The 144,179-nt window shown below is 39.8% G+C and overlaps 3 protein-coding genes and 1 long non-coding RNA gene across 5 annotated transcripts; 1 reads left to right on the top strand and 3 right to left on the bottom strand.

Moving 5' to 3' along the window:
• Positions 1-73,534: 73,534 nt before the first annotated feature.
• LOC105232493 (protein obstructor-E) lies at positions 73,535-103,828 on the bottom strand. Of its 2 annotated transcripts, none has more exons than XM_011214177.4 (5): positions 103,570-103,828; positions 82,576-82,785; positions 82,326-82,514; positions 82,044-82,254; positions 73,535-74,030 (listed from the first exon to the last, which is right to left on the bottom strand). In XM_011214177.4, exons 1-5 carry the CDS (start codon positions 103,610-103,612, stop codon positions 73,976-73,978), a joined length of 708 nt encoding a protein of 235 aa, XP_011212479.1. In that variant the 5' UTR covers positions 103,613-103,828; the 3' UTR covers positions 73,535-73,975. The 2 variants fall into 2 exon arrangements, with proteins under 2 accessions (XP_011212479.1, XP_011212478.1); XM_011214176.3 differs by lacking the exon at positions 73,535-74,030 and adding an exon at positions 80,904-81,678 and having other exon boundaries at positions 103,570-103,827.
• A 19,876-nt stretch (positions 103,829-123,704) lies between these two features.
• LOC105232806 (uncharacterized) lies at positions 123,705-127,726 on the top strand. The gene is made up of 5 exons (XM_029552981.2): positions 123,705-123,865; positions 123,936-124,262; positions 124,339-124,644; positions 126,313-126,651; positions 127,127-127,726. Exons 1-5 carry the CDS (start codon positions 123,824-123,826, stop codon positions 127,547-127,549), a joined length of 1,437 nt encoding a protein of 478 aa, XP_029408841.2. The 5' UTR covers positions 123,705-123,823; the 3' UTR covers positions 127,550-127,726.
• Positions 124,574-126,055, bottom strand: LOC125776480 (uncharacterized). The gene is made up of 3 exons (XR_007421746.1): positions 125,493-126,055; positions 125,315-125,403; positions 124,574-125,248 (listed from the first exon to the last, which is right to left on the bottom strand). It is a non-coding gene; the product is annotated as an uncharacterized LOC125776480 (long non-coding RNA).
• Positions 127,602-128,728, bottom strand: LOC105232494 (general odorant-binding protein 99a). Its single transcript, XM_011214178.2, has 2 exons — positions 128,462-128,728; positions 127,602-128,228 (listed from the first exon to the last, which is right to left on the bottom strand). The coding sequence occupies exons 1-2, from the start codon at positions 128,501-128,503 to the stop codon at positions 127,842-127,844; spliced, it is 429 nt and encodes a 142-aa protein (XP_011212480.1). The 5' UTR covers positions 128,504-128,728; the 3' UTR covers positions 127,602-127,841.
• Between the last annotated feature and the right edge of the window lie 15,451 nt (positions 128,729-144,179).

Raw genomic sequence — 144,179 nt, 5'->3', positions numbered from 1 at the left:
CAGCTGAAGATGCGGTTGATGCGTTCAAAAGGCATGTTTTGGAGGTACCTTATTAAAAGCGGCAAAAATGCTTCGACAATTGGTTCAAACGCGTACAAAAGTATACAGAACTTCATGAAAAGTATTTTCAAAAACATTAAAGCGATTTTCTATGAATAATATTTGTTCTTAATCTCAAATGCCGAAATATAAAGGGCAGCCCTCGTTATGCAGTATTTTCAATTATATATCCTACCATCTCATAAGCAATACAGCCCTCTGAACTATTGAATCTGAATAGATTCGAGAGCTTTGGAATTTTATGAAAAAAACAAATTTAAGTGAATTAAGAAATTATAACAAACCTCGCACTGGATGGACTCGTTACATCGACGAGTTTCTGCATGGATTGCGGTGCCCATTCAATGCTTACTGGGTAGCCGCTCCATTTACCAACTGGGTGTACACACAGGCGAGTGCAGGTGGCATGTTGCAATAAAATTCTTATGTTGAATAGAAATTTTCGTGTCAAGCCATGCAAATATAATATGGCGGAGCTGTTACAACAGTAACGAGTAGTAACGAGCTGTATACACACAATATAGGCATAATCATTGTTTGCAACAACAGCGCAGCAGTTGAGGTCAAAAGTGCGTGCATGTTGCATATGTGACTCTTTTGTGCCCCACACACACATACACACACACCTACAATCCCACAGCAGAGCATTTTGAACGTGCATTGAGGCTGCGATTTTTCCATTATTTAGACGTGTGCACATAAAAGATATTTGGAGAATGATTTTTTGCACACAAAATAGTTTACAACATGTCCTTGCCCCACACACACACACACGTGCATGTGGTGGCATAGAATGTGTCACAGTGACAGCGTCGCAGTCTGCTCCGAAAGTTTAGCAGCACCTATTCACTCTCGGCTTGCATGCGGGTGTGTGAGTGTGTGTGTGTGTAGCAATTACGCGTTGCATGCGACACAAAATACCGTAATTGACAGCCATGCAACACACCAAATGTGCCCTCAGCATATGAGGCAGATAATAAAAGAGACAACAAATGCATAAAATCAAGCAGAACGCCGGCGTATTTACTTTAGACAGAGCAAAATAGGAAAATTTAAAAAAACAGCAACAAAAGAAATAGTTTTTCCAACAAATGTAAATATTTCTTTCTAATATTTTACAAAATAAAAAGGTTACATTAAAGCGCAGCTGCTGTTGCACGTTTATTCCATTACATTTTCTTGTGTCTTCGCACATATAGTGTGTATGTTTGTGTCTCCACATGTCTGCTGCCACTTACAGCATTTTGCGTTCGCTGCCCCATGCATTTGGTCCTTGCCTCGGCGCATTACTTCTGTAAATCTGTTCATTTTCTCACTCAAGCGTGATGCATAACTGTGTGCAAAGCGGTCCGCACTTGCGCCGACTAAATGTATGAGCACGCATTGTCCCCCTGCGCGTTGCACACACCTTAATGGCACATTTCCATTATCGGGCATTGTTGTCTCCGTGTCATTGAATGGACACATTGATACGTTAAGTGCAGTTGAGTTGCTCACTGGATTCGCATTTGAATGCGGCATAAAGTGCTCCGTCAATTGAGCGGAGGTGAGTGTAAGATTTAATAAAACACCAGTTAATGGGACCATTGTAAGGAAATGATTTTTGCTTTGATGCTCGGATAAACTTGACAATAAGAGAAACCAATCGACTGTCATTCGATTGGAATTAGAAATCACTGTAGTACTTACGCCCATACGTAGAATTCTCCAGAGTTTTTCTTTGGTGCAGATAATAGTGAAGTCTTATCCGAAATGTTGTGAGTTGAAGGTTTTAAGGCAAAGCTTCATTAAGTTGTATATATTGGTCCTCATAAGTTTTGAGCAAAGTGGTAGTATTTGATGTCACATCAGATGTTCAATAGATTTTGGCCATCTAGCCTTCGAGTATATGCCACGAGGGGTCAGGAGCAGCACTCTCTCCTGGGACAGATCTGCGTGTCGGTTTCGACGTCCCTTCACTTCCCCTCGTCACCTTTCCGTCAGTGTTGTTTGTTTTTCAGTGTTCATGTAGAAAGAGGCCCCACTGAGAGCCGCTATCTACCCCCCTGAAAGGTAGTCGCCGTTAGTGGTCCCAGGTTGTCTCAGTAACGAAGCCAAGGCGAGGGTTGACGCACGTCCTTATGAGGCTATGCGTTCAAAGCCGACCAGCGCAAAGAAGGAGTCGTCTCAACTTACACCTACCACGCCAACTTAAAGTCAACGGAGGGGAACGTACTCTGACGCCAACCAGAGTTTTAACGGGATGGAGGCAGTTGCGACATTAGCCTGTCAGCCATTTCTAATCACGCTCACCCCATCATACTCAGGAGACAGAATGCCGCAAACACCGACGGGAAGAAGAAGAATAATTTAGAAACTTGTTTGAATTTCAAGGAGGACCAATAGATCCGATTTGAGAGAAAGAATTCTCTGAAATTCTGGTTCTTACACACTGCCCTTCCAAAATATGCTTTCATATCTCCGTTTACATTTAAGAGGTTTTCGAAGCCAGAGCTTAAATGGACTCTGTCGTCTAGTAAATTTTATACAATTTTTCACAAATTTATGGGAAGAAGAGAAAAAATGTTTTAATAAACTATAGTTATTCTCAATGGAGGACCTAAAAACATGTATAAAAAGCAAATATAGAATTTAGTAGGGTTCTCTCAGGGCTCTGTTCATTTTTCTTCTTCGTAAATCATAAACGGAAGCTATGTTGGTTTGATAATATCGCCTAACATTCTTTAGATTGAATGGAAAGTGGGATCAATAGATGTGTCGACGCCAGGTGCCAGGTATTTCCTCACGAGTTTTCAGCGTTCAAGCTTCAACGAAGTGGAAATACAATGCGCTATATCGAGTGAGCTCATATTCAAGCTTGGCAAGCGTCCAAATTCTTCACACATTATTACGAGTAATTACCGCGACATGAGCCTCGGAACAACCAAATTATTGTATTGCAAAGGCTTTGAGCGTCACTTGGAATAATATTTATGGAGCATGACAGCTGCGAATGCACGGCATTAAGCTTTTTGCTTTTGTTTCGCAGGGCTTCAATGTGTAAAGGTGTTTGAATGAAAACAGCATTTTAACGACGCGACATACGAGGACCAGCTATTCCTATGTTTTTTTGTTGTTGCACAGTACGCTTTTGGTTATTTATTTTGCTGCGCGGAGGAACTTTCAATTTCTGCTTGTTTCGAGTTGTGTGCGTCCTTTTGCACAGCCTCATTCATAGCGCGAACGAAAGCGCCCCGCGTCCGGCACCCTTCGCCCAAGTTCACACGTACTTGCGTACAGATGCATTACGCAGCGTATGTGTGTGTGCTGGCGGTGCATTGTTGGCTGTGTTGCCCGCATGCAGCATGCAGCGTGTTCTATAATTGCACTTAAGCAGCTGGAAAACGTCTTTGGCGCACACTTTCCACTCACTTTGGCATTTGCTTTGTTTTTGTTCTTGTTTTCGTTTTGTATGTTTTGTTGATGTTTTGTGTGTTTTGCTTGTGCGCCTTGTCTTTGTGGCGCGCTTTGTTTCGCGCTTGCCTCTTTTTATGGCGCTCGCACTTTCAGGCGAAATTAGTTGCAAGTTGTGATTTTCAAAAAAATTAACCCATTTAGTTAATGTAGTGAAAATAAACACTTGCTCTTGCGCGGGCACACAGCGCGTTGTAAAAAGCAAAACAGCAAAAATAGTAAAAATAGTAAAAACTATTAACAAGAAAGCGCCGAGGGCGACGCGAGTGCGAGCGCCGCATACGTGCTTAAGCTCGTTTTGTTTTATGTGCATTCGCCGGCGCTTCCCCCTGCCGTCGCTGCCGAATCGGTGCGCTTTATAGTTAGTTGTTTTATATTTATTCATGTTCGCTTGTTTTTACGCGCAGCGCAAGTGCTCCACGTAATTTTGGCCTTTTCAACTGCTGGATCTCCTTAATGGGCGCGCATAAGTGCCAGATACCTCTTTCGTGTGCGCTCACTGCAAGTATGCATTTGACGGCAGTGCACACGCTCATACACTCACTGGCAAATGCCGCTATAAGCACGCGAGCACAAGCAATTTGCTTAAAAAATGAGCATATTTAAAAACACTTTCGGTAATGCGTTAAAAGTGAGTTTGTAAGTAGTTCATCGGTCCTACCTCGTGATCGAGAAAAAATAAGCCCTGAAATGCGACGAGTTTTTTTTAGCCACTTCATTTTAGGTAAGTGTAAACAAACTCATTTCATTAAGCGAGTTTTTAGTTTATAGATTAGCTCTGGTGTAGAGATGGGAACAAATTGGTTAGTGGCCTTCAAGCAGGCGAATGAGATTCATACAAGTATAATTTCTTTCTCATCTGTTCTCATGTTTCCTTTAGAGTTTATTGGGTAAGCAGTTTTCGCACTCCCCCTCATGTGAAATTGTCCCCCTTACAGATATTTGGTAACAACTGACCAAATAACGCCACTTCAGGGCAATTTTTTGTACTTGAGGATATAAAACACTTCTACGGACTGTTCGATGTTGATTCCGGTAGACTTTGCCCGCGGTAAGGCATGTCTGTCGTAAAAGGCGTCTAAAATCCATATGCACTGTGTCTGAATTTTGGGCATGTATTAAAATGTCTATGTAAGAAATAGTGCTACAATACTTGAATTGATATTATAGACTTTGAATGAGTTTCCTTCTAATGAAAAGACATTTGTAGTTCAAGCGACACTGATAGTAGCAGAGGCTACAAGATCTTACGAGACACTTTAAACTGGTGCTAGCCCTTGAAGTTTACTCTTATCTGCTCTTTTGTGGAGATTCACGGTGTTGAAATCAGTGTTCCATTTGGTGGGCCACTATTCTGGAGCATTTAATTACATCTGCAGATTTCTGGAAGCAGTATTAGGATTGCCGCTTGATGCTAGCAGTACAGTATCATCAGCATAGTCATTGTGAAGTCAAAGTTGATCACTAGAAGGTATAAGGAATATAGAGCACGCCAGCACGAACAGGTATCAAATCCGACTCATAATTTCCGTATCTAACGTAGAACAACCGATTGGGCAACTAAGACTTTAGCACCAAGCAATAAGGCAATGGTAGATTTCGTTTAATTTGAATAATAGGTCTAGATGCCAGACTTTGTCAAATGCTTGGCGGACATCAAGGAACACAGCAGAGCAGTATTTATTATTTTCCTTAGCAACAATTATAAAGTGTTCTACACTACTGCATTGATAACAACAACAACATTGATGAAAATAAGTTTTCATGTCGGAAAGAGTTTGAGCTTCATATCAGAAGACTCCATTTACAAGCCTACAAAGACTATTACGATTGGTAGGTATAGAACTCATTGATTCGTTAGAAAATTGAAATTATTTAAAGCGAGTATCAATACAAAGCAAGTCAAGGACTCATATTCTAGCTATAAAATAATTTGAAATATTTTTAAACAACATCGCAACAAATGTGATTACTTTCATGGAAATAGTTAGGTTCTTTTCTAATAGCCTACTCATTTGTCAGCACTTAAAACAGAAAAAGGCATCAAATTTAGCGCAAAGTGTTGGAAAGATAATGGCAGTGTCAATCTAAAAATCCGCCGAACATTCGCGAATGCCCTCAACTTTGTGCATTAAAACAATGAAGTATTGTTCGCGCCCTAAGCGTTCTTGGTTTAGTGCCACCAACTAGTTGGGGTGGCGGGGGGAAACTGCAGCCCGTGAGCGCTCCAAACGCTTCCAACAAATAACTGTTTCTATGGCTCGTCCTCGTTGTTTTAATGCGCTTTCGTGGAAACTGTTGGAAATTGTAGAAACTTTTTGATAGCTTTTCAAGGTGTGCAGCTATTCACGTGCTCTTTCGCTTTTCATTGCAAAATGACTGCAACAACAAAAAGCTTTCTGTTGACTACCTATTGTCTCCTATGTGCTAGTTTGTTGCTTTTATAATTTTTGGAAATTAGAGGTGTTTTTTTGTGATTAGATCACGTAACTAATTAAAAAGCAGTGCTCATGCTCACGCACACACAGCCAACACGGGCAACACACAGAGCGTAATCCCCGCTCGCGGTGCGCGGCATGCTGTACGTATGTAGTAAATGAGTAAATGAAGCGTCCGCGGCCGCACTCGCAACCGAACGGTGTCTAACTTTTTACGACGCGCTGTTTTACTCTGACTAATGGTTGCATTTCGGAATGCGATTTCAGCGACTTAATTACTAAAAACGGCTGCGGGCGTATGTGTCATATGCACTCGTTTGGGACGCACACACATTGTTGCCGTTGTTGGCGGCAATTATTCACTTATTGTTGCCAAAGTATTTTGCAACTGTTTGAAGTTTTTCAAAAATGTCTTTCAGTTCCATTTGTTAATTGTTGAACGCATAGCTGAGACAATGATGTAAGTAATGGGAAATGCAATCAAAACGGTTTCGAAAAACAATAAAAAAATGTTTAAAAGTCAAAATAGTTTTTATCCCATTATAAAAGTATGTTAACTACATCAGTTATAGCGCCTATATTACTCAGACGGTGTTCATGTTGGCAGGAATGCACTTAAACTTTTGAAATTTTACATGACCTTCTCGCGCAACTTGGCTCCACTCTAAGTAATGCTTCATTCAGTACTATGCTGGCATTCCGTATTATTCACTAGGCTCTAGTCCTTTGGTTGAAGCAATCTGGAAATCTCTACATATAGATTTTTATTAAATTATTCTCCCCAAAAGCATCCATTATTGATACAGATAATCCGCCATCGATATGGTGGTGACTTAATTATTTCTACATAGCCTTCTAAACTATTCAGTACATCAAACATCCAAACTGTCATAATCATTAGAGTGTGTTGGATAATCCCAATCCGGGACAGGATCTTTAGGAACAAAATATAAAGTAACCATATCTTTTCTTAGTTAAAGAAGAACTCTTTCTTAAAGAAATTTTTAATCTATATCGTTCCGACAAACGAGCACCTTATTGGAGAGAAAAGGTCGTGTGCAAAATTTCAGGTCGATATCTCAAAAACTGGGGGACAAGTTTAGATAGACAGACAGACATGGCTAAATCGACTCGGCTCATCATTTTTTGGAGTCTTCGACGTCCTTTTGGGTGTTAAAAACGTCATGGCAAACTTAAGGCACATTCTTCAGGGTATAAAAAGACTTATAAACTGTAGCACAATTTGATATTTCCGATATCAAAAAGTTTATTTTTTTATTATGTTATTTTGTTCTCTAAAGCAAGAACGTTATTATTTGGTTATGCAAAGAAAAGAGAAACCAGTTATACTTACGCTCAAAGACACCTTAGACTTTATTTACATTTTAAATTAATCAACTACCGAATATCTTGGCACACACGGCACCTCTGTAAGTATTAACTGGTTTTCAAATATTCCCCCTTGATGGTCTTAGAGCTTAAGCGAAAATGTAAACACTGTGTATCTGAAAGTAACCAGAGCGGTGTCATGTCTCCACTACCATTGCACCGTTATAATCGACGATTTGTCATTCGTTACTCTTCTTTTTTCCTTCTTCTTCATTTCCTTGTATTCTAGCACTCTGTTACAGCGATTTCGCATTCCATGGATTTTCACTTTCCTATGTTCGCTCACAAGTTCGGGATGTTAAATGCATTTGCTTTGGCGAACCTTAAGCAATTAATTACATAACATTTGCATATGTATCTGCAGCCGAGTTGGCATTGAGCCTAAAAGTAATTGAAAATTTCCAATTTTGCCAAATGCAAACGATTAAATAAGCGAGTGTGAGCGAGTATGTTCACCCGACAACGGTATATATTTGCACCGACACAGGTAGACGCTCTGCAGCCTGGAAGCTGACACATGCACCCACCGTATATTACCGTTGCAATACCCAACGTTTGCCACATCTAATTGAATTGCAATTTAAATCAATAAACAAAAGTAAATTGCAGGCTTATTCCAATCGCTATTTGTAACCGAAATGTCGGTTATGGCTAATGCAGCCGAGAGCACGAAATATTTGCATGAGCCCCTTATTAAATTAAAAATAAATTTATGTGATTATGTGGTTACTAAGTAAGTACGGCATTTGTGAGTTTCCTTTCAAGCGATTGTCAAGGAAGCGAAATCTGCCTCAGGGAAGGAACCAGTTGAGGAGAAAGAGGAGTCATAATTATTCGGCTAATAACCTGTATGCACTTTCACAAATGCATTTTCTCATTCGCCGAGTGTCTATATCGATATCATTGGCCTCAACAACCGCGCCATGAATTCAGCTTTTTCCAGAAAGATTAAGATAGTGAAGCGAAGAATGAGTATAATTGTGTACGGGGACAAGCCGAAATATCTCCTGTGATCAAGCAAACAGTCGTCGCAATCGCGACTTGGCTCTCACGTTTTTGGCAATCATAACTTCGAAATCGTGAATAATTTCATCTATCAACAACGCCGTCGGCCAATAGGTGCTACTTCGGACTGAGTAGGCAATTGAGAAAGTAAAGTCCTCTCTCCACGAAAAGAAACAAAACTCATAAGTCACTCACTATTCCTGTCCTGCTAAATGGTGGAGAGGCATGGACGATGATGGGCTGTATGAGATATATGACGATATTGACATAGTCCAGCGAAGTTGTGGAGTCCTTGCAGCTGTTTCCTTAATAAAAATGAAAATACAAAATAGTAAGAAATCAAAGACAGTTAAAGGGTTTAATCAGTTAATATTAATTATCTTTTAATTAATGTATGTTCAGCGTAAATTTTAACAGATGTTACAGATATTCCTCAAACACGCCGGGAAGATGTAGCTCATTGTTAAGGATAATTCACATTTTCGCATAGAATATTTTTCAATTTTTTTTTTTTTTTTTTGTTTTTTTACAACTTTTAAATCTCTCAGGGCATTTTGTAGTATTTTATTTCATTTATGTTCACTTTCTGACGGAGTTAGATTCGAATCTTATACATCTTTCAGTGCTGGAGATCTGCAAGAATTTCCACGGACCAGAGGAGAAAAATATTCTGCATTTTCGCAGTGACGAATGTTATTAACCTTAATTAAAATCCCCAATTCAGCGCTTTCAGCATGCTTTTGTCCCTTGCGGAATTACTTTCATATTTAGGTGTCATTTTGCAGCTGCAAGTGCATATTTGCTTGTGTACTCCAGCTGCGCTGTAGAGCTTAAGCCATAGCAAACAGTCCCAATAGTAAAATTCGTCGCCAACCTCATTAAGTATGTATTCATGATGTGAACTGCTCTCTTTTGCATTTGGGATGCTTGGTGTGCATAAAGATATCAAAAAGTACAGGAAAAGTTGCAATTCATATTCCTACCTATTTATTTAGCAACCTGTAGTGAATAAAGAATAAAGTTTTCCATATATAAAAATATAGGGGACCATGCGGTTTCCCATTTAGGTTTCTTCAAAGACTACTTTGAAAAAAATTTCAGAAGATGTGCATATAATTGTAGATAATTCCACAGTTTGACGGAAGAATGACACACGCTACTACCACCAACATATCGGAAATCGCTCACTTGTTTTCAACCTAAACCTGAATAAATGTTCAATTGAAAATTCGACTTTAAACTGGAAGAAACTTTAGCTTGTTTCAGTTTTTTAAATTTCAAAATATTGAAGAAGTTATTTGCGCGGTTTGCAGATAGGTTTGTTTAAATTACCTTAGGTTAGGTTAGGAAAAATTAATCTGGTAGACCAAAGAGCCATACAAAGACCAGTTTTGGTTCTTTGCGGTACCAGATGGACTTCGGCTTCTAGGTCCATGAGAAGTAGTCATATTTTAGGATGTCTGTGCTTGACGCGAATTTTAACAGACTTTACGGCATCACTATCGATACCTCCTGCAGTGTATCATGCCGTAGGAACCCAGATGTTTACAGCGTAGTCTTGTCAATGCGGAATAAGTTTGTTTCCCTGGTGCCTTGTTCTAGGCATTTCCTGCAGTTTTCTCGATCTGTCAGCCCCATTCTTCGGACGTGTGTTGCCACTGTCTACAGTTAGTATTCCGATCATGTTCTTGTAGTCCCTTCTATCGAGTGTCAGTAAAAGTTTTCCCAATGTGGATCACGTTTTCAAGTGTTGCCCGTACACCATTCTTGGCAATCTCGTTCACTATTTCGTTACCCTCGATGCCTTTGTGGCCTGGCACCCTGTAGAGTTGAAGCTGCTTGCTTCCAGCAACATTTTCCACTGTTGCCCTGCTTCCCAAGACACTTTTGGCCGATATGCGACAAGAGGTTGCTTCATTGATTGCTGCTTCGCTGCCTACGTAGACGTTGACTCTGGAATTGCCTGCAGGTGCATTAGAGGCCAGCTCCGCGGCTTTCGCAATAGCAAAGACCTCAGCTTGAAATATACTGCAGTGGCATGTCTACTTAAAACGCTGTCTTAAGCCTAAATCTGGACAGTATATCCTCTCACCAACTCCATCTCCATTTTCGAAGCATCCGTATAAATGTTTAGAGTGTACATATAACCGCACTTGTGAGGGTAATTTCCGAGATAATGTAAACTAAGAATTTGGACACAAGTTAAAGGCCTGAAGATACATTTATTTTCTCATTAAAATATTCGGCCAATATGGATCAGTGAAAGTCTTTAAAAGTGTTCATTTACTAATTACTTTATTTAACCAAAAATATGCAGCTAAAGTAGATCCCTTAAAAAAACCCAAACCATAGCTTTTGTACTGTTTCTTTCGATTCCAAGTATTGAGCTGTTCCTACAACCTGGTTAATCGCTCCGCTTATTCATTCCATTAATTACTTTCAAGCTCTTCATCACGTGGTACCTTCCACTTACTGTGAACTTGCTGCTGTCGTAGCTGTTGAATGTCCGCAAGGAGTTGAACTCACTTAAAGCTCTACTCCCTCTTTCTGCATTTACAGTTGGCCCGTGCAACTCTACTCCTCCATTTCTCGCTCGTCGGCGACGCTGGAATGTGTCACCCTTAACATTTGCAATTAAAAGCTCGACAACACACAAAATTAACATTGCAACCGCGCGATGTCACATACACACATAAATTGCGGCGCAACGCTAAACTGACCGTTGGCAAGACGCAGCAGCTTGTGGAGTCCCAAAAGCCGTCGTGGCGTGGGTCCCATGGCAGGCAGTCGTGGAGTCTTCATTCGGCGTGTGTATTAATTCGTCTGTCTGTCTTTTTATCTGCCGGCCGTGCAGCACTTTGCAATGCCACTTTGCATTTTATGCTTTATGGCTGCAACGCACACCTGCCACCGGTCAACACCATGCCACACTGCTTTGGTTGTTGGTGGCCGAGTACATTTAGCGCGAATTACATTTGGCTTTTTAACGGCTTGATTTTCTTTTTGACTAGTTTATACGCTCGGCGCTTGCCGTTTTTGGCGGGGAGGGGAAGAGGGTTGCACTCGTTTGTTAAAATGCTGAACTTTTAGTTTTGATTGTTGCAAAAAGGTTTGCGTTTGCATTTGCATTTACAACGTTCGGTGGCCACCACATTAAATACGAAGTGGACGATCCAAATGACGCTCCACCGGCTCGGAAAAGTGCGTGGCAATGTAAATGCAGCTTCGCCTATTTTCCGCCGACTTAACACATTCGCTAATGTAGTGTCAGCGAGATGCTTGCAACTCGACATTTTCGTGAGGAAAAAAGGAATGTGGTAAACTTGGGTTAAATATATTTTATTGGGTGGAAAGGGTTCCTCCAGCTAATGCCTGCAAACTGCGGAAGACTCTTTTTATATATTTATAAAAATATCGTTTTATTAATTAATTGTACCATTGTCAGTACTGGCTCATGTTGTTCGTTTCTAAACTTGTTGGAACTTGGAATGTTGAATCTTGAATCTGATATTAGGAAAAATAAGTGAGCTCCATATATTACAGAACGGATAAATTTTTTTCAGCAGTCCTACTTAAACTAGAAGCAAATTCTATATATAAACTGGGGTAAGGATTGTAACTATTAGTTAAAGAGGCTTCCACAGGTATCCATTCTCTTATTTTAATTTTCGGCAAAAGGTGTCTAACCTCACGGTCGACTTTATACTCTATCTATATCAGTTAATGCGTGAAACACTATGACTTGATATCTAAACCCAATGAAAAATGGTATTATATTTTAGTGATCATGTCTAATATATTCTAACTTTAAAGTGGATTAGAGATAAGTTATCTTTTTGTAAATTTCCAGTACAGAAAAGAGTTTGACACCGAATTTTCCAGATAGCAAATATTACTCAATATATTCTTTTTCTTCTTCCTACAATGTGCGGGAGTGCTTAGTTTTCGTTATCGCAGAGCTCCCACTCATCATCCAGAAATATTCGCATCATTGGATAACGGTCGCAAAAATTATTACGCTTATTTATGATATCGATTTCAATTTAAAACTCACTAACTTTAATACTTTGAGAAAATTTAGATTTGCTTGTCTGAGTTTTGCTCACTTTTGGCAAAATGTTCGAATTCATTTAAATTACGAAAATGAAAAATGCGAAGCCAAAATGGTTAACAATGAAAAATGACTCTCAGACAGACATCCATTAACCATTGAACAAGAGTCTGCTATTTGAAGAGACCACCGGTCAGACGTTTTTCGAACATTTTTTAACAGTTAAGTATTTAAGCTTTAATATTTGGCAACCTTTATCACAAAACGGAGTGAAATATTATAAGCGTGAGCGTAATGCCGTTATACCCAACAAACAAATGACGCTGCGATGAGGTTTAAAGTTTTGCAGTTTGTAGGTTAGCCGTCATTAAAAAAATAATATATAATATTGACACTCAAAAGAGCTGATTTCTGAGTTAAGAATCTGAGTAAAACTTATCAATAGTTTGTTTTCTTTTTTTTTTAGATTTAATTGAGAGTCGGAAATATTCTAAAAGACACATATGTTATTTTTGAAGCCTCCTTGCTGTGATATAAAGTTGTTTCTAAATTAGTTGATCGTCTGTGAGCTGGCAAATATGATAGGTCGATAACTGGTGTCTTTTAGGGTGCAAGTATTTCAGTATCAGTCAGTAACACGTAAATCTTCTGGTCTTTCTACTTCAATAACTCTCTTCAGAGTTTCTTGCATACAAAATATAATCAACCCACCCCTTAGAAAGCGATAATTACAAGCCTTTTGAAGTAAAATTATGAGTTTCGTTAGTTCTAGGTAGACCTGTATCAGTCTTCTAATCCATAGCAGATCTCTTTAACCACAACATCCTGAGAATTTTGCGACTACTTCGTGTTGGTTTACTGGGTTGAGCAATGGAACACTTGCACGTGTGTATGTGTGCACGTGTATATGTGTGAGTATTTAAGCATTTGCTAACAAAGATTAATGCCTCTACGACTGATGATTTTTAAGATTAATTAGGCGAGATGAAGAGGCATTTTGTGAAATGTGTGTGTGCTACGGAGCTCGAGGAAAGCGAAGAAAGCCCCTTTCAACTGACATATGTATATATGTAGGTATATGCACTCACACACATATGTGCACATGAACATGTGTGCTACTTGTGGATGTTGAAAAATTGTTGCTTTTGCAACAAATGTTGATATTAACATGTAACGTTGTATTTGTTATTGTTGCTGCGCTGTCGGTTGTCTTTGAGGATTAGCAAATTAGTCGCAAAAGTTTCGCTGCAGCAGCGCCCTCTGCGGCAGAAGCAGCCGCTCCGGAAGTGACGCGTCATTTTTGCTTGCACCAGCCAGCAGCCACCAGCACATTGTATTGGCAAAGCCACACAAGTGTGAGTGAGCGTTTTTGCAATGTGTGCGTGAGCATTCGGGTGTGTGTGTGTGTGTGTGCGGCGACGGAAATACAATAATTGCCAGCATATGTTTTGGAAATGTGCTTAGAATTCGCAGTTAACGCCAAGCGTCGGCGAAAAAGATTATTTCGCTCATAATAATTATTGCTATTTAGTAGAATGTGTGCAACTTATTTATGAGCGTGTTGCTGGGTGGGTGACGGGAATGATGGGGATCTATTTGTTTAATTTGCAGGGCTTTGAATAAACAATGCAGCATGGTTGAATAACTTTGTACGTGCTGCTTACAGCTCGAGACGGATTTAGTGCTTACGCTGAGTTTTTTAAGGCAAATAGTTAGCGGATTACATAACGGTTTCGGTATTTAATGTGCGAATGTATTTGTAAATACTTCACACAATTGTGCAATCTCTAAAGAGGTTCTTATCAGCATTCAGAGGGACTAAAACGAAGTTAAATTCTTTCTGAAAGTGTTTTGGTGATTAGCAATGTTGAGAAAACATTCCACTTAGCTTTTGTGTGATTCCGATTAAAAATTTGGAAACAAAATCGTGAACTTTTTACCTGAACTTTAATTTGGTCTACTTTCTGTCACTTTTCTTGCAAGAAAGTTTGTCATTACCTTGAGAGGAGAACCGATGTTTGAAAAACTTTTCCAATGATCAGAAACTGGAATCGACCCTACCTCCTATGCAGGGGCTGCAACCACTTTCACTTTACAAATGTGGGCTTTTATTTCAATTATTCTACTCTTGCAGCATGTTGCTACAGAAAAAAATTGTTTTGTATACCTAAATTTAAAAAAAAGTGGGCGTGGCCCCGCTCTCTAATGAGTTTAATGTATATATTTCTTACACCACTTAAGATACAACAAAGAAATTCACCTGACGCAAATATTGTAAGAACTCCTACCGGCAGTATGAAAATGTGTGATGTCGAATGATAAAATTTTACCTAGAGTATACCACTGTATGGCCAAAAATTGTCCAAAACCAAACGAAACAGTTCAAGCCTTTAGGTACCGAGTATATGTTCAATATGTTCAATGTGTCACATTTATCCTTTCCTGATAGTAGTATATTACAAATGAGTTCCAGGTGACTTTATACTGGATATATCGATCCATAATTGAGTTATCTAAATACAATTTTGAGAGTGTGGTTTTCTTAAAACGGTGAATGTTTGTGGTTAAAATGAATAAAATTTGGTGAAAACTAGCCCTAGATCCCATATAACTAACAGGCCTTATATACCTGGGCTTAATCCTTTCAAGTTGCAAGCATCTGAAATATTCGGTTATACCCAAACTTAGCTCTTCCTTACTTGTTTTGAAATCGTTTTGAAACCAAATCCATCAGCTCGAAATAACCTTTTTACTGTTATCAAAGTTCAAGAGAAACAATTTACTGTCTACTGCAAATAAAAAATGAAACAACATGAAAAACAGCCGCTGGAAATCTACATGCCTCGCATACATACTCGTATAAAGAATAGGAAGCGTGAGTTGAATATTCATGGAAACATAATCAGAATGTTGTTAATAGCAACAAAAAGTGACACTTCGTCAACACAACAGCGACAAGTAATGAAAGCTGCGATGAAAAGTTGCCACAAAAACTGAAAAGGCAGAACGAACTGCGAGCGGAACCAATTTTCAGGCAGCAGATTAACGGTGTAAGAAAAATTATTATAACAATTTGAATAGTAATAATATGTATTTAAAATTGTAAGTGATTTTCAAACTTTGTTTCGCGACGCTGTTGAAAGCTCTTATACATATATACATATGTGAAGTTTGGTTGCGAAGATTTTGTCCAACATTATTGCACATGAGAAAGGCGAAATTTTTAGTAACAGCAGTTCTTAAGAATATTAAACGATGCCACGCCTTTGACACAAAACGTATCCTTTCTTTATGCCTCGTTGTTAGACTAACTTTAGTATAGGAGTCAGCGTTAGCTGAACTAAACTATTATACCCTGCCTAGCGTGTTCTACCCAGATATATTTGGATGGTAGTAACTCGCTGCGTATTTATGCACAGAACGAGAGGTTTGTTGAGTGTTTTGCTGATATATGGCTTCAACAGCTTTCGAGGTAAGTGAGCGCCGGGCAAAAAAGAAACTATTCAATTCTGCTCACAAGTGTACTTGCGTCTTTATAGTTTTTGCGTAGTTTTTAGTTGCTGGCCAAAAGAATCTTAACTGCACGGAGGTCTCGCTAAGAGCGGAGGAGCTGAAGGCAGTGCAGACGAGTGTCGCCGAGCGTGCAGCATTCAAAGAGTCAACCATGGTGAAATGATCCGCGTGTGCTAATGACTTTGCAATTTTCAATGCGCAGAAAAATTCTTGGAAAATTATGAAAATTGGTGCAAACGGCGATGTAAACAAACAACACGCGAATGTGGATGTGTGTGTGTGTAATTTTTTATTTGTACACTCACTCGCTCGTTGACATGAGCGGTGGAATATCTCTTTATATTTTCCGGTTCATTGTACTCGGATCGCGCTGCGCCGCGTCGCGCCGCATTTCAAATGACAGCCAACGTCTTACTTCTTACTAATGTAAAGCAGTCACATACAAGTGCGCAAATAACTTGTTTTTGCGTGGATGTGTGTGTATGAGTGTGTGATGTTGTAAAGAAGAGCGCTGAATGAAATCTAGCGAATACGTGTGCGCATGTGTGTGTGTGCGCATCGATGATAAATGACATTAACGTGCAACTGATGAAAGGAACCACTGACACCGCTGCCATTGCCACGCAGCGCCGCGACCGTCAGCAGCAGCAACAGCATTGACATCAACATCAACATCAACAACACAAATAACAAGAACAATGCCACATCATCGGCACCGATGCCAATGTCCCATCTTCCACGTAAGCGAAGCCAACGCAACAACGTACGTGTTCACAAATGTCTTCATCCGTTGCCGCGCGCCGCCCTACTCCCCCCTGCAGCGGCGGTAGCAGCGCTCCGTGCCACGTTGCCATTACTATCATCACTTATGATTATAATAGAAAATAAATGAATGATGTGTTTTTGACAACATGTCGTGCGGCAGCGCAGCGGTGCGGCATGCATTATCGCATCCTGTGCGCACACATGCGGCGCAACGTGCACATATGGAGCCGCACTCATACGAATTAATAAAGCTACCAAGCGCTGGTGGTGGCTGGTGAGTGGTGGCGTGAAGTCGCTCACACTTGTATCCTTTCTCTGAGCTTTTTTTAAATAGATTCGCCGAAAAATTTGGTATAAAAAACGTTGGTGGATCAGAATTCAATTCAACCAAGTGCTTCACCATTTTCTAAAGTGAACAGACACATACACACCCTTCTGTGTATTTTGCTTACGGTAAATGTTGTCAGGGTTGGCTGAATGCGCGCTCTTTCTCTAAATTAATGGAAACTGTAATTAATTAAATTGGAATTTTTTCCAACACCCACTAAAGCTGCAACCCCGCAGTAATCAATGCAAAGCTGTGCAAACACATACACTCATGAAAACTAATAAAGAACCGATAAGTATTGACTATGAAGTCTTTCGCCCCATCCATCTCTTTTTGTCTATAAAAGGAGATTTGCTGAAGCATTATAAATAAAGCGCTTGAGGTCCAAAGAATATGATAAAAGAATTGTACTTTCCAAGGTGTTGATTACGGACTTATATAATGTAATATGTTCTTTATATTCTTAGGAAAGTAAAGAACCGAATTCAAATCGGCTCTTCTGAAGTCATTATGTTATATGACGGCGTTGAACATAAGCACCTCTTCCTCCGACGTGAAACCTTATAAAATCGAATCAATATTACACTTTCTTAACACATAATCTCACTTCAGTTTTAGGTATTCAATAACGGGCTTTTCAATAGGAACGCTACAAAAGTGGACCGATAAGGGCATTTCCCTTCAGTAAGGTTTGCTATTTTATCATGGAAAGATATATGATCCAACAACGAATCAAAATTATTAAAATTTACTACCGAAATCGGAGACAGAGCGCTACATTCAATTTATTGTCATCATAATCGTCCTGTCAGATCAACAATCTAGTGGAAATATTTAATCTGCAGGCACAGTACGAAATGTTCTCCTGCCAGTGAGACAAAGAAGTGCCCGAAATATCGAGAACAATGCTGTCGCTAGCGCATCAATCGAGGAAGATCCCAATCAGTCTCTCTCACGTCGTTCTTACAAAAATTTGAAAATGATCCGGGTTTTCATCGAAAATTCGTCTGCAGCAATGAGGATTATTCCTGGATGAATGGCTTCGTCAATTAGCAGAATATGCGTTATTTGACAGTCAGCAATCCGCACGAACTCCAGTACATCCCAAAAAAATATGGTTTAGTGCGATTTATGTTTCAACAAGACGGCGACACAAGCCACACAGCGAATGACACACGTGTTATCTCACGGAATTACCCAATCAATTTGTCGCCTCGCTCGTACGATTTGACACCGTTAGAAAATTTCCTCTGACTATTTCCGAGTCTATGGTTTATGCCAACAAGCCAGCGATGATTGACGAACTTCGTGCGAATAACAAACGTGAAATTGCAGCAGTGTCGGCCAATATATGCTTGAAACCCGTAGAGAATTGGGTTGAGCGGCGTCTGGACTTCTGAAGGCGTGCCATGGAAAAGAAATCGAGTTCCATACATAATATAATCGAATGTTCTTTCACAAATGAATAAAAAATTTTGACTTTAACGAAAATAATTATAAGGGATTTTAGAAAGCAGCTCAACTGATTCAATAAGGATCAATAATATATCGTTTATTTTCCAATGACACATATGCCAATATTACCCTCCGCCAAAAAAGTGATAATTTGGGGAAAATATTCTTCAAAATACCGAATATAGCATTTTCCCGCAATGAAATTAAAGGAAAGCATTTCTCACGCTGAATCAGAGAGAGAGAGAGAGCGAGTGCTGGGGGAAATCTCAGCCTGCGAGTGTGACGCTCAGTGCTTTTCTGACGTCTGCGAATAAAGTTTTTCTACTTATTACCCTGCCCGTGCGTGCTGACAAATACACGTTCACGCGAATGTCGAATGTGGCTGTGTGCCTGTGTGCGTACATATGTGCATGTTGCGGGGGAACTTTGCAAGTGTGGCAAATATGTAGAAGCGGAGCAGCGAGTACAAGTGTATCATTGCGTTTAACACCCGCAACAAAATCTTCCGACAAGTTGCAAAGTAAGAATTTCTTAACCAACAAACAGTCGTATATAGCCAGCAACAACATCAAATTACATGCATAAAAATAACAACAAAAACAACGACATTTTGTGTTTACAACTTGTAAAGCCATAAACTTAAAGGCTTAATTGCGAAACTTTAATTCGGTTTCGTTTCTCCGACTTGCCTTGGCCGTCTTTGTCCGGAAAAATAGTAGTAGAATGCCATGGCGTCAAATGCACCCCAATTCCTTCCTACGGCAGCCCTACCCACAGCTGCCTGAATTTAAAATCACACATTTAATGTAAGTTGCCGTGGCACGCAGCGGATCCTCAGATTAAACGACGCACAATTTACGCTTTACGGTTTTGCGGGCATAACAGTGACTAAGAGTAAAACGGGAAAAAAGCACATAACGGACACGAATATTACGAGCAAGCGCGAGCGCCGGAGATAACATTAAAATTTGATACATTCATTATTATGACTACGGCTTAAGTTGCAGTTTAAATGCTTGGCCTCGCTGGTGGCCGGCAAATGGGGGGCGCAACAAGCTCGGCGCCTCAACTTACCCGCGGCTCAGGATGGGAGGCGAGTGGTGTGGGGCATGACAGCAGGAAGCAGCAACAGTTATGACAGCCGTCGGCTAGTGCCGCGTGAATTAGCTGCTAAAATGTCAAAGTGCTGAAATGCGAACCCGACGCGGAGTGTGCTGCTGCGTGGCGCGCAATAAAGCCAGAAAGGTAATAAAAATATACGGCCTTGAAAACGGAGCCTGCTAAATGTGAACAAAAGTGAAATTCATAAAAAATGGCACACGGGAAGCGCTATGAGCAATTAAAGCTTTGACTTACCCGAGAGCTTTTACTCTACTTGGCCGCATTATGTAGTAAGGTGTGTTAGTGTTTTAGATTTCTTCTGCATATTGACGTCTCCTCGTTTGCTACAGCGGGGTCTCTAAAAAACGAATGAGTTTTTGGAAAAATTTTGAGATTTTAAACTGAAATATTGATGAATCTTATAAAGCAACGACAACAACCTATGTTTTTGAGATACAAGTTAGCCTCCTCAACATTTCAACATTCAAGTTTACTTTGGGTTTTTAATAAGCTGGACAAGGAGAATTCTAAGCGCTCATTAAAAACTCATTTACTCCTGATGAATCTGCTTTACTTATAACTTTTCACTCGGGAAGGCGGCGAACTCTTTCCAAGACCATGTCGAATAATTTTGATCCAATGTCGAGTGAAAAGAGGAAAGTACAATAATCAGTAAAGAAGCAGCATTCTCTTCTCTCCTGTTAGTCATAAAATAATTGTGATAAAATATGATGGAGAAATGACACAAACGAGTGTGTGGAGGAAGCAAAAACAATCAGTCCAAATTACGACCGCTCTTAGCACAATTATGGCCACCGTACGTTTATGCAGCCGCATATACAAACATACCTACACATGTACATGTGTATATGTGTACAGTGTCGTGAGTGTTTCACATCATTTATGATTAATGTGCGCAATTATTCCGTGAAATTGTCAAACATTTTCAATCCAATCCATTCATCCATTCAGTCAGCGCAACGGCCACATTCAGCTTCATCACACATGCCATATTTGTATTTGTGTATATGTGTGTGCATATGTTCGTGTTTTTGTATTTTCCACATCATGAACGTCCATATCAATTGCGAATGTGAATGGCGTTCCGAGATTTATATTGTGAAGAATATAATTTAAGCTCGCGCCACTTTTGTCTAATGAAATATTCAGTTGCAGTATTTAACATTAAAAATCAAAATACAAAATTATCTTTATTTACATGAGACAACAAGAAAAGTGAAACATGCAGTGTGCTTATTTATGGCTTACCCTTTCTGGAACCCTTTAACTGGTATTGGACCTCAACTTACATACGTAGTTTGGCTTTTATATTTCGGATTTTGAGATAAAATTGCGAGTTTCCAGATTGCATCAGTAGTGCTGCCAAATTCCGAAATATGAAAGGCAACCTACGTAGTTCCTCCAAATACTTATTGTGAGGCGTACTAACCTGCTAATTATACCGAACTTTTTTAACTAATATGACAAGTGTCAAAAAGTGGACACAATTCTGTTCAATAATTGAAAATTAGTCTCTACCTCATGCATGTTATATGAACAAGATTTTAAGGCTCATACCTGATGTGAAAATTGATATACTAAAATTCTAAGTGGAGGTGCTCAATTCAGTCAGATCTATTTAATCATAACGGGTGAGTGTTGTTTGTGAGCTTATGGGATCATCGGTCCATATTTCTGAAAAAGTGATGCCGGGGAGAACGTAAGCGTCAATGACGACAGTTACCAAGCCGACTACTTGAGGCTTGAAATTGAAGCTCGGGATCTCTGCGACATTTGGTTTTAACAAGACAGTATCACTTCCCATACATCGCGTTTCACGTTTTGGGCTGGTCGATTGGTCACCAAGATCATGTGATATTATAGACTTAGACTTTTTTCTGTGGGAATATGTAAAGTCTAAAGTTTATGAGGACAATACTGCTTCGATTCAGGTAACTTATCGAAAGTTGAATTCATAGATGGATCATCTAAGGCGTTGCCGCGACTAACTTTGGAAACAGATAATCTTAAAAAAAATACAAAGAATGTTCTTTGAATAATAATAAAAATTCTCTATAAAATTTAAAATTTCTGTGTTTTGTTTTAAAAAAGCAGGGAACCTAGAAATGAATCTTACAATCACAACCGTATTTTTAACTGATCTTCAATTGAATTTCGGCCAGCCAACTAACACTCAAATATTTCCTGTTTATTTTTTATTCATTTTTCGATCGTAGGCCACTGTTTTGACATTATTATCTGTTTATACCGTAAAATATAAAGCATCTTCCATACTTGTAAAGGGCAATTATTTTATCACGCCGAAGTTTAAGTATTTGATCGAAGAACCATTCCATTATGGTAGCAGTCATTGTCTGAAGATATATTTGAATAATTAGACATATCACACATTTTCGATAATGTTCATTCAATTTTCTCCAAATGAGCATTTGTAACTGTATTTACAGCTATATTCACTACTTTGCTTACTTATTTGTACCTAGTAATAGTTTAAAAATGATTTTTACGCACTAGCCGCTGACGCGAATTTCATAAAGTATAATTATCTTTCAATGCTGAAAACTCTACAAACCTATGCGTTTGTTCCCAGAAACTGTGGAAGCTGAAGAAACCGCAAGTTCACGCACACCCCCACTGCATTTCTTGTTGCATCAAATACTTTAAGCACTAAAACTTTATGCCAGAAATGCGCTTGCCAAGTGAGTGCAAACACACACACACACATGCATACGCGTCTGTGCCGCTGGGATCGACTGCGAAAGTCGGAAAGTATGCTTAAGCAAGACTTACTCGCTCGGCAGCAAACGCGTCAGAGTAGTAAATAGTAATAAAAATTTATGCATATGAATATGAATAATGGCGTCATAAATTTGTCTCTGCACAAGCACTTATGTAGGCACATACATACATACGTATGCGCGTACACACACACAGAGTGCAAGTTTGCATGAGTGTTTGTTAATTATGCCGCTGTGCAGGCAGCTTTCAGCAGAACTCCAACATCTGGCTTTTTGTCGTAAAAAGTCCAGGCGGCGGTGCGGGGCTGGCGGGGCGGTGTAACTGGCGCTTTTATTTTTCTCGCTGCTGTCGGTTTTTATTTTTCAGCTCTTCCCTGCGGATTGCCACTCAGCATCAATTTGTTGAAGCTTTGTGTTGTTTTGTTCTTATTAACTCCTGCATGTGCATAGGTGTGTGTGCGTGTGTTTTCGGTTTGTGCACACGGCTCTTTTGCAGCCATAAAATCATTTAATAATATTAAACTTTTAATTGCTTACGCACACTTTTTACCCAAAGTTATAAGCTCACACACTGGTACAGATGCGTGCTTCTGGAGCTGCACTTGTGTGAAGGTGTCCCCCACATTGTCCCTTCTCCCTTCGTATGTATGCATGTGTGGTAGCCCTAGGGGGCAAAGAGAGCGAAGTTGGAGTGTTTTGTCCAAAAAGAGTTGCTTTGAAGTTTACTGCTAACTGCCAACTGCCCGAGACCCCGTTCCCCCCTCATGTTGGTGCGAAATGTAGTTATTTCGTTCATCATACGCCACCGGCGCCCGGCTATTAATTGTTCGCCGAGAAACTCATTCGCAAATTTACGAAACACATGGAGGCACACACACACACACGCGCACACATAGTCATATGAATTAAAGAGGGAGCTGCTTAATTTTATAACAGTTTGAGTGCTTCACTCACTAAGCGCTTGACGGTCCGTGCGGCTGACACACCTAGTGCCTGAGTGACTGACTGACTAGCTGAGTGACTCGCTGCTCGGCGCTGGCTGTGTACCTGCGTGGTTCTCCGGTTGGTTGGTTGGTTGGATAGTAAGAAAGCGCCGTCTTATGTAAATGCAATAATAAAGTTATTAAAAGTGTCATAACAACTCAAGTTGAAATTTCCGGAATGACGTAAAAGCGCCGAGGGGTGAGGCTTTGCACTAAAACACTGTCAAATGTATGCATGTATGTGCGCCTGTAACGGTATCCTTGTGTGAAAAGGGTTCGCTTGCGAATTGTAAGACGTAGAAACAATAAGCGGCACTCACACAAACATAAATACACTTGTGTGTGTGTGTTTGTTGTTTTTCCTGACAACAGATTTCTGCCTAAATTGGACGGGAAGCAAAGCAACGCAGTGAGCGAGGGCTAGCAAATCTTCGAGCTCGCCTTCGTCTTTTTCTGCTTTCTTTCGAGTGTGCGCTTGTTGGGCGAAGACGTTCGCTTCGCTTGCGTGCAGTGGCAATATGCACTTGAGTGTGTGTGTGGGCGTGGGTGAGTGTGGGTGGATATGCGTACATGCATTTGACAGCTTTATTGTGTTAGCACCATTAAACGAGCTTTAAAACTTTTGACAGTTAATGGCAATTGGATGACAATGTATTTATATTGCAAGTGACTTGCGTGTTTTCAAGGAAGTCAGAGAACGTCGTGGCAAATATGGAATAACATATGCGACTAAGCCAGAATGAATTGGAATTCATATTTCGATAGAGAATCGGGATTATTGTCCACAAACGGACCGTTTCAAAGAAGCAATCGCTCAGAATCGGCCAGCTTTGGTTTTTAGGAAAGAAATTGTGTCAACGCGAACAAATCGATAGTGACTCGCTAGACGCTGCGGAAATGTAATTGGAAGCATCTTGATGAATGCTTGAATTGACTAGGAAGCCAAACAAATGAGTCTGGTAGTGAACGAGGGCAAGACGAAATACCTCTTATCATCAAACAAATAGTCGTCGCACTCGAAACTTGGCTCCCAAGTCACTGCTGACAGTCTTAATTTCGAAGTCGTAGAAAATTTCGTCTATCTTGGAACCAGAATTTACACCAACAACAACTTCAGTCTCGAAATCCAACGCAGAATAACTCTTTCCTTCAGGCGCTACTTCGGACTGAGTAGGCAAATGAGAAGTAAAGTCTTCTCTCGTCGAACAAAGACCAAACTCCACAAGTCCCTCAGCATTCCCGTCCTGCTATATGGTGAAGAGGCATGGACGATGAAAACATCTGATGATTCGGCATAACGAGTTTACGAAAGATCTGCTTACGATTTATGCTATTTTGCCCATTGGCAACGTCGAATACCGCAGTCGATGGAACGATGAGCCGTACGAGATATACGACGACATTCACGACTGAAGATACAGCGGCCACGTCGGCTAGGCAATGTCGTCCGAATGGATGAAAACCCTTCAACTCTGAAAGTATTCAACGCAGTACTCGCCGCGGGAAGCAGAGAAAGATGTCTCCGTTGAAAAGACCTATACGTGAAAATATATATATACTTATATATAACCGCGAAAGTGATGTCTGTGCCACTAAAAAATAATCAAATCCGTTGGGCTTTGGGGAAAATATAATATCAGCAATTGAAACACATATTCTCGAAGCTTGAAGCTGCAATTAACTGGTTCTTCAAAGGATTCAAAAGGTGCAGGGACAGCAACAAACACGTTATTAGTTGACAATCAAATCGACATTTATCAGCAAATCAGTCGCTGACAAAGTGATTATAAACAAGCAAAAGCAGTTGGCGGCCAATCACTCATTGCCATGTTTGAGTACAGTATACTCGTTTGTGTGGAAATATGCAGTATATTCACAGGCATTTGGATGATTTGTCTTCTGGAGTCTTCAGGCTAGATGCAACTACAAAGGCGGCGGCCTTGTCTCACGCCTCTCCAGTTACTACAGCAACAGCAGAAGGAGCGAACCCCTAGGCATAGCTAGCAGGTGACCCCGCACTTCCGCTCTTGCGTCGGCACGCTTCGTTACACAGGCAGCTTGGCAGTTAATAAAATGATGATGTAAACATGCCTGAGCCAGGAAGCAACTTCGACGGCGGCAAGCGCCAACAACAACAGCAGAAGTTGCACATTAACTATGAGTTTGCCGCGCGCGACCCTGACAACACACACGGGTGCGGTCGGTGGCAGCGCCGCTTAGTGGCAGTTGATAGATGAAAAAATAAATTGAAGACATCCAAAAAATATGTGAATGATTAAGGGGAACGGGCGTTTTTATTTTTTCTTCGTCGCATGATTGCGGCGCAGCCTAATTTGACGCCTCTTTTACTGCCAGCAATTTGTGTGGCGTCGCCGTTCACATATTCTTACAGCTTGCTGGTAGACCAATTGGCATGTGTGTGTGTACGGAATGTTCAGTTATATGAATAGACACAGTCAATACATGAAGTTCCACATTCATGACACTCACACACGCACAGCTGCATATCTCAATTACTTGCAATTGAATATTTCCTCAGGTCACTGATGCGCTGTCAATTCACTCTGCGCAGCTTGTGAAAAACTGGGGCCTCTGAACTCTGTATGGCGGTCCCAGCAGCCGAAGCAATCAAGGAAATGATGGCGTTAGCAATAGCAGGGTATCCACCGTTATGTCTGCCATAAGCAGACACAAATAAAGCATATCTTCCACGGCTGGCTGCTGCACTTGCGCCTGTTTCTCCCCGCGCCGTTCTAATAGATAGTCGCATATTTTTTATGCGGCGTAAAAGTGTCTGCAGACAAATTGCGCTTTTCTGCCAATTGATTCGTGCAATAAATTCACGGCGCTAAAAACTGTTTGGACAGACAGATAGGCAGCCCAAATATGCAGCTTCGACATTCGTTTAGTGGAATTGTGACTGAGAACCGCTAAGCCCGAAACTTTCAAATACCAAATGCCATATTATTCATATGTGTGTATGTATGTTTGGTGGTTAGTACTTACAGATCAATTGGAATTCAATTCTCAAACATCAATTAGTAAGCGCGGTTATTCCTGAACCGCAAAGAGAACGGTACACATAAATGCGTACAACGGTCGCCTTGAGTTCTTGGCGTATACTTTTAATGCTTTGTTCTTATTTTTGCAAATAAGAATTAAGACCAAAGGGTCATATTTTTTTATCATTAGAACAGAGTTTTGAGGATCAATTCATAGAAATAAATGACTAATTGGCAATTGCTTATGAGACATTAAATGATTAGAGTTACAAGTCTCTTTGGAAAGTTGAACCATGTCAACCAGCTATGGTGATAGAGCTGATATAACGATTTTTCAATAGGGACGCTACAAACGTAGACAGACGGGGACTGCGAAGGACGTCATATGACATTTCTTTTAATTAAGGTTTGCCATTTCATTGTGGAAAGATATACGATCCACGAATTTGAATCCATAAGAACAGTAAAAAATATTTTCGCGCCTGTGAGACAAAGAAGTGCCCGTAGTGTCGAGAATATTGCTGTCGCTAGCGCAACAATTGAGGAAGACCCAAATCCAGCAGTCTCTCACACATCGTTCGCAAGCGTTGGACATCTCTGTGACGTCGATGTGGCGAACTTTGCTAACAGATCTTGGCCCACATCCTTACGAGATCAAATTGACGCAAGAACTGATGCCGCTTGACCACAAGAATCGTCGTCTGTTCGTGAATTGAGTTGAGTAAAAACTTCGAAATGGTCCGGATTTTCATCGAAAAATCATCTTCAGCGAGGAGGCTAAGCAAAATATTTATTATTGGTCAGGCAGCAATCCCCACGAGCTTTATGAGTCACCATGGCATCCCGAAAAAAATACAGTTTGATGCGGTTTATGGACCAGCGGCGTCATTGGGCCGTACTTCTTCTGTGATGATCAAGACTGGCACGTTACTGTGAATGAGAATCGCTACCGCTCCATGAATAACCGAATATTTTTGGTCCGAATTGAATGTTATGGACTTGAGCATTATTTGCTTCCAACAGGACGGTGTCACAAGCCACACAGCGAATGTCAAAATCAATTTATTAAAAACCTCGTTTGGTGAACGTGTTATTTCACAAAATGGTGCAGTGAATTGGCCGCTCGGTTTTGACGCCGTTAGACTATTTCCTGTGGGGCTACGTCAAGTTATGGTCAATACCAACCAGCAAGCGTTCGACTGATGAACTTCGGACGAATTTAAATCTAAATCAAGCCTGGATGGCATACATTTTTTTTTATTCAGACACTCTAACCAAATTTAGCAAGTTGGGTGTTTTCATGAGAACAGGCGGTAGTAAAATTAGGGCTTAAAACCTTAAGCACTTACAATTTCATGCGAAAACAATTCAGGCGCACGACATATTAAATATTGTGTTTTTTATCATTTTTATTGGTCAACAAGTGCTTTCATTATCATTTTGAGTTTTTTATAAAAATAATGCTGCACATTTGTAAGCGTGCAACCCTGCGTATGCGCAGACCTTTTTTTCAGTGAAAAATCTGGTTTTTGCCTTTTAAATTTCCAATCAACAATTAAAGTGCAGTAAATATGCCGTTTTTTGTATGCTCCATCCACGCTAATAACAATTGCTTGCTCACTCGTGGCACATATCCATATGCCGGATGGCCTTAACACATTTGTGCCGCATGATTTTTTTTTTTCCAAAAACTGAGCCATTTCGGAGAAATATTCAGCTGACATATGTTATTTTCGAGCAGATTTAATTACTGCATGCATTAATGCCATTACTGTAATTCGTGGAATATGTTCACACAGATTACTTTTGATTATTTGTTGGCATTTAAAACATGCCCCACATACTTAATAGCGCAGAGTTGCAATGAAATGTCTAAGAAATATGCACACACACATCCATATGTGTTACTCTTTATATATATCGTGAATTCACCGTTAGTATTTCCAGGTAAAAGCGTGTGTGTCTTGCGCATTAACGGTAATTTCTTCATGCTTCTTTGCCTTACTGTCAGTATTCATTTAGCACGCCGTTGGCATGGCAGCGCTCCCCGCTTACAGCTCTGTCGCAGCTACATAAATCCGATGTCGAACATGTTAAAGAGTTCACTTCCCCCTCCTTCGTTTGTGCGTTCATCACATATAGTCACGCACCGCCTTCGTCGAAGCGATTTAAAAGGATTTGATAGTTTATTGTTTACTTGCGTTAAGACACACTGACACGAAGGAGTTACCGAGTGAAAGCTACAAATGCCAGTTACATTGCCGATCGTGACGGGAGAGGTTAACGAGCGACACAACCAATGAAGGCTGAACGGTGATTTGTAAGGCTAGCGGGTGGAGTAAGCACCCTACCGGAAAAGAATCGGGCTGTTGTGACATTCTATGTTTATAGCTCAGAAGTAGGAAAATTTACTTAAATCGGAAGAGTTTGAGATAGCCGTAAAGGCGATATTTTGTGTAGAATCTAAAGTATTTAGTTTTCAAAAAAGCGGATTAGAAAAAATAGTGATTCTGTATTGATTCTCTCTCTTTCAAACTCAATCAACAGATGTTCCCTGATAACGATATTGCAAATAAAATTTCGAAATTAAATGGTCCCTCGCACATGTCTGTAATCCAAATTTTGAGCTGTCCAACTCGTGAGCCTCCTCTATCATTTATTGGTCTCAATTTTCTCCATTTGCGCACTATATTAACGGATGGCTACTTCTAATCTTTCCACTGAGTTGGATTGAGGAGTTAAGGACGTCCATAGCTTTCAATTGTTTGTGCGCTACTACGCAACACCCACTTTTTGAACATCTTCAAACCTCGCACACCTCACTTCATGAGCAAATTTTAAGCCAGTATATTTTTCTTAAGGGTCAGGCTGCATGATACGTTGCAGGAACTTCTCTTCATTGTTCATAACAGGGCTCTAAATTTGTGCAACTATTGTCCCACTGTGGTTGGCTCTCGGTTGGTATTGCCGTTAGTCGTGGAACATTTTCCGTAAGTAACAAGTTAAGCTCGAATACACCGTTGCCAAGTAAAATAAATCGCTTTGACGATGAAATATTGACGACTATTTAGCGTCACTGTCGTTGTGTTGGTGTTATTAGCGCCAATCTCCTACCCATTAGTACATATGTGCAATAAGGGGAAGTCGACACACACTGATTGTCTATTTATATAAAATTCGCAACCATATAACGATTAATTTATTATTCTCCCATTTGAAGTGTGGCAAGATAAAGTTTTAGGTGAACGAAACTATTATAATCTGTAGCAACAAGCAAAAGTATAAAAACACAGTATTCCCGAACAAGATGATAGAACTTTCTACTTTACTCTAAAAAAAATATGAATTATACTCTAAGCGGGATATTTTAACATAATTACGGCGAATTCGCTTCAAACAAAGCCTCATAATTTTCCGCACTAATCTTTAAGATCAAATAAGACAAAATAGCGTGAGCAGCGTTGAATAACGCCGAAGTCGAGCTCTCAACTTACGAGTACACAATGCAAATATCGGAGAAGGCCAACGTTGCATAAATTTGAATGCAGCCATAATTAAAGGGAATTATGCAATCTGCCCGCGCCTTGAAGTAACTAATCAATAGGTAAGGGTGTGAGGGTAGAAATACGTAATCTTAATGGCATTAAATAATTGTTTGTCTATGGGATCAAATTGGGGGTTAATCCAGCAAACAATACTTGATCAATATAAAATGATGTGTGAATTATATTGATACATATTTATTTGTGGGCATTTTGAATCTACGGGGGAACGATAATGCTCCAGCCGCTTGTTGCCTTGCTTACATAAACAGAGACTATTCGGCTCTGCCGCGACTACTGACGTAACTTAATCCTCTGTAAAACATGTGTGCATGCATGAAGCTTATGAAGTGTGTTATGAAATATGCAACTATATTATATATATACATATCTATAGTATTTATGGGGCACACTTAGCGTGAATTATTTTCAAAATATGTATATACATACAATACTGCTCTAACTATTCATCAAAAAATTTTTAACTCCTAAAAGTCGCTCAAAATGTGACTCAAGGTGTGCTTTTTAAGATTTTCTGAGTGGCAATTGTCTAATCAACTTTTTATGCTTGCGAATATCACCGTGAATCTCCGTTTCTTGAGTATTGCAAAATGTCCATCGACGTTCAAAAGATTATTATAAGAGATATCTTCTTCTGTATTGGCGTAGACTTGATTGGCGTTACTTGAACGGTTATACGGAGTTTACAGCAGTGCGCCAGTCGTTATGGCGGATGGAGGAAAGTGCTCAGAGCGCCATTTACTTGGGAGTGGCCAGAGACGATTCTTTTACATATGATTCAAGTAGCTCACGACTGCCGGTCTCAGACCAAGTATCCGCTGGGTAGCCAAAGAGCATCCGTTTGAAGGCGAGTTTAAGTGAGAAGACAAACAATCCCTCCCCAGAGTTGGGCTGGGTTTGGGACCCACCAAGTAAAAAAACGCCCCCAATTTAAAGAAGACAATAGCCTTATATGAGATATAGTGGCTGTAAAATAATAAATTAGTGAATAAGTTTATTTTTTCCCAAATGTAGTACATAAGATTGACTGGAAGAAGTCGTAAACTATAAACATGACAATATAGTGCGGTCTGATTTATTAACTTTGCCAGTCATTCAAATGAATTTAGGGCGGTGCAGCTTCAATAGCCATTATTTGTCTATTTTCGTAAGACTTCTTCCACCAAAGGTCTTTATAACTAATCGTTATTGCGCCAAAGTCATACGAATCGAAGTAGGGGAAAGTTTCGCTGCGAGACTCAGCAAAGACCCACACCCACTCCGGAGTATGTCGCGTTGTGTTTGCACGTTTGTATACACGTTTGTATGCGCTTAAGCGTGATCGGAAATAATCAGCGTGGCAAACAGGGATTTATAACTGAAAGTCAAATGACAAACAAACGATTACCACATCAGCAGCAGCAACAACAGCAAACACGCCACCAGCAACGGCGAAGTCTCAGCGCCAACCGCAACTTAGCGGCGGAGGTTGGAACGGAGCGCGACCCACCGATGTTGGGTTATCGCATCTACGGAGGCAGCCAAACCGTTAACGAGTCGAATTCCCAAACCATCGATATATCCGACACCACAGCATCAGCTTTTCAGTTCAGCTGTGAGGGCGTACATACTGCTATTTACCGTTACTCAAGGCTGCGTGTGTATATGTGTAGCTCACTCATCCAGCAGCAGCTTGGCAATTTACTAGCTCATATTTATTTGTTTCGTCTGTGAGTTTGTTTGCTTGTTGCATTGTCGGATTGCCGGATTGTCGGATTGTTGATTTTCGCAGTTAATTTGTGCTTTCACGTTGGCGTTTTCTGACCTTTTTCCGCAAGCAGGAGTTGCGCTGTGTGTGTACTTCTGCCAGCTTTTGCTTGTACTCCAGCACATGTGGTCTGTCGCGCTGCATGTACATGTGTGTGTGTGCGTATTTGTTTGTTGTTTGTGCATTTGTTCGTCTTTTCTGTTTCTGCTAATAAATAAATTAGTAAACTTTATAAATAGTTTTTGTTTTTGTTATTCCATATGCATGTACATACATCTCTCATGCTAGATTTATACATATATGGTATGTTGGTTTGTAGGTAGGTATGTGCTTGGGGTGTGAGGTGTGCAGTGTTTGTTTTCAGTCAACCGCAGACAAATGTTGAGGATTGCTTTTGCTTTTTGGACTTTGGCGTAGTTGCTGACTTCGGTCAGAGGCGTTAACTTCGCCATCATTTACAGACAATGTCATTGGAGATTCCCCAATACTAGTTTGGTTACTTGGCACCCTCGTTGGAATTTGCACAGACGCATATATGGATACATAAAAACTGTATATTTATACAATTGTTTCAATTACTTATCTATTTTTGAATTAACCAAGCATACAAAATAATTATTTATTTACTATGCATTCAACAGAGATGTAGAGTACATCCATTCATACAGATTGGTTTATATTTATACATTGTGATAAAAAGAGGCCTTGGAAATGGTAAACAAAACGCAAAATAATATTTAATTAATCACTAATAATTATTTTGTCGCCTTCAAGGTACAAGTACACTTATGCCAACGATTTTTTCCAGTCCTCAAAACACTTTTCATAAGCACTTTTTGGCTCCTTCAGCGAATTCTGTTTTATCTTTATCGCACTTTCACAATGCCGATGGATGTTCTCACGGAAATGCCTCAATATGGTCAAATAGAATTCCTTATTGACGGTCTGTCTCTGCGGAACAAATTCATGATTCAGCAAACCACGAATATCAAAAAAAAAAAAAACGAGCATCCTTTTGATTTTTGAGCGGCTTTGGGGTAGTTTTTTTTATTTCGGCTCGCTTTTCCCTCCATTCCGATGATTGTTGACTTGTTTGCATGTAAAACTCATAAACCTATGTCTCATCAGCAGTCGTGGGAAAAGAATTCGCTTGTTCAGGCATGTCCAAAGAGACCTTTTTACGGTACTCTTTCTGAAAAAAATCAGCTTTATCGAGACGAGTAGAACAAGAACCCATTTCATACCCAAAATATCCACTAAAATCAGTCGAACGAACTCACGAGAGATGTCGAGCTCTGTTGTCATCTCCCTAACACTTGCCTGATGATTTTCAAGCACCATATCATTCACTTGTTAAAAGTTACGTCACTTAAGCTCGTCAGAACGAGGCATGTCTTCAACGATCTCCTGACCGTCTTTAAATGCTTTGCACCACTCGTAGGAACTCGCTTCAGCCAAACTTTACTAGACGCCACATTCTTGTTTTAGCGTTTACTATTGGGATATTTACATGTGAATACCGTTATTTTGCATTCCAGTCAAGAGGAGCGCTTGTCTCGTCGTTGTTACCGCATGTTGTTGCTGCTTTACGCCCAGACACGCAGAACAGCGTTAGATTTTGCTGACGCCTGGGTTTTTCTCTTTTTCGCTTCGGTAATTATCAACAGCTTTGCTAATTCTTTCGTCAAATGACAGTGACAGCCAGGCAGCAGGAGCAGAAGCAGTGGCAGCAACGACAAAGTCGACGTACACACACACACACTTATTGGCGTGCATGTGTGTAGGTAGCGTCTTTGCCGCAGTGTTTGCGCCCGAAGTCGGAGCTGTGACGCAACAACTAATTTCTGTCACTTCTGCTTGCTTAATCTCGCCCAGCGTTGTTGTTGTTGATGGTGTTTGTTTTCGCTTTGGCTAGAACTTTTCTTGTACGCAACTAAGCTAAGGCGGACGATGGCGACGACAGTGCGAATTGCGAATATCTTCATCACGCTGGGTGTTGACCGGCCAAGGAGATATTAATGTGCGTGTAATATTTATCCAGCGTACGTATACGCCCCGGTGGCTGCCAAGCGCATTAAAACGCAAAGTAAGAGGATAAAAGGAGGCAAAGTAGCAGAATGCGGTTCAATTAAAATGACAGTCGTTTAGAGAGTCACATTCTCGCAGGAGCGAGTGATGTATGAATAAAAACTTATAAAATATTTGAAATAATAAAAAACGCAAAATTACGAAAATTTTCAAGAAAAAATTAATGATATTTTTATTAAGTTTCTGCGAAGGTTATTGGCATCGCGGGTGAGCCTCTTATTTCAATTGACGCAACTTTCCACATTCATGCTTTTGGCACAAATTTATGTAGGCATATTTGTTATTGCTGCCGGCAATTATAAAAATACGCTTTCCAACACTTAAATGTGTGTGGAAGTGCGTCTTTTGCCGCAGCTGTCTCGTTTAATGAGTGGCACTTCCTAACGATGTATAATTTGCATTTAATTGATTCAAATGTGTTGGCCCTTTTTCGGCAGCCCTCACTTGCACGGCCCGTGAGCCCTTATTTTTCCGCCACATTTTATTATAATTGTTGTTTGAGTGATTTAGGAACCCCTGTTTATTACAATTAAAAATCTCGCACACCCCCTCCCCCCTTGCACATCTCGTTGTCTATAACAAATTACCTTAAATTCAAACAAATTTGCGGTTCCTCAGGATTAATAGGCGAAATTAAAAAGTGCCAAATTAAAATCGCCAGTCGCTCTGCTTGTCTCCGCTGGCTTTTTCTCGGACATTTTAATAGTTTGGCCGACCCTTTTGAGCTCGCTTTTTTAATGAGTTTTTCATGTGCCAGTCGTTTAAAGTTTTGTCTCACTCTGAAAACGTTCCCTTCAGCAAGCGGACGTTACATAACTATATGTTCATGGGGTACATTTATATATATTATACATATATGTATATATTCCATATAACCAAAAAAATCTTAGCTCAGTGTCTGCAGAAATAAAAAATTAACACAAAGCAAATGCTGAAACGAACTTTCACTTGAGTAAACACATGTCCTCTTAGCTTTACATTGAATGTTTTTTAAATATTTTTAATTGATTAAACGTCATTTTATGTTACGAGTATATATCCATAATATAAATAATTAATCCTTAAATATTTTCGTTTTATGGAGTTTCTTCTTAATGCGATATATTTTCAATAGCTTCAAGAACAGAAGTTTAAAGGCTAGTGAAGCTTGATTGACTTGCATATGATACACAACCTTAAAATCACAATTTTTTTAAATGATAGGATATGCCTTTGACGGGTGTTCTTTGTCGTTGAAATACATATCTCTGCTAAAAATGATATCGAGGTAAGAAACAAATAGATATATTGACAGAATCTTTTGTTAGAGGAAAGTGTGGCTTTTGTTGTGTTGTGTGGTTTGGTTTGGTGGGATTAGTAAGGAATCATCCACTGTGAACTGTTTTAGCCTGGTCGAACGAATGATTCTACAGTTTACTGTCAACAACTGTTTAGTTTGAGGCAAGCAATAAAAAAAAAACGGTCAGAACTGACTGACCTCGTCTTCTATCAGGACAACACTAGACCACACTCTTTGATGACTCGGCAAAAACTGGGCTTGGCTGGGAAGTTTTGATGCATCCATCATATAGTCCTGACCTTGCACCATCGGACTGCCATTTGTTTCGATCAATGTAGGATTCCCTTAATGGAGTAAAGTTGGCTTCAAGAGAAGCCTGTGATAATTACTTGTCGCAGTTTTTCGCCGAGAAACCAGAAAAGTTTTACACTGATTGAATAATGTCTCTAGCGGAAAAATGACAAAAAGTGGGCCACCAAAGTGGTACCTTTTTGGTTTATTAAAGTTCATTATTAATCTAAAAAAATAAGCTTGATTAGAAATACGTAAATAGGTTTTCAAAAACTTTCGACCCTATATATATACTTTGTAGAGTCCTCTACGTTTCTATTTGGGTATTACAAACTTCATGACAAACTTAGTATACCCTGCTAAGGGTATAGAAAAATGGTTTATGGTTTCATTGCTGATTTATTTTTTATCCTTTTCTGAAACTACAGCACTGAAAAAAAATGTCAGTTTAATGATTCAGAACTGTCAGTTATTAAAGAAAAATACTTGCATATGAATCTGCGAAAATTTGCGTTTTTAAAGCCGTTACATAACTGTTTTAAGCTGTTGCTTTAACTCACGTCATTCAAGTATTGCATCTGCCTGTTGCTGTTGTTGTGTCTGCGCAAAGTTTAAGTTGAAATACCAAAATGCCACAAAACAATACTCTTCATATGTAACGGATTGCTTCGAAGCGCTTTAAAATGTTTCAAATAGCAGAGGATAGCAAGCGCTCGGCGCAACACACGCCCACAGTATGTGCTTGTGTGCATGTGTGTATGTGTATGTGATGTATGTGTGTAATTTTAACTGTATTCGCAGGCGTTTTTATGCTTAATTACATAAAAGAACTAACCCACCGACGTGAATATAAGCAGACATTGCATTCCAGCACCGATGTGAGCTGTGTGTGTGTGTGTATGTGCGAGTGTGTCGGCTGCGCACTTAATAAATGATATGATGGCGACTTCCGCTTTCACATCAACTTCCGTATCGTGTCGAGCGCTAGTCATTGCCGCCACTTTTTACGACTACCACCACGAAGCGGCGACTGCGACAGCGACGGCCTGGACGACGGCGATGGCGACGGCGAGAGCATAAAGCATATGGCAATATGGCAAATGCAGCGTAATGTTTTTACCACCTTGCTATAATTTTATGTGCAACATGTTTTGTTTTTGTTTTTGTTTCTGTCCGTTTGCAAGTGAGTTTCAATGGATATTGGTTCGCAGGAATTTCGCTCATTTGAGTGTTTAATTTAAATGTTTATTATTATTATTATTATTGCTTTTTGCTGTTTGCTCTTTTATAGTTTTTATCGGCCTCCATTCATTATTTCGCTCGGCAGCTGTGCGCGCTATGTACCCGCAGTGAGTGTGCGAGTGTTTGTGTTTGTGTGGGCATTTAATTATTCAGCAAAAATATTTAATGCACTGTTAAATGTATGAATGCGCAGTGTGCGCCATAAGTAATTCAATTGCACGCGCGGCAGCGCTGCCGGTGTGTGCGTGCGCATTTGATTACAACATTAAATATTTAAACATTACATGTTTTCATAATCGAGCCTGGACGGTGTGACTAATATTTTTATTTTTTCGATTTGAGCATAATCGCTTTTTACCGTTACGAAAGTGTTAGGCGAAACCGGAAACACAAACTTCAACCCAACGCCACAGTTCACTCACGTGTCTGCGCCTCAACACCTACAACGAAAGGTACGAAGAAGTCCGAAAATATGGTAGGAATCATTATCATGCCACAAATTATAACGGCATTCATATATATGCATAAACTAATGGATTATGTAACTATAACCGGCAGTTACGTTAATTTATAGACTTTTTAAGTGTGATGTAATTAACTTAGTCCCGTTAGCTAAACGCATAGACGTCACTTCACAATCATTACTTACTTCTAATTGTGAAAAAAATGTTTTAGATTAACTTTTTTGATTTTTGTGTTTTTTATTTTGCTTTTTGTCCTGTTTTGAAGTGCATTTACGCCAATTAATTCAATACTAATTGACTACGCGTTTTTTCCGCCTGCCGTTTCTATGCAATAAAAAGTCCGTATATATCACTGATGTCCTATTTGCATATAAATTATTCAGACTTAACGGTAATTAAGTCTACAGCAATGCAATTATATCTCACACATACTCGCTTTATTTTAATGTAACTTGGTTAATTTGAGTTTATATAAAATTTATTAGTTTCCACTATTAAAAATCATCCATTGCAGATAATATTTGAATGCAAATCTAAATATATATGCATTTGTTTGTATATTATGTTGTGTTTACATGTGTGAAGCAGCATATGATTGCTTCCACTAACAAGAGTGCGCCATAAATATTGCATTTTCATTAAAAAATTCATAAATCACAACGCTCTGGAAGCGAAGTAAAAAGCAACAAGTACAATCTGATACACCCTGTCACCTAGAGAATTTAATTAAAGAATATAAACGCGCATTTAACGGCAAAGCACACACAAAAAAGTTTGCATACAAACATGTGAGTTGGAACAATCTCCGCTGCAGCTTAAATTCGTAAAGAGTTCATTAAATCCCACGTAGCATACCCCTCACATCTCCACTCCACAGCCGTTCTAGCTCTTTTTTGGACATATATACCTTGTTCGCTGCCTAATTAACAAGAGAAAGGCGTTTTTAGAAATGAGATCTAAAGAGCAGATTCCTAATGGATTTCCCGGAAGAAAATGAGGATACTGCATTTTATTTATAATAATTATGATGATTCTCAGTTGGTTAATACTGAAACTATTTGAAATTGTTAGGGGAAAACAGGAAGAGACAAAAGTTCAGGCCTTACTGCAGAGTTATTTAAAAGTGGATGTATATTTAGTACTCTAGGTGAGTTTCAGGCATTCGAAAATTACATGTGCTTTATTTTTTAATGTCACCAGTTGAGCACGTTTCCTCACAGACAAGCTCTCTGAAGCTGGTGAGATGGAAACTTGATAAAATTGTTAAGTCATCTGTCATCAAATTACACTGGATACTGATTTTGAAGCAAACTCGAACTTACCATAACAGAAGCAATTCATTTGCTGTCATCAACTTTGGAAGAAAGTGTACGAAATTGAAAGGAAAGACCTAAATGTAAATATACTGCAGCTTCTATAACTTAGGATACCTATGGTTTCACTAAATAATGTTGCTAAAAATTCCTTACGTTTACAGATTTCTATCGTACAATATCATTAACGTATGAAATTATCATTTGAAGCATATTCAGGTAAGAAATTGTTAGTACTAATTGGTTCAACTATATGTAGTCCTTTGTGAGATCATAGAAAAGAAGAACTCCTGCGTTCGAAATTCTAACGAAATTCTAAAGCAAAACGCTTAGTAGTCAATACAAATTTGAACAGGCGTTTAATTTCCATTGCCGCCAGCTCCAGATGTCTGAAGGTATGCGCTCCTATGTGTTTAAGTCTTGACCTCCCAAACGTGGAACAGTCAAGAAAGAAGTGATGAGTTGTTTTCAACTCACCTTCTTTCATATAAAGAAGCTGGAATAGTTGCTTTATTTCTGTAGACTTTAGACTTGACGTAGCCCCACAAAAAATAGTCTAAAGGCGTTAAATCGCATGATCTTGGTGGCCAACTTACGGGTCCAAACACTGATTTTGGTAATAAAATTCAATGATTTGCAAGCGTTGCTCGTTAGTAAGTCTATTCATGATGAAATGTCAAAGCATACTGAGCATCTTTCTCTTTGACACCATGTCTGAAATCCCACGTGATCTGTCAAATACTAATGCATGAAAATCCTAACCTCAAAAAAATCACCCGTTAGCTTCTGCAGATGGCGTCTGGTAAGATTTTCAACTTTACTGCGTGGACGCAAATAGGGTAGTGGTCTGTTAAAAGCTCCAAAACTAGGGAGAGACTAGCCTTACTGAGGGCAAAAAGATCACTAAATCTCTTTTGATCGATATTAGCCCAAAAAGATTTTGCGACAGCACATTGTGGCCCAGTGCTGGCCAAGCTTTGCGTAGTAGAATACAAGATAATACGGTAGCACCGACCCGCTTCCATTCTACCTATAGCGGTTCTGAATGTCCTTTCTAGCTAGCTCATCAGCTTTACAGTTTCTCGCGATTCCGCTGTGGCAAGAGATGACCTCAAGAGAACAATTTATCACACAACACAATTTCACCAGAGCCACTCGCTTTATTTATTTATTTATTTCTAGTATATTTAAACAGGTGAACTTCACTTGCAGCAAATATGATCAAAAAAAGAGGCAAAGGCCTCTAAGACAGAATAATGAAATAATAATAAGATAAAATAAGTTAATTGTTCTCAGGACGGGGGTTTTGGCAATCAAAAGTCTTTGGGTGGTAATCCCGTTTTTGTTTTACTACTAGATATAACGACTATTCCTCCCTTCGCTCATCAAGGCATAGGTTTCAGTACAAGGTCGTTAAGAAGACGCCATAGACATATAAAAACAAGTCCGCTCTTTTCGAATTTCACTTTAAAGTAACTCTAAAGCTTAAAAATACTGAGCGCAAATGTTTATTGTTGTTGCAATTATTATTTAAGAGAAAGAGTGAATTTAGTGTGAGGAAAGATCGATAAGAGAGTATGGAAATTATGAAATGGGAAAAAGAGATATGGGAGTATAAGTAAGACAGGTAAAGAAAGAATCAAGAAAGAAGTGTATGTTATTGGTAGTGGGAGTACTAGTGTATGACTAGATGCAAAAAATGTTCAAACTTCCTTAATGACGATGAAATGTCAAAACCACAACTTTTTCCTTCGCAAGATATAAAAACCAGTTTTGGAAAGAAAGACGCCAGCTTGACTTACTACAAGTCAGTCGGAAGTGAACTCGTTTAAATTAAATTTAAAATTGCTCCGATATCCGCTACGCTGACATTTGCCGTTATCAATTTTTTCCAGTTTCCGCTCTCTTCTCGTTACATTCTATATACATATGTGTGTGTATGCGATACTTAGGTGGAAATGTAGTAAAAGCAGCACCTGATTTCCGGCGCATCGAACACCCCGAAGCATCACTGCCGACGCACAAGTACATCCGTAAATACTTTTATAAGCAATTCAATTGACTACAGTTATTTGTCAAACAGAAGCTGACAAGGCACACTCACGCACACACACACACACAATCGCGCCTGGGCGAGGCCGCTTGTTGTTGTCTGTTGGCTGACATTCCGCCCGAAGTGGCAACATATGTTGCACACAACAACAACAGCACAGGAGTAATCAATGCAAACAAGTGCACATGAGCCGTTATGTGTTGTGTGTGTGTGTGTGTGCGTGCGAATGTGCCGCTGTGTGCGTGAACAATGAAGTCCAATCAAACGAAACATTCTGTAGCCGTGATACACTCCGAGCACAATGAGATTGTGGAAATCAAATTTATTTATATTTATTTGCAACAGCAGATTGACAGTTTATAAAAGCACTTGCTGCCAACAAAATCTGCTGCCTCCTCAGCCAGCGCACGCCACTCAGCGACGAGCCAAATTTTATTCGCCCACTGCATCTGCTCACCGAAGCACCTTTATTATTTAAACGGGACTCGACAGTTGCATTTCGCGGAGCTTTAAAGGCGAGCGCCTCCGCGCGCCCCGTTGCCCCGAAGCGTTGTTGCAATTTGGAATTTGTTAAGCAACATTTACCGCCATTTGAATTTGTCGCGTTCGCACAAACAATTTCCCGTTTCCATCAGCCGTCCCCCCGTCCGACAACTCGTCCGTGCGGCTTCCTCGAAGTGACAGTGGCAGTGCTATCTTGGTCGCGCCCAGCCCAGGCCGAGTGCCGCACGCAAATCAACCTCAAGACGAAATAAATTAGCGCCAACTTGGTGGACAAACACCAACAGCAACAAGAACAACAACAAATAACAACATCTGCACGGCATAGATAATGTAGCGGCAGACAAATGAGGAAAACAATGAAATGGAATAAACGAAAAATAAAGAAACGCGGAACGCAACGCTGGATTCGGAAGACAACAACGACAAAGTAACGGCACTGACAAGCTGGGCAACAGCTAAAATGTGGCCGAAGAGGTTCTCGCTAGAAGCACCGCCTCAGCCGCCGCCCCGTGCCCTTCTTTGCATTCTGCGTGCGCACCACAATTTGCTATTTGCGCTCTATTTCTTATTCAAATTCTTATGTATATTTTAAAGTAATCCGCGACAATGCAATGTGCTCGTCCAACGCGGCGATGTGCCACAAGCCCGGCGGCGTGGCAGAATTTACAACTTCTAAGGTTGATGTGACAGATATGCAGTTATAAATTAGTTGACAACCGAGCTGGCACAGCACGCCAGTGAAGGGCGGCAGGTTGGCATGGGAACGACGTGAGAATACCGCTCGGTCACCAGGTGATGATGGAGTTGTGATGTTGTCTCTAAGCGCTTTTTTGCTTTTGTTTTGTAAATACTCCGAAGGATATTAGCGATTCTAAAATGTTCAGGAATTTAATGTGACAGCTGAGGTGAGCTAACAGAACTTTGCTATTTTGCTCGCCTCGAAGGGGTTTGTTATGTTGAAATATGAATACAGCAAAGGATTAGATCTGCCACTTTCATGTGACACAGTTGAAACTCGCAGAAATTGTTTGAGAATAATTTAAAAAGATTCAAATACGATTTTGCCGTTAGAAAGTTGCCATGGCTGGCACCCTTTTAAGTACCGTTACTTATGCTTGAATGCAATTAATAGTGGCGTTCTGCCAGTCTTCATTAAGAATTGAATGAAATCATCAGAAAACTAAATGTTTAACTCACTTTGTTGGACATCTGTTGAATATAAAAAATGTTTAGTTTGGAGGAATTGGCATTCTTCCGTCCTTTCGGTTGCCTTTGTACTGCATCAGACGATTTTTAAGACATTGAAGTAAAATAGAGAGTTTACGTCTTATTTAACTTTGTATAGTTCATAAAAAATGAATGAAATGGGTGAAACATGATGGGTCATTGAAATTCTGTTTCCAATAGCTTGATAAGAATGTTGAACTTGCTATACAGAGGTTTGATGCCAAAAATGTAGTTCTTTTTGTTGACTTTATATATTTCTTGCTTATTGGAAGTAAATATTATTGATATCTGTAGAAACCTTTTATATTATGAATATAGTGCTTTATTCAACTATATAATTTAGACGATGGAGCCATATGTAGAAATTCATGAAAGTGAGGAGAGTTCACTGAACGTCATTCACTTGAGAGCGGCCAAAAACGATTCTTTTAAATATGGCTCAAGCAGCTCCCGACTGCCGGTCTTAGATCAAATATTTTCTGCGTAGCCAAAGAACATCCGTTTGAAGGCGAATAATCTATCCCAAGGGTTGCGCGCTAGGTTTAAGACCCGCCATGTACAAAAGCTCACCAAATTAAAAGGACACAACAGCATCGAATGACAACCACTGCAAACGTATTAAACATTAGGATTTAACGGCATACACCTGAAATATCCGGACCCTTAGTTGGGAAGGCGGCGCTGCTCAGCTCTTGAAGTCCTCGTAAGAGTAAAGGGTAAAATTACTCCCATCAAAGAAGTGCGAAGGACTGAGACGAGTAGGTTCTTATGGCATTTACTACAGTGTTCATATAATACCGCGCGGCAGCAAAAAACGCACTTCAACAAATCCAATCAAGGTTTGACGTCGAGAAGCTGCAATCACACAGCACTTATCAGGAACTCGGTCTAAACATCAAACGAAATCATTGGTTTTCGGAAAAGGCAAAAGACCTACTTGAAGAGAGCCGTGTCGCAGTGAAAAAAGCAGACTGCAGGATTGTAGAAGACATTTACGAGCCGCTCGATACCTAACAAGGTTTCAGGCGACTCTCTATCTTGCGACTTTTTCAATCTCCTGCTGAAGAAAATAATTCGTGCAGCAGAACTGAACAGAGAAGAAACAATCTTCTTCAAGGGTTTTAAACTCGGCTATGACCGCACCAATAAAGAAGAAGAAGAATTTGGAGTGTATTTGTAGTGTCATGAAGTATATTAAACACCTTTAAATCTTATAAATATCGAGAAATTATAATGAATCGCTGCAACTAACACTCAATCATTTGTTTTTAATGTATTTAATATTTTCCAAGGAAGGCTCTTTCAAGGAAGAAATAAAACTGGAAAACACCTTGGCGGTCATTACATTGGCGGGATTGTACTTGACAGAGTCAAGGTGAAGGGCGTCTCGTTTCTGGAGTGGCTCAAGAACTTACTTTGTGGTTTTCATTCTTTCACAAACTTATAGAAATTAAAACCTTTACCAAATTACGAGTAGCATTAAATGGCTTCTTTTTGAACAAGTTATTTCAGTATTTTCACTCGGCTGGAGATAGTTAATATGGATCTCGTTATCGATGGTTGTGTCTATTTACTAATCAACACTTTAGTTATCTTCATTTTAGCAGTCATATTGGAGGTTATGTGTATTTCTTTGCGCTGAAATATAACGTTCTTTTATTTCTAACTTAATTTTCGAGGCATACCTCTTTCAATAGCATCAATTTTTTGTGTTCGAGTTAATGAAAACTTCTTTATATAAGAAGAAATAGAAATAACTTTAGAACTTATTATCTGGAATGAATATTAAAAGCTTTTTGTTTTTTTTTAATTTGATTTTCATATATCCACCTTAATGTCGACCGTCTCCTCACACTCAAATGATATTTACAAATAAACTTTTACGAGTATATTATTTTGGAAGTAAAAGTGTGTTGTATAGTTATTTATTAGTGCCACTCTTGTGTTAGCCATAAATTCATAGCCAACTCATATAAAAATGTGCTTTACGTAGTAAAAGAAAATGGTTCAAAGCCATAATCTCAGGTGTATTGTGTTTATGATTGCCTCAGTTGGCTTAGCACAACACATGCGCGCACCGAAATATGCCCTGCAGGCACCTGGACAATAACGCATCTGAACTTTTGGAACATAGTTGACCAGCAGTTGAAAGACCACACTAATGATCAACGATTGGACAAAGAAACAATGCAATCGATTTTCATAACCACCCACAGCAAGGAATGAAAAAGCCCTGAACTATTCGAAATATGTATTAAACTCACGAGAACTGAAACTCATGAGAACCGAGACGAAAGATTGTGCGCTGTAAATGATAATGAACTTAATAAATGCAGATTGGTGAGCGAGAACTGTTGAAATTTCACTTTCGACACAAATTAATCAAACGTTTGGGAAAGAACTGCTTGAAGAAACTAATAATTGTAGTTGACCGATTCCTATGGGCATTGGTGCCTCTAAGTGCCTCTTAAATATAAGTGTTCGGTTGGGCATGTTTCTTGGCATGAAGCACGTACGGCAAATATATGAAGAATATTTGTATGTGCTTCAAAATACATGATTATGAAAATGCCAACACACACGCACACGAATGAGTGCCACCAACATGCATTAGTGTGTGCTTATAATCCTAGTTGGAGCTGACACACGTGCGCGTGTGTGTCGAAGTCGTCAAATGCGGGCGAGTGGAAAATTCTTGAGTAAAACTACAACGAAAATCAACAATAAATATTATTTGAGCAAGAAATAAAATAACCGAAGCTATGCTAATGCTATTGTTATTAATTTTTCTTTTCTTTTCTGTTTTTTTTTTTTTTGGGAATATGAAATTGGGGGTTAGTGAAATGTCAAAACATAACCATTAAGAAATATTGACTGAAATTAGTGCAACAAAGCAAGAAAACAACCGCCAATAATGCCGAGGCATATAAAACGAAACAACATTGAGTGGAGTATTGTGGCGAAATGAGCAGAAATCGCAACAACAAAAGTGCCGGCAAAAACTATTAACGCTGCCCATGACAGTACACGTCGAGATGTCGAGCTGTCGCTGGAAAAAGGCGCAACACAAAAGTGTGTTGAATATAAAGCTGACAAAGGCTAATAACAACATCACTGAGCTGAACAATAACAACAATGGCGAAAAAATATACTTCATAGTAACATGTCACTTTTTTTTGGCAAGCTGGCAACTCTAATGACTATGATGACAGAGCATGCCAGGGCGCATACAAATAGACCGACGTGCATCCTGAGCAATAAACTCGCCGAAAGAGCTGAGCTTCTTGCTTTCATAGTTTTTGTTCTTCGTACCTGAGCTAAATAAGACTTTCAGAAGTCATTTGTTAGAAAATATGTTTCGTATTTATAATAAAGCATACCTCAGTGCGCTCAAGTAATATTGCATGCCACACGCCGCCGACAGTGATGATGGCAATAGAACAAATTCAACCAAACGGCCGATCTGCTGTAATGTCTAGTCATTTGAATATGTGCGGCTCTACACCGTTCTACACAATAAAATGCGCGTAAATATTTTACAGTTACTTGGCGAAAGTAACGGTTATCTAAAATGGAAGGGAATGTTATTAAAGAGAAATGGGAGCTCAAGTGGATGTGAGCTCAGGCTCTACTGTCTCACTAACTAAGTGAGCATAAGTACAAATTCTGGAAGTATAGTAAAAATGATCATTATATCTCAAAATATAATATGAGAGTGAGTTCAATAATTTTATAATTTATGATTATCATAATAGAGATACTATCAGAAGTTAGAACTCCCTTCTTAAATAAAAAAATGTCCATACATTTTGATTGGTCGGCTGATATGGCATAATGTTCTCTTCTGATATAAAAGTTGACGGTTCCGTCGAATGAGCAGCTTCTTGAAGAGAAAAGGACGTGAGCGAAATTTCTGACCGATATCTCGAAAATTGACGGACTCCACTTAATCGTCAAGCTGATAATTTGTACATATACATTTTACAGGGTTTCCTTCTGAATATTACAAACTTCGTAGTGTTCGTAGGTTATACTTCTAAGGCCTTTACTAAAGCACTAATATTTTCACAGACCTATGTTGCATACTGTTACCTACATTTCTGAGCCATTTGGCTTATCATTCTCCCACTGACACACACACGTGCCACCTTTGTGAGTAAGCAGGCGGCGAGTAATTTGCCTTCACCTGTGCTATGCGGCATATGAGAATTTCTGTGGCAATTCATGCACAATTCTGCCCGACATCTCCGCCAGCGCTCAAAGCTTGGCTAGCGTATAGATCAGCTTATTCATGCCATAGTTGACGGGCGATGGCTTCACTGTTGTGCGATTGTCGTTGATTGCCGTACGGTGGGGGGCGCTGCGCTGCTATGCGCATAGTATGTGAAACTGCTTTCGGTTTTGTGCTTTGCATTGAGGGCCATAAATTCACGCAGTCACCGTCACCGTCATCGTCAACAGTGTCCCCACAAACCCACCGAACGTTCGTCCACCTAACAACAAAGCGACTTTTCCACCTTCATCGCCTTACAGGCATTCGTCATCGTCATTGTAGGCGACGCGCTAAGAAGTGAAACATCAAGGTAAGACGTGGGGGAGGCGAGCTGCTCAAACAATGGTCGCAAAGAATTCGTCCTTTTCGCTATTCAACTATTGTGCGTTATAGTACTCGGCTTGCCATTGTTATGTTTGACATTTTCGCTATTGTTTATTTTGAATACAATGGTAAATGGGCGCCAAGAATGTGTGATAAGAGAGGCGGGAGTTGGCTGCTTTATTGTAGGGGGTTCTGTACTGCGACATTGGCTGACGATGTTGCTGTGAGTTTCCCGTTGTTACGGTAACTTACCGTTGTGAAAAGTCGATTTAATGACCAAAAATACCGTTATTCATAGAAACATTGTATGCTATATATGTTTAAAATTGGGAAACAACTGATTGGGCCCGTTATATATAGTAACTAATTTCTCTTTGATTTGACCTGACGTTTTCTTAACAGATCCCAAGCAAAATTTGGACCATATCGATAGTTCTATGGTCTGAGATGTCACTTACATAAGTATGTACTTGTATTTCACTCGCAATCCAAAGCAGCAAAGGTAATCTGAACTTTTGCCGTATCGCGACATGCCATAACCCTCTATAACCAGGAACCATTTCCATGCATAATATTTCAAACTATAGTTTAGCGTTAAGGACCACCTTAATGTACACACGCACTCTTGTATATTCTTGGCCGTGTGCATATGTGCTCTAAGCACATTTGTTCGCTGTTGTGTTATGCGATTATGCGTATGATTAGTCTAAGCTCATGCTGACGATTCTCGCGCACACACTCACACACACATTTAATACAAACAAATGCACAAATATAAATACATTCCACATTTGCACGAAATTCATATTAATAACATGATTAAAATACGGGATTTAGCACAGACCTTCCCATTCACCTCAATAAATATAAATTAATAAAAAGTCTTCGTGCAATAAGTGTGAGCACGAACTCGTGTCCGCGTTTCTATTGAAATTAATATTAGTAAAATTTCATAGTTGTAAGCTGAAGCTTAGAGAGTATTTGGCGGTCAATCGAAGAACTTTCTGCCAAACTCTCACGTCCACGCGCAGGAATCCAGCTTAACGATGGGGGCAAAGATTTATTGTTTGTTTCTTTTTGGTACACTTTTATCGAAAGTTGTTAAAATCGTGCCGATTATTTGTGTAGAACACAATAATAGAAAAATATTACTGGTAAACATCTAAACAAAAAGAAAGTTTTACATTGTATGTCTAAGAGTTCCTAGTAGAGCCTTCCGACACAGTAGTAAAGGTGATCCATTTCCAGGTTCCCTACTTTTTTCTTTGGCATTTATTCTCTTTCAGATTTAAAGATTATCTATTTCAAATATTGGTCCCGATTACGCCTCAGATGGTCCATCTGTTGAGTCCAATTTTCATTGACTCGTTCGAGCATTTCGACTGGTAACCTGCAAATGACACGCGAGATGTTTTGCTACAAGGTCTGATTCGAAACGAGATTGTCCGCATAGACTTTAGACTTTACATATACCGAGTCTAACGGTATGATATCAATCGGCACAAAAGGTGAATTTATCTGCTCACCAAAGTGTCTTGTTGAAACCAAATGTCGCCCAGATCACGGTCTTAAATTTCAGGTCGTCATTGACGGTTACATTCTCACCGGCATCATTTTTGAAGAAATATGAAGCGATGATTGCACCGGCCTACAAAACCAAACCAAACCGTTGTTTTCTAGATGAAATGGCAACTCTTGAATTTCTTCAGGTTGCTCTTTGTCCCAATTGGGGCAATTTGCTTTTGAATTTATCTTCTCAGAACTTTTCAAGAGCTCATACAAGTATATCGAAGCGATGTCGCTTGGGAGGGTTGGGGACTTCAGTTCTCGGACAAGCTGTACAAAAGTACGCTTTCAATTTAAGCTCTCTTCACTGCGACTGGACGTGGTCTATTCTTTCGAATATAAACCAATAATGACAACAATGCTGGTTCTCAAGATGAGTGATGGTGTTATGGATAACACGCTCAGTAGGCCGATTATGTTGACCATAAGTTGAGAGAAGCAAGCGAAACACGTTCTTACAGAACAATTGGACAAAAATCAGGACTGCTTAACACCACTCAGATGTGATCTGTCAGTAAAAAACTATTGAAAAAAGACTCTGTTGTCATCTTTGCAGTATAACAATACATAATATTATCTTGTGGTTGGTTTAATTTTTTTGAAGCAGAAAATTTTATATTAGGATTTTTTTTTAATTTTAGGTTTATTTGTTTTGAAGAAAAAAGATTTTGTGTCAAAGATCAAAACTCCCATGTTAAATAATTGGAAAAAGTGCAATAATTTAGACATGATTCAAATTTCAAATTTAAGAGTATTCTTATGTCGTTATGTATTAGATAGTATTTAACTTCCGCAGGTGTTTATAAAAAAAAGTCAAATTGAGAAATAACCGACACTCTATTGCTTATACACTCACTTTCGGGAGCATATAGCTCATACAAAAGGATTGCCCCAATCCTTTGAGGACTGTGCTAATTTGCATTGAACTTCTGAAACTCATCTATTTTTTACGCCGCTTTTATGGTGATTTGCGGCAGCGTAAATTACAAGACGTAAATAACACCGAATAAATAAAATTATACGCGTACACGTTGAGACGGTGAATGCAAACAACAGGAAAATGCCGAGCATTCATCAATAATAATTAAAAGTCAACATCGTAAACGCCTTGTAATCACTCAAACTCGCACTCTCTCTCTCTCTCTGTATCTCCTGCTTTCGCTATCGCCCTATGTCAACTGTCAAGTGGATGAAAAGCAAGAGCCCGGGCGGCGCGGAATATCGCTTGACAGCAGGCACTGAGATAAAGAGCACTACAAGCGCTCGCGGAATCATAGGTCGGCCGGGTCTATCGCTATTTGCACGTGGAGTAGTGTAGGCATGGAGACACTTACGCCAAGACGATTATTAGTTATGACAGAGGATGCGCTGCCAACGCCAACTGCAGATTATTTGATTCAAGGTGAATTATGAAGCGGTTGAGTGATTTGCGCCCCCCTGCCTCGCCGCCTTGGATTCCTGTCGCTCGTACGCCTGTCATCTGGCGATGCCAGCAACTATTGTTCGGTCGTTTCAAGTGGACGGCATCCACCATCGAAATGCTTCTATTTTATTGTAGTGACGAAGTGTTTTATTAATAACGCTTTTTGCTTTTGTTTCGAGCGCAGCAATCAGGCTTGACTCTACATCGCCTTTGTCGTAATTCCACTTGTTTCAAGTGCGCATAATTTCATACCTAAGAAATTTAATTATACAAACTTGGCAAAATCAACTCATGCCTAAAAATATGTGCACGTCCCCTCCTTGCACTCGCCGCCGCCCTTAGGATCATGTTTTTGCAATTGTACCGTAAGTCCCTCTGGTTTCGTTAGCATTTCGTTTGAAGGATTATTTTGACGTTTATTGTGTTTTTGTAGGCCATTCATTATGCTACTGATGCTTTGGAGTGCTTTGCTTTTCATTTTAATTGGATTAATCACTACAAAATGGGAAAGCTTCCTTTCCTTCCTTGGCGAATGCAAACAAGTGAATTAGTGAATTTGTGTTTTTTATTGATACGGACACGAGTATTTATAACTGTTCCAGGCACCTGCCCATGCAAATACAGGTACTTACAGGTCTACGCAAAGTTTTAATGTGATTAAGCAAATATTAATAAGAAATCGCAGTGAAAGTAGAAGTAGAAGCTTTGAAAGCTTTGGAAAATGTTTCATATTTATAATTATTTGCTCTACCAATTGTTATTCCAAATTTCCGAATATTCGAAAATATATGGTAGTCGAAAAAGTTTTTTCCTACTTCTAATCAAACTTCAACTTAGTTTTTTTGTATTTATACTTCATCAAAACTTCCCAGCCAAGCTATTCCAGTTTTTGCCGAGTGTGTGGTCTGTTCGACCAGGTAGAGTAGCTCAAAGTGGATGATTCCTTTTCAATCCCACCAAACACTCAGCATAATCTATCTAGGCGTCAATCCTGGCTTTGCGACCACTTGCTGAGCTTCACCATGCTTGGATCTTGATCTTTTTCACACATTATTGTCATATTTGATCCACTTTTCGTCTCCTGTTACCACTTGCTTCAGAAACAGTTCGATTTCATTTCGTTTTATCAAAGAATCCCAGATGTTTATTCGGTCCATTCAACTTTTCACAGACAAATCATGTGATACTCAAACGTCGAGCTTCATTTTGTAGGTTCAAAACCATTTGACGATGAATGTTAAGTTCCTTAGCGATGTCATGGCTGTTTACGTGACGGTCCCGGTGAATCTTTTCCATAATTTCATCGACTTTTTTAACCATAGTTTAACCAGAGCGAGCGAGGTGCATCTTTCACTTCGAAAGCTTCCACAACGGAAGCGACCGAACCATTGTTGTGCTGCACGAACTGATACAACATCGTATCCATAAACTTCACAAATTTCATTGGTGGCTTGCATGACATTCCTCCCCTATTTAAACAAAAATTTCAAATCGAATTTCTTCATTGTTTTCACTCATTATTGAACAGCTATAACTTTTTTCAATTTCCTCTAATTTAATTTTTTTTGGTTGAAGACAGCTTAAAATCTCATCTTTCTAACACTACCATATTTAGTATGACACAATGTGATTTATAGGACTGGAGATATACGACTAAATAATGGTACACTTTTCGATTATTTAAAAACTATTATTCCTAGTGATGTGTAGACTTATAGTGAATTCTACATGTAATCACACGCAACGGCGCTTGTCGGCATAAGATATGAGCTCTAATGCGGAAACATAAACAAACTTCGGAAGCACTGGAGGAAACCAATGACAGATCAAAGCCGCGAGAAGCTAACTCGGCTGCTGTCTTCTTATGCCGCCTTGCAAATGAAAATGCGCTATTCATGAGCAGCGTTTTCTTTAGAATTCCTTTCGCATCACGAATATTGCGTAAACAGCTATTCTTGAGCAGAGTTGAAAGAAGTCATAATCACACCGCTATACATGTGTACGGTTGCTTGGAGGATGCGTGTGTGTGGCGCTTTGGTACAGGTGTAACGGGTGTTTCAGACGCCGCTTTCAGGCAGCCTGCAGCGGTTGTAAGTTGCTGCAAAAACATTAGAGAAATTGAAATACTGTGACGACGCGCAGATCAGCGCACCAAAGCAGCTTAGAGTTTCCGCGCGGCTGCGTGCCGCACAAAAGCCAATGCATGCCCTGACATACGCTTGCAGATATTTGCCTATATATAGGCGCGCAACCATTAGTATGGTATCCAGAAAGCAGTCGTAATTAAAAACTATGCATGTATTTTTCTAAAATCTATATCCAATCAATATACTTTATCAACTTTTCCACTTCAACGTCACACAAGCACTGTGACCACCTGAGCAAAATGTGTCTTAATTATCATTTTGATACGAAAACCAAAGCAAATTCCAAAATATTAGTTACACAGTACCGAACATATAGTCCACTCTTCTCTTTCTCTTCAGCCGCTTGGGCGGGCGCCTCACTAATGTGCAGCGCTATTTCTACAAGCTACAGCGCGCCATTCACTGCATATCGAACGTCGTTGGCATGCCCCAATAAAGGATAATAATAACAGCAATAATACGCTTTGCGCTTACACACAATGCATTGTGATTTTTCCCAATGAAAACAGTTGCAACACAACGCAAGCAGCGCAACAAAGTCTATCGGAAGCTGCACAGTAGCTGTTGAGGCAACACCAGCCCTTCGTCCGTACTCCTCCCCGCCCCCCTCCCAACTAACTGCTGTGGCGCTCGTAAATGTGATCAAGTTTATTGTTCCGCACTTTAATGGCTTCCGGTTATCAATATTGAACAAAAAATGTAATAATAAAAGCAACACAGAAATGTCGTTCCACACGAAAATGTACAAGTGTGTGTGCGGCATGTATTGGGATGTGTGTGCAACACCGCCCCATGGCTGCATTGTGCAGCTTCTATCGCTGCTTTCATGTGCACTGTTATACGCAAATGCATAGAGGGCTCGCACACGTGTGTGTGGCAGGTGCACAAACATGCCACAAACCCTCGCATACCTACGCACCCCACGTGGCTTTCTGCCTTCCTCGCTGCGACCAAAACAATACAATTGTAAAGAAATTAGTTCTGCTTCGGCATTGTGTGTCGCCGCTCGCAGAACAGCTTGTGAGCTTTAGCATGAACAGAAAAAATTAAATGTGACATGGACAAGCTGCTTATAGAAACAGAAACCCATCACGAATGCGGAGCAGCTGGGAAACTGTCATGTTAGTGTGTACATATGTATGTATATTATAATTGTGCTCTCGCAACATGTTGCACGAAACTGTACTGGCTCCTTGCCCTTGTTTGTAACTCATTAAAATAATCAAATTGGACATAAGATTATATAACAGAACAAAAAAAGAAAAATACAGATGATCGAATATGGCCACAGTCAAGCCCTGATCGTACAAAACTGAAGCGGTACATAATAAAAAATAAAAAAAGACGTTAGATTCGGTTACACCGAAACCATCCGCCGAGGTATGGCAGTTACAGTATTTCCGTTAGAACAATTTCTTCAAAGAATGTAAAATTTCTCTAGAAATAACCCATTCCAAATTTCATGAAGATATCTCGTTGAACGAAAAAGTTTTCCATGCAAGCACTGCATTCCGATCGTTCAGTTTGTATGGCAGACTGCTGCAATAAATGAGTAGCTTCTTGTACAAAATTTCAGATAGTAATCTTCAAAATAACAAAAACAACTCTAATTGTTAAGGAAATTTAAATATTTTTTATTTAAAGTGAAGTACAATCGATGCAATTATTGGGTTGTCAAAAAAGTCTTGCGGTACTTTCGCTAGTTGGCGCTGAAAGCGCGTAGTTCTAGTTTTATTCGACGCATCGGGTCATGCTATACCTTTTTGGAAAGCTCATTTTATTGATTATCGTTTCTTTCAAGTCGTTCGTGAGTTATAGCGTCGCAAACATGGAGCAAAATAAAGAGATAATACGGCATATTTTACAGTACTACTACGATAAAGGCAAAAATGCATCTCAAGCCGCCAATAAAATTTGTGCAGTTTATGGACCCGATTCAGTTTCCATTTCCACCGCACAACGATGGTTTCAACGTTTTCGTTCTGGTGTAGAGGTGGTCGAAGATGCTCCGGAAGGCCTGTCGTCGAAAATTGCGATAAAATAGCTGAATCATCAAACCGTTATAAACCATTTGAAGAAGCTTGGAGTCACTAAGAAGCTCGATGTATGGGTGCCACACGAATTGATTCAATAAAAATACCGCAAAGACTTTTTTGACAACCCAATATGTTCTGAATATGCCATCATTCTAACGGTCTCCACTACTTCTTTCGCAGGAACGAATTCGATGAACCCAATTTTCGATTATCTTTTCCACTAAATCTCAAATTTTCTTGGAATAATTTGGTTGTTGCACGTGCTGTGTGGTTCATAGCAACGTCTTATTGGAACCAAAGTTATCAAAATAAAGTTCTTCCGATGTCGCTCATTGTAAAAAGTTGGTTATCATCGATCTATACCGCTCTCCATTGACAGTAACGGTGCCATTAATTTTAAATGGCTTTTCTTTTCATGATGAAATTGTTCACATTACTGAATAAAATAAAAAAATTACAGATCAGGACATGTTCAAAATGGCCGAAACGACGCTTTGAAATCCTATCAAATCTCTGACGTTTCCGTTTGGCTATTACAAGCAATGTGTCCTTAATGTACCCTGTTCAGAGTATAAAAATGTTTGTCTCTCTTCTTTTTCATATCTTGTATATCGGCCCATGGTAGGATGTCAAAGTGTAAGTGTGTGCAAATCTTTCGTTTTTACATATTTCGCTTTTAAATCAAAGTTCCGATCTCCTGCCTAAAATATTTCGGGTGCAGTTGTTCAGCTTCATTCGAACTTTTTACATTTAAATCAAATAATGTTCCCCATTCTGTGTTTTTTTATTCCATAGAATAAAGTATGCCAATTACTTTATATAGCCTGCGGTATTTTAAAATAATCGCGAAATTGACGTAATGTTAATGTTAGCTGGCTATGTTGGTCCCCTAAGGGGTTATGTGAACTAACAAGTCAGAAAATATGAGTTTGGTATACTTTAATAACGCCAGTTAATTATTGCGCCTGCGATGTTTGAGACTGTTTCTTGCTAATTTTGTATTGCTAAAAATGAAAATGATAGTAAAAAAAGTTCAAGGTCGGGTTGTAAGGGTCAAACCACACCAATCTACTAAAACGACAAAAATAGCAGTACGGAAAATCCTCCACAGACCTCTTAGCATATCAGTCGCAAATTATTCCAGATTTTAGTAGTATAATTCGAGATTTGACAAAAAAGCGGCCTTCAAACAAGGTACATTTCGCGAAAAAATTTGAATTCAGTGTGGCTTAAAAGTTTGAAATGACTGTCAAAATCTCATTACTCCGAAAATTACCTGACATATGTATCTGAAAATGTCGTGAGAAACTTGCAAGTCGATCAATATAGCTACTTTAGAGGAATTTTTCTCACCGACTCTGAAAATAGAGTTTGGAAGGAAATTGCATTTAAAGTTATTAGCGTTAAAAGCAGCCAATAACGCTAAGCCAAAGACGCATAAAAATACACTCATATTTTCAAAACTATTTTCGGAATCAAATTTTCGGAAAATAAAAATAAATTTTTTGAAACTCACAAGGGGATATAACCGCTTAAAGAAACGTTTGATTTGATTTTGAACATTATTATAATTTTCGTGTTGACGCTCTTTCCATGTTAACTACCTCAAGACAGTAAAATCGAAAATAACTGTGAATGAACCAAAAGTAACATATTTACCGCCTTCTTCATTCGCTGTTGCCAGTCGATAATTGCGGTTGTGTGGCAATGATGACGCACTAATGTCACAACATTGCACAGAAATAGAAATCGACAGGGAAAATCCTCCGTTCATGCACACACACACAAAAATAATATACGTACTATTTGCACTTTGGCATTCATACCACTTACTACATTTCCGCTTCAGCCATCGTGAGCACAAAAAGAACGCTCGAAAGCCTGCCTCCGAGCCACATTACTTTCCACTAGCCCTTGTACTGGTTTGTATTGTGACCTGACCAATGTACTAACGGCGACGTGCTGATTGTTGTTATTAATTTGACAGCATCAAGCGAATGGCTTTTTAAGTGCCAAGCCGAAGATATATACATATTATATATGTGTATGTATGTGTGTGGTATTCAGTCTATGATGTATATACATACTCATCTATCTATTATTACGGACGGCTTCATCATTGTCACATGCCGAGTCATCGTCATTGTTAGATCCAACATCAATGGCCAATAGCGCACTAGCTTTGTGAGACTGAAGCACTGGCAGCACTGGCATAAGCCAAGAAAATGCTCACGGAGAGGCGAGCGCTTGCAGAGCAGTTAATCAGAAGCGTCGTGATTGATGATTATCACCATGGATGAGTGACGATACCTTTGCCATGTCCGTGTACATTTTCTGACTGATTATTATTTTCTTCTGTTATTATCTCCCCTTCACAGCCATGTTCTCTATTTTCGTAATTCCTTGTAATGATGTAATGAAGTAGGCGTGTCATAGCTCAAGCCAGCGCTTTCTTTGTTTGCATCGGGCACTAAAAATTGCTTGCAAAGCTCTTCTTCTTGAGATGATGTTCGATTTTAAGTAACTGTTAATGAACGGAATGTACTTTAGTTTACGTTCGGCTATGTTTAAGTTACAATTTTACTTCAGCATGATTATACCTGGTGCAAGCTACAAATTAAAGTTTCTACAAATACAACAAACTAGTTTATGTATAAATATGCTCATATTTCTTAAAAGCTTAGGAAGAAACAACAACATTTTAGTTTACAAATTATAAACTTCGCGTTCACCTTCCTGTATCCTTTCTTAACTCTAGATACAATAGCTACCTTTCAAGAAAATACCTGGAAGTGATGCTACATTTGTGATCCCACCTTAGCAGAACTGCACCTGCCTGAACATAAATCCATTTTTGAGGTGTTGACACACTCACCTCTCCGTCACCTGCTTCACTGCTGTCGTCGCCTTCTTCCCGCAGAGATAATCACTTATATTCATCCTACCGTTATGTGCAATGGCGTTGCCAAAATGTTTTATTGATAGCGCTGCTATTCAGGAGCACAGTGCAGCATGCTGCTTCCAACTCAGCCAGAAATTCCGTTAATTGCTTGCAACCCTGGCATGCACCGCGCCCACGTATGCTGTTGCAATTGCGCACATGACTGAACAACTTGAATGACAATATGCACACACACACACACACAAACAACTTCGCTGCGCTCCTTCTTCAATACATGTGTTTACACATAACGGCATATAACGCTATACTATACGTGCGTCAGGCAATTGCTCATGGTTCGGTGTGTGTGCCGCAAACTTTCTAATTGGTTTTTGGCATTTTCTGCATCAATTTCTTGTGCATCAGCCCCCACCTATGAACGCACACCAACACACTCACACACACGCGCTTGCAATCACACAGGCTGCATTGTATCATTCAAATGACAGGCCTTCTTTATGCGCTTGCAAGTTGTTTTGAGTGAATACAAGTGGCATCATGTGATTCTTTCCCGAATTCATCATCATCGCATCGGCTTTAACCTGCAAACCGAATCTGGCAGTTATTTTTTCGTCCTCACAATGCATTTTTGTTGCTCTTCTTTGCAGCATTGAGTTCAAATGCATTCGCACACTTTGATGAACAGTAATTGAAGAAAATTTGCACGAACCAATAAATATGAATGCACTGCGTAGGTTTGCCGGATAATGTAAAGGGCACCCACCACAACTTTTTTCTAGTTACGGATTTTGCAGTAAACAAGCACTGTGTTTGACTTACAGATAAATTAAAATTATATTGTTTTACGACCATCCCATTCAATAAGTTTTCATCACTTTTAGTGACCCAAGTCACCCGTTTAGGCTCTAATGGCTTGCCAAAGGGTTTGTTTGCACTGCAAAGCGGTTTCAAGCAGTTATTTCAAAGTCGTAGTAGTATAACGAAAACATCTTTAAATGAAAATGTTATCTGTGAAACCAACCCATTATTGAACTTAACACAGTTGAACTAATAAAAATTATATTGTTTAAATGAGCTAAGTCTCGTCTTACCTCACCACTTTACCCGATAAAAAACGACCTTACTACTACTCACCATACCACACAAAATATCACCAGACATACGATGCTACCCCTCATTACCATTTAACATAAAAGATGACCAGCAGTTTCAACACATTTGCTTACACCTCTTTCAATGCGCCAGCGATCAAACGCGTTTCATCCTTTTCGACTCGACAACGCTCCATGCGCGTCTTTATGCATTCCGATTGCTCAACGAGCCTGAACTCTAAGTCAATTGGATGAAAATACGATCGAAGCACCTAGTTCATCAACATAAGCAGAACATAGACAGAATTCCGAGCTTCATTTGTATCAAACATCGACCCGTTTTATTCGATTGGTCGCAGAAGAGAAATCCTACGTATATCCTTTTCCTTAATCTATTAAAACTAAAGTTAAAGTTGTTTTGGATATAATGAAAGTAATTGAAGTAATTGAAATAAGAGTCGATATCAACAAATAGGCGTCTGAAAGGAATTGCAAGAAAATACTACATCGAGCTCCTTGCTTCACTCCAGCTAATTTCTAAAGAAATAAATCTCTCATAAATCGAAAAAAAGTTTTCATCTTCAAGGAATATCTGGAAAAAACATGTAGCCCAGATAAAAGCCTGAATTTCTTTAAATATAGTTTTCAGTTTTTTTCTTATTTTGTTCAGCGATTGAAATATCAGAAAGTCAGAACTAACATAAAATAAGTGACATAGAAATATTATAACTTCAAGACAGTTTCTATCAGAATTTCCTGCTAGTTTAAACTCCAATCATTTCTAACTTTGTTCAAAGCGGGACTTTATCAGCTTTTTTATAATACTAATGGTATTTGGCAGAATAGTTTGAACACATTCATGCGAGGAGAAGCATATCAGTAGTAATAATTTGTGTACACAAACATCAACAATTACGCATCTGAAACTACATTGCATAGCTTCGGCTCTGATTTTCCCTACTCCGTTGCTTTACTTTGTTACCAAATGAGGACATTCTCTCTTAGTACTTGGTTACATAAACCAACTCTCTTTGCTCCCTTATACTTGCAACACCTTCGTTGGGTCATTACAGTTCTCCAATGTATACCTCATCCTGTATCCTACATTCTAACGGTACTCACTCGAGACGAACACATCTAGGTCAGTTATTTGCTTACCTTACTCGTTTGCCGATTTGAATTAAGGTCGTAATATCCCACTATGCTCTTTGTAGTTGCTGAATGGAAAGCGAAGTCGCGTTGTTGCTCAACTTGGCTCTCACAAGGCGTATAAGAGTACCTCAGCCATAGAGGGTAGTTTACTCTTTGAATTTTATAAATGGGGGAGGGATAATAATTTAACTTTATTTATTTCTATCTTTGCAACATACATATGTACATATGTAAGTCTGATTGTAATGAGGTGCGTGCCTACCCATCAATAAGTTGTGTGTTCAAATCTCAAAAAAAAGTTATACTTTTTTTTATTGTGAATTATACACTAGCAACATGTTGCTACAGATAATAATAGTTTGTTTCACATAACGGTTGTTTGTATCACCTAAAGCTGATTGATATAGATATATGGATATAATAAGTATACATGATCACGATGACGAGATGAGTTGAAAACCGAGTGACTGTCCACCATTTGTCTTTCTGTCCATCCGTGCACTCTGTACCTTGAGTAAAAACTGAGTAATTGATGAAACTTGTATGCAACATATGTATGTTCCTTGGCACTCAAGAAGGGTAAGTAATGCAGATGGACAGTATTGAACCATGGCCTCACCCGCAAAAGGCCATTAATCGACATCCCGAAAAGTGCCATATCTAAGCTCCAAATTAAGATTAGAGATAGCAATGGTCAGGAGCAACTAATGGTTGAAAATCTTTACCATATAACGGTTATGATGAACATACAATTATAAACAAGCTTTATACGAGTCCTTATTGGGTGAAAACATATATCTCGTGACCTGCTCTACCAATTTCCACAATTTCCATCAAATTTGGTACAAAACATTACTTTGATTTTCCTATGGCACAGTGCGAAAATGGGACAAATCGGATAACAATCACGTCTACTTTCCATATATGCAAATTTTAAATTCCTCCTGACTCTTTCTCTGTCCAGTGCACAAATCAAGCACCAATGAATGCATCGATATAAAATTTTGTACTAATAGAGCCTTTAAGATGTGCCACCTAATGACCAACAATTGTCACTAGGAGTACAACTATTCAAGCTCCCAGATACCGAATATATAGACACCAGTTCCTTTTGCGAAAAATATTATTTAATATAAAGTTTTGTCCTTTCTTAATTCTTCATTTACTCATTTCGTGCCTGAGCCGCTGACCACTTGAACTCTTGAACAATTTATTAACTCACTTTTCTCCCGCCGGATATCAGCGAAGCGTTGCAACTGAACTTTATTTCAAGGCATTTATTTATCTTCGGCTCTTTTAAGATTTCTTCCAATGGAAAATAAATAATAATAAATCTTTAATCCAAATATCCTTATGACCCGATTCAATTTTCTTAAAACTACAATCGTCAATCGCCAATCGCCGGCAAAGGCTCGTGTAATCTGCTTACAGCAATAGCACGAATATCTGATGATATGAAAACTTATAAAATACACAAAAGCGGAGTGAAATGCGAAAGTGAAATGTCGAAGTGATGATTGCTGCAGATATTGTAATTTTATATGCAATCGTACTTCCATTATTCATTGATCACGTTGTGTGGCGTGTGTATGTGTGTGTGTGCGCGCTGCAGCTTCGGAAGGTAGACTTCACTGCAGGTGTTCGCTCACACTCAACCACCGTCCACCGCAATCAAAGTGCAGTCGGATAATTCTGCAGCCGTCACTGTGTGCACCTTAGGGGGCGTGAGCGCTGACGTCGAAGTTCTTACACCAGCCCGCCACCGACATCGTCGCCATCTCTTCGCTTTCGCTCCAGGCGAACTCGCAAACTCCACTGGAAATTCATTACCAAGATATCGGCGAGCAGTTCTGTGTGCTGAAGCTACAAAAATGTTTGAGTTTTTACCGTTTCACGTACTTATGTACGACTGTACACACACAGACATCGCATGAAAGAGTATATGGTGGCATACCCTCTTGCTTATGGGGGCGTCAGTTGCCAGATTGTCAAATTGAAGGCCAGTCAGTGCACCAACTGGCGGAGCAAAGAACTGTCCGATGCCTTGAATGTCTGCCAGTTTGATTGACTGATAGATTGACCAATTGGGTGGTGGTGGTCAATGATGGCCCTTGAATATGCATGATGCACGCCAACAAGCGACATTCTTCGGTGAACAATATCACCTAACCAGGCGAGCAATGCAACCAGAAACAACATCGAAAGTATCAAAATCAACAAAGGCGAAAATGAAAATGACATTGGCAAAGACGGATATGAGAGGGAGAAAGCCAAAAGAGTATGCAACAATTGCAATAAAACGGGCCATCAGAGCATGTTGCATGCAACAGCCACAAATAGAACAATTCTTCGGGAGTAAATTTGTTGAAATTTTTCGAAGCAACAAAAGGACTTACCACACAGCGGCACAACAGAGGGGTTAAAGGAAGAAGAGCAGCAACAATTGCAGCCGAACGTATATGTACATTGTGTGATTACGGTAAAAGTTGACGTCAAATATGAATGCAGCACTGCTCTATGTTGCATACACAATTATCACATGCGCTACTCAAGCGTATAACGCAGTATGTTTTGGCCGCTGTTGTGCATATGTGCATATGTATGTGTGGGTAAGTGAGGCTTCTGTGCCATGTTCGACTGCTGCAACATCAAAAACGTGCAAAAAGAATTTTATAAATTTTCTAGGAATTCTTCCTTCAATTTGCATAAATCCTGCAATAGAAGTCATATGAATGCCACATGTTGGACTTTGAAGTGATAGCCATCACAGCTGATCACTCTCTGATTATGGTTAAAAGCAACTTGTCAATGGCTCTCCTTTCCTTTTCGAAGTGACAAAGTGGAATTTTGTTGCAATTGCTTTACTGATAACACCAACACTTTTGAAAATTAAATTAAATTTAGGTGGAAGCCATATTGGATTTTTTGTTTGTCTTTCAGTGAGAGAAAGAAATTCATTAAAAAAGATTCAAGTTAATTTTGTTTAAGAAGAGCTGGAAAAATTGCTCTTAGTTTTGAGAAATCTTTGAGCTCGAAGGTGCTCAATTAAGGGAATTTTGTAGAAAGGGATTGAAAATATATAATTATTAAATTAGCTGGATGACCATTATGTTTTAAAACTTGTTTCTTATGAATGAATGTTAGAATGAAAAGAGATCGGATCTCAAGCACATAAAAAATAAGGAGAGCCGCTAGCATCTAACAAATCAGTTTAATCAGCTGCTGTCAAATTAACAAGCAACATTGAACTTTAAAATACCAGGTTGTTCAAAATTTTTGTGAGTCAAAATACACTTTATTATTCAGCATAATCTCCCTGAACATTTATATACTGGCTCAAACAATTCTCCAATCTGTGGATCTCATCCCTAAAGTGAGAACCCGGAAGTTCTGCGAAATTCACTTCAATACCCTTTCTGACCTCTTTATTTGATGAAAAACGCTTGCCACGAAACATTTTTTGAGTTCTGGAAACAAACGGGCGTCGCTGGGGGCCAAATCTGGTGAAAAACGGCGAATGCTTCAACAATTCGAACTTTAATTCATGGATTTCAGCCACTGTCAAAATGCTCTTGTGACACGGTGCATTGTTCTGATTAAAGAGGATTTTTTCGTCTGCAAACCGGAACTTTTTTGCCGAATTTTTTCCTTCAACTGGTCCAAAAGGTTGCAATAGTATTCAAAATATTTGTTTTACCAGTTTGCAATTAGTCCACAAACAAAATTCCTCTGACATCCCAAAAAACGGATGCTGTAACCTTCTTGGCCAGATACGAACTCGTGTCGAAGCGGAAACATCCGGTTTGCACCAATCTTTAGCCTCTTGTTTTGATTCAGGATCATGGTGATAGTCTCAAGTCTCATCCATAGTGATGAATCAATGCACAAACTCTATTTTATCGTTTTTAAAATACTCCAAATGTTGCTGAAGGTCGTGAATGTGTTTTTGTTCCATGGTTAGCGAATGCGGCACCCATTGTGCACACACTTTCTAAAACCAAAAATTTCACTTAAAATATGGCACACACTATCTAATGAGATGTGTAAGAGCCCCTACTAAATCTCTCTCAGTTAATTGACAATCTTCCAAAACCATATCCTGTGTTTTTGCTATGATTTCTGGTGTTGATGCGCTCTTTGGACGTCCTTCACGTGGATCGTCTTCAAGGTTTGTACGTCCACGTTTAAATTCAGCAACCCATCTTTCTGTTCTAATTGTAGATGAACTATAATTGTACACTTTTATCATTCGCTCGTGAATTTCTCTTGGTGCTACGCTTACCAAAAATAAGAATTTTATCACTGTACGATATTAAATTTTTTCGATGTAAAAAAATATTGTCACACGGCGACACTAAATGGATTGTAAACAAAGAATGACAATGCCCTCTCTTATCGAGCGACAAAACTTATTGAACAACCTGGTATAAAGTCATTTGCTTAAATTTCATTCGTTTCTACATTTTTGATATTTTCGGCATTAAAGATAGATAGACCTCAAATCAAAATAAGAGCGTTAATTCGTTTTCAAATTATTAATGAGATGTTCTGATAGTTTCTCATTCTTTAATCCTTTTTGCGAGCAAATTCCCATTTTTCGCACTAATTCTTCTTCTTGGCTAACTTTTTTTGGAGCTACAAAAGGCACATGAGTTACCGTTGCTATCTAAAAAACTTCACCCGACCTAAGTGCACTGTTCTTCAATCCGATTTTGATTTTTGTACTTTCTGTTCTTTGAACGATTTTTACTTCTGCGATTATTAAACAACTTTCTAAGAAAAAAGCTTCGAGGGAAGGTAGAAATATGTTTTCAACTGAAAAGAACATCTTTAATTTCTCAAGCATTTGGTTGTTAATTAAATTAGGCTGACATGCTCGTACATAGGTTTCATTTCTTTCACTTTCAAAGGAAACCGTGAGAAATAACCGAAGAACAAAGCGGTTCAATTACATTTCAGGGGATTAGGTATTATGCGCTTAGGCATTTTTAAGTACTTTGTTGCTGCATTGCTGCTCACTGCTCACTGCTCACCGCTGTAATACTTGCCTCACAAAGCATAAGCGGCTACAGCGCCGCCATTCCCTGCTGACGAGCACTTCAAAGCGAAGCGCTTTTTTGTACCTTGTTCTTCGTTTCTAGTTATTAATGCCAATCTTTAAGCTACTTTTTGCTTATTATTTTGTTTGCTGATCGTTATTGTTCACGAATGATTTCACAGCAGTTGCTGTGTGAATGGCAACGGCAAAAAGAAATGGGAAAACGAAAATCATTGCATATGCCAAGGCGCTAGGTTCAAGTAGATTTTCATGGCTCTCACATGTAAATAAATGGATTCTCCACTCATGCCTTCGCAATATCTTTTCGCTTTTCGATTTTCGCTTTCCATACGCTTTTGTTTTTGATTACATCCCGACTTGCTCTTTGCTGTTGGCAAACAGGCAAACAAACAAACGAATTTGAGAATTTGCGATTTTTACATACGAATCGCATGCGAGCTCACCTCCGCCCGCTCAGCCGACGTGGCATGGCGTGGCATGGCGTGGCGTGTATGTGATTGTATTTGTTGCTTGACATGCGATGCTGCTGACTGCAATGGCTAAGTTGTGCCGGAGGTTAAGTGGGGCAAGTGAAGCAGCAATTTTATAAATCGCCATTTACGCACACGCTCGTTCGCAGACTTCTGCCATCTTTCTTGAAAGAAAGTGACTATTTTTTCTTTGTGGATTTGGAGTCAAACCTGCAAAGAGTCAGCCATGAGTAAAACGTTTCTGCCGCTTGAAGGGGGGCTCAGCCATTTCAGAAATCAACTTGATTTGCGCCGCTTGAGTGCACAATAATTGACTTTCATTCCGAAACAAGAACCGAACTGATGGAACGAGGCATGCCTTTCACCAAGGTTGTGTGTTGAGTATTTACATAACTCAATTGGCATACGTCATTTATCCTTTTCTGCTCTGTGTAATAGATTCACGAACTTCGTTTTATTTTCTTGCTTTGATTTGGGTCAAGCACCATTTTCACTGGTGTATATGATTCAGCTATAAAAAGTTCAGGAAATAGTTGCAGATTATATTAGTTCAATACATTACTGTAATTTCTTGGCATAAAGAAAACTTAAAAAGTAAAATAATACTAAACGTTTTTTTTTTAACTGGGGTTTTTACTATAGTTCACACAGTTACATTACTCTTGCAGCTTTAAAGCATTGAAGTGTCATTGAAGACAGGTGGTGAAGATGTGTGGAGCAGTGTCTGTTTTGACTTGTAGCCTTCGCTCTTATTCGAACTGCTTCTTAAGTATCTCAATCGGCTCTGAGCACACATCCTTACTTTTTTCCAAATCTGCCCTTCAACTTCATTATGCAATCCATTATTAGCCACTCACAAATATTTAATGTTACAGTTCCCCGTGGTCTCTCTATGACACTAACAGACCTTAACCCCACATTTAGTATTTTTGTTTTATATACAGCTTTGGAAATCTTTCAAGAAAACTCGAGTTTAATAAATAGCCAGCGCAATATGAAAAAATAGATGGAAAAGAAAATGAAACCAAAAAATAGAAAATTGGTTCCAATTACGGCGTTAAGAGGTCAATTGAAAAGGTTTTGGGCAAAATTCGGATCTTCTATTCAACCCCTTCAAGGGTCATTCCATTGATTATAGCAACCTTCCACCCTTTCAACATTTTTGTAGTACGATTTGTCTTTTGCGTCATCAGCCTGCCTGGCATCAGTTTCGGCGTTTACTTTTACGTTCAATAAAAGTTTCATCCGAGCGTGCGTTCCTTTGAGATCTGAAAACAGAAAACGGTCGCTGGGGGTCAGATTTGCAGAAAACGGTAGATGCGGAAGCAATTCGAATCTCAATTCTGATTGAACACTGACTTGTGACACGGTGCATTGGCTTGGTGAAACGGCAATATCCTTTTCTTCAAACACGTCGTTTTTCGTCGATTTCGTCCTACAAACGTTTCAACAATCACTGTCCGTCCTTCCTTTTTCAAGGTAGTCAATAAAAATTATTCCATGCGGTTCCCAAAATACAGACGCCATAACATTGCTGACGACTGTTGCAATTTCCCACGCTTTGGAACAGGTTCATCGTATGCAACCCACTCTGATGACTGTCGATTTGACTTCAGATGCTATGCTTCATCTATTGTCACATATCGCTGCAAAAACTCGGGTTTATTATTCTTGAACACCTCCACACACTGCTCCGAGTCATCAGCTCATCGTTGTTTTTGGTTAAAAGTGAGCTCAGGCGGCAACCACCTTACGCAGAGCTTTCTCATGCCCAAATATTCGTGAACTATATGATGTACTCCTATAATTTATATTTTTATATTTAGTACGTGCTGTCTCGAACCTCTTCGCTCTGCGCTCATCCAAAATTATTTTGTGGGTTTTTTTTTGATGTTTTCGTCGGTAGCAACCTCCTTTGAGCGTCCACTGTTTTCACTGTCTTCGGTGCCCACGTCTAAGCTTAGCATACCAATCTTTGATAGTTGATTTTCCTAAGAAAAATCCGGAAACTCATCATTAATTCAAGATTTTGCTCTAGCTGAATTTGTTCCCCTCAAAAAGCAATATTTCATCAACACCCGCAATTCCTTCCAATCCATTTTTTAATAGTAATAGTTCTTTCACCCAAAATGATATAATTCAGAATATTGATCTGACAGCTGTCAAATTTATACACGCGCCTTTCAAAGGTTAGAACCAACTAATCCAACTGTCAAGATTTAGCTAACGAATTATGATTTGACAATTACGACTTTTCCCGAACTCATACCCGAAACTGAGAATTAATGAAAACTCTTTCTAAGCAATATTGCATATAATTTTATTCATCATCGTCGCTATTTTTTCTATTAACGCTTTTCACTTTTTGTTTTTTTCTAAATATTCACAACTCTTTACATTGCATGCACCGCTCTACCGATTTATGAGCAGAGATCCAAAATCATCAAATTTTTACTTTCATTCAGCAGATTGCTGATATTTGTGGTTTGGTGTTGTTGAAAATTTTTATGGCCATATTTTCAATTGAGTATTTCCTTTTGCTATTTTATTGATATGTCATGAAAGTAACCGCATTTTTGTATCAAGCGGTGATTTTTACAAGCGCTTGCTTTTGGTTCTTGCTTTTTGTTTAGCAAATTGCTTTCGGACCGCAAAGCGCAGCACAAAAGCGGTGCTCCATCGGTTATTGGTCAAGCCGTTCAGCACACAAGGGGGGCACCGCTGCCCACCGACACTGCCACCTACACACACTTGCACACATTCACACATACACAGATGTGCGCTTGATTGTGGTGGCCGGCATATATATTTAATAGACCGCAACCTTCGCAGCCTGTCGCAATTGTTCATGCTGCGGTTGACTGTGGCTTCTGAAGCGAAGGAATAATAATAAGAACAACAATAACTTCTAGTAATTCAAAAAAAAAAGGTGGCAACAACTGCTTCTCGCAATGTGTTGCCAAAGAATAAATATTTGACCGCATGGGGAGCTATAAATATCAGCGATAGCGGAATGCAATTACGTAACAACAATGAAAGCGATGTCGCTGGCGCTGGTGATGCTGGGATTTGCTTGCCAACAGCACAGCTCAAAAGGGCCAATGAATGTGTGCCGGTGTGAGTGCTGCAACACAATTGAGTCTACCAGTGGAGTCGCAACGAGTTGACATTGGCTGTGGCGGACTTCGTGAAGGTGAAACTGCCAAGCTGAGCAGCTCTCCGACGGCCGAGCGTGTGTGCGTGTGAGCGGAGTGCAATGCGTGCCAAGCCAGGAGCTAGTGGTGCGGGGGTCAGGGGTGCGTGCAGTGCTCGCAAACATTCTTGGCAGCTTCGCACACAAAATGCGTTTACTTTCCAGCGCTATTTCTTGCTCAGCCAACACGGATGAAGATAGAAACTGTTCGAATGCCAAGCTATGGAAGTTAGAAATCTTTGCATTGCGCAGTTTATGCTTATAACGCACAAAGTTCAATGGCAAACATCATAAAGTATTATAAATGACACAATGGAATCAACAAACAATGCAGGAAGGGAGTTCCCACTGCTCCCGCGTTCGCTTGGCAAATCGGCGCTGCTGCTCGTTGTCGCATTCGCAGATAAGCGTTGTAATAATGAATCCTAGTAAATAATTGAGATTCGTAATGGCAATGGTGGTGGGTGTGGTGAGTAGCACCATTTCGTTTCATCGCTTTTGTCGTTATGTTCTCCATTCCATTTTTATGGACTTCTAACTAACTGACTTGGTGCTGAGGAATTTGGCTACAGCCATTTCATGAATTCAGCGCCAGCGCCAAGCGAACAATAACTTGCGTTCACACACGGTCATGTGGAATGTCAGACGGACATTTGGGTGATGAAAACAAAGCCCTGCAACGCCACTGTTCTTAATATTCACTTACTCTGTTGTGCGGCAGACAAAAGCAAATGGGCGCATTGCTATTGAATTTTTGTGGTACTAATAATTTCATATTGCTGCTCTCACTGGCTCACACTCACATTGGCCGTTAACACTAAGGCGGACCCAAAAGTTTGGTTAATCAAAGCATTTGAATGATGAAACAATGGGCCAAACTAAAGCAATAGTCTGAAGGAATGATACTAAATCGTTTAATAACGGTCCAATTAGGTTCCAGTTCAGGCTAATAATAAATCGAATGAGTATGATTTCAATAAGAATTTGAAGAAAAATGCTTGTATACTCTTTTTCTTAAACAAAGTTAATGACAACCTTAATGTATGCACACATGTTTGTAGGGCCGTGTTGTTCCACATATTTGCAAGCACATTGCCGCAATTCCCAAAATGTTACTCATACGCCCTGTCGACAATATGATAATGAGCTTTTAGGCACGCATATTACATTTGCCCATCCATCTGTATTCCTGCATGTTTCCGTCAGTGCGGGCACCAATTGCCGACTATCGCTGAGCGTTGCGTTGCAAACACGCGCTCCCACATTCGTTTGTTCGAAAACCGTAATCATAAAATAAAGTGCATAGACACTGTCGCTGCTGCTGTTTGAAAGCAGTTGCTCGTTTCGGTCTACCAACACCACAACAACACACATTTATCACGCATTTAGCGTTGCTAAGTTGTCACCACGGCCGGTGCGAAGATATTTATGTGCTTTTCTCGGCTTCGGAAAAGCTGTACACAGGTAAACTAAATGTTAGACCTTAAACGGCATAACCGCCAAATATGAAATGTACATTCAAATGATTTAAGCGATGAGAGATGCAAAGACATGTACTATTAAAATCGTCGGGCATCCTAAAGAAAAGGATGACAATACCTTCAGGCTTCATGAATTCAAATCTCCTAAAATGTGTACGTCTCCAAAGTATTCTGTGACTACTCTGTAACTATGATCCCATTTAAAAAATTGGATCCTGTCGTAGCCGTCTTTGAACAAGGTCTCCAGCATACTGTACAGCTTACTCCCGTTACATCAACTACTTGACTAACGGCGTGCAAACACATTGTGCTATTTCTGTAGCAGCAATTACCTCATCAATAGCAATATGGACTTCACATGCCACACTTTCTGCTCCACAAATAAAATAACCGACAACATGGCATTGGCGATATGATGTTGTTGTGGTTTCGGTGCAACATCGGTGCTACCAATCACTTAGCCATGCATTTGCACAGAGAATGCGGCATGTTGCATACGCCTGTGGTTGCCATAGCAGCAACAACCTCACGCACGCACAGCGCAACATTCAAACTTCTATGGACTGGCTGGCTATACATGCTTATGTGTGTGTGTGTGTGTTAGAGCAAAACACATTTTTTAAGCACTGGATGTACTCGTACATTAGCCGGACCGTTATGTGGGAGCATGCCGCTGGGCCGCAGTACAGAGAGAGAAAGAGAGGAGAGAAGAAGGTGGCAACCTTTGCATACATATAGGCGCCTGCTTATCATTACGACTCATCCGTTTACAAAAACAAGTGTGCGGCACTGCAGCAGCGGGGAAGCAAAAGAAATTGCCAAATAAATTCCGAGGCACACATGTTAATGTTGCTGCAAGTATAATTTTCTCTTTAGCCTGCTTTCACTTGGTTGTTTGATTTTGTTGTTGCATAACTGTTTACTTGTCTTGTTGCGACTGCTATCGGCATTATTGGCGGCACTGCTACTCCAACCAACATTATGGTTGCTCTATGCATTATTGTAAATTTGCCGTTGTTGGTGTTGTTGCGCACACATTTCCACAAACAAGTGACACAGGCATGTCGATCGGAATGTCCAGCGCATATTCGCATCATGTTCGACGCTTCCTTTGTTTCGCTTTGTTTTGATTTTGCTACTTTTCTACACATGCTCTGTTGTTGTTGTTGTCGTTGCTGCTGTTTTAGTCGTATTTATGCCATCAATAGGACACAGTGCGGTTTTTAGCGTACATGGGAGAGCAAATAAAGGCAAATTAGAGCAGTAGGTGCGGACAAAAATAGCCTGCAACAACAGCAACAACAACAACATGGCAGCTACAGTGGCAACAGCGTTTACATCAGCAACAACAGTAGCAACAGTAACAACTGCAACTTCACATTTGATGGTGGCCATTTTATCGACATTGCCAACATCAATGCCGCAACAATGAGTGCAACAGAAATCGCAATAATAATAGACACAGCCATGACAATAACGACGATAAGGCCGATCACAAGGTCTATATGTATGACAACAAAGCGTTCGTTGTTAAGCTCACTCAAAGAAATACTTTATAAATATTCTACACAGTCTCTATTTTCACCACAATTGGCCATTTTGTATCAATTGTTGAACCTTTTTTTTCAATTAGAAACAAGAAAGGGAATATCTCAAAACCTCCTCTGCTCCAATATCAAGCGTATTCACACTGCATTCTTTGTGTTCCAAGTAATAGGAAGAATAAACAAATTTGTTCTTGAATATTTACACCGGGTTAATAAATGTAGATTGCGGTTTTCTCCATCTTGGTACTAACTAAGAAGGCATTTGTAGAAGGTTTGACCGCCATTGGATAGATAATAGTCTTTAACGCAAAGAGTGGTTAGTACCTTGAAAGTTAAAAAAAAAATCTACAAGGGCTTATGAACCCAACATAAATGTTATGACAGCGAAAGATTCCAGTACCAGCTTCCAACATTTTTAAAGCAAAGAATTTGTCCATTTGATTTCTAGTGTTCTCTTATGTGCCCTAAAAAACAAATAATTTTCAAGAGAATACTTAGAATATATATGAGATTAATAAATCTATCGTTTTCCTAGAATAGATAAAATATTTTGTTCCATTTCGCTCTAAAATCTGGCTATGTATTCCGCTTAGTGTGCAAAATTATTCCATATTTTTGTCAGTGTTGCTATTCGCCGTCAATTAAGTATATCATGATATCATTGTCATAGCAATTATTGAATAGCAACAATGGCACTTCGATCTATTAGCTTCGTTCATCTAAGCAAACAAAGACTGCAACTAGACCCGTATACATAAGCCCTCACAGCACAATAAGTTTGTGCATCAAGTGTTTATTTCCATTATTTTATGATATGAACAGTTATTATTTGCCTTTTCATGCCTTGGCTTTATCGTGTGCATACATGAGTGCGCCTTCCATGAGCGATAATAAATTCCTCGTGTGTGTTTGAATTATCATTTTGCATTATTCTATAACTTGTGTCTGTTAAGAACATTGAAACTATCCATTCATTCGAATTTACAATTTTGATTTTTTATTTATGCTCTTTTTGAGTAATTTGTCTGATGTTTGCCTTGAAGTTTATTACAGTAAACATATTTTACAGTCGCTCAGTTTTAGAGATATCGATCTGAAGTTTTGCACCCGTGTTTTTCTCACCAAAAATCTGCTCATTTGTCAGAATGGGCGATGTCAAACCATTATAGCATATAGCTGCCATATAAGCTGAATGATCCTAATTAAATGCGTGTATGGAGAGCTTTTTCATTTGATAAGGTATTTTCACCAAACTCTGCATGGGTTATTGCCTAAGTCAATGGTGCAATCTCCAAAAAATGGTTTAGGTCGAATCACTATAGTTTCAAGCAATTTTAATGTATTCCGATTGATCTTATTAAAAGTTATTTTATTTGATAATTGTATATCTACATGTACATACTTTCTTCTTATAGAATGATAGTATTAAACTTTAAACATTTCTCGCAGAATAACTGAGCAGTTCCAACCGGCAGCCACACGCAGTCGCGTTATACAAGTATAATGTGGGAATGATTTTAGAAGCTTAAATATGTATATTTGTATACTCGTAATAGCAATTTTAGATATATAGATAGAAAATAATTGAGGTTTTGCACAGCGATTTATGGTCTATTGTCCCTCTCCTATATAACATTTTTTAACAATTCTAGGAGCTTGCTGGGCGCGATTGAAGTCATGAGATCCCTGTCTAAGTGGATGGATCCAAGGGCCTGAAGCCTGCTTCCAAAAATTGTTGAGCAATCTAGAATTAGGTCTTTTGGAGGTTCTGGTGATTCTGGGTCCATGTTGCTAAACCCCACAGGAGACTACATTCATGTTTAACAAGCGTTTCTTGAGCCTACAGTGCTCAGTATAGAGCGCGCAAAGAGACGGAATTTGTCTAGCGGGAAGTTAATGATATCTCTAAATCTTGCTAGATTATAACCTCCCCATGGTAATTTCCTGTTGCCTATTGCCAGTGCCGTTCTCTCCCCACTCTCTCCACCATATCCATAGCAATTCAAGGGATTTAAACAAATATTCGAGAACTAAAAACAAATATTTAGTTACTTGTACCTTAAAGGCCCTCCCAGCTGTAGAAAAATTATCATCAATTTAAAGATTTCGCTCACTCAGTGACTCTCTCACCTTTGGTATTCATTTTCCGAATGTAGAAAATTAATTTTATGTGTTTATAAATTGCTTTCACATTTATTCTCGATTTATTCATAACTTAAATACGAAATACTAAATTATATTGACTCTGTTGCACTGATCCTGCCATTTATCAACACTTAAGAGTACATATATACACTAATGTACAATATAATAGAATTTATACAGATTATATACCATGCATACAATACATACATATCTGTATATAGATATGTGTATTAGAACGCTTATTTGCTATTTAAAGTGTTTGTGTGTGTGGGTGAGTGTGTGCGCACACGCTTTATCTAACAGAATTTAGGAATTTGAGCATTTATTAGTACGTGACCGTTAGATTTGAGCTTCGCACTCGCTGTGTTGGCAAGTGGGTGTCGTGGTGTGTGTGTGCGGTGCTTGTGCATTTGGACCGAGTGCAGTTGGAGGGTGTGATTTTAATTAATAAATTAACATGCTGCTATCAAAGTATTAGCAATAAATATCGGAAAGCTGCATGTGGTGTGGCTAATGACAAATTAAATGCGATCGTTTATTGCTCTGCTTATTATTGCATTTACATACACAGACGCACTTAAGCGCATGAACACACAAGCATAAGCTCATATGCATTAACGGTGGACCGCACACACCCACACACACACAGTTGTAGTATGAGTTCTCAGCTGCTGGCTTCCACTTTGGCAGACTGTATGGAGGCGAAGCTTCTTTGTGCATTTTATTTGTCTCAGTGGCGGCAATTTAAATGGAAATCCTTTGCGGAGTACTGTGGTGACGAATTTGTTGTCCGTTGCTGTTATTGTTGTAACTCAGTCTTAGAAGCGTGTGACTTTGTGTTGATTGCGAAGCGACCGTGAGCCCGTGAGCCCGCGTGTCTGCCTGTTTGCATCTGTGTTTGTGTTTGTTAATTTCGCTGCATTTCTAAATGGTTCATTCTACGTTTTTCGGCAATGCTATCTTTCCCTCCCACACATACATCTTCCTCCTCCACTTCCTCTCTTTCTCCGTTACGAGCCCGTTACTTTGCACTTAATCTCTTTTGGTCGTCACTGAGCACAGCCTCACCCTTCCGACGGCCGCTTTGGGCTCTTTAATAGCCCAATTTTTTCAGAGCCTTCAGATCTACATCACCATAGTAATCCTCGCTATAAAAATGTGGAAAGAAAACATTGAATAAACAAAGGGGAAAAGGTTTTATTCTTTATTATCTTGGCTTTTTTCTTTCTTTTATTTTTATTTTTTTTTTTTTTTGTGGCTCTTTTTTTCACTTCTGACCATTTCTTTGTTGATTCGCTTTAATTAGTTTAATTTAATTTTTATTCGTTGGCATAGAATTTTTCATTTTGCTTGACTTTAATTGCAATTTCCGTTAGTGGTTTGAATCCGTTACTTAGCACTTTTTTGGCTTCATACGCATCTCTTCCGCTTACAGACTATCTTTGCTTTGTATATACACATTTTGTTTTAAAAATATTAGGAGTATTGCAACAAAATACATGCAACTACACAAAGTTACGAATACTAATGAATATTTATTAGTTACAAAGGAATTATGGAAGGATATTCGTTTTGATTAGAGTAATAAAGAAATTTTAGGAATAAAAGCTTTGCTAAAAAGCTTTTGCTTAGTCACAATGCTAAGAGCATTAAAGACAATGCGTTCTGAGGCTTACAAATACATGAAGATGTCACATATAACTATTAATGAGAGATTGCTAGAATGTATGCAATTGGAGATGGCAATATCATTTGCATTCCTCCTAACCCCTAACAGCAAGTCACAAAATGACTAACGTTGCCTTGAAAATCTTTAGTTCTTAATGAGAAAAGGAAGTGAGGCAATTGAATATTGAATACGATCCCTGAAAACAGATGTCAAAGCGTTAACGCCTATCTCTTCGTTAGATTGGACACTAGTTGAGTGAAATACGTTCAAGTAAACCGATATAAATTGAAGAATAACCCCACGTAATCATGTCCCTTACTAACCAGGCGATTCTTTAATGCTTGCCATAACTGTTAAAGTGACAAAGAAGCGCGAATGCTAAGCAATGCTACAATTCGTTGACCGACCCTAGACCATGCCGAGCAAATGGCATGTGTAAGTGAATATTAGAATAAAAACTCAGGGTCATACAGAGTAGTGAGACATGCTCCAGAAATTTTCGAAAAAGAAAATTTTACTGAAAATACGAAAAAAAGCAAACATGAAAGCAGCACAACAGGATAATTTGTTTTTAACAAGGCGATAGACAGGAAGGTAAAGGAATGCATTTTTGAAAGTGTTAAGGAAGACCTGAGTTAAGAAAAATCGCCGAAAAGTGAACATCAACATCGCTAAATAAAAATTAGAAATGTGAAAGCACGAGCTATTTGAAAAATATTGAGACACATTGCAATATGGTGAAGGCAAGCCAATTTACCGAGTACTTAAAATGGCTGAAATAATACTCTCATATTTTTCTGTTGCTTTATTTGATGCACAAGAATGCTGCCGTTGGACACGTGGCGCATATGTTTATTCTACATTCCAGTATGACAAGCACAAGAGGAATTTCGATGATACTTAAGCCCTGGGAAGAAGGGAAATGTAAACATATCGCGAGGAGTAATACGAAGTAGTTGTAAGAAGTCGGAGCAAAAATCTGAAATTTATGTAAGGGAAAATCACAGAATGCCTTACAGAAAGTAGTCCAGCCCATAAGTCAAAGTTTCTGAAGCTTTCAGACTGAGGGACTGCGATATGTCAATAAACAAATTTCCATATACATATTTGATTAAATGGCCACACGGGATATAGAAACTGAACTGGCTAACTGACTTTGACAAATGATTTTCTTATAATATCTTACTCTCCTTTTTACTTAGGATGGAATGAAAACAGTTTACGATAAATTGTTCATTAAACCAAATTCTCATAAAAGTCCAAAAATTTACTAACATCAATAAATTTTTTGCCAGAAAAAAATAAGTTTCACTTAATAGTTGGCAGTTAAAAAATTTTCCTTGAAGTTCACTCTATTTTTTATTCTTAAACACGTAAGTACAACAAAACCTAAAGGCAGTGCTTTTCCTACAGGGTGCGAGCAGTTCGCGGCAACAAAATTGTCCAGCGCAAAATATATTAAATAAAATTCAATTAAATTAAATTGACCAAAGCGAGACCGTCTTGTTGCGAACGCAGTAAAGAGAGCGCTTGGCGCAAGACTTGACAATAGCAACAACAACAGTTGCTATAACAAAACTAACGGTAAACGAATGAAAGCAGATTTTCTCTGAAAATATGAGTGCGCAAGAGCAGCAACAAAACAAAAAGCTGCTTGTTGTTGCTTTCACTCGCCAGCGGCTTCGCAGATTGACTATGAAGCTCCAAGGACATGAGTTGCACGCGCTCATACACACATACAAGGATACATGTGTGTAGATAGGGCGCTTCTAGTCGTTAAAGCCAACATGACAGCTGTATAAAGTTGGCGCTGAAGATTTCAGCTGTCAGAGTGGACGTAACGGAGCCTTGAAAACGTGCACATGAAATCCCTTTCAGGTCAAGCTGGCTGTTGCCTCTCTTGTTGTTTTTGTTGCTTAGTTGTTATTGTTGTTCGGTATGTATGTGCTGATTTGTAGTCAGCTTTGTGGAATTAGCTGGATATTTTTCTCTGACTTTGACATTTCTCGTCTTCTCTTTTATTAAAACAGCGAGTGTCTGTGCACATCGGTGAACAACATGTTGACTTTAGGTGGCATTACATGAATATTTACAAATACAATACACATTCATAGTATGTGGGCCCAATGCGCATCTCCAGAATTTAGAAAATATTGGAAAGTGTATGACTTTATTTCGAACCTTTTTGGATTTGGATTTTTGTGAGAAATTTTAATGAATATGACAATATTTGCGTATTCTGGCTTTCCTTATATGACTTAAGCATTTGGAACACGGTTTTTGCTTCGATAGTATCATTGAAAATGTTGCGAAAGTGCTTCGGGAAGTCTACTTACTAAGAACGCAAGCACTTGAGAGGCAGCCTTCAGTGAGTGTCGGGGCAATGAGTGTCTCATGCACCCACGAAAGCATCGTGTTCCAATACCATCGATTTAAGAAAGTAGCGTAATCTTTCGACTACTCTTAAGAATCTCTCATTATAAATATTTAGGTTCAAAACTTAGAAGCGCCTGGTCGAATGGAATAAACAGAAATTATTCTAAGAACTCAAAACTATCGATGACGAGGTCTTAGTGTAAAGACCCCAGCCAAAAGCCTGGCATCTATAAGTCGGTAAGTCTACGCCCTCTTGTGATCTGCACCTAATTTCTATTTGCATTGTTATTCTCAAGTTAAGATAATAGGTTTTGTGCACTTTGCTAACACAATTAAAAATAATTAATGTCAAAAGTGGTCAGATAAATTTGGACTTTGCGGCCAACTCTGTGCCTTCCACGTTTAGCACACATTTGCCATTTTGACATTTTCTGCGTCGTTCGTTTTTTGTAGAATTCTTTGTGTGGCTGTTTTTAGCGCTGCCGAAAGTAGAGAACACATCCTCCTTATTCTCTTGGCTAAATTATGTTAGTGCGAAAGAAATTGCGTGCAATTACACTTTGTCTGCGTTTATTCACGCAGCGTTCTTCTTTGTACTTCGCAGAGCCATTTTTTCGCTCCTACTTGCTGCATGGCCATCTAACCCCGCACCGCTTACGAACCTACATATATACGCGGGTTTTGCCATTTATTTTCCTGGGTAAATCTGCTAATAATTGTACGAGCTGAACACAACAGCCAGTGTTGCCACATTAGCCTCACAACTACTCCACCGACCAGTCAACTAAGCAACTGGCAAGCCACCGGCTCAACCGTCGCCAGCCAGCCACCGACAACAGACCGACAATAAATGCATTGCAAATAGAAGAATGTGGTTACACTTTGCTGCTTTCCTGTCGACAGCTGCCCTTCCCCTCTCGTGCCGCTCTTGCCCCTTCAACCGTTCATTTGCACTGCTTATTTGCATGCGAACACACAAAGCGAATTTAACTTTTAATTGTGACTAAACATAAACACTTTTTAACCTCATTCGCAGTCCTTTGCAAATGCCACGCTCCTGCTCCGGCTACTGCTCTTGCTCCATCTGCATGTGTGCGTGCGTGTGTGTGTGTGGCTGTGTTGCTATTTGTGTTTCTGTTGTTCGTGTGTCACTTTGCTTTGAGCTTTATGCTTAGCGCAATGCGTTTTTCGCCTTTGCTCACACACACACATACATGTGCACGCAACAACGGTTGTTTGTTGTTGGTTTTGCGATGCCGGTGCTTTTATTTGTGCAGTTGTTTACTACACTTTATAATAGTTCGGTGCCTTAACAGCGCTGCGTCGCCTGTGGTTTTCATGCCTCATGACTTTTTATTGCGTCAACATTAACTTTCTATTAACTTAAGCATCAGGCAAAAGTGCAATCAGATTTCAGGCTGCTCTCAGCCTTTAGCTTTTTACACATTACTCGTGCTTTCTCTTTTTGTCGAAAAGCACACAAATGTTTATTTAAGTAATGCAGGGTAATTGTGATTACTTTCAGCTGTGGAAACTAACTGCAGGTTTGCATTTATTACTTTTCATCTAGCTTGGCAGTTTCAGAGCCAAACATAGCGGTTAAGCACACTACCACAACACATACATGCAAGAGAGCACGTTTTGAAAAAATCAGAGAACACATTTCGTTTGTGATTTTATTTATTCGGAAAACTTATTTATTCTAAACCGTTTAGCTGTTGATCAATGTTGTTCGGAGGAAGTGTGAATACGCTTAAGCACCCTCATTTCAGCTAAAGGCAGATCCCTTCAATTGTCCATTGGTTCGAAGAGAATAAACTCACCCGAAATCAGAAAGGTGCTGCTATCGACGACAATGTATTTGAACGACTACAAATGGACGAACTGATATGGAGTTTGTATTAGCTTCTTTGTAGAATATGGAAGACATGAAAACATGCCAAAGGACTGGAACCAATCCACAAAAAGGAAGACACCAGAATCTGCGCCAACTGTCGTGGAATAAGCCTTCTTAACATTTCATTTAAGGTTCTATCGAGCGTATTGTGTGAAAGATTAAAAGACACCATCAACAAACTGATTGGGCCTTATCAGTGTGGTGGCAAATCAACAACTGACCAGTTATTCACTATGCACCAAATCTTCGAAAAGACCCGTGAAAACTGTATCTTCGTCGATTCAATTTCAAACCTGCTTTTGACATCACGAAAAGGAACTGTCTTTATGCCGCCATGTCTGAATTTGGTATCTCCGCAAAACAAAAAGCTCCGATAGGGATGGGTCTCTTCAAGGCATTCGATACCACACGAAGTTGCAAACAAGGCGACTCCCTATAATGCGACTTTTTCATTCTACTTCAAGAGAAAACAATTCGAGCTGCAGAACTATACAGAGAAGGTACCATCTTCTATAAGGGTGTACAGCTGCTGGCGTACTCCAATGATATTGACATCATTGGTCCCAACAACCGCACCGTTAGTACTGCTTCCTCCACACTGGATAAGGAAGCGAAGCAAATGGTCATGTTACAGTTGACACTCATTGAAATACAACGCAGAATAACTCTTGCAAACCGGTGCTACTTCGGACTGAGTAGGCAATTGAGAATTAATGTCCTCTCTCGAAGAAATCATCATTCCGTACTTCCACGTGGTGCTGCAGCTGGTTCTGCGAAAGATTTATGGTCCTGTTCGCATTGGCATCGATCGAAGGAACGATAAGTTGTACGAAATAAACGACGACGTTCATGGTCATGCCGTCCGAATGAATGAAAATTTTGTAGCTCTAAAAGTATTCGACGCAATACCCGCCGGTTGAAGCAGTGAAAGAGGAAACCCTCCACTCCGCTGGAAAACCATGTGGGGAAGGAGCTGACTACCTTGGTCTCCAATAGGCTCCAAACAGCAAAAAAGCACAACGACTGGCGCGCTGTTGTAAACTCGGCTATAATCGCGTAGGCGGTGTCTATGCCAATAATGAAGAAGAAGAAAAAGACAAATGGTAGTTTATCAAAATATCTGAGACTCAAAAAATATTAAACGAGCTTATTGGACTTATTCTTCGAAAATTTTTGGACAAAAGAAACGCCCAGGTTGTCCTACGAATTTGGAATAATAATTTTGAAATTTGACCAAATGAAGAGAATATTTCAATATAGTATATGGGTGTTATAGCACATATATATACAAGAGAGAGAGAGAGTTATCAAAAACAAAACATCACTCTAGATCTACCCTAGAGCCCTTGGTCTGTTTGTAAGAAGAATAATATATAAGTATAGTTCATATTTTTGTTACTTTATACTTCACCAAAGAGAAAATATTTCATATATTGTTAAAAAGTAGTTACTTAGAGATGAGAACACACATGTAGTTGCAAATATACAAATAAACACAAAATTAGTTATATTTTTTAGACAAAAGGACGGGTTAGAGACATTAATTTCAAGAGCATACGTATAAACATAAATACACATAGAGTTAGAGAATATTGACAAAAATTATCATGGATTTCGTTTGAACAATTCTGAGCAAATGTTAGACAGTAACTACAAGTGGGATGGAAAATCTGATGTAAAGAGTTTGAAGTATGTAGACAGGTGTTCATCTGAGAAGGGTGAAGTTATTGTATTTTTTTTTTTTGTTTTTTTGGAAGAGAGTTCAAGTGTTCGAGCATCGCATTTATGTACATAATCTTTGGAGAGTAAAAATGATTCATTAATTTTTTTAAATTTTCCGGGGCTGAGAAGTTATTTAAAACGACTGAGCTATTTATGGGAAGAAATCGTAACTTTACAGGGTTGCTTTAGGCATATGTATATACAGTCATGCTATTTACTTTATTTATGCTTTATTTACAGACTGAAATGAAATGAGAAATTTTAAACAAGATTTGGCGATTGGGAGCCTTCGCAGCTAAATGTTTCATTACCTTTGTTTCGATTGCCGTTCTAGATGAAAACAGAGTTTGTATTTATTTTATTTATTTTTTTTTTATTTTAGGTTTTTCATTCTTTTTCTTTTCTCTTTATATAATAAAATTATAAACTTACAATCAATAATCACTTAAACGTACAAAATCTCTAAAATTAACGCGACAATTTCAGATTACACTCAACTTCTTCTTATTCATGTAACTTTTGTTATTTCACCTTCAACGATTTAATTTCACCGGCCAAGTCATTATTCCTCCAAAAAGAAGTGATATCTTTAAAAGCTCAGCATTTCTCCCTCAGAAAGAGTGAAACGCTTACCGATTTTTAACTACTTATTCGCTCTTTTGAATTTTTTTCAAACCATGATTAATATTTTGGGATTTTCCAAGCAAAAATGGAGTTTCTATATAAATAAAGTGAATGTTTCAAAGCTTGTTCATGATTTCGGTGTGAAAATCGCCACAGAAGGGGCAGCATCCCTCTCAAAGAGAAATGTAGCTGCCCGTAGGTGAGATAGCGAAAAAAATTTTGTGGGAGGAAAAGTACAGTCGAAAGCTTCGGCGCATCGCTGTGTGGAAGAATTTATGAAGTACAAGGTGAATATACATCTCTTTTGTGTGTGCATGTGTGAGAAAGTGGGGACAAAGTCAGAGTTTCACGAAAATTGCGTGGGAGAGATTTTTTTAGAGTTTTTTAGGAGGAAGCAGCGGCTGCTTTGGTTTTTGGTGCGTTCTTTGTGCGACCTTCGCTATTCAATCCAGCTAAGAGTTCACTTTTGCGGATGCTCTTCAAGTCCAAATCGCCGTAGTAGTCTTCGCTGTAATTGTATAATGTGGAGATGGTAGAAAAGGTAAAACGGGTTAGAGGATATCTCGCGAAACGAAAACTTAAAAAATATGTTGTATGTAGGGAAACTGAGTCGTGCAAAGTCTTATGAGTAGAGGAAAGCGAGGAAACAAATAATGTCAGTGCAGTTTAAGAAAAGACTTAGGTAGGAGACCACCCAAAGCCTCTTTAAATTAGGTTAGGCTGATATAAAAAGCCAGGGGATATAGTGTGAAAGTTAGTATGTCAATTGAAAAAGATACCGTTAATATTGTTAGTAAATGCTACTAAAGATTATTAGCCTCATTACATGCAAACAAACTAAAGCCGAAATTTAGCATTAGCTTTACTACTCACCATCCGGGAACATCCTCTGGGTCTTCGCAGTTGCCACTGCCATCAGAATCGCCAATTTTGAAAACTGTGCCAATGGGGCAACCGTATTCACGAGCAACACCCTCCAAGCAGATGTAGTACTTGCGGCAGTCCTCGGGGTGAGCGTGTCTCGAGAAGGAACCAGCGTTGGCAAGTTCGCCGGCGGCGGGGCAACTGAAACCGTTGGCGACTTCTACAGCAACAAAAAAGAAATTTTTAGTGCCATAAGGAGAGCGAGCTGAAGCTCAGTTTAGAGTAACTTACCTTCGTTTTTGCATTCTGGCACTTGATCGGCCCACATGCACACACGGGCATCACGATCGTAGGCAAGACCGGGAGAGCACTGGTATCTGGATGGTTCGCCGTTCCAACAGTTCCAGAAGACATCGCATTTGTTCTCATCGGGGAAGATACCGTACAAGCGGGAGCAGTGTGGGGTCGAAATTGGTGGTTCTACGGCAGATAGAATATTAATATATATAAAGTTTTCCGAAGGTATGAAATGTTGACTCACCCAACTGAGAGCGATCGCCGCAATCCACATTATGCAAGTAGTCGCAGTTCTCCGTCAGGAATTTCGGGTCTGAGGCATCGAAAGCGAGACCATTGCCGCAGGTCTTCAACTCCGCAACATTGTTGTCGCATTTCCAGTATTTGTCGCAAGAAACGTCGTGTGGGTAGAAACCGAAGTCATCGGGACACTTGAAGTTATCCTGAGCAACGGCTGCAAAAAAGAAAGTAAAATGAAACAAATAATTAGCAACGATTGGAAAAATCATGAAAACTAAGAGTAAACTAGCCACTAACTAAGTAGCAACAATAACAAAAACGCATAAAATGTTGTTTTCAAAGAGGAAAAGCGGAACAAAGCCACGAAGTAGGCTCTCTCTCTCTTCTTCCCATAGCTTCGTGTTGCAATAATGAATATATTTATCAAAGTTGGTGGCAAAGTGAGTGCTTGTTGATGCAACCAATTTGCCAATTGCTGGTAATGCATTGTGTGTGTGTGTGGATTGTATGTGTGGAAAATGAGGCAACATTGTAATTTGTGGCACACATAAACCCATCAGTTGGGCTGTCGTTTCCATAGACGACTGGCATATTTATGTTTGTTTATGTGGCAGGGCATGGCTGACAGTGCTTTTCCACTACCCGCGCACCCACACACACTCGCACACAAATGCGTCGGTAGTAATCAATGTGTAATGCAATTTTAATGGCGTTGTTTTAAGATAAGCAACTAAAATGGAATTGCATGCCACGCGCATCTGCCGGCAGCAGCAACTGAACTCTGCAAATTCGAAAATTTCCGCCAGGTGATTGAATTGTTTGCCATTGGCGGCCCAGCGCTGCGTAAGCGCTGCACTGTAGCTGTGTGCCACGACAATTGTGCAACGCGCTGCGCTCAAAATGCAAAATTTCGCGATAAAATTTGGGAAATTATATTTTGATGCAACATTTTTTTTTCAAATTTGTTTCCCAAACAAATCAGTTTTATTTAGGATTCGAAAATGCTTGTGCAGAGACAATTTTTCAATAATCACTGGAATTTCAAGAAATTATTGGAAAAAAAATTAAATGCTCGTTGTCATTTTCTAAAATATCCACAGTGTTTTTAAAGCATTTGCGAACACTAAAACACGAAATTTAACAACCCGAATTTCCGTTAGCCCCGCAGCGCCGCCGATACTCGCAGAACGCAAATATTTATCACCGCGTCCGCTAGTATGTGTCATATTGCATGTGGCAAGCGTGGCGCGTGGCAAGTGGCGCCTTTATTTCCCATATTTCCCATATATCAGCATGCATGGCTGTGCGGCGGCACTATCACGCTGATTTTCGTTACAATTAAATTGCTTTCACTGAAAATATTTAATTAAAATTCCGCCAAAAGCAAGAGCAAACACGACGCAAATAAATACAAAGTGGAGAAAAAACAAAATAAATAAATAAATTATAATGGCAGCATCAAAGTGTGTTCAATATTAATAGCCGGGGAGGGTAGCAATAACAACAACAACTGTTTGCAATACAGTCACTTTTGCAATTTAATAGCGCTGCCCGCCTGTCCGTTGCATGCAACGCGCCCCTGCCGCAGTGTGCGCTGCGCGGCTGGTGTGTGTTTTAGTGGCAGTCTTTTGTGGCCGCTTGTCAGTTAGCCAACATAAACAAAAACCGCAAACCAACAATAACAAAAATTAAAACAACAAACCGAAAAAATACCGTACAGTGGGAGTGTAAACAAATAGTAACTGTAAATCAGAAAATACCACTGCAACCGCTGGTGGTCGGTTTGTTCAATTGACGGTCTAACGGTTTGATGGCCACGCCAGCGAGTGTTGCAAACAGCTTGCGAACTTGCCAAGTGGTTGTTGCTGTTGCACTTGTTGTGAAGCAAACTCATTTTGGCAGGTATTTAACCAAGGATGACAATGGAAACCTTGACGCGCTTCAATTTTGCGCAAAAACTTCCGCCTTCACCGGCGGAGACCCCCGAAAGCACAAGAAGGCAGTTTACTTATTGAGAAATATTAAGAGCGCATAAGCTGGCGGGTTAACGGTAATTTCTTCGTCAATGCACAAGTGCAATGGTTTGTCAATTTCAACGGAAGTCAATTTAGTTTACAGGTTTTTGTTCTGGTGGATTTTCAGATATAACTTTTCCGCTTCGTCCGTCCATCTTGACGCCTGCTGCGACTATTTACGCCTCTATTTGCCGCCGGTTTGGCCGTTCGTTTCTGCGGTCGCTAACTAAGCCTTTAACTTTTGATCAAATGTGCCAGCAAACACAATTATTTCTATTTTTCTCGAGTTTATTTGCTGTTGCAGCAATTGTTTGTGTTGTTTTTTCAGCGAGCACACTCTCACACCCACACACATAGGCATAGACAAGAGCACATGGAAGTGGGAACTGCCCGCAAATAGCCACTGACTGCTACTCCCCCCTCCTATCCCGCGCCCAGTTGGTGTGGCAAGCGAGTGCTGGTTGTTGTTGTTTTTGTTGTTGCCTTCATGTTTATGTTTCATTTGTTGGCTGTTTGTTTTGTTGGCAATCAGTCAAATGTTGGTTGGATTGAGTAGCGTTTAGTTGTTTTACCGCTAGCCAGCAGCATTTGCCAACTTCAGCGCAACGGTACATACGAATTGCTGGCGCACGCGTTTAAAGTGTGCATGATGAGCGTTGCCACACTTTTGCGGTTTCGCAATTAGGTTATCGCTCATCAGGCAGCCGAATGCGGGCGCAAGGCAGCCCTGCGGCGTAAAACACGCTTCTAGTCACTCGAACAAATATCTATTGAAGAGCCTGTGCTCCTGTATGCATGTGTGTGTTGATGCAACACGCTACTACGGCGTTTACGCTGTTTGTTTGAACAATCCCGTTACAGTGTGCCACATTGCTGATTGCCTTCGCTTAATTTAATCGAGCGAAAAACTTGAAATTTCTAGCAAAAATATTTATTTGTATTAAGACTACACACACACACACACAAGTGCATACGTATGTGTACATATGAACAACCTTAATGTTGCTCGCTTTTTTGCTCCTTTCTATTGCCTAACTTTTTGTGCGAATTCAATTTCCATTAATGCCCTCGATTATTCTAAAATGCGGTTCGCCACTAAATCTATTTGCATTTAATTGATTTCGCGAAGCAAAAAGTGCAATTGTAAATGTGCGTTTTGAGGAAATAATTTTGTGCTAAAATTGCGACATTTCAGGCGAGCGAAATTACCAAATATTTCAGCCTCAAAATGGATTCCATTTACCTGCCTTCTGGAACTGAAAGCTTTAACTAAACTCAACGGCAAAGAATGCCCATCTTAGACTAGTCTTCAGCTTTTTCAAAGGACTACAGTTAAATAATATATTTCATAAAGTTATGTACTAATGTTCTAATTCACGTGTTAAGTGTTTTCATCAGCAGGGCATATCTTCTAGTTCTTCAGTTGATATTTAATAATGGCAGCAGCAATCTTCACAAACGAATCGTCCGAGTAATGGACGTAGGCAGAGCACCTCAAACCAGTTATTGCCTAATGATCATTGTTTAATTACCGTTAATTAGTAGCGTAAGAGAGTGCGAGCAGATAAAAACTGTGCCAACAGAAGGCAAAAGTGACGAGAAAAAATTGACCTGCGTCACCAGCCTCGGCGCCACGAAGTGAACGCAGCGAACGGGTTTGGACCGCAGTTGAAAAAAACACGGCACTTTGTGCGCCGGTGTGTGCATGCAATTTAACCATTCGCAAGTATTGCATAATGACACATTAAGCCCCATTCAAGGTACTCCAGTTGTTACGCAATGCAAAAGCAACAGCAAAAACTTTAATAATGAATATCGAAAAAACTGCACGTCCTTCGTGGCGATTGCCGGCTGGAGATAAGATACACCTACAAGTACCTGCATGTGTGCGTGTGTGGATGTGAGTTGTGTAATGCGAAGCGAAAGGAAGGGAAAGGAAAGGCGAAGGTGTTTGCAGCATTGCTGTTGACGTGTGTGTGCATGTGTGGTCGGTGGCTGTCGATGTTGCAATGAGCAAATGCATGCCGAAAGGAGGGTAAGAAAAGAGGTCATGCCACAACCAGGCACTGCGCCGCAAAGTGACAAGTGGGCACAGACAGCAGAGGGAGGGGGGTGTTGTCGCACTGGCAGAAGAGCAGACAACAAGTTTACCAGGCAATTGGTTGCCCCTTCCTTTTAAGGTTTTTACATTTTTTTCTTGCTTCTTTTTGCTGCATGAGTGTGTCTTCACGGCAGAAGCCGCTTTTTGCCGACTTGTTGCTGTGGCAGGCTGCCGACCGCCGGCTGCCTTTTACTTTGTGTGCGAACATGCCCGTTTACGGCTTGTTGATGTCGCAACCTTGTGGCAGCTTATTGCTTGTAATTGCAGCTGCTGCACTTCAAAGTCATCTGCCAAAATTACACTTGTGGCGCGTTGCTCGCCGAGAGGATGGCTCAAGATTTTTAACACATTTTTTCGCCCGTTCACCTGTTGCACGCTAATTTTATGGCAGCGTTAAGCACGAGAAACACAAAAATACGCAAAAAACGAAAACATGCGAACATGCGGACTCTTGCGCTAACTGTACATAGCTGCACGCATATTAAGCTGCTACCAACAGACACACACAGACACATTCTAACAACATTTCCGCGGCACGCTTTGCTGAAACAACTGGAACAACGGTAAAAAATGTGAATTAAAATTGCACCACTTATCGCCGGCGGTGCATCTCCGGAGGCGTGATCGAGCGACAACGGCGCGGGCAACTAATTAACAGCAGTGCGCCAAAGAAAAAACAGGAAAAATCGCTAAAACCATGTGAGTGTGTGTGTGCGTGTTAAGCATGCATGCGTTGTTGATAAGCTTGCAGTGGATGCGACATGCAAACTGTTATGTAATTATTGCGTACATAAAATGTAATTAATTGGAAAATTCTGAAAGCGAAGTTGCGGCAAGGGACTTGGGGGAAAAACGGGTTTCAGCAGCGTAGATCTCTTTAAAGTGCTTTGGTTGACAACCTAACCTCGAAACAAAGTCACGGGGAAGTCAGAGCACAAAGGAGTGCGCTGTGAAGAAACGCCAATTTGAAAGGTCAGACTTGCCACACGCAACAAAGCCGCAGTTGGACCCGTTCAGCCGTTCACCTTGGCGTGAAGTGGTCGCCGCATGTACGCACACGCACGCAGACCTTACTCTACGCGTACGTTGCATGCAGCTTTCCCAGCGTTTACTTAGCGGCTGCTCTAATTATAAAATTACATGCTGCAAATTGTTGTTGTTAAATTTTCACTAGCCAACATTTAACAAGTTTGCATTCATTAGCAATAATAATTGCTTGATGGTTTAGCAATTTTTTACGCTAGCTAGTTATTGTTGTTGTTGTTGCAATTTCTCAACAATTTGAACAACAAACATGCGAAACAATTGCCACGCCTCACGACCTTTACACACACACACACTTACATATGTACATGTGTGGATCAGGTGACGGCTCTTTATATTTAGTACAGTCATGCTATTTATATCTAAAATATACAATTTTTTATATTTGTACACACCTGAGACCCAGCAAAACATTTTTATTAAGGTGCACAGGCATTCATTATGCGAGCGGTCTAATTAAATGATAAATAAATTAAATTAAATTATAACCAAATTTAAATTTGCCCCGAATGTTGAAACAATCTCTGTTTTTCTCAGAGCTAAATGATGCCCTGTGCTTGTAGAATAGATAAACATTGGTGTTTAGAGAACATATTATATAAAAACTGATTCGTTTCTGGTTCACAGCTGAAAAAACTTTTTTCTCTCATATGAAGAGCAGAGTCTCTTGAACCCAAATCTTTCATTATTATTTTGCCTCAAATTTTCTTTTATTGATGATTTGTGAAAACTTTTACTTTCTCTGAAATCAAAACCGCAACAACCACGAAAATTATTGATGGAAACAGGAGCAGCTGAAAGTGGAACCACGCAAATTGCTTATTTCTCCACTGACGTTAGCTGACTACAACTGCTGAGTGGGTTGGTGGTATCATTTCAGTCTCATTTATTGCTGTCAATCCTGCTCAAATTACTGGTTGTTTACTGTGAATACTTTTGTCTGCAAATATTGATGTGCACCCATTTTAAAAACTTGAGAAGATTGACTAGGCAGTCACCTCAATGAAATGTGGGACTATCTTTGGTCGAAAGCTTACACCGCAGCCGTTGCCAAGCTTGCAATATTAGTATTTTTCTCAAAGCTTCCTTTATTCTTAGCTAAAGTCTAAAGGAGTGGCAGTCAAGGCAGTTATTAACAACTTTATACGAGTGCTCAATAACAGCAACAATTACCGTTGTGATTACAACATAGTCTTGTATTGCTTGGCCTCAAAACATGCGTAAGAGAAAATAACACTTCGAAATAGGCGAGTCACAGCAACAACAAGCAACAACAAGTGGTTAAGTGTGGTGATTACAGCGGACGCCGCGGTCATTGTCGCCATCGCCATCGCCGTCGCTGATGCCGCGCACCAATTGCCATGGCAATCACGCAGTTGCCGCCGGCGAATGCAAAATTGCTTCTCGCTTGAATGTTTTTGTTCGCCAGCTTTTTCAGGCTCTTTCATGTGTGTGTGATAAATAATTACACGCCATTTGATAAAATGATCGGCCGCTAAGCGTCGCATGTGCTGCATTTGTAAGTGCAAACGTGCGACAATTTGTTGCAAATTATTTTGAATATTCAAATTAAACGCTGGCTGCAAGGAGGTTCCGTTTAGAAAACGCTTTTATGAAAATTTCGAAACTTTTGTACTCTATGTACCCTCTAAGAGAGCTTTAAGCTCGAACTATTTATTTAGTGAGTTCAGGAATTTAGAAGCATACAACTTTAAAATAGAAGCAAAATATATGTGTAAACTTATTTGCTTAAACCGAGTTACGTCCAGACAATATGAACATTGTAGACTTCAAGTATTTGCGGCAATGTTGCAAATAGGTGAATGCACAGCAGAAGTCGTGCAATGAGTGCTGTAAATTAAATGAAAACAACATGCTGCAACACAATAACAACACACATAAATAAATAAGTATTAAAAATACCAACAACCGCACACACACACACACAGCGACTAGCGAAAGGCCAAATGGCAGCAAAATGTTGCAGTGGTCGCCACAATGTGCAGCTTGCTGCCGAGCTGTTTATTGGAACATGCAGAGGGTGTGAGTATTTATCCGCACAGCACGTCCGCCAGCCCCACCCACCAGCTTTCTTGTGTGTGGAGTGTACATGTGAGCTTTCAATTTGTACACGTGTTTGTTCAACAAATGTTGCAGCAGCAGACACTCTACTCAATTACTCGTGCGCTGCCGGCAAATATCAGGTCGCCGTGGCTGTTGCTTCCACTTTAAAGTGGCCGAAGGTAGTCGGTTGGTCGGTTGGGTGGTCGGTCGGTTGCTTGTTAGACGATCCTAATGCGTTTAAAAACAACAGCATAAATATTGCTGCCCGCCAGCCCTACACAATGGCGCTTGGCTTGTGTGTGGCGTGCAACAACAGCAACACTGCGCGCTAAAGTGGTCTAGCTCGTGTGCTGTTGCAGCGCGCTACACTAATGTTGCATGAAATCGGGAAAATATGTGTAACGACACCAACCGACATTCAACGCTAAGTGCCAAGCGCAACATAAGCACAGCAACAGCGCGCGACGAGTGCAGAACGTACGAGCAGCGGAATCGTTGCTTGCGTCCGTATGCTTCCTTTTGTGGCACGGGGCGCGTACGCAGCGACATATGTGGCAGCTGCAGGCGGGTGGCGGTGCAGTGGTGGTTCGAGCGTGCGAAACAAATGGAGATAACATAACGGTTTAGCGCAACACAACACATATGGAGCATTATGTTGTTAGTCGTGGAGTCAATGGAAGTTGCAACAAATAACAACAATGAAAGCTGACATGAAAAGCAACAGCAGCCATCGGTGAGACTGGTGAGACACTGCTGCATGTGTAAGTACTTATTTATGCTCGCTTACAATCGCAGGCGGCAGGCGGCGGCAAAGGCAAATTAGAGTGCGGCGCTACCTGCGGATATGCTGCAGCAATGACAACTTGAATAATTGTTGCAGATGCAATTGTTGTTAGTTCTATTTGTTGAGCGCCAGCGTTGCCATGTAGAAGCAGAAAACTTTGCTGTGTTTTACAAACGAAAATTCAACTTTGTGTCGTGTTGTCAGTTTATAACGGTAATTTTTGAAAAAGCATCGTACATGAGTCGACTTGAAGGCCTTCGTGCTGCCAGTAGTTCATTTTCCAGTTGAGGTTGAGTATGTACAGTAAGAAAGACTTAAAGCTTTGCTTGAAATCAAGAAATTTCTATAATTGTTTCTATGTATGCGCCATCTATGTGTGTGTGAGTACTGGATCCATCAGCGTCTAATATTTGCAAAGCACTGAACCTAATTTTCCCATTTGGTGTTTCACCTGCAATACCGTTTATTCAATGCCTTTTTTGTTGGTGTTTCTGGTTTTGCCGCAAACCTGATGTACAGTTAACCGCTTGAACGAACTGTCGGAGTTGCTCAATTATTTATTTACCCTTTCGCGTAATCGATTACGTCTCCGGCACACGCTCGCTTAATGCTGTTTGCTTTTACTCTCGCTTTACAATTAGCAAACACTCAGCCACACACACACATATGTACATACCGAACATATTGACTTCATTTGCGCGCGTGTATTTGTGTGTGTGTGTGTGTGTGTGCCTGTGAAATGCAATATTGATCTGCCTTAATGTTGTTGCCGTCATTATGTCACTGACATCGGCAACAACAACAACGATTACAACAACCACTAAATGGCAAGTAAACAAACAAGCCAAAGTGTTGCATAAATAATAAACTGGGCGTGCAACATATCAAGCGTGGTCGAAATTCCGCCTAAGCAGCGCCATTATGTGAGCACAAGTGCTGCTGCACACCAAACAGCCGCTATAACTGTACCCCTGACTGTGTTACATGAGCGCGTATCAATCGCTGGCCACGCAAAGTCGGCCAATGAAAGCAAATTTGCGCCGCAGTGCATGCAACGTGCGCCACTCTCCCTCTACGTGTTGGTGTGTGTGTGTTCTTGCACTGTGCGTTTTTCTAGGTTACTGAGCCGCGATGCTAACGAACTGATCGGTCTAATTTCCCTTTCTTACAACGTAGTCCAGTACCTTGCTCACGCGCTGCGCATTTGCTTTCGGCGTTCGGCTTACTGCTTCTTGTCACAATTAATTCAACTTTTCTTTTCAATGGGGGCCAACAAGAAGCAGATAAAACTATCACAACCACAACAACAGCCGGGCGCCCAGCCACACCGCCTGCCGCTGCGCAGCTTCTTCGGCGCCAAGCGCCACGCTGCATACGACACACTACTAAATTTGGCTTCTTACGACGCTTTCGCATCGCAACCTGCGCGCGGCGCCCCACCACCGGTTGTGTTATGTAATTTTCGGCGCTTGTGTGCTACTTTTATCTGTTGATTGTTGGCCTTTTTCTTTTGCGCTTCACAATCTTTGTTTTGTTAACCATTTTTGGTTGACTTCTCTGTGTGGCTGTGTATGTAAGACACTTCATTTACGTTTTTCGCTTCGCCGCGCCAGCAGAACCGGTCTGTTGTTCAACGTCAAGCGTGTCTCGGTTCTCGTTTTCGTTGTTTCTGCTTTCATAGACTGGCTACTGGCCATGCTTAGCAAGCTTTGTTGTTGGCTACGCTTTTGATGTGCAAATATTTTTGCGATGGCTTCGCATTTTCGCTGGGTTTTCTTAAGAATATCAGCAGCTTTATAGCTTTTGTGGTTGTTGTGAGTTTATGTATGTTCCGCATTTGTGCTTTTGCTTTGTTTTTGTTTTTCAGTTTTTGCTTAAAGCAGTTTTGTGGTAAACAAGCAGCATTCTTTCGAGTAGCGACGCGCCTAAATCGCTTTTGGCCATAAGCGGAACTCGCTAAGGTTTTTTGTTCGCAAATTTCTGCAGCTTTTAAAGATGATAAATCAATTATTAAGTCCGAAACTGTTTACAAATATAACTGTCACGCTTAGAAAAAAGTACTCAAAATTTTAAGTCAACAAGAAAACAAAATCCAAAAATTTTAATTTGACAAAAAAGAAGAAGTTGTGGATTTCGTAGAATTCCTTTTGTGTGTCTTCGTAATAAATTGCATCGCTAACTGTTAATTGCTAATTATAATGTCTGACGTTTGTTTCTTGCGAATTTCGTGTATTTCCGTCGAGTTGTCACGTCTATTTTAACACACAACTTTAAAATTAAATCTAGCTTGTTCTGGTCATGATCACTTAATCTAAAATTAATATGTAGAATTACAAGCATTTGACCTTTGACATTTTATGTTGTAAATCTGCAACTCAAGCCATTCACTTTTGAACTCGTTCTGCAGCCACTTGACTTGATGAAGCTGTGTACTACAGCTGACAACTGCCTGATTTGTTGTTTTAAAGATAAAAAAAATTTGGTGGAAAATCAGGTGACGACATCTGTGGAGGAAGCTTCATGAAGAAGAGGAGCTTTTGAAGCCAAAATATGTTTAAACAGACAAAATCGAAAATAAAAGTATTATTCTTCAGCATATACGTAGTGTATTATAATTTTATTAAATATTCGATACAGTGGCTCTACTTCGCTGAATGTCCAGAATACTCTGAGAAAAAAACAGCTAAGAGTTCGACTTATTTTCAGCGAGTCCAGTTTAACTGGTAGACTGTTACTAAGACGAAATTGAGCTTTGGAATTTCACGTTTGAAGAAAAAAACAGTTTCAAAGGCTTTAAGGAATTCAATAGAATCCGAAATTTATTATTTATATATATTTTATAGTATAAATATAAAAAAGTAAGTAGAAGTTTGATTAGACATACGAAAAGACTTTTCCGACTACCCATTATTACTGGGCAACGAGTATACGAATTTATTATAAAAAGTAAACATTATAAGCCTTTATTTATAGATTTAGGATATGAAATAGTCAAGAAAAAATAATGAAAAATAAATTAAAAATTTGGTTTTTTCATCATTTATTTCTTATTAATTTTCGCTTCATAAAGAATCCTTACACGACAGCGAACACGTGGCGTATGAGTAACATTGGCAGCTGACGCAATACAGCCAATATTTACAAGAGTTTATGCTCGCTGCCGCTATCTGTAGCAACGGTAATTGATCATTTAACTGCCACTGAGCAGCTGCGCACGTTCACTCAAACCTTCGGCTATTTATTGCCGTTTTGAAAGTACACGTGCTCACCACGATCTGGCTAAGCAGCCGCCAATTGGATTATTTGTTCATTGCTGCGCTTTCCACTAGCTCAAATGCACATGCAAGTGACAACAAGTTGCAGCATAATTGAATTAGCGCAATCGCCAGCACACAACCGAGCTGCATGTTTAATGCAAACACTGCTGGCCCTCGAAACGTTCGCGCTCGTGCCGTGGAAAAGGTGGAATTGAGGAAAAACGCAGAGCTTAAATGCCAATTACCGAAGTTTTGCATTAATTTTGCAGCGCCATCGAGCGCGTTTGCAGCGAATTTAATATATATTAATATTTTAGTAGTTAATTAGCATAATTAATTCGCTCAATTGCATTTGCGCGCATGTCTGCGGGGCAAATATTGAAACTTAAACACAAATAATTCGGATATTTGGCAAATGAAATATTTAATAAAATATTGAGCGCCCTGGACAAGCGCGCTTAGCGGTGACAAAAAACGCAAAACGCTGCAACAACAAACATGCAAATGGGAAAATTCGTTTACATAACCTTAAATTGACAGTATCAAATGTCAAAGTGCGGTTGAACACGCTTAGCATTAGGTCAAAAAACTGCCAATTACTGGGAACTCGCACCGCCGAGTGTTTGCTTATTCATTGAGCCACCGAAATTTATTAATTTATGCTTTCCCCAACTGAAACATAAAGACGAGACATAAAAAATATGAAAGCGTTTAAAATAAACATGGAAAGTGGACAAAAACAAATGCAGCTTCAGCGGCGCAAAAAGGTTTGGCGTCAATGTGATTGGCGCTAATTATGTTTTTACTCGCCAGCAATTATTATTTCATAATTTAAACAAACAGTGCAACCCGTCACTAGGGTTGTGTGCTGCGTTAGGGACCCGCCAACTAAAAAACATACCCAATGATAGAAAAAACCCGCCTTCGGTTGTTGTAAAATCGGCTATAACCTAGTAAGCCTTGTTCAAGCCAATAAAGAAGAATAAATGCAAACCAAAGCAGCATCAAATATCTAAAATTTCGAAATCAAAGAAAAAAGTAATCTTGAATTTTACGCGTTTTTTTACGAGCGTGTGTGGGTGTTTTGTTATCTCCTCCAAGCGCAAACCCCATAAATGCCGGAAATAGACATAGTTCGTTTGAACATAGCTTTACAGTCTCATCAGTTGAACAATTAAAGTAACGAGGCTTGGCATACTCCGACGCCTACTTGCAACACAATGGCATTGCAAGCGCACTGGGCCAGCAGCTGTTGGCTTGTTGGCGGAAGAATGCCAGTCATGCTGCAAATTTAGGTGTGACAAGCATGTGTTGCTTACGTGCACACCAACACACTCACAGCATGGCGCTGACACGCTTTGTTGTGCGCTTGTTCATGATAAATTACAACAATAAACTACAATCACTGGCAACGTGTGGCAACTTTTGGCATTTCATGCGCGGAAAATGTCACAGAAAAATTTATCCTCATTTCAGTGTGCCATATGCATATGGAATATATATTATGTAATGTATATATAAATACTATATTTATATTTGTGAGTGTCTGCAAGCGCAAACGCCATCGCATTGTTGTTGAATTTCTTGATTAAAAGCTTAAAAATTTTATTTGATTTTTTATGCTAAGAAAAAGAACCGAGAGTGGAGTACTTAGAATATGGTGATGTGTCTAAATAGCTCTTAACAGCATGTAGACACGTATGCACATATGTCGCGTTGCCCGGAGAACCGCGGCTGTGCGAAAGCGAGAAGCAAACACGTCGCCTCTGCATAACTGCATTCCTGCAGAACTTGTTGTGACACACAAAACAAATAAATATATCCGAACCACATACACTCACACATACGAACCTGAGTTGTATGCACTCGTTCGAGTCTTAAAGCTCGGCGCATTCCAGCAGCTAAGCTGTCTTAAACGCCAGCCACCTTCGGCCGGGACAAATCTGCTGGCTCTGCCGATTTGCCGCCACCGCGGCGATCTCTGCAGTGGCGCGCAAATTCTCGAGCCAGCCAGCGCACACAAGTGTATAATGTTAATATATGTTTATATAAATGAATGTAGATGGAGAATAATGCCTGCGCAATTACTTGTGATTGCCATTTGTGGACGGCACAGGCGCTGCGAAAGGCATGCAGGTGTGTGCAAGCGCTGCCATCGCACTGATCTCAGACAAGCTGACTGCATTTCGGATTTGTCTTCAACAGAGTGTTGCGTTTTTCGCTTTTCCTTCTGATAGTTTCTTGCGGCCGCTGCTGCACTCTTTCGCGCTCATCTGCCTCAAGACTACCGTTTTCAGACACAAAGGTAAACATTATATGTACAACGCGTCTAGTCGGCCAACGACATGCCACATTGTGCGGGCGCGGTCTAGCAGCCGAGGTTGCGAAATGCCTGCGCAGCACAGATTCGTTGGCACTGGTTGCATGCAGTCAGCTTTAATGGTTTTTAAATAAATAAACTTTACAGTGAAAAATACCTGCAGTATATGTACATATTTATTCATGTTTATGTTTGTAGCGGTGTGTTAATACTAAGGCGATGGCTGAATGTATACAGGATGTGTGGGCGAAACTCTTGCTGCTCTGCAATTTGCATTTTCTGTTTTTGTTGCACTCTTTTCATTTTTGTTGCACTTTGCTTTGTCTAATCAGGCATGGCAATACCTTTAGAGGCGAGGCGTTGACTTGAAAAAATTGCAATTAAGGTGAGGAAAGTATTTAGGCTCTCCTGATATTTATTCGTATGATTCCTAACCCATGCTTATAACTTTAGGCAACAGAAAAATATCTAAGCCAAAGCATTTTATTTAGTATACGGTTATATTCCACAAACACACTTGCAAAGCTCTGCTACAGTTAGAGAATTCTTATTTATTTTAAATTTTCATTTTGCAAAACTTAGTTGAAAATTGTTCATATCAAAATAACTGTACCTTTGCGCTCCCATTTAAGTTCTCAGTAAGCTATATTGTGGAAAAATAGCAATTCATTGCAGGTATCTTCTAGTAGTTAGTAGTTAGGCTCACAGCGCATAAACTTTTCGATTTCATATCGCATAAGCGAAGCGCAAAATTCACACTTCAGTAGCGGCATTCAATGCAATATTTTTCAAATTTAACGCATCAGCGCAGACGCCAGCAACAAAAGCAAAGCAGACAAGCCAATGAATGACAACAAACACGGAACTGTAGGCACCCGGTAGCCACTGTTCTGCTAAATAATAAACAAGTAATAACAAATATTAAATACAGCAACTTGTGCGGGTCTACAAAAAACAAATAGTAATTTCATAACATGAAAGACGAATCCAGATGAAATCAGCTCACTGCTCGAAATTGAATAACATATTGTACGATTGCGCATTAGTAAGCGTCCTACAGGGCAAGCTCGCGTCACTTTTGCCAAATCATATCTATATGTATCGATATACATATATAATCTATGACACCTGTGGTTCGTGTGGCGCGAGCGGTTGCTAGTGAAAAGCGAGGAGAGGCTTATGTCACACTTCGATTAGCATAAACCGAGAAATGAGGCATCTATGGCTTTGGTATCAAACTATTATTCACATATGGACTACAACTATGAATTTATCTTTATATAAGAAATTACGTGTCACGTTGTTTGTCCGCCAGTTTCAACCAACTTAGAAGATAAAATAGCAGAAACAATTCATAAATAAAAAATGGAAGATCTATGAAGGGGACAACACTATCAACTGCACAGAAAGGCTGGTAACCAAACATTGAGAAAGCAGCCTTAAATTTGTTTATATGAATAATATTATACACAGCAACGCATGGCCGGTTCCACTAGTATATATATATATCTATCGATCCTTTAAATACCCCATAAAATTTCCTTTTCTTTGCTCCTAAATTTACTGACTGCATTCTTTCTCTGGTTTCCAACGTGTTGTTGTATGGAAGCAAAAAACCGTTCTATGACCATAATTTAAAAGGGAAAGAGAACTTCAATGCAAAAACAATGCACAGTGCTGTTGTTCCTATAGGCATTGGCTTCTCAAAGGAGTAGCAATTGCGGAGGTGAGTTAGAGAAATGTTTCCACCATCGTATTTTCTAATTATTGTTTATTTGTGGGCTAAGAATTCAATTTTATGCGAATACAAAAAAGTCTATGAAGGAATTTCGAGCCATAACCATTAGCTAAAGCTTTTGCACTGCAACTGTCAGTTGCATTTTACGGCATTTTATGGCATTGTTGTGGTAATTTTTGCATCACGTCATTATTGTGAAATCGGAGTTTGCCACATTGTTTCGATTTTCCGCTAAATTTCGCTTTTATTTTCACACAAACCGTTGCTGTTTCGGAGCAGCTGCAACAGTCGTCTGTTGCACCGTTTTGCTCTCTGCTGCACTGCTCCGCTTATTTTGCATAACCATTTTGTGGTTTAGCCAATAAGCGAAATCAGCGAAACATTACGAAAAACCGAAAGAAAGCGACGGAGACGGAGAGCGCTCGTAAGCGCACAGCAACGAAAGCAAATAGGAGCAAGTTGCAAAGTACGCGGAAATTGATTTTATTTCACGCCAACTTGTGCAACACTGCCGCGCCGCTGTGCCACCACCAGCGTCGCCATCATCGCCACTGCAAGCGCGCAGACTTTATAAGGAAAATATAAAATAACGGAGTGCGCGAAAAGAAAGATATATATGCAGCTTGCAACCGATACACTTCGAAAAAATTGGAAAAGTGAGCTATTTTTGTTGTTGCTGCGGCTGTTATTAACACTTTCGAGCGTCGAACGGCAGCCAATGTGCAGCGCGTCGATTCGCGAATGTCTCGGCTCAATACCCTCGATGCATAATAGATATTGGGACGCGGCGCAGTGATGCATGGCAGCTCTAGCTGCTGGCATTGAGAAACGCCAAGCGCACACACCCATGCGCACGTATCGAGGAGCAGCGGTATGCAATTACACGAGCAGACAGCAGACGGAAGTGAATATTGCAGTAAATTTAAGGCACTCGAATTATGGCTGGAGACGAGCAGCGGCCAGCTGCAAGGCGCACGCAAAGTCATAAAACAGCGCCACACCGAAAAAGAGGCGGTGACGTGCATGTTGCGGCCTCACGCGTACAATACATGCATATCTAATGTTGCAAGTGCAATTTGGCCGAATGTCCGCCCACTCGCCGCCGGTAGTTGCTTCGAAATGTGCACTACCTCAAATTACTTAATTATTCAGCGTCGATTCTCAATAAGGCAAGGGTCGAATGTCTTCGCGCTGAAGCGCCGTCTTTCCTTTCACAGATGAAGCGCCTTTACTGCCGCATAATTAGTGCCCTTGCCACAAAGTTGTTCCGAAACAATATTCAAAGAACTATAAGTAAGATTCCTTTTATATTAGAGCTCAGTTTTTGAAAATTATTTACAACTGGCTTAAGAACCTATGTTGTCTGCAGAAAATAAATATTTTCTTTATACGAAGGTGAACCTGTTTCAAGCTTTCAACAAGCATTCAGCTGGCTCATTAAGCAATCGTACGAGTTATGCGATTCAGAATCCACCAAACTCGTTTCATCACACTCCTCAGATATTTCCACTTGTTCGCAAGAGATTACAGAAGGCAGGCAAGCGCTCAACCACACAGGCGATTTGCTAAATTTAGCCACAAAGCTGGCTCGACACGTCGCCAAAGAACCGGATACGCGGTTGCGGCGCATACAATTTGTAATTAATGAGTTTGCAAATCTTGTCGCTGTTTATGAGCTACAAATGTAAATGAAGAACGAGGCGTCTTCAAAAAAAGTCTTTATGCCATCGATTATTTAATGCCGCGACCGGTCGCTTGACTAGCTTTGTAAGTGCGTGCCACTTTTATGACTCAGCCGAACCTGATTTAGGTCTACAGGTCAGCAAGTTAATCGTCAAGCGCGTCAATGAGATGCCTTTCATTTTCTGGAAAAATCGCGCAAGCAAACTCAGAACCGGTCTAAGCCACCAAGTCAATGCTGACGAGTCAAATATGTTATGTTTGAGTATCTGCAGCACGTGGTGAAGCCTGATCTTGTTACTAGCAGATCTTCTCGAACTGAAACTCGAAAAATATGCAAAATATGCAAAACAATTCCGCATTCGCCTTCGTGCGTGAGAAGCAATCCAAATTTGCATGCTAATGAAGTGCTCTTGTTTCGGACAGAGCTCTATTGTTCGCTGCTCGGAAGAATATAAAATATTGAATCATTTAATTTCCACTGAAAAACCGCAAAAATCACAAGAATTCCATCTACCGCACTTTTCGATTAAAAAACACGGCAATTAAGTGTTTTTGTAGCAACCAATCTTCGCAGCAACATTCTTGCGCTTGCCGTTGTTGTTGGCGCACAGTTACCAGACGCCGTTAGCCGTCAGCCGTCTACCGCCCGGCTGCAGTCCAACAAGCTTGGCTTCAATGCCAACTGGTTTCGTTGCTGTTGTTGTTGCTGCCGCTGCATTACAATCGAACGTGCATACGCAAGTACTTACTCACTCGCTTAAGCACTTAGCCACCATCTAGCCTCCACCAGTGGGAAATTGTTCTTCGCAGCACACTTCCAAGATTTTAATACATGTTATTGTTATTGTTGTGGTTGGTATTAAGATTTGCTATTGTTCTGAGTGGTTTTGGTGTCAGCTTTGAATGCTTCGTTTTAATGAGGTCTTTTGTCGCTTAAGCGAGTCATTAAAACATGAAAACTATTTCTAAGCAACCGCGAATAGAAACAATAAGAAATATTAGCATGACTAAGATAATGATCGCCGATTTAGCAAAGACATGTTCCTTCAACTGTAAAAAAGTCTTAGCTTCAAAGTGAATATTTCTTATTACAGAGTCCCAATACTTTCAGGTGGCAGCTCGCAACTCACGTGAAAATTACCCTTCCTAATTCATCGAATGTGAAAGTGAAAGTCCAAAGCGCCAGCCAAACAAAACAAAGTCATTAAAAAATTGTGTAACACTGCATGGCGGCTAATTACCAAAGGAAACTCGAGCGAATTTTACACGGGCGATTTCGTATGCTAAATCATTGCACAAAAGCACATATTTTCGATTTTTTGACCGAAATAAACCACCAGCAAACGGCTTACTGTTCATTGAGGAATTAATGCCAGTCACCCTCCGTACCTGCCACACTTTTCCTTTCACCAGTCGCGCTTTGGCTATCTGTCCGATTACATCAACATTTTCCTTACCCTTTTTATGAAATTAATTATTTCTCTTCATTTGCTCGTGGCATTCGCCTTCGCAGCGGAGACGCGACGTATGCGCGCACACTTGACCTTTGCATTTCGCACTGATCGGCCAGCTGCGGTCGACGTGCGCGATGCCGACGGCACATGTTGAGTAATCGCTGCCCATTGTGTCTCGTCACCGGCCAAATCGGCCCTCGGCGCGATCGCCTTGACAAGTGCTCTTTGTGCGTTAATCAAATGTCAAAATGCTGAGCTGTTATAATCGAAGCACTCATATTTCATGACGACGATTGCCCAATCGCTGGACCTATTGAAAGCGGCCGCTGCGCGCCCCAAGCCAAGTCGCACACTTGCATTAGTGGCGCTATTCGCTGAGATTGGCTGGTAATGCGTCACAGCAGGGCTGATTACTGGACTACTTCGGCGGCTTATGTAAGTATGAGTGTTGGGGTTGAGCCCATTTCCACGTAATAACATTTTTTCATCGATTCGAACAGCAACAGTTGGCCATTTCTTTATACCTCTTTACTTTGATTACCGAAATTTGTTCGCTTATTAGCTCCGTTGCTGGCATCTTTCGGCAGCCTAAGTGTGCCAGTTAAGCCTATTATTGGCAATTATTTAATTGGCTGCTTTAATGAGATTTAGTGGAAATATTGGGCTTTAAACTGTTTTCATTTATTTTTCGTAAAAACCAAAGCTTCAGTTGTCAAATGTTGGCGGCAAAAGTTCAATGCCTCAAAAGCTGATTAACAGTGGTTGGGCGAGCAGCTCCTGATATTTAACGAAGTGGTTTTTGGTTTTGTTTTTGAAAAAACAACAACAAATAGTAAGCGCTCAGCTAGAAAACTCGGCTGCATTGCCACTCACGAAATCTGCGACGCCCATTGCGCCGAGCCGGATGGAGCCTAGGCGTGGCAAGTGGCACTAGACTTAACAGCGAAAACAACTCACGCTTGCAGTAAATTGTATAATATTAGTAAATAAACAGGTTGAGCTGCATGTGATTGATTTAAACGTGCATTGGAGATCAACAAAATATTTAAATTAAGTCGCTTTGCTGTCTGTAGATATCGCAAGATAAGTGAGGCGAAGCGCTGCAGAGCGGTGACTGTTTTTTTAGTTTTTTGTGTTTACAGTAACTTACTATGTTCTGCTATGTGTAAGTGCCTTATGTCTTATAGTTGGAAATTTACTACATTTTACTTCTTCTTCTTTCTTTTTCAAAGGCTAAGTTGCAGCGAACTCGCTTATTCCTCCATTTCGACTCAATATTACTTAACATTTTATTCAATTTCCCAAATGCAAGCGATTTGCGCGATTATGTAAAATTCAATTGCGATAAACAGCTTCGAGCTAGGAGCGACAAAGAGCGCTTGGCAATGCACGTACAGCGCTGGAGAAGCACAGGAGCGCTTATGCACTTCAGCACTCACATACACAATCAAACATTAAAATTTAATATTTACATATTTTATACACATTATGCAAATGGCGAAAATCCATATTCCTGGCAAAGAGCTACAGTAGTGGAAATCGAGTTTAGCACTTTGAATGTAAGCACACACAAGGATGCCAGATTCCAGCTTTAATGTGTAGGTATATTGCTAACCAGATTGCAAAAGAAGCCAGCTCGAATTGAACGAGGAATATTTGGTGGAAGCAAATCATCAAAAATATCTGATTTTGGACTTCGAATATTTCTGCTATTATCCAAGATAACATTATGCTCTATTTAGACTCACTGGATGAGTTGTTCAATGAGAAATCTTAAAAAATATTGGAAAATACACTTATTTTAATAAAGGACCTTTAGCTTATGGTTATTATATGAATGCTCAATGTTTGACAGAAAAATATTTAAAAATTAAAAAATAACTGTAAACAAGTTCTAGTAAATGAAGCAGATCCTAATTTGGGTTAGTTCTACCTTTTTTGAAGACTGGAAGATGGAACTTAAGTGAACAAAAAAGTAAAAAATAAAACTAGTCCTTATTCCTTTTGGTAAAACTTTATGCTTGAGATGTATGATAATTGGCATTTTAGAGCAATAAGAAGTGCATTTAAATATTTAAGAAAATTTAAACATTTTACGAATAATCGATCAAGTAGATGTCGAAACACTTAATTTCAGTGAATAACAAACGAGTTATTTGCTAAATATTTAAAAATCACTTCTTATTCAAATGGAAGATTTTCTTTTGAAAACTGTTAACTTCTTTGCGTTCATGAGAACACATCTCAAATTGTTTCGAAAATTTTCACAAAACAATCTTAGAAATTATTAATTTTTGCGCGTTTTCAAAATAAGCTTCTTAAAACGTTTACACAATCGCCATTATCCTTGCGTGGCACTGAACACACTATGCACGAACAAGTACGAACATTTACATACTCGTTTTATACAGTTTTTCGAACAAGCAGCAAATGTTCCGCTTTTCCTTCAAGTCTTATGATAATTTTACGCTTTTTTATAATTCTTAATTTTCCATTTCACTTTATTCTACAAAAATATGTGGTGGATTTTGTACATACCGGCTCCAAAAAGTGCAACAAACACGAACAAAAACTTATTCATTTTAGTAGATTTAGTTTTTAACAAAATTTAACGCGCTAAAAAGTGACTGCGTAGGCGTTAATGCTCTTAAATACTCGTAGGTATATTCCGTTTGGTTAGAAAATGGAATTTCCTTTTCGCTTTTTCTCTGATTGCTTCGTTTGCTTTTCCAAAAGATGCCGTTGATATGCACAACGTCTAACAGGGAACCACTGGGACCGACTATGTGTGGTACGTTGACGTACATTCGCTTTTTATACCGGCCATGTGTAGCGTGCGCACGCGTACGGCTGCGCACCAGCGTCCGCCGCGTCTGCGCCCGCGCGCCGCCAACCACCTGTGCGACAAGCCACGCCGCTCACTTGCCTCCGCCGCAGACAGAGCGAGGCGCACAACGCCAAGTAATCAATGTAAGAAATTGTCGCTGTCGCTGCGCGCGTCTACAGCTGGCGTCCGCTGCCGCCACTGCCGTTGCAGTGCGCGCCAATATAGCCAACAATAATTGTCAATCGGCGCTTGCGCTTGTGCTCTCGCCAATGTGAGCGCGCGCCAGCACTACAGCTGAAGAAAAAAACCATAAAGAGGCGAACAAAACGAAATGCTAAATTGTGTTGTCTTGTAAATAGCACGCGAAAGCCAGCGCGAAAGATAAAGCACAAAACCGAAAACCGCTACAGCAAATACCATAGAAGCAAATGTAAGCTGAGCGCACATTACGAATACAATTTGCTGACGTTGCTGAGCGCAAGAAATGCCTCTGCCGGCGTTGTTGACGCTGCTGCTGCGCCTAGCTTGCTAGCGGCGCTGGCTTTTAGTCGCCAAAAGCTGGTGCCGTTTTAACTGTTGAAGTTGTAGTTTTGCCGTTTCATATTTCCATTGTGACTTTTGTTATTCCACAGTTTCTTCGGCCGTCAGCGCTCTGCATTTCGCATTTGCTTCGCTACAGTTGTTTGCCGTTCGCTTTTGTTACCACTTTCGCACAGCCAATAGACACTGGAGCCACAAGCATAGCGTAACATTTGCGCGCTTTGCCTACACTTTGTGCTATTCGCGCTATGCAAGTGACGCATGCGCAGCGTTGTCGTTGAACTGCCGGCGCGAGTAGCGCGTACCAACACTTGCATGCAGCGCGTAGACTTTATTAGCGCGGGTGGTGACTACACGTTTGGCGTTCATTGGAATGCATTCTTTGCGCGTTCTTTATTTCTCTTTCCTTCGCGCAACCGTTCTTTTTTCAAACACTCATACATATTAATGGCAAGCAACGTTGCTCATTCTACTAGCCATTAAACTACAATATTCGATTTGTATTCCGCACGCAAAGCCGCATAGAACTCGCCCTGGCTGACATAAAAGTCCGGGCGGCAACTTTCTGCCTAGAATGCCTTTTATTGCAGCTATGTAAGTCGTGGGTTGCTTTCTACTCTGCGAACGTTTGACCGCAATATTCTCCAATCACTTTAATAACTGCCGTTTTCAGTTTTGAATTTCTATAAATTATGATTTTCTTTTCTTTTTCATCAAATTCCAATGGACACAGCGCATGGATCGGTCTTCAGCGCCCTTTCTCTACCTTTTCCGGTAGCTTTTCACTTATCGAAGGAAAACTTGTCAGACGTTAAGCTTATTAACATGCCCAGAATTGATTGCATTATCCTTAGAAAACGATAATTCGCGGACTTTAGGTCTTAGAATGAGAATACTTGAGTACTTCTAAGCCTTGTTAGTGTTCACCTTAGGTGCCAATTGTTGGGGTATATGAAGGCTCAAATATTAAATCAGCGGCAACTATTTAGACCCTTTACTTCCACTGTCCATGCCTTTGTTGATCTTCAGTGTGACCAAAAATGTTCTTTCAGTTAGTCACTTTGAGCCTCATTTCATTAAATTTTCCGTTGCAAATTTAAAATAAAAGGAATTATTGAGAAAAAATTAGCAAGTCCCGCTTCCAATGGAACACATTCATATTCATGAGATGCAGGAATGCATTTCTAATCAAAAAGCAAGTAAGTTATTTATAAAATGCCTTTAGAAATGCCAACAACATTCGACAAAGACATCTGGGCACAAAGATTCAACTAATAAAATAAGCTAAATACTTGCTTACTTGTGGCATCTGCACATACACACACACACAAAGCCTGAAGCGAAGTAATTTACATGCATGTGCAAACGTGTGTGTCTGCAAGAGCGCGTTCGTTCCTTAAGTCTTCTGTGCCAGCGCTTTACAATGCGCTGCTGAACGGCCTTTATCGCTCTCGCGGCATGCCGTCCAAATGGCCAACTGGATTTTACTTGATATTTCCCTCCACAGCTCCATAGTAAACAAACAAACGCGAGTATAACAATAGCGAATAAAGCGCAAATTTCGAACAAACTAGTTTGCGAATTTTGCAACGCCGCGCCGCGCCAAGCACAATAATGTGGGTAATAACAACAAGTAGAAGTCAATAAAATCGAAACTTGTTTGCTTTACATATTTACATAAATTCATATGTGTCAATATCTAAAAATACGCACACATACACATGAACAATATTAATCGAGGGTACTTGGCAAAATATCCCAACTCCATTTCAAACAATACTTGTATCCTTCGATTGTGGGCCTCTACCGCTAAGTCCTCAAACAGAGACGCTTTCATCTTTTGATATTTAATTACTTAATTTTCCCAAAGATGCCTCTGCTAGAACCCGAATACTGAGCAAAAATGTCTTAACTCAGTAAAGTCTTAACCCGATTTAGGCGCTTTTGCTTGTGAGCGCAGTCTGGTAGCTGCGAGCTTGGATCACTGCGATTTGTTGCTCGTCTATGACTACCAACATCATCAGTTAAATAGCACAACTTTATAGTTCAAAATGCAAATCAACGCTGAAAGGTGTTTATTAAGACTTTTACACGAAATGTTGATATTATTTTCTCACATGCCAGGCTAAGCCCTCATGCTAGGCGCTTGGACATTTCTGGTGTTTTGAGCTATGAAACAGCTTACACATCACATTAAAGTCACAAAGTAAAGATAACTAAGAAAAATATGAAATTTTAAAGCAATGAGTATCGGCTTATGCACTAAGTGACACCCTTTTTGCTTTCGGTCTCATTTTTTTAACCTATCAAATGTTTTGAAGTACTAACATTCTTCCTTTCAACCGTACAGTCAACAAACGATATTTCAAGAAAATATATGATGAATTTTTATGCTCGAATAGCAACGTGTATTCTTACTGTAAACATGATATGAACTCATATAATAAATCCTAGAAATTCAAGTGCTATTATAGCATAAATTATTCCTAGGCACCCGAAGGTGATAGGCCAGTGATGGACTCACACTTCAAAGGCAAAATAATATCAGTATTAGAAGACACCTTAGAAAACCATAAAAAATTACATAAAAATTATTATCATAGTCTTTAATTCAGATCACCAGTTCGCTAAAATCCTAAACCAAACACCAGCCAAAATAACTAAACACAAAGGTCAATTATTAGTTTAGTAAAACAATTTTCCCTCTGACCTCTCCCACAAACCCATGGATCGCAAACGCCTGATCGAATAACAGCCAGGCAATTTCGTCTCACTTAATTGTTGATTTTATCCCATATTTGCCTCGGTATGAATAATCACATAATCTTTATGGCCAAACAGGCTTTACATAAACGCGAGCAAATGCCAATACACACATAACGGTTACAGCAGCAAGCGCGAAACCAGTACAGCTAGCAACTGTCGCCGATAATCGATCGCATAGAAAGGGTATTGAAGACGTGAAGGGAAAAGGGAAAGGAGCAAAGTCCCCGATAGGTGAATATCTCCATAAAGCCAAGCACGAATGCATACACAGTTACCAATCACAAATAGCAACAACACATCAATATCTTACTTCACCACTCTTGGTGGCAGCAAGCCAACTTCTCGATCGATTATCTTTCGACTTGCCACTCAGCGTTCGTGTTGCAATTCCACTGCAGACATTGTTTACATGCATATGCACGGTAAGTGTGTTTGTGTGTGTGTGTGTGGAAATAGGTAAATGGCGACAAACGTGCATGTTTTGGTTGTATAAATGACTGAGTGTATGTGTGTGTGCGGTGGCTATGTTGTCGGGAAAAACTTAACTGCCTTGACTGCGACCAACACACGAGTTTTTCTGTTTTTAGTTTTGCTGTTTCTCGCCTCTTGCTTGTTGCCATTTGCTGCACAAATATTTTCATAGCCGACGCAGCCGCTGACATGGGTGTTGCTTTGCGTTGAAATGGTAATTCAATACTCTTCCTGAATTCCAAAGCCTTGAATCACATTATGGTTCATTACAGTTCACTTTATGGTCCGGCGATTGGCTGTGGCTCTATTCGGTGGTTCGTTCGTTCGTGTCTGGAGTAATGTCTCCCCAGTACAGTTTGCTTAACTCCGACCGCAACAACAACAACACTCGATTGCCGCGGGGAAGGAGCGGGGCAATATTGAAATTTTTAAGAAAGAAAAATGACTTGCAGTAGAACCGCTACAAATGCCCTGGCCAGCGCGGTGTGTAGGTCACTTTTGATTTCATTGCATTTCGCATTCATTAATCGGCCCAACACGACACAGCCTCTCAGCGCTGGTTGCAAGGCAACTCACAGCACACACACACGCACCTGCGTTCCGATTTGGTCTGTATGTGGATCGGGTGTGTATACTTGGGCATGATTAGTCAGCTATGTAGTCGGGGCAGTCGGTCAAGCGAGTCAAGCGAGCCAAGCGCGGCTTGTAAAGGTTGCATGCGAGCATGCGGGTATGCGGGTCGCCCGAGTTGCATCCACAATAATTATATGCTTTTATGCATTTTAATGCGAGCTTGTTTGAGCAAAATGAAAAGTAGATTTATTAATGAGTTTGATTGCAGCTTAGTAGCTGTACTTGCCTGTTCGTAAAGCGCGCTGAATAGTGGCTGACCATCAACAGATTGTTGCAATAGCATTGTGGGACATGTATCCACTCGTTTATGCCTTACTTGAAGCGAACCCGTTCGCAGTCTGCTTGGCAGCGCATTTCTTATTTCACCGAAATGCCACCGATCAGGCTTAGACTTCCGTTTTGTTTATTTTTGTGATGATGAAGTGTAAAATAACGGCTGATTTATGGAGACTGACCTAATGAGGTCCCATTCTTCACTTTTCGTGATTCAAATCATGTTTTTTGTGGACAAGAAGCGATCTTCAAAGTAAAATAGATTGTCTAAGTTCTTTGGGGATGGAAAGCGCGCCTCTACCGTTCGTTATCAAGTCAGCTGAGGCTTCATAATCGTTGGAGAACTTTCTTCATAGCTGCCTCTTGATTTCTACTTCACCAAAACAACGACTTTGGCACAAGATTTCTTTTAAACTTCAATTCAAACGCGAGCAATTCGAATGCCACGCTCCGAGCGAAACTCTTAGTAAACAGTTTTACTTTCATGCAAAAGATTATGTTCCAGTATTTTCAAAACTAATATTTATTGTTTTTTTGTTGTTTTCCTTTTTCACTTTCGCTTGTGTTTGGTTTGCAATACAACGGTATTTCATAGTTTTCTGCTTTCCGCTTAAATTTGGGGAAGCGTTATGTGCTTTGGGTGTAACCAAAACTAGTAGCTCGAGCTCGTGCTCGTTTTTTACCGTAAGTTGCATGTGAGCCAATGAACTAACATAATCACTTCCATTTCATACTAATTACACCCGTTTACCAACCCTTTGATGCACTAAAGCCAAAAAGACCGGCAACGGAGTGAAGTGCAAAGCTTTTACCAAAACTCAAAGCAAAAGTAAATGAAAGCGAAATGATTACGTAAGCTGTTAAGGGCGTTCACGTTGTGTGCAAAGTATCATTAATTCACCTAACTGTAATAAGATTGGAAATATGATTTATGTTTCGCTCGGCGCGCATCGCGTGAAGGTTCGGAGGTGGCTTATTCCCACAAACAAACGAAAATTGGTAATTTTGCGGTTAATAATCATGCTTTGAAACCGACAATTGTCACAGCGAAATGCGTTTGGTTTCATAATTGATAATCCACTAGAGCTCACTTCCGCTCGCATATTAAATGTGAGAAGTTTCCAAGGCACCTGAGGCCTGTAGGTCAGATTTAGAGCTCGATTGTAGACGGAAAACTACTTCGCATAAAAAGTTCATCTTTAACAGTCATTCAATTCAAGAATTCAGTGTGCTAATCATTGGGTCCGCTCGGCTCTATCAAAATAGTCACTTTGCAAAAATTCACATTATTTGCGTTTTATAATTTTATACATTCTTACCTTTTCTTCATTTTAATATAATTCAATCACTGACAAATGTAACAGATATGAATTTTTCTATAATTACTCAGCATGAGGTAATCCAGTACAGTGCCTTAGGGGAGTTGAAAAATGCTCATAATTCTTGTCGAAACACTTGTTCACACTCAAAATAATTATGAGCAGTAGCATTCACACACACACACAAACAGAGCAATCTACGAAGCCGGCATTCAATACTTACGCTCGGTTGTAACTGCATAAGGTCTGTGGCCATTGTGTCCGCGATCGCCTCAAAGTGAACAACATTCTCGATTCACCAACTAACATACGTGCACACACACTTATTTGTGGATTTATATAATAAATTATTAAATCAAAATACTACTCACTGATCAACATTTTATTTATTGCAATACACACACATACAAAAGAAACCGCATTTTTTCTCCAGCTGAACAAAATCTTTTAAATGAAGCAAAACTTGCATCAGCGAGGGTGCGGCGCCGCAAACACATAAAACGACGTCCACACAAAAGACTTTAACGAAAGATAATAGCGGAGCTGAAGAAAGCGGTGGCAGCATGTGGTCAGTTATCGAAACAAGACTTTAGCCACGCCGAGCAAATTGCCATTAACGAAGACAAATAAAATTGGTATCAGATATTTTATTGCTGCTTCTGTTTGATATTAGCTTGTCAAATATCTCCCTTCCGCTTGTTTGCTCTTTATTCAATGCTTTATAAAAGTGTTATGTAGTGATCGGATTTAGTTCAAATATGCGCCGTTTCGTTCGATAATCTGTTTCCATCTAGACGACAACTTTATAATACCCCCTTCATAGAAGCTCCTCTCCTTATTTGCGAAGAACTCGGAGAGCCACTTTTCACAAGCCTCTTTTGAGTTCAACTTTACACCAACAAGGGCGTTCACCATGGACAGGAACAGGAGGCAATCACTTGGCGCTATGTCCGAGCTATATGGTAGATGCGATAAAACCTCGCATCCGAGTTCTGACGAGTCATCAACGAAGTTTGTGGTCTGGCGTTGTCCAGTGCTTCTGGTCGATCGCCTGTTTAAAGCGGCCCAGTTGTTCGCAGTAGATGGTAGAATTAAGCGTCTGACCATATGGAATCAGCTCTGTTAAATCACAACGCGAAAGGTTTAAGTTATAAGCTCTGGTTGCCCAGAGCTCCTTTATTTATAGATTTTTATCTTAGTACTGATATGCTGTACATACCGACAGTATGTACACATATCTGAAACATAAGTATTCTCAACGGCATACACAACTATTGCTTATCTATTATTAGTTTGGGGTCATTTGCGATCCTTTACATTGCTACAGTCTCTAAGAAATATACCCGAAATTAAGATTTATTACGGTGACGATTGAAAAGGGTATTTGTACATACATATTTATATTTACGGCTGTATTTTTATGTGTTAGCGATAATGCATATAAATATTTGAAATATGATATCTGTTTCTAAACAGACTTACAAAAATATCTCATTTACAATTATTTGCTTTTTTGTGTATCCAGCCTTCTGCAGTTGATTTAAAATGGTTTGGTGACTACTACCATCTTTTGGGCGATGTCATGTGGCATCATGCCGGTATAACTCGATGTTTTCCATGATTTGATCGGTATTCGTGGTCAAAGGTCTTCCGAAGATATTCGAAGTGATAGAGTACCATCCCCCAAAACACCATTAATCTCTCGGAACGTTTCTCTAGCGGATTTGCCTTTAATGAAGAAAAACTGTAAAATAGCGCGAATTTCATCAACATCGATCTCTCCAACTGATGAAAATATTAAAAAAGTAAATGATATGGAATCATTGAAAATCATCAGGCAATCATTAGAAAGACGGAAAGAGAGCCCGATATCTCTCCCGAGTCTGTTTGAATAATTTTGGTGGATATTTTAGGTATAAATCGCGTTCTTGCTCGACTCGTCCCGATAAAACTGATTTTTATACTCTCGCAACAAAGTTGCTAAGGAGAGTATTATAGTTTTGTTCACATAACGGTTGTTTGTAAGTCCTAAAACTAAAAGAGTCAGATATAGGTTTATATATACCAAAGTGATCAGTGTGACGAGTAGAGTTGAAATCCGGATGTCTGTCTGTCCGTCTGTCCGTCCGTCCGTGCAAGCTGTAACTTGAGTAAAAATTGAGATATTATAATGAAACTTGGTACACGTATTTCTCGGCTCCATAAAAAGGTTAAGTTCGAAGATGGGCAAAATCGACCAACTGCCACGCCCACAAAATGGCGAAAACCGAAAACCTATAAAGTGTCATAACTAAGCCATAAATAAAGATATTAAAGTGAAATTTGGCACAAAGGATCGCATTAGAGAGGGGCATATTTGGATGTAATTTTTTTTGGAAAAGTGGGCGTGGCATCGGAAATGGAAGAGTTCGGATAATACATACAAACGTTATGTTGAAAATCACTAAAAGTGCGTTAACCGACTAACAAAAAACGTCAGAAACACTAAATTTTATGGAAGAAATGGCAGAAGGAAGCTGCACCCAGGCTTTTTTTTAAATTGAAATGGGCGTGGCGTCGCCCACTTATGAACCAAAAACCATATCTCAGGAACTACTACTCTAAATTATTTTACAGCTAAATAAAAAAAATATTTAAATGACGGATAATGAAATCTCGATTATCACTTTATCATGCGAGAGTATAAAATGTTCGGTGACACCCGAACTTAGCCCTTCCTTACTTGTTTTTTTTTTCAAACAGAGTACCATAAACAGGAATTCCGATCTCACATTCATGTAGAGCATTATAACTGCCGATGAGACATGATGGTATTGAGGCATTTGCGTGAGAACATCTGGCGAAAAATCGTTTGCGTAAATGTATTACATTTGTTGGAGATTAATTTGAAGGCAACAAAATAAATATTGATGAATAATTAAATAGTTTTCTTTTATTTACCATTTCCGGATAATTCACAATAAAATTTCATATTAAAACTTTTAAAGCAAAATTTATTATAACTATATTAGAAAGGCTTGTCAGGAGGTGGCGTAACTTGATTGACATAGTTCCAATATTCCGTAATTGCACTGAAAATTTTCTAACCATGAGCGTCTTTCCCAATATATGCCCTTCACTTCAAGCCTAAACAGTAATTTTACATTTAAATATTTGGATCTTTGTGCCCAAAAGAATGTTTTTAAGGGGAGTTCTTCTCCACTGATTTAATATAAAGAAAATCTCTACCGAAATTCACCGAGTTTTGTTGGAAGTTTATGGTGAATCCCCAGCTCTAAGTGAGCATTCCAAAAGTAAGACATTCACCGCACAAAAAGTTCGAAAATTTGGAACTGGAAGCATTTCTCGTTGAAAATTGTTGCTAAACATAGGAGAAGCTCGTAGAATCTTAGGCATTCCTCAAGCAGCCTTTTTAAAATGTTAACTGCTGCCGAAAAGAAGAAAGAAGCCAAAAAGGTGGATTCAGAGTACGAGGAAGACGACGACTTGGTTTTCGGTCTTTTCGACTAAACAACTCAACAATTTAATAACATAAGAGTTGAAGCAGAAGACGGATGATTTTGAAAGTCAAAAATGCTGTTTAAACGCTACTAAAATAATTCGTTTTACGTAAAGTTGTGACTGGTCGTGAACTATGAAACCATTACAACAACTACAAATGCAAAAAATCGTATCTTTTGTGATTAGAAGAGCATGCTGTATTATGAGCTTCTAAAACCAAATAATGCCACTAATGGTAATAAGTTGCCATAATGACAATACTCGACCTAATGTTGCCAAATCTGTTAAAATCTATTTGGAACGGCTGGGAAGTTTGCCCCACTCACCTTGTAACCCAGACTTTGCCCCTTCTTACTACTGTTTTTCAGGTTGATGCAGCAAGCTCTCGCTGAAGTACATTTCATCTCCGAACAGGGTATCAAAAATTGGCTTACTTTATGCTTAGCCGTCCAGCGGGCGCAGTTGTTATGGAAGGTAGTCTACAAATTGCCAGAAAGACGGATAAATTAAACCAACGATTACGATTACATGTCAAAAATACCTTATTAGTGTCCACTCAGTGGTCAATCTACCATAGTTTTATGTTTGGCACTATTTTTTGAATTTTCTATAAAGTTTGCTAAGGTAAGCTGTTGTCACAATAGTTTTATTCGCACACTTTATCACTCCAATAAAACGCGCAGCCAAAACTGGCATAAAACTAATAAATCTGACACACGATGATTATTCATATTTTTATGATAAAAATAGAATTTAAGCAGGCAATAATCTGATTGACTACCGCAAACCTTGAATTTAATTCGTTTTGGCATATTGAATTACGTAAGATTGAGTTCTTCTCACTTCCGTTAAATTACGCGAAGGTTTCATGAGGAGCTTTCATTCTAGAAAGACAACACCTTCTGATTTTGAAAATGGTTCCGATTTCGGAGGATAATTGTACGGAAGAACGAGAAATTACAAACACCTTTAGAAAGACACCAGAATAAATGGCAGATGGAGCATATTTTTCTAATTGCGAGCAACCGTGCACATTGCTATGCATACCACAAAACAACAACACCAAATGGGTGCTTGATATGCATTCAATTGTTGCACGTTCACACAAGTTCGCATAACATTAACCTTTTTCTCGTTTTGAGCTCCGGCTAATGGATATTTGATCGCGCACTTCTAAAAACCCAAATACATGCACTGCGCTTATAAATATTAAAACCTGCCTACACTTAATCGCTGGTAATTTATACAACACGGTGCGTACAAAAACAACTGCACACATGCATGGGCTTACCGAAAGGCCGAGGCGGCGATGTGCGATGACTAAATGACTAAAGCGACACGAAAAATCGAAGAAGACACGAAACTAGAATTGATTAATGCACAAACAAATGATGCATGAAGTACCGTTGTGCGTTAGCACAGCGCAGCTTTTTTGAACGGCAGCAAGAGTGGGCAGCGACCGCGTGGCGGCGGGTGTGACGGCGGCACCTACCGTTGCTGGCTGTCTGCTCTTCACATTCCGCCTTTTATTTGTTCATTTTCTTCTTTTTCATTCAATTAAGCATCGGCGACGGCGACTACAACGCGGCGTTGTTGTGACGTGTTGTTGTGTGCTGTCGCAAACGATGCGCTGCATTTTAATTGCCGCATTTACCGCTATTTGCCGCCAACAATTGCGAATGCGCGCCTGCACACACACACGCACCAAGTGTAGCATTAAAACAGTATTTTTTAGAACCGTTCGCGGCCGCGGCGCAAAAAATGCAATAATGAATTGGCAATTCCGCTATTTGCTGACGCAACAAATGTTTGCCATAGGCCTCACGAATAAATTGCATTTTGTCGCACTCCCCGTACTCGCCTAGGCAAGTGTGCGTATGCAAATGTTGGAGCCCTTAATTTCAAGTTGAGTTCCGCATCACTTTTTGCAGCGCCGCTCATTACGCTGCCCGACAATCCGGCGATTTTGAGACTTTTTGCTTTCTTTTTGGACAATTACAACAAAATGTCGTGTTTTCGTGTTGTAATTTTGGGCAGTTGCGTCACTCTTGGGCACATAATTTGTTGGCAGAGACGCATGAACATGAATATCTAGTCGCAATTTGTTACTGAAAGATCATTAAAATGAAATTAGCGCCGCCGTTAAACAATAATAAAGCTTAAGCGGAGCAAGCGCTTGTAAAAACGGTGAAATCAATTTCGACACTTCAAATGGCTTAGAGCATTTGCACTAAATACATTAAATCAGCAGTGTTGCGTGTCATCTCATAACTAGCGGAATCTTAGCGCAATAATGATTATCGCAGCGTTGCCCCTTGCAGCATGTGAATGCACTGAAAAAAATGTTGTCCAAATTTTCTTCTTCTTTATTGGCGTAGATAGCCGTGTTTACAACAGCTCAGCAGTCATTGGAGATTCCAAGTGCAGCCAGGTCCTTCTCCACCTCCTCTGTCCAACGGAGTGGAGGTCTTCCTCTTTCTCTGCTTCCCCCGGCGGGTACTGGGTAGTATACTTTCAGAGGTGGAGCGTTTTCATCCATTCGGACGACATGGCCTACCCAATGTAGCCTCTGTTTCTAAATTCGCTATGTCACTATGTCAATGTCGTCGTATATCTCATACAATCGTTCCATCGAATGCGATATTCGCCGTTGTCAATGCGCCAAGTACCATAAATCTTCCCGAGAAACTTTCTCTCGAAAACTCGTAACGCCGACTAATCAGATTTTGTCATCGTCCATGCCTCTGCACCATATAGAAAGACGGGGATGATGAGTGACTTATAGACTTTGGTCTTGTTTCATCGTGAGAGGACTTTACTTCTCAATTGCTTACTTAGTCCGAAGTGTCTAAATTTTAGATATATAAATACTAGTATTTTCTCATTTTGTTGTGTTTAGCAGTTCGTTTTGTTGTAGAAAAGCCTACCTTTTCTTCAATATCATCTATTTGTAGGCACTGGAAGCAAAGTCAACTCAACGGAGTCAAACCTTTCGAAAACGGATGTCAGATGAGTAGCCTTGTGTGGGTATTCAGAAAGACGGTAACGTTTCTTGCACGAACTAAGAATCTAGAAGATACTCAGTGGAAATTACAATGGTTCTCTTGTCTTCATAGGTAGAAGTTAACAAAAAAGGTAAATTAGATCCAACTGTAATGTATTAAAACAAGAAATGCAAAAACTTTGGTACAGAGAGAAAATGCGACACAGGCACATATAAATAGAGAACTAACCCAAATTCTCCTCCAAGAAGTGATCGCTGTATCGCATTGCCTTGACTAACTTTAGCCAATTTCACTCACCTCAACAAGAATAGGTGCTGGTTTTGGTAGCAAGATATAGAGGTTTAACACAAGTCTTTGCAAAGTCTTATATTTGTACTTGTACTAATTATTAGAGAAATTACAACTACTTCACTCCAAACTCGCTTATTTACCATAAGTAATACGTTTGGCTTTCAAATTCATCTGCTCTTAACTGAGGAAATTTTGAGGATATATTTGCATAAATTTGATGTTTTAAATACCCCTCATACTGACATGACTAACAACATAATTTAGGCTGAAGGAATGAAGGAATTCCTTAATTTCCCCAGAAACCGTGCCCGACTTATAAAGAAGAATCTCGAGCGCTGTTTTGTTTCCCTAAGTTTACATCGTGTACTCAACAAAAGCCGTTCGTAATATGTGTAAAATGAGCAGATAATCAATGCTCGAGGCATTTATTTGTAATTTACATGCTTGTTATGTGTTGGCGCGTAGACAGCGCTCGGCGATCGCAAGTCATCATAATCTGAAAATCATTTCGCTTTTCAATGCCCCAGTTTCGAGCGGCGTCTACGGGTGTGTTCGCGCTCGGGCTGGTGTGCGAGCACATGTAACTGCGCATACAAATTAGCGCGCAGTGGAGTTACCAGCTTTGGACGCACTGCTCGGCGCGCAGGCGGTCTGATCAGTTGGTTGACTTTTAGCGGCTTTACAGTTGTTGTTGGCTATTTGCCTAGCTATTACGCTCATCAAAACACGGCTTATGTCATTTGCTAGGTATGAGCACACACATCCTTACACTCACGCGCACACTTGCATCTTTATGGGCACATATGTTTGCGCATGCGCTTGTGAGCTGTGTTTGTAAATGTATGTGCTGGCATGCAGATCAGCGTCAGATTAAGCGGCAGCGACAAGTCAACAACCTCAGAAATTGTTGCTTAAGGTTTGCCTTCGGTATTTTTATGATGTTTCGTGGCGCTCTTTGCGCGCTTGCTCGCGGCACCCAAAAAGTTCCGGCCGCGCGCCAACAGCCGCCAATCTGGTACCGGGAGACTCTGTCTACTGTCTTGGAGCGCGCTAGCGGCAACTCGAAGGCTTAGCAGCATTTGCGTCACATTGCATGCCGGAGATGCGTGAGTATAGTTGCTGCTAATCACTCTACCCATCGCTCCCCCTGACGCTGCTGCTTCTGCTGCATTGTGGTTAGCGCTCGCGTCAGCTGATTGGTATTTCGCCTTTGCATTGTAACCTTTTGCTGCTTTGTTATTTCCAAAGCGATTGCCTTGTGCTTTGGCTTAGTTGGCGCTAATCCCACAATAATGCCGAAAATGCATATGTGTGTGTGCCTATGATTTCTTATGTCTTGAAACAGTCTTATTTAAAAAAATTTGTCTGAAAAAATTATTTCTCTTAATATTTTTGCTGATATTTAGATTGTAGTATGGACGACTTTTTAACTATTTGAAGTCTCGCATATTTGCAGCTGGAAGAACATTTTTTAATCACAAACCTTTTCCCATTCGAAAAATCCTAAAAGCAAAATGTACTTCAAAAATACTGACGCATACGATGACTTATTAGTTAGAGCACAATAAATCTTTCTCGGCGTAAAACTCATTTATGATTTACTTATTGCCTTCGTTTTCTTATCCAAATGCAATAAAGCCCTCTGATGCTTGTCAAATTAATCATATGAATATTCTTATCATATACATATAGCTTTCCTAGTTGAGGTTACCATATGGGTTCTTATGCGTTCTAATTTCTCAAAAATATACCTAAATATATAACGGGCTATTTCGAAATTAAAGCTCGTAATCTCGACTACACTTGGTTTCAACAAGACGGCGCCACTTCCCACACATCGTAGCAATCAATGGATTTATTTTGAGAACACTTGAGAACGGATGGACCACCTGAATCGTAGCCCTGGCCAAATTTTAGAGAGAAAGTTTTCAAAAATAAATGCCCTAGAACGTTCTTTCGAATGATAATAAACTTTTCTCATTAAATTTAAATTTTCTCTGTTCTTTTCTTCTTTACTGGTGTAGACACCGCTTACGCAATTATAGCCTTTTTTCTCTTTAAAAAAATAGAGAACCTCGAAATAGATCACCTTTTATAAATCACGTAAAAGTCTTCAAAATTTCACCGCCTTTGTTTTAAAATTTCCATTATCTTAGGAGACACCCCTCCAGATGAGATGTACTAGAGGACGAGTTAACTCAGAAAACATGAATGAATCGTAAAAACGTGTTCCTATTTTTGTTGTATAAGTATCCACTTTACATAAGCGAATATATAGCCCAATTTAACGCTTGTTATTTGATTTTGCGCGCTTGTTGCTTTTCATTCGTTTACCGTTATTAGCGCAAAATTGAAATTAAGCGACTTTGCACAAGTTTATTTTCTTTCTACTTCGAGTACTAACATTTTAATTGAAATTGCTCTCGGTCCACAATGATTTGTTGCTTATTAGTCACTATGGTGATCGTGCAAAAAATGTCCAATATCATCGAAGCCACCATCATCGGCTAAGCAGAGTGGTGACTGACGGCGACTGGAGGCGTTCGCAATTTGGTCTGGTTGCTGGGTGCGTCAATGTCAGACACTACCAAATTGTGTCATGACGCATGCGCACGACTACAAGCGCCGTACCTACCTATATTTACATGGATCTATGAAAACATTGATTTTTGTGTAATTGTTTGACAAGGTTTATAAGAGCGTATCAAAACACTTTGAGCTTACGATCACTTAGCTTTTTAAAATATAAAAAGCGAAAATAATTAAATTGCTGTATTAGATAAGCGATGTGTCAGTTGTTGTAATTTCCTTCGTCTTACGAAAACCTCCTCTTTAATACTAATTTTTAAGCTCGAAATTGGACATCATCAAACACCATCTCGTTACCAATTGCTTTGAGAGGAAAATTTATGTTTTTACGTAATTCAATAAATCATTAATGAATTATCTCACGTCTATTACATTTTGCTTTAAATAATAATTTCACGCTTCTGCAGTCGGCGCCGACGACCAGCGAGTACATTACTCTCGATATTAATTGCCGACGTACAAGGCGTGATGCGCCCCCAGCCGACGCCGCGAAAACTGGAGTGCATTGCTTGCCAGCCGAGCGTGCAAATGCAAATTTATGCCCACAACGCCGGCAGGAAAATGAGTTATTGGCTACTTTACGCGCTTCTGCAATCAGGCTTGCAATGTGCAACAATGGAATATTATGTGAACACATGCGCACTCATGCCAGCCGAAAGAAATCCCCAACAAAAAGCGGCGGAGACACGCAAACGGCATTCCCATAGTAATTTTGCATTGACCTTGGCTTGCTTTCTTCGCGCGCTGCTGAAGATGCCTTGGCGGGCGGCGTCGCTCAAACGCCCCAAAGCCAGCGGCGACCATGATTTTGGCGATCACGTTGACGGTGCTATCAATCAGCCGCGCTGTGCTGCAGGCAGACGCCTCGGCCGACAAAGCACGATTTTCTAGCCAAACACAGCCCGCATTGCGCGTGCGCATAATCCAGCTGGTTTTCGTAAAAGCATTTTAAGGCAACATTAATCGCATTGTTGCGTTTCCTTCATAACTTGACAGCAGTGGGATCTCCAGCAGCTGGTGCGGCTTTGTTAATGTGCTCAAGCACGCTTTCATAAACAATCGCGTTGCAGCAACAAGTTTTTTGACTCTTCGTGGTCTGTTGTGACAGCCTATGCCAGCGCTCTGTATCTCTAGTTACAAAACATTGTATTCACTTTTTTCTAGCGTTTCTCACCAATTCGGTTATTGCGAAAGACATGGGGAAAGAGGCGTCTTCTTTGCTGCAACGCGCTCACACACTGGACTTCGATTTATTTCTCTTGCAAATTTACGTTTTCACAACAAGCGATTTTCCTACAGCAATTCCATCATTTTGATCAATATTGCGTTTACTCATTGTTGTTGTTGATTGCATTGCTGCATCGGGTGAATAGTTGCATTTTCAGCATCACTCAGCTGTTGAAAAGCAGATTTGGTAAAGAAGTTGTGTTTTTGCTACTGAGATAACACCGCGTCTTAATTGCCCAAGTAGGCTATCGTTTTCTACGCTCGAGCGAATTCGACTGGTGGAAATTTTACAGTTTTAATTCTTTGTTATATATCAGTATTCGGCCTCAAGGTGTACTGTCCTTCCCTCACAGCAGGTCTAACTAGAAGCTGATCATATTGTTAGCTTCTTTTCATTATACCAGTTAATTAATTGGTTGCTTCTTTCAATGGACAACTACTCATCTCTCACAGGACAAAACAAGGGTCATATTGCAGAATGAGTTCATGTGCTGTAAGACCCTCTTTCCCAAAAGTATATACCGCAAAAATTATATTTTTCATATTCATTGTGTATGTCATATTTCAGTATGTATTTCTCTGTTCACTCGCATTACCTAATCCTCCAAATATCGGTAGCTGATTGCTGTAATTTTTAGTTTGTCAATGTCAACACCGGTTTGTCTTGCCGCAGCAAGATGCCCACACTGCCATCGCATTGTTACAAAATCGTCCCAATTCATCCCAACACTTTGTGATCATTAAATATTATAATTAGCCTGCACTCTTTCACAGCTGCTGCTCTCTCCTCCAATGGATCTTTATTTCTTCCCTCGCACACACACACACAGACACAAGTGTTTTTGTTGTTAACAGTGTATATGGTAAATAAAAGTGTTGCGTTACTTAAATTATGCTAATCATTCAATTTTCTCAACATCATTTGTTGTTGTTGTCATTCATTGAAATCGAAGCCAGTTTCTTGGCCTATATATTAACAACTTATCAGCTCGAGTGTTAATTCGGTTTTATTTCTTTCGTTTCGGCGTATTCAAGGTCATATTTACCAAATACGTTTTCGTCTCTTTCTTTGTAGCAGGTTTCGCATTGCGTGCCATAAACGAAAGTGGCGTTTAGAAATATAAACACACATAAATTAGATGCCAAAGCGGTGATTTGAAAGCGTTGATAACCATCTTCAATCATTCGCTCTATCTTTCCGTCGGCGGCAAAATGGACAGAAGCCATTAATTTGAGTGCCGTATTTCTTCACTTTGACGGCGACGGTGGACGCTAGATAAGACAGGTGTCTTAAGCACATGTGGATCACAGAAGCTAAAAACACCTGAATGGGTTCGATTGGCTTCCGGCTACTTTGTTTTTGACGAAATCGAAATTTTCATCTGAGCGAATTTACTAAAGTCAAATTGCTTCGATCATCTTCAGCTGAAATAAGGCTGAATACCACTGCTAATTCGATGTATAATTGTTAAACCCCTTTGGGGGTCTTCAATCCAGCTGTTTTTTGTTGTCAAGTGCAAATGTCGCAGACTAATGGTTATTAAGAGTCACACAATAAATAATAGGTCAAGTAAATTAATATTTCCACAACTCTAAGATAATAGGGTCTTAACGATTTTTGCCATTCGCGAAAACATGTTCGCATAGCTAATTTATCAGCACACTTTAACACCGAAAATATTCGCCAAAAGGGATTACATCAAACATGTTTATGTGCAAAGCTATTAAAAACACACAGAAAAAAGTACGTGCTACTTTATGTTTATTATCTTTAGGTATGTAAACTGAAGTGCAATATTGTTACTAGCACAAATACATATACCGCTGCATAGATACATATACTTGTATGTATATACTGCTACGAAGTCATTCGCAGTATGAATGTGTGAATGTGTGCGAATTGGCTGTTTGGCCTCATTGGCAACTGATGTTGTGTTTATCAATGAAATTGCAAGTAAATCAAAAAAAATTGAAAACAAATATTCAAAAACTCCGTTATGCGATTATATAATGTTTTGTGAAAACAACTGATTCGTAAATTTTAAAAGAAATGGTTTATGCTGACGAATTGAAATCGAAAATTAGTGTTAATAAAACAAGAAAAATGCGACAACATTGTTAGGAGAGGAGGATTCCGAAGATCAAACAAATTTTTTCTGATTACGTGCTAAGTGCCTATACCTTCTAGTGAAGAATTTCCATATGACAAGAGTATCCTTCCTTCTTGTCATTCCTTTTAAATCTCGATGGTTCTTATACTCTTGCAACCAGTTGCCACAGAGTATAATAGTTTTGTTTACCTAACGGTTGTCGTATTACCTAAAACTAAGCGAAAAAGATATAAGGTTTTATATCCATATATAAAAGATTTCTACTAATCTACTATGTCACAGTGCGAAAATGGACGAAATTGGGTATCAAAATTCTTTGGATTTTTGCTTCCCAGTGCACAAATCAAGAAGTATAGTAATTAATATAGCGAAATAAAATTTTGAACTAATAATTTCCCATATCAACTGCACCGAAACTAAGGGTATTACAGCGCGGGTTCATTTCTTGTACCTTCTAATCACATTCGAAACTTTCATTTCATTTTTAATTTTTTTAGATAGTTGGACAATTTCGACCTCATATTCAAACTCACATCTCGTCGTAATGATTAAATTCTAAAATTTATAAAAAGTATTATAACTACGAGTGTAAGAAATTTCATATTGCATATTATCATATTATCCATATCTATTTTTTTTTTGCAAATTTAAAAAATACTCAAATACATATGAAAATACGATAAGGAACGCGTAGGAAAAATCATTCATGTTTGCAGAGCAGTTTTTAGTAACATGCTCTCTTATATTCAGAGAGCACTGTAAATGTGTAGGAAATTAATTAGAAATGCTATCGAAATGCATTTATACTTCATGTTTGTTTATAACTATATCTAAGAATATCATTACTTTATTTTCTTCCTAAAGAAACCATAATATCATATTCGTAATATACTGCGATTGGGTAGAAAAAAAACAGCAAACATATCTGTACACATCTGTTCTGCGGCACTTAAGTACACCATTGGCCTTCTAAATTCAACTTAGAAGTTCATTTCATTCGTTAAATGAACGGTACCCAAATAATTTAGGTTATCAGCAACTATTGAGCAATTCTTGATTCTTGATGTTCACCATGTATAGAGTAAGCTGATAATCGCCAAATCGGTGTGCCAAAAGAAATTCGCTACAGTGAATTGCCAACCAATCGAGCAGTCCAAGACCTGCGCGCAATCTAATCGCACAAGAGACCCACTTTAGCTCCATACGAATTTAGCGCGAACACAGAGCGCACACGAAACGATGGAATTGATTTTAATTTTCCTATTCGCAGCGACAATCATAGTAAGACGTCTAAACGGCAAGCACTTTATTGAGTCCTCATTTAATTTGATTTATTTGGATTATTTCTCAGTCTCCTGCGGTGGCAGTTGTCCAACCCAATGCCGAGGAAATTCGTATACTTTCCGATTGTCTTCAAAGTTATGGCGGTATAACGGAGGAGAACTCGAAGCGTTTGGTGCGTTTTAAGGACTGGTCGGAAACGTATGAAGAGATACCATGCTTTACAAAGTGCTACATCAAGAATATGTTTAACATGTTCGACGAGTCTGTGGGATTCAACGATGAGCAGGTGATCAAGCAGTTCGGCCAACCGCTCCACAAGGCATGCAAACATCGCATGGAACCTGTGGCAGATAGTTGTCAGCAGGCATATAATGGATTCCACTGCCTCGTCAATGTGAGTTGTGAATATTCAAGCGAATATCCATATACCCTAACGTATGGTCATTTTTATCCCACCTCTCTTATTGCAGTTGGAGGACGACCCTTTCGTGATAATCGAGAGCATGAAAAACGTCAGCACCGAGGCGAAAACCGCCATGAAGGACTGCCTGCACCGCTTTGATCAGTACGAGTGGGAGCGCGTCAAAGACTACTCCAAAAATCCGGTGCGCGAACCCATACCCTGCTTCACCAAATGCTTCATCGACCGTTTGCAACTTTATAGCCAACAAACTCGCCAGTGGAACATACCGGCGCTAACGGCCAAATTGGGGGTGCCTGCCGCCGGAGCAAATATACAACACTGTCTGAAGCAGAGGCGCAACCGCAATGCCTGTGTGTGGATGTATCAGGAGTTCACTTGTTTTGTCTTGGCTCACGATTAAAAACAGATTTTGTGTATGCCACGTGCTAAAAGCTCTTAGTAAAATATTTTTTAAAAGTAAGAGTGAATTTATGTTCCAATCAGTTCGATTCTTATATAACTTAGAAACTCTAATCAGTCTTCAAGCGAATAAAGATGTGAATGAACGCGCCTCAAAGAGTCAATGTATTTTGTTAGCCTCAAAATCGTAAATGTTTTTTTCACGAAATATGTATTAATGTGTGTGTGTGTGCATTTGAATCAATGTTTTGAAAGAGGAGAATATGCCAAGTCTCAATTGCCTATCAGTTGAGTTCAATCCATTAGCATTTTCAAGGCAACCCATTCGGTAGCGGCAGCGAGAAAGCTGACGCAGCAGACAAGCGAACCCAGCAGCGTTTCGAAGATACTCCAAAGCACCACTTTACATACATTTAAGTAGTTCTAGAATATTATCTCATATTCAATTTTGATAAATTTTCTTTCCTCCTCTAAATGCGATGTTTTAGGCCTGCGAATGGGTGTCGGCCGCCTCGTGCAGATACTACTTTAAGGGTTTTATAAAATGGTGCAATTATCTTTAAAATAATATAGAGAGATGTGAGTATACAATACAAGTTTCTACAAATGTGAACCATACTCACTCACGCTCTCCTGTCTCGTGTATGTTGTTGATTGAGTTTCATTATAAATCCGAGCAATAATTAGCGAGCTCCAACTTGTTGTTAAATTCCTAAAGGTATACAAAATATATCAGTACAGACCTTGATTAAAGATTGTGGATTTTCATGCGGCTGAATCCATTTAATTTATAACCAATACCTGAAAGGCTTCGGAGCCGCTGCGTTGAAACATTCTCATCGGTCGGTTCAAATTTTAAGATATTTAGAAACGAGTGCAATAATTAGTTACAGTGAAATTATGGGAAGAAAAAATTATATTCGTCTTTCTATTTTCTTAAGTAAAAGAAATGTTCCGCTTTTTCGGTTATGCGGGAGCCCAACCGACAGATCGAGACCGAAGAAAAATTCGCAACCAGTGCAACCGCAGTGACGTAGATAGCCTCATCGCGAGCATTTTTCCCGTGAATGGCGCTTGTGTTACAACCCTAAGTCCGACTTACATGTAGCAATGACACTTTGGCGCACCCAGCGATAACCCTGAAGCTGCCGTCGCCGTCGCGTATGCCACTAAAACAGACGAAATAAGCATATTTTTATAAAGCGTTATCAGCTCACCACCGACAAGCACCAAGTAGAGGAATTCAAAACACAGATAAGAAATACAGCACTGTCAGTCAATACAACAACAACACAGCCTACAAGTCGTTACAGCGTCGTTGCGCAGCGATTACTTCCCATCCAAGTCAGTCTCAATAAACGGCTAAGGCTCTAAAGAACCACAAATCAACAGAACTCCATCAACGAAACGAAATTCATCGAAAATGAATTTTCGCGAAGCGTCACAAGTGGTTTTATTAATCGCAGTCGCGTACTGTATACAAATGGTAAATTATAATTTCAAATTCAAAATGCTCGATGTGACCAAACCACATATGAGATCAATAGTTAATTGAAATATGCAAATGACCTAATGATCAGAAAAGATAGAGAAAGATTTGAAATAAATAAAAGTTTTGTAGGTTAGCAGCGCAGCGACAACAAAGGCGGCGGAACAAGACGTCGACTCCGATACAGAGATATTACGAAAATGTTTACGCGAAGTCGGCAGCAAAGATTTGGTCGGTGAGCTGCAAAAAGTTGCACGCTACTCGAAATGGACGTCGGAGGAGGTGCCCTGTTTTACACGTTGTCTCGCTTCGATGAAGCACTGGTTCGATGCGGACGAAAGCAAGTGGAACAAGCAGCAGATCGCCGATGACCTGGGCGCAGATATGTACAACTACTGCCGCTATGAGCTCGATCGCTACAACGAAGATAGTTGCGAGTTCGCATACACTGGCCTGCGCTGCTTGAAACAGGTACCGAGTAATTTATAAGTAGCATTTTCATAATAAAAATAGCGGATTTGATGGATTGGTAGTGATCCACTGTTTGAAATCTGAATTACGTTCGACAGATAGGTTTCTGAAGAACAGCACTCAGCCTAACGACTTTCATCGGGGGTAGTTTTATTTCTAAATCACACTCAAACGGAACAAAGCTCTGGTCCGCTTTACTGAGTTGGAGTGCATATTGAATGATCCGATCTGTTAATAACATGTTTTATAAGTCTTCCGCTGTCATAATTGAAAGTTCCTTAAGTTAAGTAACACCATACTTTAATATTCAAATCAAAAGCAAAAATAAGCCTCGTTTGCCTTACATAAATGCTACTTGGAATTATTCAATCTACTTCATGTCTAATAAGTCCGTAGTAATAGATACATTTATATACTGTATAGATATAGACCGATCCATAGCGACCACTTTATTAATAATGTACTGCATTCACAGGCGGAGCTCTATACTCTGGAAACCTACAAGAACATTGTGAGTTGCGCCAGCGAACTAAATGTCACCATGAAGGAACTACAAAAGTACGCCGCTTTTCCGACCAAGGAAGTTGTGCCCTGTCTCTTTCAATGTTTGGCAGAGAAGATGAATTTCTACACGCCAACTTATGAGTGGAATTTGGATAACTGGGTCCAGGCGTTTGGACCGATGCGCCAGGATCGCACGGCTTCAAATGTCTGCAAAGTGAGCGCTGAGCAAATGAAGACACGCGACAAGTGCGAATGGATGTACGAGGAGTACAACTGTTTGGAACGCTTGAACTACAACACAGACGGTTCTTATCCATTGGAAAGCACAACACTGAGTACCGTTATTGCCCGTAAAACGGCAGCGTCAGTCGAAGACAAGACAAAAGCCTCCTAATATAGTGGATTAAATTAAGGGGATGCACATAACTGTATTCAAACAACAAACATTCATTTTATATGTACAACCAGCGCTTTTCCAGCGAGTCCCATTTTATTTTTTAATTTAACTTCATCTTCTATAACATGCAAATATCGTACAGCTCAATAAAATAAACGGTAATTCTTACATTTATTTATATTCTTTCTTTCTGTAAAGATGAATCGCGTATAAAAACCGAATTTCCGAAAAGATTCATCAACTTAAGACTAAGGTTTTGCAATCGCAATCGCAAGGTCGCTTCGAGTTCCTAGTTTTCAATGTAGGTCCGGCGCACAATCGGTCGGTTCACGGATATCCAGCAGGAGAATACGCGATTAGCCCAAGTGCAAGTGTCCGAATCGTGTTCGTTGTGATCAAGACACTTCTCCAGTCCGTGTGATACCTTGGCCAAATTCTTTGAGCTCTTCGCAGTGAATTGCGCTATAATCGCTTTCTCATCGAAGCCCTTCTCCTCGGTGAAGAGTCCCATTCGCTCCACAAAGCATTTCACATAACAGTTGGTACGTTTATGCGCTGGAAACTCGTAGTTCAAAAACTTCTGATAAATGTCTTCCGGTACGCGATACTCCTCATGGCACGCCTCGTGTGCGTCAAGCGCATCTTGAGCTGTACGAATCTGGAATTTGCCTGCAACCTGTTGACGAGAAACCAAGTCCACGTAAGTAAAAACAAACACAAAGTAATAAAAAGCGTAAAAGCGACAAAATGATAAATGAAGGGTTTTGAAAAAAAGATTGCACAAAATGCCGAACTACTGCTTCAGCCTTTGTTATGGCTGATTTTCGTTTTTCTCATTTCTGTTGTAGACGCTGTGCCAATTTGTTAATGCGCGTAAGCTTTTATGCCTCACGCGTCTTCCACACTCACCAATGCCACACAGGCCAGCAACAAGATCAGCTGGGTATTCATTATTACTTATTATCGATTATTTTTCCTCCAACTCTTACACTATCTTAACGGATCGCAGGTGAGCAAGCGAGCGTACGATGAATTTATGGGTGTTTAGTGTCGTAGCTGACACAACGTACTAAACCAGTATGCAAGATTTTTTCACAATTTGTAGGTGTGTGACTTGAATTTGAATTACTTATAGAAGACAAAACTACCAAGCGCTCGAACGCCGACTAAGTGTCTTTCCCACTCGGTCTACTCGAGCTCAGCCTCGGCCGCTTAAGAAGTTGGTCGCGCATTCGTCGACGCAGTCGAGGCAAACAGGCTGCGCTGCGACTGGGTGCAGGTTTTCTCGAAAGTTCAGACCATGCGCATACATATTGACGATGGCTTTGTGTGCCTGTAATATGCGCCAAACGGGCATACATACAGCGACCAGGCGAGTAGCTGCTGACGCCACCGTCACCAACTTATCTGCCAACTACCGCTATGCAGTCAATCAGCCATCCAAGCTGGTGGCATGGCATTTGTACTGACTTGCTGTGGTTTCGTCGTTGTGCCTGTGATACTCTGGGTTTTGTTTTATTTATATGTACCATACACCTATTAGCATTCCGCCAAACTGGTTTTACGCTTCTTGCTGGCTCTGCGCCCCTTCCAGACGCCAACGCCACAACTATCGCTTTCATTGTCTCTACGCGAGTCTTCGTCACTGGCTTTGAGCCATTATATAACTTTGTTGATCGCTGTAAATATGCTGTTCGTTAAGAATATTCTCTCATTTAAACGATCTTGTTTAATGTTCGAAATTTTTGCCTACACCTCTAACAAGTATTTGGAAAAGGGTGAAATGTTTACAGAAATTCTGGGAATAATGGTGATTATTGAGATTATTTAAAAACTATTGCTTTCAATTAAAAAATCAAGCCGGATAGTTCTTCTTGTAAGCCCACATACCAGTTATTTACCTAAAGTAACTCAAAAGAGCAGTTAAGAAAGATTCCTTCGAGAAGTTTCTGCGTAAATTGTAAATATATGGATGCAAAAGTGATGTGGAAAGTGAAAGATGATCACAAAAATATCTTCATTGCTTTCAAAGTAACTCACTACAAGGTGGGTTCCAAAGTAAACAGGACTAATTCCCTAAGAATCCCTCAGGTTTGTAACCTGGAACTGTTTGTAATGAATTATTGAAAAATCTGTTTCAATATTTTTGTGCTTTAGTTGCCGTTTTGGCTCTATGGCAAATGGCTGAATCATCCTGAAAATAAACCTGTGTTCGAACAGCTGTTGAATAGTTGGCAAAACGCCTTCTGTCAAAATTCAAAATTCCCATGTATTTTTCGGCATTCACAGGTCCTCTAAGAAAAATAAGCTGCCTAACACTAAACTTGTTTATGGCACTCCACACCATTAAATACAAAATAAATTAAAATTGGTTTTGTCGGAAAAAATACCATTTTCCGAGTCTGATGCAGTTCAACTTTTGTGTGATTTTGCTCACTCTAACCACTGTTTCTTCATTCGGGTAATGAGCAGTGGTTTTTTGGCTGATCGTCGCTCTCGTAATTCAAGATTATTGAGAACATTTTGGGTAGAACGTGTGTAACGTGAATTGATTGTTCTAGCATGTTGAAAGTGATAAGTAAGGCACATCCGTTTAATTTGTCGGTCTTGAGGAGTTTTTTTTTCGAAACGCCCACCTCCCTTTTTCCATGTAAAGGATTAAAAATCCTTTATAATTCTGTCAAGACAAATAGTGTATTTTAAATAAATAATGACAGTTTAAATATTGAATATTCGAAAAATTTCCACATCGTTATTTTCTCTGATTGTAACACTCTGCTCTGTGTTCATCTATTCCTTAGAGTCGGATAATAGAGCCGAACCATACTCTAATTGATTTCTATTTAATATATAATTTATAATTACAAAAATCTACAAACAATTGAATTCAAATCAACATTTTCGTGTTTACGGTTATTGGCATTTACGGCGAACAATTGGCAGCACATTAGAGGATTAAAGGGCATTAGTCACTTGAAACTCTTGCCAGCACTCGTGATGGAAATATGAGTTCATAAGCCACTTGAGAATTTAATTTGATTTTTGAATAACCAATTGTGCAAACTCATCGCGGTGTAACGACACAAGTTAATATTGTATGTGCACATACGCACGCACTGCATACACCTGCATATACATACATATGTATTACTTGTGGTTGCTTGTGTACATATGCTTGTGTTTCACGTGAAGTGCGGGTCCAATATCCCATTTACCGCTTAAGTATGTGCATAAAGCATTTAATAAAATTCTCCACATGCAACAATGCCGCACATAACTGTATGAAAGTAAATATGTAAGAGTCTTGCTTACACTGGCGCTCAAAATATCGGCACCTATTTTCAAAAATAAAAATAAAGCCAAGAAATGTGGGAAAGAAGTATAAGGTTTTTTGAATATTGGGTAGTTGAAAAAATCATTTCGTATTTATAATTCAACTTCAACATATTTTTTTTTATATTTCTAATGAATTTTAATACCATTTTGGTTTACCACTTTTTGCCATTTTTCTGCTAGAGACATTATTCCATCAGTGTAAAACTTGTATGGTTTCTCGGCGAAAAACTGCGACAAGTAATTTTCACAGGCTTCTCTTGAAGCCAACTTTACTAAATTAAGAGAGTTCTGCATTGACCGAAACAAATGATATTCCGATGGTACAAGGTCAGGGCTATATGGTGGACGCATCAAAACTTCCCAGCCAAGCTCTCCCAGGTTTGTCGAGTCATCAAAGATGTGTGTGGTCTAGCGTTGTCCTGATGGAACACGAAGCCTATTCTGTTGATCAGTTCTGGCCATTTTTTCGATTGCTTTCTTCAATCTCATCAGTTGTTGACAGTAAAATGTAGTCGTTCGACCAGGCTGGAGTAGATCATAGTGGATGATTCCAATCCCAATCCCACCAAACACTCAGCATAACCTTTCGAGGCGTCAATCTTGGCTTTGCGACCATTCTTACTAATTCCATGGCGGCCCAATAACGCGAAATAGAGTGTCGCACTTTTCGTTGGCACTGTACAAAGGTATTTGCGTGAACACTTGCGAATGGCACGAGCACAATAAGTGCAATCGGCCATGCGGTTTTGCTCTTGTGTTTGCTATGCGTCCGTGCGCGTGGAGGTGTGCGCTCGTGCTCCGCGAATAACAATGGATTAATTACATTAAATACAAATTTGCAATATAATAATTAAAAACCCCAAACAACAACGTGCCGCGCCGTCCATTGTCAGAGCACACATACATATGGCGATGGCACTGTGTGAGTGCGGCGCGCATTCATTTCCGTTCGGCCAGGACAATAACAATGCCACGCAGCATAATTGGTTATGCGTTCTTTGGTAATTTAATACACATTAATATATTGGCTCCGCACGTGCGCCCGTGTGCGTGTGCGTGTGTGTGTGTGTGGGGCAAAAATGCATTAACTCGTAATAAATCGCATGTAATTACAGCTTGTGGCTGCCGTGCGGTCTCGCCCAGCATTTAGAGCTTTTCACTAAAAATTAACCACAAATTATCAATTTAATAAACGGAAACGCGCGCGACCATTTGTTACAGCAAATAAATTGATTGATCGTTGACATTTGGGAATTAGGCTATTACAATTTTCCACACCACTACAAGCGCACACTCACACACACGCACACGCACGCGTAAATAATTGCGCGCTTTAATGAAATGTGCAGCGCTTCGTTATCATTTCGCTGCTCTAATCGGCGCTGCAGTAAATAACACCGCGCGCCGCCAAATTATTAATTATATAATATCTGTGTATGTGTGCGCTCATAATTTACTTAGTCAGTGCCGCTAAATGCTGCTTTTGTGTGCAAATAAAGGAGTCGCCAAAATAAATGAATTCCGAATAAAATTGAAATTGAATATTTTTATTTAATTACTTGATTTTTAACTCGCTGCGGTGCAATAAAAATTAATTATGCAAAATTTAGTTTGCATAACCGTTAATGCCGCACACGGCCAAATGCATGTCAGCGAATGTATGCGCATACAGCGTTACATACATATGCATGTAGGGTATATAAAACCTGATTTATGCCTTGCACCTTCGGCGCTGAGGCCACTTCCGTCGCCGGCTGCATTCTCTGTGTGTCTGGGCCTCAATGACTTGCGGATCCGCCGGCTTAACGCCAAGTTCTGCGCGGCGTTGATTGTCGCTTAATTTTGTGTTCAAATAATAATTTTGGTATGTTCGAAAGAAGAAAGCAACTTGAAGCTGTGAGGTAATTTTTTCGCGCTGCACTTGGCAAGCAGTTTTGCTGAGCTTATTCTAAAAAATTTAATACAGAGGTTCATCTTGTCTCATTTGCAAAGTTTTTTTGTCGGAATAGTTGAAGAATTGTGCTGAGAGACTTAAACATTAGCAAAAAGCTCAGAATTTGAGTAAAGAGACCACATACTCATTTCTGTAACTCAAAACTATAAAATTATCTTCTCTTCTTCTGTTTTTCTTCACGATTTCGGCTTATACTTTCTTCAAAAATTTGTGTAAATATTATGCAAAAAAGTTATCTTTATTCAACACAGGTTAAACCTATGGGCTACGAGCAATGGGCTAGGAGTCAACCCTAATAAAACAAAACTGATACTATTCATAAGCAAGACCAAAATTTTACAGTGTCAACTTCCCGCACTAAACGATACAACACTCTCTCTGTCCCCCACAGCTTAATACTTGGGGGTGGAGATTGACACCAAACTAAACTGGACAATAAATATAGAAAAAAGAATAAAAAAATCCTATATAGCCTACTACACTTGTAAGAGAATCGTCTGCAGGATTTAGGGCCTTAAACCTAGTATACTCATGTGGATGTGTACGGCTGTCATTAGACCTATAGTTACATATGGAGCACTGGTATGGTGGCCAGCGCTAAACAAACAATACAACATTAGAAAATTAACTGGAATACAAAGAGCAGCATGTGCAGGTATTATTGGTTCAATCAAGTCACGTCCGACTAACCCGCTTAATGCGACCCTGCATCAACTACCCATAGGCATCTGTATTCACAAAATAGCAGCATTTTCTGCAATAAGAATAAAAGAATTGGGTGGTTGGGATCGGAAGAACTATAGACATAGTGATATCCTAAACCAACTCAGTGTAGACGACAATAAATCAGAATACATTCTACCAATGCTGGATTTCAAAAGATACTTCCAGGTGAGGATACTCTCTAGACGAGAATGGCGAAGGGGCATAGAAAGGTATCATCTCAGTCTATTTCGACGGATCTAAAATGGACGTTGTAGGAACGGGAGTATAGGGGCAATAGGGCATTGGCCATTTGGAGAACATGCGTCCAAAATGGGTATGCCCTACAACAACATCTGCCGAGGCTGCGACCTAGTAGGGAATAAGGAAACAATTTTCCACTTTCTCTGGGCATTCCCAGCTTTATTGCAGAGCCGACACAAATCACTTGCAATCTATCAAGCACCAAACCTTGAATGAATGTTTACAAAAAACATATCGGACATTAGAAACTTCATCGAAACCACAAAATGGTTTGAACGAAAAGGTGAAACGTGATAGCAATAATAAAATGATCTACGCCTAATGCATCAAAATGGCACAGCTAGTGCTAAATGAGCCCCAAATACTGCAGCGCTGCACCACTATCTACCAATTGTTGTTAGGCAAACGATATAACTTGAAAAAGTATCCATCCCGGATAGGTCCTTAAACCTTCCAGAATACTTTCGTTCGGTTTTCAATAAAAAAATCGCAATTTATTTTAAAACTTTTAATACTCGCATGGGCCAACATAGCGTAACATACAAGAATGCGATTTCCCACGGCCTAGGACCACAGTTTGTTTCTTATTCCGATCAATAGCAAACAAATAAGGTAACATCAGTTGACCTCCAGCCAGCATTAGCAAACTTTCAAATTTGTTTCTTTCATAAGAAAGTCTCATCCTCCGCACATCTCAATCAACCTTTGTAATTTTCTTGAAACATTAAAATTAGACCAATTATATTTGCCTTCAATCTCGCCAGCTAACGCACAACGTGTGGTGACTTCAAATGAGCTTTTATGCCGCTTCTTTGTTTTCATCGTTGCATCAGATAGCTATTTAATTGCTAAAATATGGTGGATCTAACGGCGACAATAAGTAAAAAATAATTCTATAAAAAGCTTTAGATTAGTTATATCCCTAATTAAAAATTCGTTAGCATTCGGTTTTATAACGAAATAAACAACAACAATAACAGCCACACCTGGGCAGCTAGATGGATTGATGCAAGTATAACACTTCCGCTTCGCTACAATGCAAACAACGGTAATTTGAGTAATTTGCATGCTAAAGCACACTCAAACACATGCGGACGCGAAATGTAGAAAATCACGCAAAAACCACGCCAACAACAAAAACATACAAGACGCAAAACGCAAAACGCAAAATTCAAAACCCAAAGCCAAAGCCAAACGCGTCCATTCACTGACGGATTACAATTCGGAGGCATCTTTTTCATGCGAATTTGGGCATTTTTATTTTGTCAACAGCGCAGAGCGAAACATGTGTTCGACGCGCTTACGTGCAGTGCGTTGCCAAATACGCCGAAAATGAATGAAACGAAATCGCCGTGTTTTATTAAAGCAAAGCAGGCAAATTTAACAATTTCGGACTTTCGCAAGCGCAATGATTGCATAATTCGGGCGTACAGCCGCTCAAGGCCCCTTCACGCCGACGCTTAAGTGCATTCGAGTTCATTGACTGGGTGTGTTGCCACCTGACTCATCAGCCCAGCCGCCCGATCGAAAGCGCTTGTGCCAGTGTGCGTGAATGATGGCTCGCACTCGCTTTTCTAACGTCCGGCCACGCCTCCGACATGACCCGCCGCTTGTCGGGCAGTCAGCGTAATTGCGACCGCGTCGATTACACGTTTTTGCAACGCACATAATACACTCTATTTACCCTCATAACGGTTTTATGAAAACACACTTTTTGCCCACCAAACACCCACACACGCACACATGCAAGTAGCCACGAAGAAAAAACCTCGTTAGTACTTGGTACTTTTTATCGGTGGCACTGACATATTTGTACAATAATTTCATTTGCTTTTTACATTGTCCGTAATTCGAGCGCTTTCTGTGTGTGAGTGGTGTTCGCGCTGCATATTTTTCGCTGAAATGTCAAAAATTAAATATCCTGTGCTGCCGGAACCCGCGTGCCAAATGTGCAATTTATTTGTATTGAAAATATTTTCACACTATTGAAACTAATGAATGCTTAAAGCAAAAACCAACTGCCACAAAAAGTGTCGAATTAATCGATTTTTCTGCCCTGAAACACATTTCATTTGAAATATAGTCAAGGATATCTGATGCACTTGGATGTAACTTTTATTGGCGGTCCACTTGCAGCTACTAAATGCTCACCAGGTGGACCGAAATAGAGAAGCTATAAGTCAATACCACCACAGACGCGTTCAAACACTTTAAGGGGTTAATTGAGTTTACGGGCTTTAAAAAATCGATTTTTTTGTATTGTCTTATTAAATTTTACAATATTTCTGGAATATTTTCTAATTTATCGGAGTAATAGTTTTGGAGATACAGCCTTGAGAACTTGAGAGCTCGAGGCTAGCTAGGCTAAGTGCGCCGTCTTTAAACGCATTTTTCTCGAAACTGTCTGTTTGAAGTCGGTTGGCAAGATTTCTCGAGAACTACTCAACACAGGGTTTTGAGTTACAATGTTTAAAGTCTTGGACGAAAGATTTTTTTTTTTTTCGATTACAACTATTTGAAAAAAAAATATATTCGCGAAATTTTCAGTTTTTTGTAAAAATGTCTGACAAGAATCTAATTTTCAGTTTGATATGCCTTTACTTCGTTCAAATTCTAAGTCGTTTAATTGCCCAGATGTTAAATTTATCAAAATCTGTGATTTATGACTTTGTGACGGAGCACTTGAAGTTCCACCACGACAACGCCCCGACTCACACCGCCTTTCTTGCAAACAGCTACCTAACCAAGGCCGCCAATCCAACGCTTCCTCCGCCACCTTACAGCCCTGATGTGAACCCCCGGACTTTTTTTGTGTCCGTGCCTGAAAAGGCCGATGAAAGGCAAGCATTTTGAGACGACAGAGGGGATCTAAGAAACACGGCCCTCGGCACTCAATGCTATTCCGGAGAATGAGTTTCTTGACGCCTTTAATCCTTGAAAATCGCGCTGGCAACGCTTTATCAACGCAGAAGGAACCTATTTTGAAAGTTTTCAAAGTAATGATTGGTTCAATAATTTTTTTTAAACCGATTCAGTGCTATTACTTTCCGGATAAAACTTGTTTAATTGGTACAAAGAATGCACCCGTGAAAGATATTATAGCTTCGATACAGCCAAATCTTCTCAAGTTTATTTTCTCAAATTGCAACACTCAGTCTAATAATTAACAACAAATTGAGCCTAGTACATAAATAGGATTCGGCCAAAACGCTCTCTTCAATAAAATAAATCAGGCAGCAAGAGAGTCCAACAAAGTTTGTAATAAATCATGTAAGAGAACTCATCATGCCGCGATATTTTGATATTTCAGCTTTTGACTTACAATCTTTTTATAAAACACGGATTTTGTAAAACCGTTCAGTCTACAGTGTTAGTGTCACAATTACCAGGATGCAAAAAATACACAAATATCAACAACAACTTAAAAAGGATTATTTTTACATCAACCAACAAATTAAAGGTGTTCGTTGGGAGGTGTTTGTTGAACATTTTGATCACGTGCACTTTAATTAATTTGTATACAATTTTACTTAATTTGTGTAACAAGTGAGTGTAAGCGATTTTAAAATTGTATAAATGGAAAAATTTTTCGAAAATTTCAATGGAGTAAAAATGTTAAAATTGTTAAGCACATTACGAGTATGTAAAAATCGAGTTATGTGCAAAACGGAACAAGTGAAATCGAATTAAAACTAAAAATGCAAATGCACTAGAAAGTGAATTGTAAATACAGCGGACTGAAAAGAGAAAAACCGCCGCCTCGGCGATGAGAAAGTGGAGTAAAAATCTGCTAAAATATTTGCAACAGAAACAAAAGGGGTGCGCAAGTGGGGGGCAGGGCGATGGCTGTTCAGCGATGGCGCACTACAAATGGCCGAATGAGAGCAAAACATTAAAAATTCAATTTGAGGCACTCGAAAAAGGCAATGGAAAAATAACAATGTCGACAAGAGCAATAACCAACATAACAATGACCATTAGGCACCGTGCAACAAGGCAGCAGGAATAGGTATAGCGGCGAGCAACAGGATATCCGCGAAAACGTTCAAATTTTTACTATTTTTCATATAAGTTTTTTATATTTTTTTTAATTTTTTATTTTTTTACAATTTGTATGCCTTTTGTAATACTTTTTGCCGTTGTACGTATAGTATGACATTCGAAAAACAATCAACATTGTACTACAAATCTATAACGAAACCACCTGGACTACACAAAGGCAACGCAGGGCAAAAAACTAAAAAGCATTTCGGGGAAAAGTGGGCGAATTTGCACAAAGTACGAATATATATATGTATATGGACAAATATAGTACTGGTGCTATAAACTGGTACGATTGCTGTTATGAAGGCCGTTTCTAGGCAATAATCCCGCGAGAGTAGAAAATATTCGATAAACTCAAGCAATTCACTTTTTACTTTGGTTCTAATTGATGCCTTGAGTATTGGACGAAAAGTAGGCGTGAATACAAATATGAAAAAAATAACTTTGAATAAATCTGTTTGCAGATTTACTGTTTATGGAGCACATGTGCGAAACCTGCGTGGTAGAAGACGTCAGTTCTTAAATTCTAACGAAACAGTTCGGCTATTGCTATTTGCTCTATTACTATAATATTATATGAAAAAGAGACTTCCCTCTTACAAATAGGATTCGTAAGTTTAGTGTGTTATGTGAAAATCGTAGAACTACAATAATATTTCAGGACTTTAGGCTGCTTGGCTTGGAAATGGATAATATATTTTGTGACGATTTCAAGAAATCGAATTGTGGTATGAATCATAGAGATATAACGAAATGAATTTTCTTTTCAAGATTAACTTCAAAATTCACACTTGATGCAAATAGAATTCTTTATTGACCGTCTGTCCCGAAAAACAAAGACCAGAACCTTAATTTTTGAGCGGCCTTGGCGAAGTTTTTTGGTTTCGGCGCGTTTTTTCCCTCCTTTCCGATGATTGTTGACTTGTTTAATGTCAAACTCATAAGCCCATCTGTCGTCGGCTGTTATAATGATATTCATGAATGTGAGATCGGAATTTGTACAATTAAGCATTTCCAAAAGGACCTCTTTACGGTTCTTTAACAAAAACAAAAAATCATTTTTATCGGGACGAGTCGAGCAAGAACTCGTTTCATTTCCATAATGTTCACCGAACTCATTCGAGCGGAATGTCGAGCTTTCTTTCCATCTCTCTAACACTTCCCTGACGATTTTTATACACCACATCATTCCCTTTTTTAATATTATCGTCAGTTGAAGTGGTCCGAGGTAGTTCAGAACGAGTCATGTTTTCAACGACCTCTCGACCACCTTTGAAGGCTTTTTACCACTCGTAGGCTTGTATTTTTTAAAAAACTGATTAAGCGTTAGCCTTTTCTAACATTCGCAACGATTCCGCATAAGAAATTTTGTTATAAATACAAAACTTAAGGCAAATTCTTTTTTCGATATTTTTATGCCATGCAAAAATCGCAACGAACTACTGAGTTATACCGACTTAAGCAGTAAATCTTGGAAACTACTTTGAACCAATGAGAACAATATTGGAAACATTTCACATTTTTTGATTAAAAATAAGCATTTTTTAATTTCAATTTTTAGCATTTTTGATATGTGGAGACTAAGCCACTAAATATATGCGCGGCGTTTAATTTCCAACTTCGCCATAAATTGCCTCCCCGGAGATCAAAGTTGCACGCTAACGGCCGCAGTGCCCAACTAGTCGAGCACGTGCCCCGAAAGTGCAGCAATTGCTGTGAGTGCGCTGTGGCTTTGAGGGCCCAAAATTTAGTTATTTATGTATGCGGACTTGTGGACTTGTGTGCATCGGTCTGCGACTGAAGTTTGCACCCATTTCGTTTTCTGCGAGCCGTTGCCAAAACAATATAAAAATACAAAGGGCTAGATGGGAGTTAGACAGAACACATGAAGTGCACATAGAAAAGTGCAAAAAATTGTTAAACAAATGCGAAATGCTGTAAATGGTGGCGCTTGTAGCCGGTTAGCATGCCGCACCGTTTCGGGCTTATCTCAAAGGACATCAGCGGAACTACGGAAAAAATTGTGGGGATATGCAACTGTAATGGCCATGTTATGTGCCCCGAAGGCAAGTGTAGCAACAACGTACCTACATGCCCACATGTGCAGGGACTTACAGGAGCGTTCGCACATGTGTGTGCAACGAAGCTTAGTGCCGCACGCTTGCGGAGTTGAAATATGCCAGGGCCAACAGACCAAGTCGAAAGGGGTCGCCTTGCTGCTGCCCGTTGACCGTACCTTGCGCTGACCTCGTCACAGTGAAGCCATCAGCGCAGCGGCCGACTGTGTGAGCCGTTGTTGCACGTTGTGCATGCCGCAAAAGCATAAAGCGGCTGGACCCAAAATACCAGTGGATAACGATGTTCGACGCGAGGGCTCTCATGTTCACAACCACAAGCAAACAAACCCAAAAGAGGTGATAGCATAGGTCGTGAGCAGCCGACTGCAATGTCAGAGCGCTAAAAAACACCGTCGAATTTCTCGTTTTTGTCTTGTTTTCAAAAACGTGAAAGTTTCGAAAAAACACTTGTGGAAAAGTAAGAATGCCTTCGCATTTGGTTACAGCTTTCTAAATAATCCGCCCAGCCGTAGCCGGCAGGTTGGCCATACCAGGGTATTGGAAAGGGGAAACGGCACTCGAATTGCACTTTCTAACAAAAACTGGAAACAAACAAATGGTTTTGGAAGGAAAAATGCAAAACTAGAATGGCAGCAATGAAATTGTTGTTCACAATGCGAAGACTGCTGGGTGCGGGGCAGGGGCGCCTGAAATCGGGTTAACATTCAGTGCATTTCGCTTGCATGGGCAGGCAGTTGGTTAACAAAAACAAAATGCCGAACAAATAGTGGTCCCAAAGGTTTTGGGCAAACGCACCGCACTCACTCGCTCATCATGAATTGCATAAATGCCTACTACGCGCCGGAAATGAAGACCAGTTTATTAAGTTTCCGCTGTTTTTTCTGCTTTTCTTCTCTTTTAATACTGTTCCTTTTTGTACTACTCACCAAGTTGTTTGCAAACACCAAAGCAAGCAGTTGTTAACGCAGCGAATAACAGGACCGCTAACAAACATAAACAGATAGGTGGTCTGCACCCCATCCCGGCCAATGACCTCTTGCTCGTGGCCGCGATCACGACGGACGTCACTCTTATAGAAACTTGGCTCGTTTTTTGCGTTTGTCGCGCGCGTTTGCTGTTGACATTGTTAGCGCTTTTTGGTCACTCGTCAACAACTCACAACCGTTTGTTTCGCCGTCGATGCAATGAAAATGGCTGCACTCCCGTTAACCGAGTCCGTCGTCCCTTTAGCTGCCAGTTACAGCAGAGATTTTCTAATTTCCAATTTTTCCTTCGCCATTTGCGCTTTTTTGGGTTTTATGCACAACATTCCCTTCCACCAATAAGAAAAAATCCCAGAGTGAAGGCTGAAAAACTTCGCATGCAAGCACACACCGCACACACGAACTGACAAATATTTGCAAACAAGCACATTCAATCTTCGCATGCGTTATATTCATTTGTGACTTGCAGCAGCAAATAGGGCGACATCACTCGAAAGTCATTTAAAATTCACTTGGTGATTTCTGCTCCTCAACTGCTGGCCTGTGGCTACAGCTGCAGCGACAACTTTGTCTATTCTTCTTTTCTTTTGTACTGTTAGTCAGCTTGAAGAATGCAGGAGGCTATCCATTCAACCCAGATACGGAACTGATTTGTAGAAAAGGTTTTGGATACCAAAATATGGGAGCACTGATTATATAACCAAGGCAGGCCTGTGAACCCGAGAGGAAGGTTCTGCACCAATATCACTCTCCTTATTTTCGACCTTTGAGCACGCCTCCCGAAATATGATTTCTGAAGCAATATCAATTGGCATATTGTCAAGAACATAGTAAGGTTTGGGAAATTTATTTCTTAAAGGGTGTCAAAAGTATTATAATTTAAAGTATAGGAGAACCTCTTGTTAGCCATAGATGGATCTGCCTGACAAGAACCATATATTCTCAAATAGCGCTGGATCCAAGTTTTTTGAGGAGAGGGTTTTCTATTACATGCTCATCCTAAATATTTGTTTCGCTTTTTATTTCTGCCGTTGCATTCTTCTTTCTTTCGTCATGGCTGCTTCATTCCACGTCAACGACTTGTTTTGCTGCCACTGACCAATTTAGTGCCGCACAGTTTTGCATTTCTCTTGCTGTTCTTCGCCTTTGTTGGTCCCTAACTACGTTTGAGCAAATGTGCCGCTGCAAAAAAAGTAGCAACTCACTGAGTGCAGTGCCAACCGCAGACATTGCCGAAATTTCAAGAAAGACAATAGAGAACAGCTCACTTAGAAGACCACAAGGTGCATACTGAATGACGAATTACTTTGCATTTTTTTCTCACGAGTTTGGAAATCTTGACAAATTTAAGGAAGTTGGTTGCACTTTTCTTTCAGTTCACAGTCTAAATTTGAGGGTCACTATGGTTAAAAGCAGTCGATAAAGAACTCACATAAGGTGATATATATAAAGAGTAACTTCATTACTGTAGATTTAGACTACCTTATAAGTCTTTAAGCACTAAGAAATTTGCAAATCCCTAAATAATGAACAGATCTTAACTGTCGCGGCGACTTCTGAAATGGTTGTGGCAAAATAGAGACTCATGAAGGTCCAACAAAACGACAAGCGTGTCACGAAACGAATATCTAAAAATGTATGTATTTATGTATTAAGCGACAATAAACGGGTAATTGCCGAGACAGGAGCCAATTCGTAGCAACCAAAAAAGGTAAAATGTTGCCAGAGCGCTATAGTGGATCCATCGTCCTACAACAGATCGATCACACTTGATTTCCTTTAAAGAGAATTGTTTATTTATTTTCCAAGGCAGCGCTACAATCTCCAAAAAATTTCAAGATCGGCTTACTACAGCAAATAGCTGATCCATCCAAATTATGATCTTTCTAACCTTTAATGCACCTGTGAAGGGCATTAAAGCATCGGTGCAACCGAAGTTGACGATTTTCTTCTTTCAATAGCCTTTCGATATTTACGAAAGAGTATATCTCTTGCATAATACTGTTTTAGATACACATTAAATGTTTTTTGACGTCTTATGACAAGCAACTCGTCATAGACCACCCCTCCACACCACTAATGCTCCGCGCTGCCGTCAATCTGACAAGCAAACAAACCAACTCAACGAGCACGCGCGCCGGCGATGCTCAGCAAGCAAGTAACCGGAGCACACACCGCGATTACAGTTGTTTTGATTAACCGGAGCATGAAAAAACAAAAGGCACATTCGAAATAGATTTCAGTATTTAAGCCTCTTCATGCGATGCCTTGCCGGCAGGCCCATATTAAATACGTATAACTAGTTTTATGTGATACGCGGACTTAATCGATGCTAATATCACATAGAGATAACGGGACATTAACACTTAAAAAACGCGTTTCCAAACAACCATACGAAAACACAAACATTGACTTCCCATTCGCATTTGAAGAGGGGAGAAATGTGGGCTTAATATTAGATTCTACAATTCAAAAAAGCACATTGGAAATGCATTTAATCACTTTAACTATTGGGATTTTCGGCGTTCTCTATCACTCACCGCTTACCGCGGTCCGCTAGCAGCGCGCTGCTCACACTCAATTCAACCGAGCCGTTTGTGTGCGAAATATATCCAAATTTAAAATCAGAAATGAAAACAAATAGAAGACACTTATATTAGTAAAAACAGTTATAGGTATATATTATAGTATCGTTATATATGTCATGCAAATCGAAAATAGTTGATTTGGCCGAATTGCTGCCTTTCGATGATGGGCAGTTCGTACAGCGCTCGAATGGACACATTGATGCTCGCTTCCATGGTTCTAAGTCCATGAAAAATTCAGTGCTGCAAGCGAATGTTTCCCAGCGTTTAACTGTATTTACGCCTGAGCACCAACCGCGCTCAGCGCTGCACTGAGCATAATGCCATAGGAGTAATATAATCCCGCGCTCAATTTTGAAGCGACACATTTTCGTTTTATTGCCGGAAACCAAGCGTTGTGGGCGTTTAGTCCTCGCATTTTCAACGGTAGATTAAACAGCACCAGCGATTTTTAGAAATATTTAAAATATTCAAATGGGTCCCGATTTGCTTAAAATACCACAAAAAGAAATTAGAATTTTTTCTAAGAAGTAAAGTTCACAAATACAACAACGCCAGTGTGGGGTTATCAAGCTTCGGTATGAACAATTACAATTACTTCCTTTTCCTGGTGAACGCTACGCAATCAGAAACAGGTGGTTCGATGACCTCCACCGTATAAGAAAAGTTTCTGTAACCATG

Source organism: Bactrocera dorsalis, chromosome 2 (genome assembly GCF_023373825.1).
Source record: "Bactrocera dorsalis isolate Fly_Bdor chromosome 2, ASM2337382v1, whole genome shotgun sequence".
Lineage (NCBI taxonomy): Eukaryota > Metazoa > Arthropoda > Insecta > Diptera > Tephritidae > Bactrocera > Bactrocera dorsalis.
Note: the sequence above shows the minus strand (reverse complement) of the source record. Positions and strands in the feature narration are given on the sequence as shown.

Bases quoted from the DNA above. Each gene is read 5' to 3' on its own strand.
- LOC105232493 (XM_011214176.3), bottom strand. From the start codon at position 103,612: ATGAATAAGTTTTTGTTCGTGTTTGTTGCACTTTTTGGAGCCG. The intron at 82,515-82,575 runs GTGAGTCAACAT...TATCTGCCGTAG, and splicing joins CGGCGATCGCTCTCAGTTGG to AACCACCAATTTCGACCCCA. The intron at 82,255-82,325 runs GTAAGTTACTCT...TTGTTGCTGTAG, and splicing joins GCCAGAATGCAAAAACGAAG to AAGTCGCCAACGGTTTCAGT.
- LOC105232806 (XM_029552981.2), top strand. From the start codon at position 123,824: ATGGAATTGATTTTAATTTTCCTATTCGCAGCGACAATCATA. The intron at 124,645-126,312 runs GTGTGGATGTAT...AAAGTTTTGTAG, and splicing joins GGCGCAACCGCAATGCCTGT to GTTAGCAGCGCAGCGACAAC. The intron at 126,652-127,126 runs GTACCGAGTAAT...CTGCATTCACAG, and splicing joins GCCTGCGCTGCTTGAAACAG to GCGGAGCTCTATACTCTGGA.
- LOC105232494 (XM_011214178.2), bottom strand. From the start codon at position 128,503: ATGAATACCCAGCTGATCTTGTTGCTGGCCTGTGTGGCATTG. The intron at 128,229-128,461 runs GTGAGTGTGGAA...TCTCGTCAACAG, and splicing joins TGCTGGCCTGTGTGGCATTG to GTTGCAGGCAAATTCCAGAT.